The 109,755-nt window shown below is 42.4% G+C and overlaps 5 protein-coding genes across 7 annotated transcripts; 2 read left to right on the top strand and 3 right to left on the bottom strand.

Moving 5' to 3' along the window:
- Positions 1 to 7,859: 7,859 nt before the first annotated feature.
- On the bottom strand, positions 7,860 to 16,642 carry LOC111971792 (protein phosphatase 1 regulatory subunit 3A-like). Its single transcript, XM_070446071.1, has 4 exons — positions 15,826 to 16,642; positions 15,448 to 15,500; positions 15,229 to 15,317; positions 7,860 to 12,718 (listed from the first exon to the last, which is right to left on the bottom strand). The coding sequence occupies exons 1-4, from the start codon at positions 16,605 to 16,607 to the stop codon at positions 9,701 to 9,703; spliced, it is 3,942 nt and encodes a 1,313-aa protein (XP_070302172.1). The 5' UTR covers positions 16,608 to 16,642; the 3' UTR covers positions 7,860 to 9,700.
- Positions 16,643 to 20,003: 3,361 nt separating this feature from the next.
- Positions 20,004 to 24,590, bottom strand: ticam1 (TIR domain containing adaptor molecule 1). 3 transcript variants are annotated; one of them, XM_023998803.1, is made up of 2 exons: positions 24,512 to 24,590; positions 20,004 to 22,587 (listed from the first exon to the last, which is right to left on the bottom strand). In XM_023998803.1, exon 2 carries the CDS (start codon positions 22,439 to 22,441, stop codon positions 20,462 to 20,464), a length of 1,980 nt encoding a protein of 659 aa, XP_023854571.1. In that variant the 5' UTR covers positions 22,442 to 22,587; positions 24,512 to 24,590; the 3' UTR covers positions 20,004 to 20,461. The 3 variants fall into 3 exon arrangements, with proteins under 3 accessions (XP_023854571.1, XP_023854570.1, XP_070302173.1); XM_023998802.3 differs by lacking the exon at positions 24,512 to 24,590 and adding an exon at positions 23,094 to 23,488; XM_070446072.1 differs by lacking the exon at positions 24,512 to 24,590 and adding an exon at positions 22,907 to 23,071.
- bet1l (Bet1 golgi vesicular membrane trafficking protein-like) lies at positions 24,120 to 26,597 on the top strand. Its single transcript, XM_023998804.2, has 4 exons — positions 24,120 to 24,670; positions 24,946 to 25,031; positions 25,195 to 25,251; positions 25,386 to 26,597. Exons 1-4 carry the CDS (start codon positions 24,652 to 24,654, stop codon positions 25,551 to 25,553), a joined length of 330 nt encoding a protein of 109 aa, XP_023854572.1. The 5' UTR covers positions 24,120 to 24,651; the 3' UTR covers positions 25,554 to 26,597.
- Positions 26,598 to 34,625: 8,028 nt separating this feature from the next.
- Positions 34,626 to 63,062, top strand: deaf1 (DEAF1 transcription factor). The gene is given in 14 exon segments (XM_023998868.2): positions 34,626 to 35,081; positions 36,003 to 36,091; positions 36,696 to 36,822; positions 37,498 to 37,644; positions 38,043 to 38,182; positions 39,865 to 39,930; positions 40,177 to 40,221; positions 41,918 to 42,041; positions 45,145 to 45,201; positions 45,204 to 45,272; positions 60,743 to 61,017; positions 61,190 to 61,288; positions 61,909 to 61,998; positions 62,299 to 63,062. Coding segments are annotated over 14 exon segments (1,641 nt in total). The 5' UTR covers positions 34,626 to 34,873; the 3' UTR covers positions 62,404 to 63,062.
- Positions 63,063 to 69,990: 6,928 nt separating this feature from the next.
- LOC111971660 (D(4) dopamine receptor-like) lies at positions 69,991 to 98,712 on the bottom strand. Its single transcript, XM_023998513.2, has 4 exons — positions 97,902 to 98,712; positions 94,349 to 94,461; positions 93,019 to 93,701; positions 69,991 to 70,698 (listed from the first exon to the last, which is right to left on the bottom strand). Exons 1-4 carry the CDS (start codon positions 98,172 to 98,174, stop codon positions 70,487 to 70,489), a joined length of 1,281 nt encoding a protein of 426 aa, XP_023854281.1. The 5' UTR covers positions 98,175 to 98,712; the 3' UTR covers positions 69,991 to 70,486.
- Positions 98,713 to 109,755: the final 11,043 nt, after the last annotated feature.

Below are 109,755 nucleotides of genomic sequence, written 5' to 3' on the forward strand. Positions count from 1 at the left end.
CACAACTATATTTGGTAGTGAGGGGAAACACCAAGCGGATTTTCACATTTATACATCTTGTGAAATATCTGTTTCATTGTTCTATCTGTGGTACCTCTGGTTCAAGCCCCAGGCCAGGTGAAAAAAGGGAAGGCAGTAGCCTAGTTGTGAGAGGTGAGCCAGCAGCTGGTGGGTTGCCAGTTCAAGTCAAATTTTATTGGTCACACACATGGTTCACATGCTTCTAGTTCTGATAGGGCAGTAATATCTAACAATTCCACAATTCCGGGTCTGGTGGGAAAAATCTGGTGGAGAGCTGGCAATGGAGGGTGGTATCAAATCATAATAGATGCCATTGCCTGCTGTTGTGCCCTTGAGCAAGGAATGACAACTGGTCCACAGGGCGCCCAGTGTGGCAGCCCCCTGCTCCAACCTCTCCAATTTGTATATGTACAGTCGTGGCCAAAAGTTTTGAGAATGACACATTAATTTCCACAAAGTTTGCTACTTCAGTGTCTTTAGGTATTTTTGGCAGCTGTTACTATGGAATACTGAAGTATAATTACATGCATTTCATAAGTGTCAAAGGCTTTTATTGACAATTACATGAAGTTGATGCAAAGAGTAAATATTTCCCTTCTTTTTCAAGACCTCTGCAATCTGCCCTGGTATGCTGTCAATTAACTTCTGGGCCACATCCTGACTGATGGCAGCCCATTCTTGCATAATCAATGCTTGGAGTTTGTCAGAATTTGTGGGTTTTTGTTTGTCCACCCACCTCTTGAGGATTGACCACAAGTTCTCAATGGGATTAAGGTCTGGGGAGTTTCCTGGCCATGGACCTTAAATATCGATGTTTTGTTCCCTGAGACACCTTATGGCAAGGTGCTTCATCATGCTGGAAAAGGCCTTATTCGTCACCAAACTGTTCCTGGATGGTTTGGAGAAGTTGCTCTTGTAGGATGTGTTGGTACCATTCTTTATTCATGGCTGTGTTCTTAGGCAAAATTGTGAGTGAGCCCACTCCCTTGGCTGAGAAGCAACCCCACACATGAATGGTCTCAGGATGCTTTACTGTTGGCATGACACAGGACTGATGGTAGCGCTCACCTTGTCTTCTCCGGACAAGCTTTTTCCGGATCCCCCAAACAATCGGAAATGGGATTCATCAGAGAAAATGACTTCACCCCAGTCCTCAGCAGTCCAATCCCTGTACCTTTAGCAGAATATTAGTCTGTCCCTGATGTTTTTCCTGGAGAGAAGTGGCTTCTTTGCTGCCCTTCTTGACACCAGGCCATCCTCCAAAGGTCTTCGCCTCAGTGTGCGTGCAGATGCACCTGCCTGTTGCCATTCCTGAGCAAGCTCTGTACTGGTGGTGCCACAATCCCGCAGCTGAATCAACTTTAGGAGACGGTCCTGCTGCTTGCTGGACTTTCTTGGGTGCCCTGAAGCCTTCTTCACAACAATTGAACCGCTCTCCTTGAAGTTCTTGATGATCCGATAAATGGTTGATTTAGGTGCAATCTTACTGGCAGCAATATCCTTGCCTGTGAAGCCCTTTTTGTGCAACGCAATGATGACGGCACGTGTTTCCTTGCAGGTAACCATGGCTGACAGAGGAAGAACAATGATTCCAAGCACCACCATCCTTTTGAAGCTTCCAGTTTGTTATTCGAACTCAATCAGCCTGACAGAGTGATGTCCAGCCTTGTCCTCGTTAACACTCACACCTGTGTTAACGAGAGAATCACTGACATGATGTCAGCTGGTCCTTTTGTTGCAGGGCTGAAATGCAGTGGAAATGTTTTTGGGGGATTCAGTTCATTTGCATGGCAAAGAGGGACTTTGCAATTAATTGCAATTCATCTGATCACTCTTCATAACATTCTGGAGTATATGCAAATTGCTATCATACAAACTGAGGCAGCAGACTTTGTGAAAATTAATATTTGTGTCATTCTCAAAACTTTTGGCCACGACTGTGTGGTTCTTTCGAAAAAGTTGGGATTAAAGTGGAAGTTTTGTGTTCATTTGACCAATAAATTGATCTTAATTATAACATCAGTTTTAAGAGGGGCTGTAAATTCTCCTTCAAATCCGTGGGTGAATATTAACTGGCGTCCTTTCCTAGAAGTAACTAATACATTATGCTGAGTGCTTATACTTCTCGAATCTGGGTCAGACTGAGTGTGTGTCCGAAATGGCATGCTAGTCCCAAAATAGTGCACTATTTATGACCAGGGCCGACATATGGCTCTGGTCAAAAGTAGTGCACAATATAGTGAATAGGGACAGACCTGACACACCCCTCTGACATACGTAATACAGTTGCTAGATAGAGTGGGGTGTAATGTGGGATATAGGCCTATTATATAGAACCATAAGGACTAGAAAAGTAAAACGCAAAAAATATGTATCTGGGATATACACTGAGTGTACAAAACATTAGGAACACCTTCCTAATGTTGAGTTGTACCCCCTTCTGCCCTTAAAGAGCCTCAATACATTGGGGCATGGACTCTACAAGGTGTTGAAAGCATTTAACAGGGATGCTGGCCCATGTTGACTCATGCTTCCCAGGGTGTTTTCTATGGAGCCAGATAGCTGCCAAAAGTTTGAACATACATAGTGCTAGGTTCGTAAGAAAATCCATACATAAATTGTTAGGATTGTAAGAAAACCCATGCGTGAAACATGAAACGTAAATGGGAAATTTCATCTGTGAGCAAACAAACACCATGTTACGATTATGGTCTAACATTTTAGGCTTGAACAAATCTTGTGTTGCAATTCTGACGTACAATAATACCCTTCAGAGTTTTGGCAGTTTCATCTCACCAACAAAAAATGTATACAAAACGGCCTGTGAGGAGTGCAATGCGAACAAGTATAGCACATTATTTAAAAAAGTCAGGGAAACCAGAAAGAGGTATCCTGCATGTTTTCAAGTTAAAAGTCTCCATTCTCTATTACACCTCAGTTGAATTTACTTCACATTTAGGTAGCTAATGTCATGGATTTCTTTGCCAGCGCAAGTCTAGATAGCACTAGCTGTGTTATGCCTACAACAGTAAAGTTTCAGTCCACTAGGTGTATCTCTCTACAGTATGGGCATATCTCTGGGAGACGTGGACATCCCCATGCATGCACTTTATCGAAATGTTACTAATTTAATATTGCACCATCCCATTCACTGGGCTCTGTCTGTAATCATAACCAGTAGGATATACCAAGAATAATGAAACATAGAAGAATAATAATAGATGTTTTGTGAATCTTTTAATTATGTATGACCACTGGAGTCTTTGCCATCCAAAATATTTTTGTTATAGAATATTTTGAAATGTATTTCATCACTCAAAATCTTGTCAAAGCATATTCTCGACCTAAACTGGGACATGCTTAACACTCCGGCCATCCTACAATCTAAGCTTGATGCCCTCAATCTCACACAAATTATCAATGAACCTACCAGGTAGAATGCCAAATCCATAAACACGGGCACCCTCATAGATATCATCCTAACCAACTTGCCCTCCAAATACACCTCTGCTGTTTTCAACCAAGATCTCCGCGATCACTGCCTCATTGCCTGCATCCATAATGGGTCTGCGGTCAAACGACCACCCCTCATCACTGTCAAACGCTCCCTAAAACACTTTTTTTTTTTGCATTAGCATCGAATAGCCCCCGTGATATTCAACTTTTCAGGGAAGTTAGGAAAGCTAAGGCTAGCTTTTTCAAGCAGAAATTTGCATTCTGTAGCACAAACTCCAAAAAGTTCTGGGACACTGTAAAGTCCATGGAGAACAAGAGCCCCTCCTCCCAGCTGCCCATTGCGCTGAGGCTAGGAAACACTGTCACCACCGATAAATCCACTATAATTGAGAATTTCAATAAGCATTTTTCTACAGCTGGCCATGCTTTCCACCTGGCTACCCCTACCCCGGTCAACAGCCCTCCACCCCCCACAGCAATTCCCCCAAGCCTCCCCATTTCTCCTTCACCCAAATCCAGATAGCTGATGTTCTGAAAGAGCTGCAAAATCTGGACTCCTACAAATCAGCCGGGCTAGACAATCTGGACCCTCTCTTTCTAAAATGATCTGCCGAAATTGTTGCAACCCCTATTGCTAGCCTGTTCAACCTCTCTTTCGTATCGTCTGAGATTCCCATAGATTGGAAAGCTGCCGTGGTCATCCCCCTCTTCATAGGGGGAGACACTCTAGACCCAAACTGCTACAGACCTATATCTATCCTACCCTGCCTTTCTAAGGTCTTCGAAAGCCAAGTTAACAAACAGATCACCGACCATTTCGAATCCCACCGTACCTTCTGCGCTATGCAATCTGGTTTCCGAGCTGGTCATGGGTGCACCTCAGCCACGCTCAAGGTCCTAAACGATATGATAACCGCCATCGAGAAGAGACAATACTGTGCAGCCGTATTCATCGACCTGGCCAAGGCTTTCGACTCTGTCAATCACCATATTCTTATCGGCAGACTCAACAGCCTTGGTTTCTCAAATGATTTCCTCGCCTGGTTCACCAACTATTCTCTGACAGAGTTCAGTGTGTCAAATCTTGCGGAATTATTTTAAATAAATATAGCCTCTAAATAAATGTTAAACAATATAGTTTAAGAAGCACATGCAGTGGCTGATAAAGAAAACAGATCTGGCAGTAAGAATAGGCTATAGATAGTCTTGACCATTTGGGACCCCTTGGCAATTTCGCTCAGGACAGGTTACAGTCAAGACTTAATCAATATTTTGTTAAGTCTCATTTATTGATATGGATATAGCCTCTGCGTGATGGAATTGTGCAACGTAAATGGTTTTAACAAGCCTACATACAGAGTGGAATTCATTAATACAACAGTCAAAATGCCTAATATAAGGCCTACAGTCTGTGTTCCCAAATACTGGAAAAAGTGTGATTCATTAGTTTACATGATCACTACAGTAGCCCCACGCGGCTATACAAATGTATTATGCAATAATATGGCCATTAAATAACACACAACAGCATGGCATATTCAGATAGTGGAATAAGCCTAAATCATATTTACTTTCTATTTTGCAGCTCAGGCAGTTTTTCTAGACAATGCTCTTCTGTGTCTTCATAGTATCATTCTCAAACAAGTCATTTGCTGAAGGCCCAAGCCTATAGTATGCCATCTACTAATATAACGTCATTATCTAATTGCGTTCTAAAACAAGCTCTAGACTTTCATTTTGGAAATGAAACCGGAAGCTGCAAAGCATCTCTAACATCTGGGCTAGAGTTGCGTGATTGACTAGTTAACTTTGACTAGCTACGTTTGGTTCATGTTCTTTGCACATGCCACATTCCTGACAAAGGTTTGTACAGATAAAAAAAGATCTGTAACCGAGTAAAGGGAGACTTAATGTAAGAATTGATAGAATTCATTGTCGTAACATAGGGTTTGTACATTTACAGATCTAATTTAACAGTTATGTTCCATGTTTAACACATGGCTTTTCTTACGATCCTAACAATTTATCTAAGGATCGTAAGAAAATATAAACGATAGATACGTTCAACCTTTTGGTAGCTATCTGGCTCCATAGTTTTCACACTTGGTCCCTTTCAGCCACATTTTGTAAACGCAGTGCGGTTCGCAGTGCGGTTCGCTTCACGAGTGGTGGTCTGTGTTCGGTTTGCTTGAATTCTGTGGTCCGGTTCCCTTTTTAAGGGCAATGTGAACACAAAGCTCCACACACTAGACTACTGCAATGCTGTTTCCCCTGTCCTAAATCCCCTTCACATTGGAGAGAAGTTGATGATGTGCAGGTTCGCAGATTTTTTTTTTGCTGTTTTTGGATATTGATTAGCGATTGTCAGAATGTACAGGCATTCCAAAATATGTTTAGAGTTTTATACTGACTCGATGTTCAGATTATTTGTTTGCAATATGTTAATCTATATGTTGAGAGCGTCATAAACTGTTTATTCGATTGTGTGGGTGAATAGTGTGAGAAGACAACATATTTGATGAAAATCACAACATAGGGTACAAAATCCATTCTAGCTCTTAAAGGGGCAGTAGCCTACATTGGGTGCAACATTTTCAATTGGCCTACAGCATTATTTAACCTGCATTTATTCTACTGGTATTTAATCTGTTACCAATAATATTTACATGTTAATATTATCTTCTGATTACAATTATTATGTCTAATCTTTTACCTAAATGCAATCTATTAGCTTCCAAAATGTACATAGATATATCTAACTTTCCTATAACACATTCTGATGGAAGGGCTTGTCTTGTACTTTTACCCAGAGTGCATTGAGTGAATGTTAGAACAATTCTTGGTTCCTTTATAAACATAGCAATGTGAACGCAAGGAGGACTCAGATTTCAAAAAAGGTGAAATGAACTGCCAAAAGAGTTGAGTCCTCATTCCAAGGCAAGGTTAGTGTGAATACAAAGACAACCAAGTTCTTTAGCTTTATTTTTATCCCAGAGTTCACTTTAAAGAGGACTGAGATTGATTATTTTAAACAGGACTATATGTGAAAACACCCCCACAGTTGTGTTAAGTTGGCTGGATGTCCTTTGGGTAGTGGACCATTCTTGATAAACAACGGAAACTGTTTAGAGTGGAAAAACCCAGCAGCGTTGCAGTTCTTGACGCACTCAAACCGATGTGCCTGGCACCTACTACCATACCCCGTTCAAAGGCACTTAAATGTTCTGTCTTGCCCATTCACCCTCTGAATGGCACACATACACAATCCATGTCTCAAGGCTTAAACACTCTTTTATAACCTGTCTCCTCCCCTTCATCTACACTGATTTGAAGTGGATTTAACAAGTGAAATCAATAAGGGATCATAGCTTTCACCTGGATTCATCTGGTCAGTCTGTCGTGGAAAGAGCATGTTTTGTACATTCAGTGTATGTTACTGTTAGTTCAGTGACAAAATATTGATTATGTGAATGATATCAGAAACCACAAAGGGGTGAACAGTGTGAAATTAGATAAAACATTTTGCTGTCAATTTATTCATATTGTTAAAGGGAAGGACAAACATTTCAACAGAAATAAGAACCAGGCACCTGAGTCTATATCTTATCCGACCACAGCCAAGACAGACATATTGACACACCAGAAAAACAAATATACACAGCATTGTCTTGAGATTCTAACTGTCTAAAGCTGATGGGAGTAAGGAGTGGACTATGGTTTTAAGACTTTCTGTTTTCCCGATCAACCATTCATCGACATTGCCACATGATAGCGTTGTAATCTGTATACACCTCTTTCATAACTTCTCAAATGTTTAAACATACCAATCTGTATATTTACCAAGAGTAAACCTCACACAGGGGAGTTGGGGGCCTCTACAGGTCAAAGGTCAAATAAGGGTGCTTATATTTGTCATTTTTCACACACGTACAAGTCTGTAACCTGTACAAGTGTGTGGTGTGAAATAGAGATGTGATTTTTGCATATCCCACTCCCCCGGAGACACCCTTGGAGAGTGGGGCCACGGCAATGGTCCAATGTAATTTCATTGAAATTACGTGGAAACAACGTTGATTCAACCAGTTTGTGCCCAGTAGGTAGTCCTTGACAGCCTCCACTGGTGCAGAATTATCATTATTTGGCTAAGGGGCTGCTGTCCCATTTCACATGCACCGGCTTTAAATAGTTTAGTGGACCAGCCCATGTGACCCTGGTGGGACAGTGTGTCAGAGATACTTGGGCCGATTTATGGTCCCAGTCTGCCCTTGCTTCATCACAACAGTTCTGCATACGGTTTGAGTCACACTGTGGGAAATGTTCAGATGTGTTCTAAATGTGTGTCGAGTGTACTGTACGTATGCATGGGGGTCAATTATAGTCTGTTAGGTTTTATTTTTGCTTTATTTGTTGAAAGATTGTAGGAAATGACAGTTTGACTGTAGTATATTATCAGAAAAAGAGATTCATAGACAATTTTTGTTAACCATATTTAACATACTGTACATGGCTATTATGAATCTGGAGGCATTGCTACAAAATACATCTAAAATCAGCTTCATTTACACCAAATAAAATAATAAAAGTTGTTAACAGTAATCACACCAAGCAATGGTCCACAGCCTTGTAACTGGGTATTCTGTATTTTATTAGGATAACCCATTACTCTTCCTGGGGTCCACGTAAAACATGAAACATGACATAATACAGAACTTTAATAGCCAAGAACAGTTATTTGAACACAGGGCTTTGAACTATTTTGTGCTCAAACAGCGTACTGTACAAGATGCAACCGTAGTATGGCAAATATGTAGAAACGTCACAAAACATATTGGATAAATAATATTGTGTATATTGTGTGCTCTATTGAAGGGTCTGCCTTAAACTAACTGACCCTCATAGGCTAATTATAAAACATACTCACCTGTTAATATAATTTTAATAAGAATGTAAAAAAATATATACATTTATTTTGATCAAATCTGAATAGAACGAGGAATATACTGAATTCAAAGTCTTTATTTTGTGTCAACGTTTATATTCTACTTTTTACCCACAAATCATTTTACCAAAAATGGTTACCTTTTGTCATTTGTGTCATCTACATGTAGTCTCAGATGAGGCATAATGACAAATAATGAAACTTAATTGTCGAGCACTTTAGACACTGAAATATATTTTCACATGGAACGTAACTGTTAAATTAGATCTGTAAATGCACAAACCCTATGTTACGACAATGAATTCTATCAATTCTTACATTACGTCTCCCTTTACTCGGTTACAGATCTTTTTTATCTGTACAAACCTTTGTCAGGAATGTGGCATGTGCAAAGGACATGAACCAAACGTAGCTAGTCAAAGTTAACTAGTCAATCACGCAACTCTAGCCCAGATGTTAGAGATGCTTTGCAGCTTCCGGTTTCATTTCCAAAATGAAAGTCTAGAGCTTGTTTTAGAACGCAATTCGATAATGACGTTATATTAGTAGATGGCATACTATAGGCTTGGGCCTTCAGCAAATGACTTGTTTGAGAATGATACTATGAAGACACAGAAGAGCCTTGTCTAGAAAAACYGCCTGAGCTGCAAAATAGAAAGTAAATATGATTTAGGCTTATTCCACTATCTGAATATGCCATGCTGTTGTGTGTTATTTAATGGCCATATTATTGCATAATACATTTGTATAGCTGCGTGGGGCTACTGTAGTGATCATGTAAACTAATGAATCACACTTTTTCCAGTATTTGGGAACACAGACTGTAGGCCTTTATATTAGGCATTTTGACTGTTGTATTAATGAATTCCACTCTGTATGTAGGCTTGTTAAAACCATTTACGTTGCACAATCCCATCACGCAGAGGCTATATCCATATCAATAAATGAGACAAAACGAAATATTGATTAAGTCTTGGCTGTAACCTGTCCTGAGCGAAATTGCCAAGGTGTCCCAAATGGTCAAGACTATCTATAGCCTATTCTTACTGCCAGATCTGTTTTCTTTATCAGCCGCTGCATGTGCTTCTTAAAATATATTGTTTAACATTTATTTAGAGGCTATATTTAGAGATGAGGCATAATGACAAATAATGAAACTTAATTGTCGTGCACTTTATAGACACTGAAATATATTTTCACAGGTCTCAACCAATTGTATTATTTATTATCATTGGCTGTTTCTCCCCCTGACAAACCAGCCAGACTAAAACAGACCAGAAAGTCCTAATGGTATGCAGCAAAATAGAACACTACAAACAGGATGGTGTATAACAGTGTTTTTGAGGGATTATGCCAAGAAAATGATTCTCTCCACCACATTATATTGCTCCTGGTGCTATCCTGCCCTCCCTCCACTAGGGGCAGTGTACTTGTAGGCTGATGCTCCACTGTCTCTGTGTCTGGCTGATCTTCCTGGTTGCTCGGGTGCTCCTCATCCATAGACTCACTGATGGGCGTCATGGACGGTTTGCTGCCTCTTCTGCTTATGGAGGGCCGTTTCCCAAGACTCAAGGCTAAGTCCTTGTTTCGTAGCTTCTGCACTGCCCTTAGACTGGGCATGTACAGCTCCATCTCATCCTCTGACAGAGACTCTGTGGAAGCATGGTCCTCCTCGCCCTCCGCTTCATCCTCGTTCCCACTGGCAGATTTATCCGATTGAATGCAGGACTCCTCTTCTCCATTGATTGATTCCATTTCTTCACCTCCAGGATGCTTGGTGTGCCTTACGTCATTGATAGCTTCTTTGTGGCAAAGATTTGACACTTCATTTGTCATTAATGTATTATCTTCTGAGCTTGATTTTTCTGTGACCTTTACATTTGTGCTCTTACCACCCTCACCCTCATTCATATTGTCCATGTTCATGCTAAACTCGTCTACCAACTCATTTTGATCATCTACTACAATTTCCTTTACTTCTACATCTGCAGTTTCTTCCTCTACAATCTCCTCTTCCTCTACAATCTCCTCCTCCTCCTTCTCTTCCTCTACAATCTCCTCCTCCTCCTTCTCTTCCTCTACAATCTCCTCCTCCTCCTTCTCTTCCTCTACAATCTCCTCCTCCTCCTKCTCTTCCTCTACAATCTCCTCCTCCTCCTCCTCTTCCTCTACAATCTCCTCCTCCTTCCACTCTATCCACTTAACATCCTCCTCCTTTAAATCCTCCATTTCCCCCTCTCCCTTCACCACCACCTCTCCTTCCTTCACCATTCCTTCTATCTTTTCCCGTTTCATAATTTCTTCTTTCTCCTTCTCCACTTCCTCCTCTGTTTCCTCCACCTCCCCTGTCTCCTCCAATTCCTTTGTCCCAACCACCATCTTCTCTTCCACAACTATCTCCTCTTCTTCTATTTCCCATTCGTCCTCCTCCACATATTCCCCCATCATGTCCTCCTCTTCCTCTTCCACAGTCCCCTCCCAGTCTTTTACTATTCGATTTTCCTTTAGAAATGGTTGTCCATTACTTGCGTCTATCTCCTTCTTTGTAGGAGCTAAATACTTCTTATTGTTCATCATTACCAGTTCAACTTCCTTATGAATATCTTCTTCTTTAAACTTTGAGCCCTTGTCAGTGTCTTTATCATAATCATACATCACATAGTTTGACATCTCTCCATCTATATCAAAATAATCCTCGTTGTCAATAGAATGCCGGTTGTCTTCATTGCATAAAGTGTTTGACACTTCAAATGATAGTTCATCCTTCACTTGATCTGTTTGTTTTCTCATCATTAATTTCTCCAATGATGTCCATTCCTTAATGACAATGGAATCATCTTTCAATGCTGTCCCACTGGTTTCTTCCTCCAGTGTGTCCGTACAGGGCACAGCAAAGTTTTGGTGCTCAGTGGTGATCTTTTCCTCTGTCTCTGTCGTTGAAGTGAAAACTTTTAGGTCAGCATCCACAGGCTCTAGCATGGCTATAGGTGTGTCTACTATTTCTGTGAATGGGCTTGTTGACCATTCATCTGTGTTGGCTGAGAGAGGGTTCTCCATTTCATCTGACTCATCAGGTCTCTCATATCCACAACTGGCCCCCTGCAGAGTCATCTCGGCAGAGACATGCTTTGACCCCATTTCAGTTTGTGACTGTAGGAAACTGCCTTGTGTTGCGTCTATCAGAGTTTGTGTTTGTGAAAGTGCTGTGTCTACTGGAGTTTGTGAAGGTGTTGTGTTTGGTAATGGGGTTTGTGTTTGTGAAAGCTTACTGTCCTGGTGCATCTGGGTCTGAGGAGGCAGAATGTTCTCCTCAGACCCCTGGAGGCCTGAGCTCACATTGAGGATTTGTGCCCTGAGAGCAGCAGCAGTGTTCAGGGCAGTGTGAGTCCTGAGAAGACCTCCTGCCTCTTCTGACAGAAGTTTAGGTTTAGACTCTCTTTCTGTACTTAATCCAGAGCTGAAGTGTTCTGGGTTTGATTTAAGTGACCCGTGTTGATATACAGGCTTCTCTTCAGGTGTTCCACGAGTATCAGCTGAAACACAGGAGTGAGTTTCTACTTCCTCTGTGGATGGGTAACTCTGGGCTGTGCAGGCTGTTGAATCCCATTCATGCAATTGACCACTTGTTCGATTCCCTCTATGGGTGAAGCTCGGACTCCCACTCTCCACTCTACAAAACCCCTGACAGTATGGTGGGGCCACAACATTACCAAACATAAAGCTATTGTACTGGCTGCCTGGGACTGAGCCTGCTGTGCTGTTCTCCAACCTGACAATGTCATCTGAATGTATTATGTCTGTGCTGATTGCAGATCCTCCCTTCTCCGTTTCCATCTGCATCAGAGTACTTCCCTCCACACTGGAAACAGACGTATCACCATTTTGGCTCACAGCAGCAGGTTGATCAGTTGAATCTGACTTGCTGCTGGGGATCAGTGAGGCCTGTTTCCCTCTCAGCTCTGATGGGGCTGATCGGAACGTTGGGTCTATTTTCTCAGATTTCACTGACTCCTGCCAAGACGTGCTGTCTGGGATACCAGGAGACAGTTTGCACGTAGACAGAGAATCTGTTGCCTGCAGCCCAAACTCTTTCCTGCCCTGTGGTGGCAGTGGTTGTACCTCAGGCCTATTTGAAAGCTTTTCCTGTGGGAATGTGCTTTCCTGTGGGATATGTGATGATTCCACTGCTCCCTTCTCTTTCTCTTGGGTCTCATCCTCTCTCTGGGTGAGGTAGTCCCGCACCTTCGCCAATCGTGCTGCCTTTCGTCGGTTTCTTCTGCTGGAGTTCCGGCTGCTCTCAACCTGTCAAACAACAAGAAGGATAGATTCAGTTCCTCTTTCCCACACAATGCCTCCTCAATGGTTAGGCTTGTTTGGTGAGGATGATATCTAGAGAGGCACGTTCAGATTAAATATTGTTCATGATTAAGCAAAAACATATTTATATACATTTAATCTTGGTCCCCGAACAAAATCTCACATGAGCACTGGCCTCTGGCCAGTAACATTATAATGTGTTTGTTTGTCACGACTCACGAGAGACTAATATACATTTAAAAGAGAGCGTGTTACCAATGCAATGTATAGTTCAGTCACTCATGTGACCACGTAAGACCCCTCTTAGCTCCTGTAAAGCAAAATGTATAAATACTTGGCATTTAACTCTTTCAGGGGGACACAAACTGTATGTCCTCAAGTGTCATAAAGATGCAACTAGGACAGAATGTTAAAGTAATGACCCTAAGTGCTCAGACAGCAGCGATCACATGACATATTGAGAAAGAGCAACAGGGTTCACACTATCTTGTTTCAGAGGTCACCCCAAAATGTTTAAGCCTAACCATAGCATTTTACCATGCTATTTACTGTAAATTTAAAAAGTAACTAAATTAAACCCTGTTCAAACCCTTAATTAAACTAAATTAAACCCTCCTTGAAGGCCACAATAACAAGAAAATCACTATTCTTTAAAAAAGATATCCATACAGTACCAGTCAAAAGTTTGGACACACCTACTCATTCAAGGGTTTTTCTTTATTTGTACTATTTTCTACATTGTAGAATAATATTGAAGACATCAAAACTATGAAATAACCCATGTGGAATCATGTAGTAACCAAAAAAGTGTTAAACAAATCAAAATAGATTTAATATTTGAGATTCTTCAAAGTAGCTACCCTTTGCCTTGATGACAGCTTTGCACACTCTCAACCAGCTTCACGAGGTAGTCACCTGAAATTCATTTCAATTAACAGGTGTGCCTTATTAAAAGTTCATTTGTAGAATTTCCACCCTTTACCTTCATGAAAACTTTGCACACTCTTGGCATTCTCTCAACCAGCTTCACCTGGAATGCTTTTCCAACCGTCTTGAAGGGGTTCCCCACATATGCTGAGCACTCTCTTGATCAAATAGCCCTTACACAGGCTGTCAGTGTGTTGGGTCATTGTCCTGTTGAAAACAAATGATAGTCCCGCTAAGCGCAAACCAGATTGGATGACGTATCACTGCAGAATGCTGTAGTAGTCATGCTGGTGAAGTGTGCCTTGAATTCTAAATAAATTACCGACATTGTCACCAGCAAAGCACCCCCACACCACCTCCTCCATGCTTCACGGTGGGAACCACACATGCAGAGATCATCCGTTCACCTACTCTGCGTCTCACAAAGACACAGCATTTGGAACCAAAAATCTCAAATTTGGATTTATCAAACAAAAGGACAGATATCCACCCGTCTAATGTCCATTGCTTGTGTTTCTTGGCTCGAGCAAGTCTCTTCTTATTATTGGTGTCCTTTAGTAGTGGTTTCTTTGCAGCAGTACGACCATGAAGGCCTGATTCACGCAGTCTCCTCTGAACAGTTGATGTTGAGATGTGTCTGTAACTTGAACTCTGCGAAGCATTTATTTGGGCTGCAATGTTTGAGGCTGGTAACTCTAATGACCTTATCCTCTGCAGCAGACCTCTGCAGAAGTCCTCTGGGTCTTCCTTTCCTGTGGCGGTCCTCATGAGAGACAGTTTGATCATAGCGCTTGATGGTTTTTGTGACTGCACTTGAATAAACTTTCAAAGTTCGTGAAATTTTCCAAATTGACTGACCTTCATGTCTTAAAGTAATGGACTGTCGTTTCTATTTGCTTATTTGAGCTGTTTTGCCATAATATAGACTTGGTATTTTACCCAAATAGGGCTATCTTCTGTATAACACCCCTACCTTGTCACAACATAACTGATTAGCTCAAACGCATTAAGAAGGAAATAAATTCCACAAATTAACTTTTAACAAGGCACACCTGTTAATTTAATTGCATTTCAGGTGACTACCTCCTGAAGCTGGTTGAGAGAATGCCAAGAGTGTGCAAAGCTGTCATCAAGGCAAAGGTTGGCAACTTTGAAGAATCTCAAATATAAAATATATTTTGATTTGTTTAACACTTTTTTGGTTACTACATGATTCCATATGTGTTATTTCATAGTATTGATGTCTTCACTATTATTCTACAATGTAGAAAATAGTACAAATAAAGAAAAACCTTTGAATGAGTAGGTGTGTCCAAATGTTTGACTGGTACTGTGTGTGTGTGTGTATATATATATATATATATATTTGTTTTAATTAGACCTTTATTTTAATAAGGAGTCTCATCGAGACCCAGTGTCCTTTTTAAGCCCTGCAAAGGCCCATTTGAAAAAGTTACGTAAAAGTTATGTAAATCTATGTATCACAAAGACTTATGTTGTACGAAAACACTAGATAAATGACACATCATTAGATGTTCCGAAATCCAAATGCCACAGGTATTACTCACCATTAATTTCTGACGATCATCTTGGAGTGCTCCTGACTGAGACTCAGAAGTGTTCACACTAGCCATCTTTCCTCCACGGTTGTGTAGGTCTAGAGAGGAATAATTGACATTAGTTTAGGATTTATTCCAGTTGGTTTTAGTTAATTCATCTAATTGATTTTATCCGCAGTACGTCTGAGTCGTTTGACTTTTGAATGATTTAGTACAATGAATGATTACCTGAAGATTCAGCATTGGTTGACGACCAGTTTTCATCACAGGGAAACTCATAACTGTAAATAAATTAAATGAAAGCTCGGGCAAAAAGACCCCAACAACAATTGTCCAACATTTACTGTAATATCATTTTTTAATAAACTGTCATTTTATTTATCTTTAGGAAGTAAAAATATATAGATTTTTGGGATGAAAAAGGGGTGTATGTTAAGGTGAGGCAATATTAATATGAAAGCATTGTGTAGCTGTCACTTTACTGGACCACTAGACTGGACCACACATAACCCCTCTATTCATTTGATTAAAAAAGTACTAGCATTCAATCATTCCATCAATCGACACTCAAAACAAACCTGTTTTGATTAATCTGACCATCCTCACCTGATGGCTTTCAGGATGCTTTTCCTGCGCCCGCTTTTGTCTTTTTGTGGTTTCTCTTTCGACTCCTTGATTTTCTGGTGACAAAACATCACATAGTTCTGGTCACTATTGTTGGCCCAGAAAGTCCCAACAGGGGTCTCGTACCGGAGACAGAAGTCCACTCTGGCCCCCTTTTCCCCAAAGGGGGGCACCAGGGTGAGCTTGAATGAGAAGCAGTCAGTGTCTCCATCGCTGGACCCTGGTATGTACTCTGCCAGCAGGTCAAAGTGCGTGGCCCAGGCATCCAGAGAGGTGCGGATGTACACCATCTTATCAAAGGAGACATTGAGAACGCGGACCACCCCCCTTAGTATTGTAGTCTGGTGGAGTAACTCAATACTCTCCAGCTCTAGCTTCTGCTCCTGAACTCTCAGGACCATGGCTTCTTGGGATGGTGAAGGAGTGTATAATGAGGACAAGTAGTATTCCTCTACCTCTTTCTCTCCCTCCATGGCATTGAAGTTCAGCGGGATTGTTATGTCCCACGAGTCAAACTCTTTCACTTTTACCAGGTTTAGGCCGAGGGCGTCCGCAAAGGACACTCTCCGAGAGCTGGATGGGGTGAGCTCGAGCTCACAGTCCTTTAAGTCATCGGCGCTCCTTCTCCGTGGGAGAGGAGAGGACTTGGGCCTGATGCCACCGATCACCTCCGCGTCGTTCGCCTCATCCCCATCCCAGGTGATAAGCCCTGGGACACCCAGGAGGCTGCTGACCGCGGTGGGTATTGGTTCGACCGCAGCCATTGGCCTGTCTAGTGACAGAGTGAAGGGGAATCGCAGAGCCGAGTTCTCTGCTTTTCTCTGGCACTTGACATTCAACATGCTGTGACTAAACAGATGGATTCGAGTTACAGATGACATTGTAGCAAGTGCCAGCACTATAAATAGGTCAGAAGGGACTTCAACTATGCAGTGTGGGCTCAGGAGAATACTGAGAACATATCATCTCAATGCCTCTTCTTTGAGACACTACTTTGCAACAATGATATACATAGTAATACATTGGAATTATAGGCTGATTTCAACTAACTTCCCTATTTGATTCCAACTAATCTCGAGACCGAGAACCAGATCTCATGTGTGCGCTGTCACAAAAGACTATATTCAAACCAAAACAACGTTTTCTATGATAGTTTGTTGTTTCCTATGTGGAAAGTAATGTTCTTCAACTTCTCCTAATAAGGGTTGAAGGGTTAATCGTGTATTAAATACTGGATAAAACATGTTTGATTTGAAGATGATACTCCTTATAGACACTTCAGGTTAACTGCCAACACGCCCCAAAATGTTTCAAATATTAAAAGCCTTTTTTTTTCTATCATAATGTCCAAAATTCTGCACTCTGCAGAACATAACATACTTAGCCTTATCAGAAATAACATTCTTTAAGGGTTAACCCCATTGTGCAACTCAAAATGGCAAACAATGACCACCTAGCATCTTATCAGAATTCACTATGTACAGTTTCCTTTTTGATGATGAATGTTTCATCAGAGTGTACCTTTTATCTGTGTGAATGTGGCATGCCCAACCCAAATCATGCAGGGACTGAATGTGGTTAAGAAGAAAGTAGCTATAAAAGACTCAAACCGATCAAACCATCACAAGAAACACAAGTAGCCAAAAGCAGAAATGCCTTTCTACTAATACCAGACAGCATGTAGGAATGTTCTCTAAAGACACTCTTGTACTGCAAAGCTGACAACTGAAATTCACGACAAACAAACAGATATGGACACAGAGAAAGAGAAGTTAGAAGTACAGCCAGTAGAAGGGATGTTCAGAGAGGTAAAGGTAGGTGGAGTAATTTCCAAGGAGACAGAGATGGAAGAACTGTGGTCAGGGTCAGTCAGAGACCCTGACACTGTTCCAGTAAAGAGTGAGGTCCTCAAGACAGACCTCAGCACTGTTTGCGAGGACATCCCCACAGAAACATCCAGTCTGCCGGGTGACATTCAGTCCGAGCCCTCAGACAGAAACAAAACTTGTGAGGGAGAGGACACAATACATGGAGATCCAAATCCCTCTACAAAGCCCTCGCTCTCCTACGTCGCCCTGATCGCCAAAGTCATCCTCTCCTCCTCTCTGAAGCTCAACCTAGCCTCTATCTACAGTGCCATGGAGGAGCGGTTCCCCTACTTCAAGGCCCGGGGGTCGGGGGGTCAGGGCCAGGGCTGGAGGAACAGCGTGAGGCACAACCTGTCCTTAAACGAGTGCTTTGTGAAGGTAAAGTATACTGAACAAAAATATAAACGCAACATGCAACATTTTCAGTTCATATAAGGAAATCAGTCAATTGAAATACATTCATTAGGTCCTAATCTATGGAGTTCATGACTGGGCAGGAGGGCAGCCATGGGAGGGCATAGGCCAACCCATTTGGGAGACAGGCCCACCCATTGGGGAGCCAGGCTCAGCCAATCAGAATGAGTTTTTCCCAACAAACGGGCATTATTACAGATAGAAATACTCCTGTTTCATCAGCTGTCCGTGTGGCTGGTCTCAGACGATCCCGCAGGTGAAAAAGGCAGATGTCTAGGTCCTGGGCTGGCCTGGTTACACATGTTCTGTGGTTGTGAGGCCGGTTGGACGTACTGCAAATTTCTCTAAAATGACGTTGGAGGCGGCTTATGGTAGAGAAATTAACATTAAATTCTCTGGAAACAGCTCTGGTGGACGTTCCTGCAGTCAGCATGACAATTGCATGCTCCCATAAAACTTGAGACATCTGTGGCATTGGGTTGTGTGACAAAACTGCACATTTTAGAGTGACCTTTTATTGTCCTCAGCACAAGGGGACCTGTGTATTGATCATGCTGTTTAATCAGCATCTTGATATGCCACATCTGTCGGGTGGATGGATTATCTTGGCGAAGAAAAAATGCTCACTAACGGATGTAAACAAATTTGTGCACAAAATTTGTCAAAAATAATATTTCTGCGTACAAAACTTTTCTGGGATCTTTTATTTCAGCTCATGAAACATGGGACCAAAACTTTACATGTTGCATTTGTATTTTTGTTCTGTATAAAAGGACCATAATTGGAAATAAGCAATTGTTTTATCCTTGATAGTTAAAAAAAAAAAAAATATTGGCTGTATAGCCTATGTATTTAAAAAAAATATATAGTCAAAATTGTATCAAACTATAAATCAAGGTGGGCCGCTGCGAGGACGGGAAGGGCCACCATTGGGGCATCCACCCAGCCCACCTGGGTAACTTCCTGCTGGGGGACTTCAGGCAGCACAGGAAGGCCAGGAGGAGCAAGCACCAGAGGGAGCTGGAGGACGGGTACAGTACGGCTGGTTCTGGACAGAGCTAGGCTGTAGCCAGCGGGAGAGGCACTGTGGGGGTAGAAGTGGGCTGCATGGATCCTGGGGCTGGATGAAGTCACAGTACCCTCCACAGGAACCTAGAGGTTATTATGACACTACTGGGTTTGTGGACTGGACTTTGCCTTTCTATCACTCACAGAGGCTCCATGGAGGTGGAGTGGGATCTCTGGGAACTTATTACCCAATCGAGAGGTTCCTGGACTCTTATGACAGACCTATGCAACCGGAGACATGGTGCTATGATTGGCCCATGAAACCAACATGGAGACTGCATAGCTGGGACATACATGGCCCAAATCATGTGTGCATGACCGGGGAAAAGGAGTCATGTAACAGTGTGTTAGTGAGCCTGAACCCGCTCTACTCCCTGCCGGGCTGCCAATGGAGGTCCACAGTCTTCAAGAACATTATATTCCCTTAGCCAGTATTTTAAAATAAATGTATTTTACCAACCTGTTGTAAAGGATATTACAATCAGAAAACCAGATATGGGGGAAAATACAGATACATGTCTGACTACATTGTATCATGACTGACTATATTGAACTTCTTGTTTCTTTTGCTATCCCATACACTACATGTTTTACCCATGCACATTCACTGACACTTCTACAAACTCTGCATTTATCCAAATCTTTGTTGTTTGTATTTTATATAAAATGTTATGCACCTCTAGACTATTGATTGAATAAAATGTAATCATGCTTAAATTCCTTTATGCTGCTCTATTGGTGATCCAAACATAGTTGGCCTTGTTAGGTTAAACACAGTATCAACAAATAGGTTCAGGTAAAAAGAAGAACTGGAGCCGTATGTATTTATTGCATATCAGAAGTAATTGAACACAATGGGGGGAAAAAACACTGATAGAATTTTAAAAGAGAAACAATTATATTAAACCACAACAAACTTATCTTAATACATATTCACCAGTTTGCACCAATCCCCTCATTCTCGGTGTACATGAGACTGCACCATTGTCTCCAGATTTAAAATGACAGCTTTTGCAAGCGATGACAGTTGATTCAAAATGAGAACTTTCACTTAAATGGTACAGGGCATCAAAGCAATCAACTAATGTAACATTGAACTATGATCATACTCAAAGCAAAAACACCATCAATACACAAAATGGCCACCAAGAAGAAAATAAACAGGATTTCTGTTCCAAAAGTGTAATATACTCCTAAATGATTACGCCAGAATAACTAGCTTTCACAAGACCACATTTAACCCTCTTCTTTATTACATCATATTCAATTTAGAACCTGTCCTCTTCATCCCCACTGCTGTCCCCTCCTTGTCCGACAGTCATTTTAGAGTCATTCCCAAACATGATATAGCGAGCATTCTGGATGTGGATGTTTCCTGGTGGGTGACTCCACCCATGTTGCGGTGGTGTCACTGACGTATTGGACACATTTATAGGTGTACTTCCTAAAAATGGAGCAGTAAAGTGAGGCATTGCGGGAGTCGAAGGTTGATTGGAAAGTTGTTGTTGGAACAAATATCTCTGCATTCTTTCCATCTCTTGACCACGAATTAAATCCATTTGAAGCCTTTCCTCTAGTCGTAGTCTCTCCTGTCTCCTAACCTGCGCCCTCACTGCCTGCTCGCTCAACCACAACCTCCTCTGTTTAGCAATCCTTGCTGGAGCCATGGCCCTTTTTGCCTTTCTCTCAAAAGCATTACCTTCCTCTAACGGAATAAAGATCCTCAGAACTTTGGGCATGTTCTCTCGGGGCATACGGTTCTCCTGTGGCAGAAAAGGGATGACAGTGTTGTACTTGTGCAGGTTCTCAATGGCATTCATGAGCACAGAACTGGTTTCTACCTCCAGCAGACGGGTGTTGAAGTTGCGAGTAAGCATCAGGATAGTGAAGGCTGAATTGTTGATGGCATCCTCCACACACATGAGGGTGTTCCTGCCTGGGATGGCAAAGTCCTGAGAGAAGGTTGCTCCTTCACCACCAACTATAGACTTTAGTTCCTCTTTAAACTTCTCAGCCATATCCACATCCTCTGCTGCATGCAGGATGACAAAGGAGAAAAACACTTCCTCCTCATCCTCCTCCATCTTCTGATTTGGGGTTTTCAACGGAACACTTGCTGACACTGGTTCAGTGGTAGTTGGATGAGAAGTTGGCCTATTGGTGTTTGACGGAGGCACAAGGTTACTTTTTGGGCGTGGTTTGGAATGTGCGTTTGGACTCTCAGGGTTATCGAACTTAGTCTGAGCTGGAGTGAAATTGACAGGCGAAAGGGGTGAAACTCTCACCTCCTCTGACCCCGTTCTGTGTTCACAAGACACTGCAACACTAGTAACTCTGTCCATTTCTCCTTTAACAGGCTTAGGCACATTTTGTGTGGGTGGTATATCCCGAGACGTAACCCTGGAAAAGTATTTAAATGCACCTTCATCTCCTGTATTTGTACCATAATGTGGAACAGGTGATTGTACAGGCTTCAAATTCATTGGAGGCTGCTGCGATGGGATGTTGCTTGTTTTAAAGCCAAATGTTTCAGATACACTGATCTCCAAGTGAGAAGGGTAGGAACAAATGGAGGTGTCATCCCGTAGGGAGGACGGCGGACTGTGTCCACTTCCTGTCTGATTGGGAAAGCCTGATTTTTTAAAAGCTGTGCTCCCTTGGTCCAGCGGCGGGATGGAGCAAAGGCCTGACGAGGAGTCCTTAGGGAAACACATCCCCCCAACTGTGTCCTCAATCTGAGGCCCGCAGACCCTGTTGGCTTCTTCTCTCAGCTGCATCTGTATGTATTCTAATTCGGAACTCTCTTCACCACTGTTCTTGTATGTGGCTAGAGCTGTCTGGTAAGCCAAATCCCTCAGAGAGGAGTCGCACAACCTCTCCTCAGCCAACACCTTGAAAATCCTCGCTAGGTCTGCTAAGGTGCCCACAATACACTCTTGGAAAGGAACAATGCTCACTGTTAAGTCCTCCAACTTGACTCCACACATTCTCACCTTTTCAGCCAGATGGTTAGCAATGATGTTGTTGTCCTCCAAAGCCTGGAGCTTGTTCAGTGCCTCTGACCTCTTCCCGAGGCAGATGAGAGACATGGCATGTACCAGCTCCTCGGCCAGGCTATCACCCAACTTGAAAGTCAGGCTTAGCTGTCTCTCGTATGGGACCTTAGAGAGGATCTTAAAGGCATCCACTAACCCAGTCCCTCCTCTGGGCTCATCTTCTGCATGAGCTTCCCTGTCCATCTCTAACATCCCTTTCTGATGATATGATATCCTTAACTAATGTATTTGAAATCAGATCAACATTGTTTTGCCAGTTACTTCATCCCTTATGGTGTGTAGACGGCATCATATCTTTGATTCATCAACTTTATTTCACATAAGCACTGACTGGTAAACTGAAATGTAGAGAGACAAACATGTGAGTAAACTGGAAACATTTCAAAATACTACTGTTAAATCATTTCAAAATACATCATGCAAATACTGATAAATCAAATGACAAAAACATTGTGCTTTGTAACTAGATACTTCTGCAATGCTTTTTTAATGCAATAGGTTTATTTAGAATGTATATATTATGAAAGTATCCAAGAGCATCAATGTCCATTCTACTCACACTAAATACGACAAAGCAGCAACAATGCTTATTATTTGAATTTTGCCTAAGCCTAGGTGGTGCTGTAAATGTAGGCCTACTACTACTAGGCCGCATACCTGGGTACATCAATGTAGTCCTGTAAGAAATTGCAATGTCAGCGTTCGATATAAATCACAAAAGTGGCCTAATTATAGGCCTACACCACCATCATATAATCCATGCTGAAGTAGTAGTAAACCCTACGACTACAGTCATTCATTAAAACGGGTAAAACTGACGGTAAAGTGTATAAACATCACTTACCGATAAGGAAAAGAGTAACAACAAATCCACCAGTCCACATATTATGTGATATAAATCGCGTTTACATTCCCGGAATTGTATTACGTTCTGTGGTTTTGTCTAGAAAATATACAGCTTTTGTCAAAATTGACTTATCAAATTAGGTTATGGTTAGGGTGAACTAAAATGCAAAACAAAAAATTACTTTAGACGTCAATTTGACAAAAGTTGCATCCCATCTCGGCACGACAACATTCAGAATTTAGCCTCGTTCGAGTATCGAGATCACATTCTGTCTCTACACGCTGCGAACCAAAGAAACGATTTTTATTTCTGGGGTGTAGCTATTCGTTAAGCTGATTCTTTTGCAAAATGTTTCGTCTGTTGCAATTTTTGCTACAGAAACGGTTTACTCCAAGCGGAAAACGCAAACGGACAACTTATATTGGACAAATGCAGATAGGTCCCTCCCCGTTTTGTTCAATTGTCTTTGTTTGCTTCCGTTTGGTTCTTGAACGGTAAACGGTTTCCGCAATGAATACACCCCTGGTCTCAACCAACCTACAGCAGAAAGAGGAAAAGAGAGGCCAACTGCGGAAAATCTGGCTCCCTCCAGCAAATTGCGTTTTTTCGCCCACCAAGCAAGAAGTTTTTGTACTTTTATTTGAACCTTTATTTAACTAGGCAAGTCAGTTAAGAACAAATTATTTATTAATTTGCTTCTACACCTGCATTGCTTGCTGTTTGGGGTTTTAGGCTGCGTTTCTGTACAGCACTTTGAGATATCAGCTGATGGAAGGGCTATATAAATACATTTGATTTGAATTACAATGACGGCCTACATCGGCCGTGAGATGCAGTGCCTTAGACCACTGCGCCATTCGGGAGCACATGGAGGACAATGAGATTGTCAAATTTGGTCAACAAAATAATGAATGGTTTATTTGATCAAATATACGTTTCGTAATGATTAAGTTGTTACGCGTGTACTGATATAATATTGATATTTTGGGGCTCAGTGGTCTAAGGCACTGCATCTCCGTGCTAGAGGCGTCTCTACAGACCCTGGTTCGATTCCAGGCTGTATCACAACCGGCCGTGATTGGGAGTCGCATTGGGCAGCGCACAATTGGCCCAGTGTCATTAGGGTTTGGCCGGGGTAGGCTGTCATTGTAAATAATAATTAGTTCCTAACTGATTTGCCTAGTTAAATAAAAATATAGGACACGTGACATCCCAGCAACTTCGAGAAAAAACACTTCATATCGGAGATGGCTATGCATATTCATGCCATGAGGCTAGTAGCATAGCATCGCTCTTCATTGAATGCATGCGGTTGACGTCCAAAACCCTAATCAAATATTCAAAAAGAGATTACATGAATGAAATGTATCCACCAATCCAAAGAAAGGCGGGAACTAGATAGCCAACTGGGCTACCTTGTGGACAAAGATTCCCATTGTTAGAGCGAAGAGACCTTGTCTGTATATCCATAATCTTTCCCCCACAGTCATTGCATCCAAACAGCGCAGTGGTTTCAACCGGCTTCCGTAAAATTGCTGATACGTCAACAGCCAAGATGGCGGACTGGAATCGAGGTAATTTGATAAGTGACACGTCTTCATAATGAACATTGTTGACCTATGTTCTTAATCTAACATTTTTACGGACTAATCATTTTGAAAGAATTGTATGTAGATTGCTTTTTATGTGTCTAACCCAGTGTGAAGTGTAGATTGTCGCGCTAACGTTAGCTGTCACTGGTCGTAGTTATCTATTAAGTTTGTAAGCGTTACGTTATTTTTTTAACGTGATATCTATCTTGCTCGTATGTAAATATCATATTATTCACTCCCTGTACTTGTCATGATAGGACAAGGTGCTGTTGACGATATGTTGGACACGGAAAACAAGCTTCTGGCTGACAATTTGGCGTCCAAAGTTTCCAGATTGAAATCGGTATGTATGACCACTGACAAGTTGCATCTAATTTACCGGCGGTATGATACCAACAGCTTGCAAACAAAGTAGCAGGCATAGCTAGTATTATTGTAAAAGTTAGCTGCTAATATTAACTTAAATTATTTTATTTACTTTTGTAATTATCTTGTTATTTTTAAAGCTTGCCTACGACATTGACAAAGAAGCTGAAGACCAAAATTCCTATTTGGAAGGCATGGTAAGTCTTGAGTGGGGGCAGGGTAATATGAATGTAGCTGTGTGTAGCAAGTGGCTGTCTAGTTCTGCATCAAATGAGTTTCCTGATGTATGTAGCAAGTTCATCAATCCACTCTCTTCCTTTTCTTTTTTTAGGATTCCAATTTTCTGAGTGCTACAGGACTGTTGACTGGCAGTGTGAAGAGGTTCTCTGGCATGGTGCGATCTGGAAGAGACAATCGCAAAATCCTCTGCTATGTCTCAGTAGGACTGGTCTTCGTCTTCTTCCTGCTCTACTATCTCATCTACAGGGTCCAGAACTGAAGAGCTTTAACAATAATGGAACTTTATAGTGTGGCTGGCTACTTTCTTCTCAGTTATACCAAGAAAGACAAAATATAAACTTTTATTGTGAAGGTTTTGGATAGGAAATCATCTCCCCCTTCCAATTCTCTAATAATGTCTTCTGCTCGAAATGAGAAATACAGTATGTGCAGATGTGTATATAATTTGTCTCAGTTTTATGAGAACTGTCATTGTATATACATTATCTAAGACCCCAGTCATGTAAAACTGAATGTTGCCCCCCCCCCCCAAAAAAAAACAACAACTCATCTTTACCAGGATGCAGTAGTCCTTTATTTACATTGATAAATAGCCCTATAGATTATTGGCAAAGAATGCCCCAGTGCCCTTTTCACATTACTGAGCCAAAACATGCAGTACTGACCATAGGTGTACAATAAGAGATTGTACTCGGTTTTGGCTTATTCTTGTGTTTTGTAATAGTAGTTTGAAGACATGCTCCGGTACTTTGGCTATTTAGTAAGTCTTTTTTAAGACCTCCTGCTTTGGGCAGGATGTGTCATTGTGTAGTTCACACATGCATAATCTATGAGCAGAATTTCTGTCTTACCTCAATTAGCCATGAAATCCCTAGTTTGAAAGCAACTTTTTTTTCTGGAAACTGACGTCGTACGCAATTTTCCGTGAGCGCTACTTTCAGAACTACGGGCTAAAAAGTATACAAAAGTACTGTAGAATCTCTAAGACATTGCCTAAACTTTAACAATCTCTTATTCTGTGATACTAAGTTGTCAATACCCAATGACTTTCAATTATGCTTCAGAAAAACAAGAACAGACTTATCTAATTTACAAACCAAGTAACTGTGTCTGGGTTTCAGATTTAGTGCTTTAGCATTGGACTAATTTCTACAACCGTGTGAGTAATAATATACATATTTTCAGCACCTGGCATGTAATTGACCGTTCTTGCATTTCCAAAACAACTACATAACATGGTCATTTTTTTCCAGTGAGTTGTATAAATCCTTGTAATGTATGTGTAATAAACATTTTGATACTACAGTCGACTCCAGATAAGTGAAAACTCCACAGGTCCCGATAAAAAAAAATTCTTGCTCTGAATATCTGCTCCAATATCTGCTCCATGGAACCATTTCACTTATCAGGAGTCGACTAGTTTACAGATGGTAGATGGTTGATTTTACAGAGATGGCAAGACATTTATTTTAATTTAGATTTTAAGGATATTAAATGAGATTTTGCAAAAATCTGTTGTAATACTTTTCTCAATCTACCACTATCCAGATCTGAGTGGTCCAATTAGTCCATGAGCCAGACCACCAAATATGGGTCGTCGACGTCTTTAGTGATTTATGTCCCTAGAGGTGGGAAATGTGTGATACCAGTGCAGCAATGGTAGGTTTCTGTGTATCACTCTTTCATCCCTCCGCCCATTCATTTTTCCCTTAGGGATTTTACCCTACAATAAACAATGTCAGTATATATAACAGTTTTGCTTCCGTCCCTCCTCGCTCTCAACCTGTGCTTGAACAAGGGACCCTTTGCACAAGTCACCCTCGAATCATTGTTACCTATCGTTCCACAAAAGCCGCAACCGTTGCAGAGCAAGGTAAATAACTAGGTTTCAGAGCGAGTAACGTCACCGATTGAAACGCTACTAGCACACATTGCTAACTAGCTTGCCATTTCACGCTGGTTAAATATACAGAGTTATTGGTTTTAATTATGTATCATTGGAACGCTTAGATTCACAACTATCCATCGGACACACATTTTGGGAAATGATCAGGAGAGACAAACTTTGACCCCTAGGGTACATATCAGAATTACCTGTGTTAATGGCTTTAAAAAGGTCATAAAAGTACCTTTCAAATAATTATATATAACTTTGAAAGCACCAGCTCCAACTATTGTTTAAAAATTGCCCATGTTGGAAGCTTAGCCATAGAAGTCCATGTAATAGGGAATCTATATTTATAGATTCTAACTTTGATAGGCACCAAATTGCGCACACACAGCTAGAACACAGTTTTAAAAAGATTTGTAGATACAGGACCAGCACATAATTTACACATTAACCCCACAGAAGCCTTTTTCCAATATGACCACCATACATCTCAATTGGGTCTTATACCATACCTGTTTGAAATACAGTATTATTGTAGTATGCTGACAAATTCATTATATTAAAATGTTCATAGTGATGTAGAATACAAAACCACATCAGCCAGGTGTGCCAGATATAAAGATGTTGAATTGTGTGAAAAATGTGCTCAAAAAGCTGTCTGAATTGCAGTTTTCAGAAGAAATTACGGTCACTAGTTGCAACATTTCATCTTCAAACATGTAACATGGATATGTACATGTGAATAGTCATGGATATGAGCTGATTAAAATATTACAATGTTATCCTTTTATTTTTTCAGAAAGCAGAGGACTAGACATTTGCCGCATACATTACAATGTAAATTCCATAGGAATGCCGTTTTAACCTAATGGTGAGAGCAAAAAATCATTACACACACGTAGTTAATCTAAATGAAGATGCATTGGTCTGTTACTAGAATATGAATGTAATTGGCCTGAACAGGCCCAACATCGGATTTTACTACACTAACCACGTTTCCATCCAACTATTTAATGCGAATGAATTACCTGATCCATGAAAAAAGTCACGAAAGTGCTGATATGAATTGAATTGCCAGTACAATTCTATAAATGCCGACAATTTGTTGGTGGGTTCTGATTGTGTCGGTGAAATTAATTATGCGAAAAATGTCGGTGGGAACACCTTTATGCGCAAATATTGATATAACCATCATATCGAAGTAAACTTGGGAGTCACACGACGGTAGTTGTGTGGTCCTCCGGCTACGACTAGGGAAAGCATGCAGTTTATTAGGCTACAGATGAAGTAATGATGAACGTCAAAGGGTGGTGAATGTTGTGCAAGGTGATGAGCTTGATGCTCCTTTCCAATAAATATCGAGGGTCTTATTCTGGTGACATGGTGATAGATGCTTGGCTGCCGTTTGACAAATACAAATAATTGTATTTTTTTTATCTATAATAGTCTCATAATGTAGTTAGCCATAATGTAGTTAGCCTCCCTAATCTGGGAGCTGTTGGCTGGAGTGCATGTGCCAAGACCAGAGTGGGCACATTTGGTATATAATGCAACAGTTTTTGTGACAAAACCATCAGTAGAGTTGAAAATGAGATGGAACCCCATTTACCTGTATTTTTCATTCGGTACATAGGAATTTCACGGTGACATTTATTTTTATGTTCACCTCCCCCCCCCCCCAAAAAAGACAGTTTGATAGAAACATTTATTTTTATTTAACTAGGCAAGTCAGTTAATAACGGCCTACCCCGGCCAACGCTGGGCCAATTCTGCGCCGCCTTATGGGACTCCCAATCACGGAAGTGATTCAGCCTGGATTCGATCCAGGGACTGTAGTGACGCCTCTTGCTCTGCGATGTAGTGCCTTAGACCGCTGCACCAAACATCTCTGGTGGGAAAATTAGCATATTGTTTTATGCAGATTTTTGAATATTCGCATGAAAATCTGTCGCAAATTGGATGGAAACCTACTGTAATGGAATGTACGGTACAGCCTAAAGACCTCATAATGAAAACAGCTACTAGGATAACGTCGTATTTCATTTTAATCAGCTCACATCCGTGACTATTCACATGTACTGTACATATCCATTTAACATGATTGAATATTAAAAATACTGCAATTATCGATCATAACATCTTCAGAAATCAGCGTTTTGGGAAGATTCTTACCACATTTATATCAATAATTTTACATACTATACAGTACCAGTCAAAAGTTTCGACACACCTACTCATTCAAGGGTTTTTCTTTATTTTTACTATAAGTCATCAAAACTATGAAATAACACATATGGAATCATGTAGTAACCAAAAAAGTGTTAAACAAATCAAAATATATGTTATATTCTTCAAAGTTGCCACCCTTTGACAGCTTTGCACATTCTTGGCATTCTCTCAACCAGCTTCATGTGGAATGCTTCTCTAACAGTCTTGAAGGAGTTCCCACATATGCTGAGCACTTGTTGGCTGCTTTTTCTTACTCTGCGGTCCAACTCATCCCAAACCATCTCAATTGGGTTGAGGTTGGGTGATTGAGGAGGCCATGTCATCTGCTACAGCACTCTCCTTCTTGGTCAAATAGCTCTTACACAGCCTGGAGGTGTGTTGGGTGATTGTCCTGTTGAAAAACAAATGATAGTCCCACTAAGCGCAAACCAGATTCGATGGCGTATCGCTGCAGAATGCTGTAATAGTCATGCTGGTTAAGTGTGCCTTGAATTCTAAATAAATCACTGACAGTGTCACCAGCAAAGCCCTTAGTCGTGGTATATTGGCCATATACCACAAACCCCTGAGATGCCTTATTGCTATTATAAACAGGTTACCAACGGGATTACCAATGGCTCATGTGGTTGTATATTCTACATCACTATGAACATTTGAAAGATATTTTCGGGCATACTACAATTATATTTTATACAGGTATGGCCATGCGAAATTGTCCAATAAGAGCCCATTGAGTTGTTTGGCGGCAAAATATTGGAAAAAGCCTTTGTGGGGTTAATGCGGGGATTCTCTGATTGCCCTGTATCTGCAAATCTTTTTTAATATCCATGCTTAGCTGTGTGTGTGCAATTTGTTGCCACTTATTAAAGTTAGAATTCCAAAACATGGCTGTCCCATTACATGGATTTCTATGGGCTAAGCTTCCAACATTCATTGGCACTTATGGGCTATTTTTAAACCATTTGAAAAGTAATTTCATTTCCTTTCAGAACCACTTGTCTAACAAAGTTTAAAATGTGCCATGATTTCCTTTTTAAAGCTATTTATAGGCCTACAGGTAATTCTGATATGTAACAGAGGTTCTGCTGATCTGAAAATTCCAAAATGTGTCTGATGGATAATTCAAATCAAAGTTTATTTGTCACGTGCGCCGAATACAACAAGTGTAGGTTGACCTTACAGTGAAATGCTTACTTACAGGCTTTAACCAATAGTGCAAAAAAGGTATTAGGTGAACAATAGGTAAGTAAAGAAATAAAACAGTAAAAAGACAGGTTATATACAGTAGCAAGGCTATAAAAGTAGCGAGGCTACATACATACACTGGTTAGTCAGGCTGATTGAGGTAGTATGTACATGTAGATATGGTTAAAGTGACTATGCATATATGATGAACAGAGGTAGAAGTAGCGTAAAAAGGGGTTGGCGGGTGGTGGGTGGTGGGACACAATGCAGATAGCCCGGTTAGCCAATGTGCGAGAGAATGGCTGGTCGGCCCAATTGAGGTAGTAGTACATGAATGTATAGTTAAAGTGACTATGCATATATGATAAACAGAGAGTAGCAGCAGCGTAAAAAGAGGGGTTGGGGGGTGGACACAATGCAAATAGTCCAGGTAGCCATTTGATTACCTGTTCAGGAGTCTTATGGCTTGGGGTAAAAACTGTTGAGAAGCCTTTATGTCCTAGACTTGGCACTCGGTACTCTTGCCATGCGGTAGTAGATGAACAGTCTATGGCCGTGGTCTGACAATTTTTAGGGCCTTCCTCTGACACCGCCTGGTGTAGAGGTCCTAGATGGCAGGCAGCCTGGATGGCAGTGATGTACAGGGCCGTACGCACTACCCTCTGTAGTGCCTTGCGGTCAGAGGCTGAGCCATTGCCGTACCAGGCAGTGATGCAACCAGTCAGGATACTCTCGATGTTGCAGCTGTAAAACCTTTTAAGGATCTCAGGACCCATGCCAAATCTTTTTAGTTTCCTGAGGGGAAATAGGCTTTGTCGTGCCCTCTTCACGACTGTCTTGGTGTGTTTGGACCATTCTAGTTTATTGTTGATGTTGACACCAAGGAACTTGAAGCTCTCAACCTGCTCCACTACAGCCCGTCGATGAGAATGGGGGCGTGCTCGGTCCTCCTTTTCCTGTAGTCCACAATTATCTCCTTAGTCTTGGTTACGTTGAGGGATAGGTTGTTATTCTGGCACCACCCGGCCAGATCTCTGACCTCCTCCCTATAGGCTGTCTCGTCGTTGATCAGGCCTACCACTGTTGTGTCGTCTGCAAACTTAATGATGGTGTTGGAGTCGTGCCTGGCCATGCAGTCGTGGGTGAACAGGGAGTGCAGGACGGGACTGAGCACGCACCCCTGGGGAGCTCCAGTGTTGAGGATCAGCGTGGTAGATGTGTTGCTACCTACCCTCACCACCTTGTGAATCTAAGCTTTCAAATATGATTAAAGGGTGTAAGTGTACAATGTTGGGCCCATTTTTTCATGAGCTGAAATAAAAGATCCCAGAAATGTTCCATATGCACAGAAAGCTTATTTCTCTCAAAATTGGTGCACAAATTTGTTTACATCCCTGTTAGTGAGCATTTATCCTTTGCCAAGATAATTCATCCACCTGACAGGTGTGGCATATTAAGAAGTTGATTAAACAGCATAATCATTACACAGGTGCACCTTGCGCTGGGGACAATAAAAGTCCACTCTAAAATGTGCAGTTTTGTCACACAACACAATGCCACAGATGTCTCACGTTTTTAGGGAGCGTGCAATTGGAATGCTGACTGCGGAGTTCTCCACCAGAGCCGTTGCCAGAGTATTTTATGTTCATTTCTCTACCATAAGCCGCTTCCAACATCGTTTTCGTGATTTTTCACTATGTCCAACCGGCCTCGCAACCGCAGACTACGTGTGTGGCATCATGTGGGCGAGCGGTTTGCTGATGTCAGAGTGCCCCATGGTGGTTGTGGGGTTATGATATGGGCAGGCATAAGCTACGGACAACGAACACAATTGCACTTTATTGATGCACAGAGATACCATAACGAGATCCTGAGGCCCATTGTTGTGCCATTCATCATGTTTCAGCATGATAATGCACTGCCCCATGTCACAAGGATCTGTACACAATTCCTGGAAGCTGAAAATGTCCCAGTTCTTCCATGGCCTGCAAACTCACCAGATATGTCACCCTTTGAGCACGTTTGGGATGCTCTGGATTGACCTGTATGACACCGTGTTCCAGTTCCGCCAATATCCAGCAACTTCGCACAACCATTGAACAGGAGTGGGACAACATTTCAGAGGTCACAATCAACAGCCTGATCAACTCTATGCGAAGGAGATGTTGCGCTGCCAGATGAGGAAAATGGTGGTCACACCAGATACTGACTGGTTTTCTGATCCACGCCCATACTTTCTTTTTAAGGTACCTGTGACCAACAGAGGCATATCTGTATTCCCTGTCATGTGAAATCCATAGATTAGGGCCTAATTTATTTTATCCAATTGACTGATTTCCTTATATGAACTGTAACTTTGAAATTGTGGCACAGTGGTCTAAGGCCGTGCCACTAGAGAACCTAGTTCGAGTCCAGGCTCTGTCGCAAACGGGAGACCCATGGGGCGGCACACAATTGGCCCAGCATCGTCCAGGTTAGGGGAGGGTTTGGTCAGCAGGGATGTTCCTGTCCCATCGTGCACTAGCGACTCCTATGGCTGGGCCCTTTGCAGAGTGCATGCTGACACAGTCGCCAGGTGTATGGTGCTTCCTCTGACACATTGGTGGGGCTGGCTTCCGGGTTAAGCGGGCATTGTCAAGAAGCAGTGCGGCTTGGCTGTGTTGCGTTTCGGAGGACGCACGGCTCTCGACCTTCGCCTCTCCCGAGTCCGTACGGGAGTTGCAGGAATGGGACAGGACTGTAACTACCAATTGGATACCACGAAAAAGGGTTAAAAAAAAGAATACATTTTTGTTGTTGAAATTGTTGCGTTTATATTTTTGTTCAGTATAAATGAATGGGATGGAGGGATGGAAGAGTGAGTGATAAAACACAGAAAGCTACTATTGATGCACTGCTATCACACATTTTCCAACTCTAAGGACGTCATAGACCTTGAAAAAAGTCACTATGAGACATCGTTGGCCCAAGTGAAGCCGACCGACCACCCCCTGGCTCAGAGTTTCCCAAACTCGGTCCTGGGGCCCCACCCTGAGTGCATGTTTTGGTTTTTGCCCTAGCACTAAACAGTTGATTAAAATAATCTAAGCTTGATGATGAGTTGGTTATTTTAATCAGCTGTGTAGTGCTAGGGCAAAAAACAAAACATGCACTTAGTTTGGGAAACCCTGCGCCTGGCTTATGGACTTAATCTACTGTTGGTCTAATGATGAACAATTGTTCATTATTAGACATAACATAGGGCTGCGCACAATTTTTAAAATTGGTATTTGATTTATTTCACCTTTATTTAATTAGGCAAGCCAGTTAAGAACAAATTCTGATTCTACAATGACGGCCTACCCTGGCCAAACCCTCCCCTAACCCGGACGATGCTGTGCCAATCAACAAATTGGATGCAATCTATCACAGTGCCATCCGTTTTGTCACCAAAGCCCATATACTACCCACCACTGCGACCTGTACGCTCTCGTTGGCTGGCCCTCGCTTCACTCTCGTCACCAAACCCACTGGCTCCAGGTCATCTACAAGTCTCTGCTAGGTAAAGCCCCACCTTATCTCAGCTCATTGGTCACCACAGCAGCCCCCACTCGTAGCACGCGCTCCAGCAGGTATATCTTACTGGTCACCCCCAAAGCCAATTCATCCTTTGGCTGCCTTTCCTTACAGCCATTCCAGTGTTTAATTGCTATATTGTAATGACTTTGCTACCATGGCCTATTTATTGCCTTAACTCCCTTATCTTATCTCATTTGCACTCACTGTATAGACTTTTTGTTTTCTTTTTTTCTACTGTATTATTGACTGTATGTTTGTTTATTCCATGTGTAACTCTGTGTTGTATGTGTCGTACTGCTATGCTTCATCTCGCAGGTCGCAGTTGCAAATGAGAACTTGTTCTCAACTAGCCTACCTGGTTAAATAAAGGTTCATTTAAAAAAATATATTATCATGTCTATATTGCCACCTAGTGGTGTAAAAATTAAACGAGACTTGAGCGTCGATTCGTGTGACGTCGTTTTGTTTCGGTAATTTCCGCTGCATCTCCTTCCTGTGAGACTTGACCGAAAAGCGTAAAGAGAACGAACGTAAGACGCCATTTCTCCCCGTTTTAATACATTTGGTTTGAAATAATAATTTAATCGACGGCACAAATTATACTTTTTTATTCCAGTGCATGAGCGGTTTATGCACAGCACAATATAATCGGGTCGGTGCCATATTCTCCGATTATTTCTCGGTCAAATTCGGCGTAAATCGTCAGACATAGGAAAATGGACGAGACGGACTCGGCAACGAAGGGACTAGCGTTGGACGAGGAGTCCTTAGACGCTGCCGGAGAGCCGGTGGAGGAGGGGGTGGATTCGGATACTGAGTCGGAGGCCGAAGTCACCACGATGACAGTAATGGGAGAACCGGGGAACATCGAGATTGGAACCGAGTCCTTGCCGAACTCTGACGATGCCGAGACAGCTTTTGCAGGCAAGTTTGAGAATGCAGCCAGCTAACGTTACTGATACTCGTCAAGCTAACTAAATGCCAGCTACACATCTTTTAGCTCGTTAGCAAGTACCACATTATGTTTCCTAGCTAACTTCCTTTCATCTGTGCTAGTACTGTTAGTTACAATACTAGACGCATAGGCAAACACAAACAGGTTAGCTAGCTAGCTAAATCAACCAGTCTAACCGAATTCAGCTGCATTAGCTATAGTACCGTTACCCATTTTGAAATTCATGAACTAGCTAATGTATACATTGGATTATCATCATAGCCCCTTACATGTACCTCCAAACATGTTATTTTCCGTAGATATTTGTATTTAACGGTAGGTAAAATACAGGTAATATTGCAAGACGCCCATGTTGCCAGTTTTCTACATAATATTTGGTATTCAAATATTTGGGCACAGTCCTTGTTTTTGTTTCCCTATCAAATCAACTATCAGCATACCACCCTGCATCCCAATGGTGGCTTACCTCTGAAGCTAAGTAGGGTTGGTCCTGGTAGCCCTGGATGGGAGACCAGATACTGCTGGAAATGGTGTTGGAGGGCCAGTAGGAGACACTCTTTCCTTTGGTCCCTAAAAAGAAAAATCCCAATGCTCCAGGGCAGTGATTGCCCTTTACAGGGTGCAGTCTTTCGGATGGGATGTTAAATGGTTGTCCTGACTTTGTGGTCACTAAAGATCCCATGGCACTTATCGTGAGAATAGGGGTGTTAACCCTGGGGTCCTGGCTAAATTCCCAATCTGGCCCTCATACCATCATGGCCACCTTAAATAAAAAATAAATACATCAAAACTAACGTGATTCACATAGTGAGATCTACTACAAAGAGAGACATGCCAGTCATGTAGGTAGAGTGCATTTGACTATTTCAACCTGTGATCTCTCACAACAGAAGTCACAACAGTCACTGTGGGGGATGTCCAAGCAGCCGAGGACAATGTGTTTACTGCCACCTCAGCCTCCATACCAGAGCATGTTCTTGTAAGTCCTCACATGGTGGTCATTTTGGATCTGAATATCTTGTGGTCTAGGTCTACTAGTGGATTTGTATTGTTTCTGCGTAGCTCAGTTGGTAGAGCATGACACTTGCAACGCAATGTTTTTGGGTTCGATTCCCACGGGGACCAGTACGAAAATGTGTGCACTCACTACTGTAAGTCACTCTGGATAAGAGCGTTTTCTAAATGACTAAAATTTTAATGTTGACAGTTGCCACACTAGAGCCCAACATGAGTATTTAACAGTTCCATTAATTCGTCCTCACCACTCACTAGGCTTATATCGTCTAGACTCTAGGACCACTCACTAGGCGTATATCGTCTAGAGTCTAGACTCTAGGACCACTCACTAGGCGTATATCGTCTAGACTCTAGGACCACTCACTAGGCGTATATCGTCTAGACTCTAGGACCACTCACTAGGCGTATATCGTCTGGACTCTAGGACCACATTTGTATTAGATTTTCCAACAACTAATCTGAAAAGAAACAGACCGTGGAAAACTAGACCCATATGTCACATCACCTACCCAGCAGCACAGACTGTGCAATGTAATGTTTCTCTCTGATCCTCCATCACATGACAGACTGGCAGGACCACCCTACAGATTGGCGACGGTCTCAATCCTCAGAAGGCCACTCTGATAGTGGTTCACACTGAAGGAATAGTGGACGCAACAGGACTGAAGAACGCTGCAGCCGCCATGTCCTCTGGTATGCACCAGGGAATCTCAATGCGCTCTTGACCTGTATTTTGTACGATACTTTTCATAGAAAGTATTGTATAAAATTCCTACCATCACCAATCATTACTGTGCTGGGAAAGTTGTTGTAATGGACTTGTAGCCAATAGATAGCAGCATCTGCTTTGACCTGTGTGCTTTTATTCCAGAGATGCCTAACCAAGACAGGATAAATTAAATTATGTCTAAATCTGTATATGGCCTCTGAAATATTGCCTGGCCACGCAGACTCCTTGTTCTGGCCAAATGCTACGCCACGCCCAAGGACGTTACTTTCTTCTCCCCAATGAGTCTATCTGAGTACCTTCCCAACCCTTTACTGAATGCGAACACATTCGGGGCTGTCTGATTGGTCCAGAAACTAATGGGTTGGGCCAGAGTCAGAAAACACGTTGGTAAAACAGCAGTTTGAAAATGTGTCATTGGCTGTAATACTCTGATTGGTTAGAGACGATCCGATTGCTGTTGACTTTGTTTTGTACAACGCCCCTCATGCCCCCCGTCACTACAAATGACTTCAATGATGGCAGTCTCAGACTAAAGTATGTAGTGAACAACAGAGCAGCGGAAGAATAAGTGAGTTGTCAGGCTATCTGAAATACATTTCAGGTGTCTCTGTAACTTCAGTGTTGTGTGTTGTCCCCAGACCCCCAGACTCCCTCCACCCCAATGAATCCAGGGCAGGAGAAAGATGGCTCCAAGTACAACTGGGATCCATCTGTGTACAACAACGAGCTGCCAGTGCGCTGCAGGAACACCAGCGGCATGTTGTACAAGAACAGACTGGGCTCAGGTAGGGCTAGTTGGGCCACAAGGTGGAGCTCTTTGTTTGAAGATGAGGACAGCTTTCCTCAGCCCTGGCTGGAAACCGCAGCCACCAGATGACCTGTAATTGAAGTATCAAGACTGGAGAAATAAATGTGTGAACTTGTTGAGGAGTGGCGGTATAGGGAATAGGGGTGGTTCTCTGGAGTTGATTGTTTTAACAAATCCAGCTGCTAAAAGTTGTCTGAAAGAAGCCATTTTTTTACAGATGACAGATTTTCTTCCCTCAACTTGAGAATACATGGGTCATGGTGAATGAAGGGGCGAGGATAGTCTTAATAATTAACTATACATGTCCATCTCCATGTAAACAATTGCGGCCGTGTTGTCTTGTCTCTGCTGCCTGTCCAATCGACTGACAACCAGGCGGAAAGGGACGCTGCATCAAGCACAGCAACCACTGGTACACGCCCACTGAGTTTGAGGGCATGTCTGGCCGGGCGAGCAGCAAGGACTGGAAGAGAAGCATCCGCTATGCAGGCCGTCCCCTGCAGTGCCTAATCCAGGTGAGCAAGCCAGTCCACTCAGCCCACAGTCTGTCAGCCGTGACAGGCTCTGATGGAACTGTGCCACCTGCGGCCGGAAGACAATTAAGGGTGTATATATATATATATATACCCATATACAGTGGGGAGAACAAGTATTTGATACACTGCTGATTTTGCAGGTTTTCCTACTTACAAAGTATGTAAGCAAAAATCCAGAAAATCACATTGTATGATTTTTAAGTAATTAATTTGCATTTTATTGCATGACATAAGTATTTGATACATCAGAAAAGCAGAACTTAATATTTGGTACAGAAACCTTTGTTTGCAATTACAGAGATCATACGTTTCCTGTAGTCTTTGACCAGGTTTGCACACACTGCAGCAGGGATTTTGGCCCATCCTCCATACAGACTTTCTCCAGATCATTCAGGTTTCGGGGCTGTAGCTGGGCAATACGGACTTTCAGCTCCCTCCAAAGATTTTCTATTGGTTTCCGGTCTGGAGACTGGCTAGGCCACTCCAGGACCTTGAGGTGCTTCTTACAGAGCCATCCTTAGTTGCCCTGGCTGTGTGTTTCGGGTCGTTGTCATGCTGGAAGACCCAGCCACGGCCCATCTTCAATGCTCTTACTGAGGGGGAAGGAGGTTGTTGGCCAAGATCTCGCGATACATGGCCCCATCCATCCTCCCCTCAATATGGTGCAGTCGTCCTGTCCCCTTTGCAAGAAAGCATCCCCAAAGAATGATGTTTCCACCTCCATGCTTCACGGTTGGGATGGTGTTCTTGGGGTTGTACTCATCCTTCTTCTTCCTCCAAACCGGCGAGTGGAGTTTAGACCAAAAAGCTCTATTTTTGTCTCATCAGACCACATGACCTTCTCCCATTCCCCTCTGGATCATCCAGATGGTCGTTGGCAAACTTCAGAGGGCCTGGACATGCGCTGGCTTGAGCAGGGGGACCTTGCGTGCGCTGCAGGATTTTAATCCATGACGGCGTAGTGTGTTACTAATGGTTTTCTTTGAGACTGTGGTCCAGCTCTCTTCAGGTCATTGACCAGGTCCTGCGTATAGTTCTGGGCTGATCCCTCACCTTCCTCATGATCATTGATGCCCCACGAGGTGAGATCTTGCATGGAGCCCCAGACCGAGGGTGATTGACCGTCATCTTGAACTTCTTCCATTTTCTAATAATTGCGCCAACAGTTGTTGCCTTCTCACCAAGCTGCTTGCCTATTGTCCTGTAGCCCATCCCAGCCTTGTGCAGGTCTACAATTTTATCCCTGATGTCCTTACACAGCTCTCTGGTCTTGGCCATTGTGGAGAGGTTGGGTCTGTTTGATTGAGTGTGTGGACAGGTGTCTTTTATACAGGTAACGAGTTCAAACAGGTGCAGTTAATACAGGTAATGAGTGGAGAACAGGAGGGCTTCTTAAAGAAAAACTAACAGGTCTGTGAGAGCAGGAATTCTTACTGGTTGGTAGGTGATCAAATACTTATGTCATACAATAAAATGCACATTTATTACTTAAAAATCATACAATGTGATTTTCTGGATTTTTGTTTTAGATTCCGTCTCTCACAATTGAAGTATCAAATACTTCAAATACTAGTATCAAATACTTGTTCACCCCACTGTATATACAATTGTTATATATATATATAATTGTTTAGTAACCAGCCATATGATTGGTTTCTCAGGAGCGCATCCTCAACCCCCATGCCGCGTCCTGTACTTGTGCGGCCTGCTGTGACGACCTCTCGTTGGTGAGTTAATTGACTTTACAGAGACAAAGATGTCGGTGAATGAATGTCTTTTGAACATGCCGGTAGCTCAAGGGATAGGATGCCACAAGGGTATAGGTGTAACAAACAGAACTGCTCAGTACAGGCTCTCAGTGTGCGGTTTGCATGACATGTAGATATTGGTCATCACTTCTGAAGGCCTGGTTGTGAAATTCTCATTTTACGTTTTGTCCAATCACATTCTCTTTGTCTTATATTTTCCCCTAGTGTACCAAGGATAGTCCATCTTACGCAGGGGAGAACATTAATATGGTATGTACCATTTATTTATGACATGTATTGCCAGCCATAATGTAAACAACAATGAGCCAATCTTGTGTCTCTGCTAAGTGTTTGATAGTTCTTCCTCTGATCCTGACTATAGCGGGTCCCTGGGCTGGCAGACATAAAGGATAGACTCCGGGGGACTGGTTTATTGTTAGCAAGATAAGGGGAGAAATTGTTTCCTACAGCACAACATATATTTTGTTTCACAGCTGCTTTTGCCATCTGCATCAAAGGCAATCTTTCATAACTTTGTTGATCACATGAAACAGAACGTTCAGCTGCCTGTAAGCATTACTGTTATAGAACTGTTAACTGTTTTTTAGTTATTTTTACTGAAACTAATCAAGCTGACCAACAGTTCACAAAGGTGTGGGGAAAAACTGATCACATATTATTTCCACCACGACTATTGCTGACTAATCATTATACCAAAGATACTGGCAACTAATCCAAGATTTGTCATGGGTGTCTTTTCCAATGGGAGCAAATTAAGCAGTGGGCAGAACAAACAAGGAGGTGGACAGAGCCAAGCACGAGTTAGCAAGATTCTATTGGCGTGTTCTATTGGTGTGTTTTTGCATGTATTTGCATATTTCTGTTAGGAATGCCCACTCTGAAGTGCGGGTGTGCAATAGAGCCCTACAGTGGAAGTGTCACAATACCCATAAAACCTAGCAGTGAAACAGGGAAATGGTTCCAATCGTTTGTCCATTAATTTTTCCCATAGGGAATTTTAGAAACACTGAAAATATGGGCTGTGTTTTGATAACCATTTAAATCTCTCTCGGACAAGTTGACTTTTATCAATATATTCATCTCTATTGATGCTCAGATCCGAAAATGCTAATTAGCATCAAAGTAGACGTCATGTAAGACTACAAATCCCTGCAAGCTCCTGCACATCATCTCTAGCTGACACCTTTGCTAACAGGTATTGTGTCAATTTAAAAGTTGCACAAGACAGTTCACAGAATTGTACATTTATTTAAATGTATTCATTACTACATTTAGCTAACATTAGATGGTTAATCCAGAGATTCTTACCTTTGCCTCGATTCGGCAGTCTCATCCCGCTCATGGCATTTGTAGTTCTTTATGATAGCCACATTAGCAGCTAATTAGCATTTGATTTTGGGGGGGTAAATACAGGTGAATATATTGATTTAATTCACCTTGTTCAGAGAGATTTACACGATTATCAAAACGAAACTCCAGGGTAAGCCTACATGAAACACAGACCTTATTTTAAGTGTATCTAAAATCCCCTATGGGATAAATGTAATTGTTGAAAAACGATTGGAACCATTTCCTTGTTTGACCACTCGGTTTTATGGATATTATGACACATACTGTGGTACTCTATAACTCAATTCGCCCTTGCACTCCTAAACTACGCAATTTCTTGAAACTTTGGCAAAGGGTGAAGTCTATAGAAGGTAGTGCACTCTGTTTGTAACAGATTCTAATTTTGGTAACAGAAAACTGTATCGACATTGAATGTTTAATCGATGAGAAAATGAGCAGAATGTCGGCAAGGTTTCATCTGGCTCCATCTTCTCCTACTTTCCGTCACTAGACTTCCTCTCATCACCATACTTGGTGGTGAGTGGAAGTTGTAAACGGATGCTTCAGGTTTCCCCTGTTGTCTGTGATTATACTTTCCCCTTTCCTTCTGGTCCAGACTGGCCCGGTCAGACTGTTTGTTCCTTACAAGAGACGCAAGAAGGAGAACGAGCAGCCGACCACTCCAGAGAAGAAGGACCTCCCACCGCCCAAGAACATCACACTGGCACCGGGGGCAACATGTGAGTCACACACACACACACACACACACACACACACACACACACACACACACACACACACACACATGAGTCTACTAGGTCAGAGGGAGAAAGATGAGGGGAAATACTGCACAATTTAAACACTTACTCGCTTCCGCCCTTCCCCAATACACGTGTAAATATTCTGTATTATACTTATGTTAAAATGTCAATTATATTCCACTGAGCCATTTACTTAGTTTTTTTTCTTGCATTTTATTATTTCTTAATGTTGTTGCGTTGTTGAGAAGGAATAAGTAAGCATTTCATTGGTGTATACCATGTTTATCCTGTACATATGACTAATACAACTTTAAACGCACATACTCTTCAGATACCACAGACAGACGTTCCGACGTTCTCCCCCTAACCTCTTGAATGACATACATGGGTCCCGTCATTCAGAGGGAAGTCTTTAGATATGTGTTACAGACAAGTCAAAGCACAGGACAGAAGACAAAGTAAATCCTGCTCAGTCATCATCTGTGATTACGTTGTCAAAATGGGACCACAGGGTAGCTGTTGGCACCATTTTGTAAACCCCCCCCATAGAGGTTCTCTGCTAGTAGCTAGCACAGTAGTATTCAAAGTCGGGTGGTGGGGGAATTGAGAGTGCAGATTATTTTATAAGATAATATACAAATGTTTTTGAGAAACATCATTTGGAAAATAGATTTCTATTGAGTATATGCATTTATTGGTTGAAATGCAATGAATGGAATGTTATTTGTTGACATGAAAATCTAAATTTACAGACTTTTAGGCTGGCATTAGATTTGGGGTGGGGTTTCCAGAATTTCTGGCCCAAAAATGAGGTCTCGTGAAAAAATGGGGTCCCCGCTGAACAAGTTGGAGTACTATTGAGCTAGCCCATTGAGTGCAACATTGTCCCAGGGGAAATTAAGCTTGTCTGTGCCTCAATCCAGCTCCATATTTTCTTATCACTTACAATGGTAATAGTGAGTCTGTTTCCTTTTGTTTATCTTCAATTGCTGTGTTGAGGCAATTGATTTCTATCCTGCTCTCTACCAAAACATTGGTTTTATTACCAATATAATAGTTTCCAAATTTGTTTTAGATCTACTGCATATTGGACCATATCTTTATGACATTGCATTGTTTTTGGCTGTCAATGTTCTGAGACCAGTTTTTATTTTAGATGATTCACAGCTCTATTGGCCGTATAGCCTAGTGGTTAAAGCGTTGGGCCAGTAACCGAAAGGTTGCTAGATCGAATCCCCGAGCTTACAAGGTAAAAAAAACTGTCGTTCTGCCTCTAAACAAGGCAGTTAACCCACTGTTCCCTGTCCGTAATTGTAAATAAGAATTTGTTCTTAACTGACTTGCCTAGTTAAATAAAGGTAAAAATAAAAAGGATATATATATATACAGTGGGGTAAAAAAGTATTTAGTCAGCCACCAATTGTGCAAGTTATCCCACTTAAAAGGATGAGAGAGGCCTGTAATTTTCATCATAGGTACACTTCAACTAAAAAAAATCCAGAAAATCACATTGTAGGATTTTTTATGAATTTATTTGCAAATTATGGTGGAAAATAAGTTATTTGGTCAATACAAAAGTTTATCTCAATACTGTTATATACCCTTTGTTGGCAATGACAGAGGTCAAACGTTTTCTGTAAGTCTTCACAAGGTTTCACACACTGTTGCTGGTATTTGGCCCATTGCTCCATGCAGATCTCCTCTGGAGCAGTATGTTTGGGGCTGTTGCGGCAACACAGACTTTCAACTTCCTCAAAAGATTTCTATGGGGTTGGATCTGGAGACTGTCTAGGCCACTCCAGGACCTTGAAATGCTTCTTACAAAGCCACTCCTTCGTTGCCCGGGCAGTGTGTTGGGATCATTGTCATGCTGAAAGACCCAGCACGTTTCTCTTCAATGCCCTTGCTGATGGAAGGAGGTTTTCACTCAAAATCTCACGATACATGGCCCCATTCATTCTTTCCTTTACACGGATCAGTCGTCCTGGTCCCTTTGCAGAAAAACAGCCCCAAAGCATGATGTTTCCACCCCCATGCTTCACAGTAGGTATGGTGTTCTTTGGATGTCAACTCAGCATTCTTTGTCTCCAAACACGACGAGTTGATTTTACCAAAAAGTTATATTTTGGTTTCATCTGACCATATGCATTCTCCAATCTTCTTCTGGATCATTCAAATGCTCTCTAGCAAATTCAAACGGCCTGGACATGTACTGGCTTAAGCAGGGGGACACGTCTGGCACTGCAGGATTTGAGTCCCTGGCATCGTAGTGTGTTACTGATGGTAGGTTTGTTACTTTGGTCCAGCTCTCTGAGGTCATTCACTAGGTCCCCCGTGTGGTTCTGGGATTTTTGCTCACCGTTCTTGTGATCATTTTGACCCACGGGGTGAGATCTTGCGTGGAGCCCAGTCGAGGGAGATTATCAGTGTTCTTGTATGTCTTCCATTTCCTAATAATTGCTCCCACAGTTGATTTCTCACAACCAAGCTGCTTACCTATTGCAGATTCAGTTTCCCAGCCTGGTGCAGGTCTACAATTTTGTTTCTGGTGTACTTTGACAGCTCTTTGGTCTTGGCCATAGTGGAGTTTGGAGTGTGACTGTTTGAGGTTGTGGACAGGTGTCTTTTATACTGATAACAAGTTCAAACAGGTGCCATTAATACAGGTAACGAGTGGAGACAGAGGGCCTCTTAAAGAGAAGTTACAGGTCTGTGAGAGCCAGAAATCTTGCTTGTTTGTAGGTGACCAAATACTTATTTTCCACCATAATTTGCAAATAAATTCATAAAAAATCCTACAATGTGATTTCTGGATTTTTTTTCTTCTCTTTTTGTCTGTCATAGAAGTGTACCTATGATGAAAATTACAGGCCTCTCTCATCTTTTTAAGTGGGAGAACTTGCACAATTGGTGGCTGACTAAATACTTTTTGCCCCACTGTATGACATGACACAAAGTATCTTGTCTTGTAAAAAGTTGTTTCCAAGTCCCACTGACCCTGTAGTTGGGACAATATAAAGCACTCAAAGTTTTTATTCTGAAACAATCAATGCGTTGTCTTTGTCTTCTTTCTGCACTCCAGTCACAGTGTCTCCGTCAGGCCAGATCACCACATCAGGGACCCTGACCTTCGACCGGACGTCTCCCGGGACGCCACAGCCCTTCTCTCCGAGGGCACGGCACATGGCGAGGTCTTCACCAGCACAGAAGGTACTCAGTAGTTACACACCACATCACACAGAAGGTACCTACAGAGGTTACCAACACCACCATCACACAGGAGGTTACCACACCAATCACACAGGAGGTACCAACCACAACGAGGTACCTACAGTAGGTTACCACCCACCATCACACAGAAGGTACCTACAGTAGGTTACCACACCACCATCACACAGAAGGTACCTACAGTAGGTTACCACCCCCACCATCACACAGAAGGTACCTACAGTAGGTTACCAACACACCATCACACAGAGGTACCTACAGAGGTTACCACACCACCATCACACAGAAGGTACCTACAGGAGGTTACCACACCACATCACACAGAAGGTCCTACAGGAGGTACCACACCACCATCACACAGAAGGTACTAAGGAGGTTACCACACCACATCACACAGAAGGTATACAGAGGTTAGCCCTCAACCATAGTCAGGCATCCAATTCTCGAAGGTCTTCAGTTGAGAGGATATATCACAGAGTCACTCTGGATTAAACAAAGTGGTTTTGAATTAACAGCTGGATCCAAAATGCATAGCTAGCTATTTCCACAAGCAAAGTGGACTCTATAGATGTATTTACCTGGTTTCCAGTGTGCACATTTAACATATTGCCCTAGAAAGCTGGAAAATTGTCCTTGAGATCCTCTGCTCTGTGTGTCTGACAGACAGTGAGGGGGGACAGGGTCATATGACCTGTGGTTGGTAGTGAGTGGTGGAATCCCTACTAGACAGGGCTCTGGCTGCCCCAATTACCTGCTGCCTGTCTGTGCCCGGCAATCAAATGTATTTATAAAGCCCTTCTTACATCAGCTGATGTCACAAAGTGCTGTACAGAAACCCAGCCTAAAACCCCAAACAGCAAGCAATGCAGGTGTAGAAGCACGGTGGCTAGGAAAAACTCCCTAGAAAGGCCAAAACCTAGGAAGAACCTAGAGAGGACCAGGCTATGAGGGTGGCCAGTCCTCTTCTGGCTGTGCGGGGTGAGATTATAACGAACATGGCCAAGATGTTCAAATGTTCATAAATGACCAGCATGGTCAAATAATAATAATCACAGTAGTTGTCGAGGGTGCAGCACCTCAGGAGTAAACGTCAGTTGGCTTTTCATAGCCGATCATTAAGATATCTCTACCGCTCCTGCGGTCTCTAGAAAGTTGAAAACAGCAGGTCTGGGACAGGTAGCACGTCCGGTGAACAGGTCCGGGTTCCATAGCCGCAGGCAGAACAGTTGAAACTGGAGCAGCAGCACGGCCAGGTGGACTGGGGACAGCAAGGAGTCATCATGTCAGGTCGTCCTGAGGCATGGTCCTAGGGCACAGGTCCTCCGAGAGAGAGAAAGAAAGAGAGAATTAGAGAGAGCATACTTAAATTCACACAGGACACCGGATAAGACAGAAGTACTCCAGATATAACAAACTGTTATATCTAGCCCCCCGACACAAACTAATGCAGCATAAATACTGGAGGCTGAGACGGGAGGGGTCAGGAGACACTGTGGCCCCATCCGATGATACCCCCAGACAGGGCCAAACAGGAAGGATATAACCCCACCCACTTTGCCAAGGCACAGCCCCCACACCACTAGAGGGATATCTTCAACCACCAACTTACCATCCTGAGACAAAGCCGAGTATAGCCCACAAAGATCTCCGCCACGGCACAACCGAAGGGGGGGGCGCCAACCCAGACGGCAGACAGCAGTCTGTATGCACCCCTTATTAATCATCCTATCAGAACCCAGGGATGCCCGGGCCGTGTCTGTGTCCTGATTGGTTTGAGTGTGTGTGACGTGCGTTCCGTTCCTCTGTCTAGCTAACGAGCTCCCGGGGGACGCCTCCTTATTAACTAAGCGTCTCTGTCAAGGATACCCGTCCGACCGACGCGCTCCGCTCCCCGTGTGAAAAATGGCCACAATTACCATTTTAACGTTTAACTATTTCGCTCCCCCCTTATTTCCTGTCCCCCATTGATATTCTCCTATTTATTTGCATCCCTTCGTTTCTTTCTAGCTTGCACTGTTTTTTCCTCTCTTAAAGAATTGCAGTTTGCTCTCCATGGTCTATACAGGATTTTAACCAATTTTGTCCAGAATGACTGGCGTTTGCTGCTCAGTCGCTCTACATTAAGAAGAGGGATTGACCCACGCACTCATCCACCCTCCCTGTGAGCCAGACAGGTATCCAGCAGAATACTCAGCCAGCCGTAATGGTGTGAGCCGCATCCTCTGTGTGACTGCTGCTAATGTTAAGGTTAATGACGATCTCTGGGCTTAATTAGCCATCTGGTTGGCGGGCAGAGCAAAGCACGGACCTGACTAGCGTGGGTTGGTTGGCTAGCCAGTAATTCACTTTCCTGGCCAGTAATGAACTTCTCTAGTTATTTAGTAATGAACTCTGTGTCAGTGGTGGTTCTTCAGGATGGCAGAGAGAGAGTAGGCCCTCTTGTAAAGCGACTAGTGCGAAGCCTTGAATGGTAATGCTGTTATGTCCTTGATAGCTGCCTGGCAGCCACTAAACGACATGCTGCTCTATGAGGATGGTGGAAGATGTGGTTGTGAAAGCAGAGGTCTCAAAAGATGGAGGTGGATGACATTTCTCTGTTTTGATATTATTGTATACATTTTTGATGCTGATCCTGCTGTGCTGTGTTGAGTCCATTTCCCAAGTCTCTCAAACATCCCTCCTGTCCTTTGTTCCTTCCTTGGTAGGGTACTTATTGAGTAGGGAAATGTCCTAAATAGGTCATATCGCTACCCCCTATGCGGTACTTTCAGAATGAGATCATTGGCCAGAAGTGGAGGAGACTTGTATGGAAAGATATTTAAAAGTACTTTTGTGTAACCTTTAGTTGTATTTATAATGTATTTATATTTATAAAGCCCTTCTTACATCAGCTGATATCTCAAAGTGCTGTACAGAAACCCAGCCTAAAACCCCAAACAACAAGCAATGCAGGTGTAGAAGCACGGTGGCTAGGAAAACTCCCTAGGAAGGCCAGAACCTAGGAAGAAACCTAGAGAGGAACCAGGCTACGAGGGGTGGCCAGTCCTCTTCTGGCTGTGCCGGGTGGAGATTATAACAGAACATGGCCAAGATGTTCAAATGTTCATAAATGACCAGCATGGTCAAATAATAATAATCCCAGTAGTTGTCGAGGGTGCAGCACCTCAGGAGTAAATGTCAGTTGGCTTTTCATAGCCGATCATTAAGAGTATCTCTACCGCTCCTACCACTTCCTTACATTCTGCTAGAAACCGTGCAGTCTTTGGAGAATAGAATATCTACACGGAAAATTAAACTACCAACAGGACATTCAAAACTGTAATATCTTATGCTTCACGGAGTCGTGGCTGAACGACGACACTATCAACATACAGCTGGCTGGTTATACGCTGTACCGGCAGGATAGAACAGCGGCGTCTGGTAAGACAAGCGGCTGCGGACTATGCATTTTTGTAAATAACATCTGGTGCACGATATCTAAGGAAGTCTCGAGCTATTGCTCGCCTGAGGAAGAGTATCTCATGATAAGCTGTAGACCACACTATCTACCTAAAAAGTTTTCATCTGTATTTTTCGTAGCCGTTTACATACCTGCTGTATTCCGCCATAAGCAAACAAGAAAACACTCACTCAGAGGCGGCGCTCCTAGTAGCCGGGACTTTAATGCAGGGAAACTTAAAACCGTTTTACCAAATTTCTATCAGCATGTTAAATGTGCAACCAGAGGGAAAAAAACTCTGGACCACCTTTACTCCACACACAGAGACGCATACAAAGCTCTCCCTTATCCTCCATTTGGCAAATCTGACCATAATTCTATCATCCTGATTCCTGCTTACAAGCAAACATTTAAACAGGAAGCACCAGTGACGAGATCAATAAAAAAGTGGTCAGATGCTAAGTTACAGGACTCTTTTGCTAGCACAGATTCCTCCAACGGCATTGAGTAGTACACCATATCAGTCATTGGCTTCATCAAAAAGTGCATCAATGACATCGTCCCCACAGTGACCGTACAACCAGAAGCCATGGATTGCAGGCAACATCCGCACTGAGCTAAAGGCTAGAGCTGCCGCTTTCAAGGAGCGCGACTCTAACCCGGAAGCGTATAAGAAAACCCGCTATGCCCTCCGACGAACCATCAAACATGCAAACCGTCAATACAGGTCTAAGATCGAACATTACTACACCGGCTCGTCGAATGTGGCAGGGCTTGAAAACCATTACAGACTAGAAAGGGAAGAACAGCCGAGAGCTGTCTAGTGACACGAGCCTATCAGACGAGCTAAACTACTTCTATGCTCGCTTCGAGGCAAATAACACTGAAACATGCATGAGAGCACAAGCTGTTCCGGAAGACTGTGTGATCACGCTCTCCGCAGTCGATGTGAGTAAGACCTTAAAAACAGGTCAACATTCACAAGGCCGCAGGGCCAGACGGATTACCAGGACGTGTACTGCGAGCATGCGCTGACCAACTGGCAAGTGTCTTCACTGACATTTTCAACCTTTCCCTGTCCGAGTCTGTAATACCAAATATGTTTCAAGCAGACCACCATAGTGCCTGTGCCCAAGAATACTAAGGTAACCTGCCTAAATGACTAACGACCCATAGAACTCACGTCTGTAGCCATGAAGTGCTTTAAAAGGCTGGTTATGGCTCAAATCAACACCATCAGGTTGAGAGCTTCTAGTCCCTTGGTGTCCACATCACCAATAAACTAACATGGTCCAAGCACACCAAGGCAGTCGTGAAGAGGGTACGACAAAACCTATTCCCCCTCTGCAGACTGAAAAGATTTGGCATGGGTCCTCAGATCCTCAAAAGGTTCTACAGCTGCACCATCGAGAGCATCCTGACTGGTTGCATCACTGCCTGGTATGGCAACTGCTCGGCTTCCGACCGCAAGGCACTACAGAGTGTAGTGCGAACGGCCCAGTACATCACTGTGGCCAAGCTTCCTGCCATCCAGGACCTCTATACCAGGCGGTCTCAGAGGAAGGCCACCCTAGTCATAGACTGTTCTCTCTGCTACCGCACGGCAAGTGGTACCAGAGCACCAAGTCTAGGTCCAAGAGGCTTCTAAACAGCTTTTACCCCCCCAGCCATAAGACTCCTGAACATCTAGTCAAATGGCTACCCAGACTATTTTCACCCCCCCCCCCCCCTTCTTTACACCACTGCTACTCTCTGTTGTCATCTATGCATAGTCACTTTAATAACTCTACCTACATGTACATACTACCTCAACTAATCGGTGCCCCCGCACATTGACTCTGTATCGGTACCCCCTGTATATAGTCTCGCTATTGTAATATTACTGCTACTCTTTAATTACTTGTTTTATCTCTTATTCTTATCCATATTTTTTTTTTAAACTGCATTGTTGGTTAAGGGCTCGTAAGTAAGCATTTCACTGTAAGGTCTCCGTAGACCTGTTGTATTCGTCGCATGTGACTAATAAGGTTTGATTTGAACTAATTGCCCGTCGCTTCAATTACTTGAATTCCATTTTTCCCAACGCACTGTTTCTCTAGAAAGAATTTTAAATAATTCAAGACAGAAATCAAGTCAGGACCTATGTGGGACACTGGGCTGAAGGGAGTTGTAGTTTCCATTAAGCAAATTTTCATCCTAGTTCAGCAAAGAAACATGGTATTTAACTATAATGACCATAATCCATTGCATCTGTTTTTGATACACTTTTACACAGATCGCATGAGAGAGGAATGTACACAACACGTCAGGCAGCTCTGCAGCAGGATAGCCTCGCTGAATAGGATGACTAAAGACAGATAACGTTAGATAACAGATAACGTGGTCTGGCTGGCTGGCTGACTGTTACTGCCTGGTTGAGAAGATGACTTTAACGAATGAAAAATAATAATGTCCTCAAATAATATTTAAGTACAGGACGGAAATATTATTATTTCATCGTAATTTACTATTTTTCCTTTGTCTACCCAATGTGGACCTGACGGAGATGATGGAATATTTTGTTTTGGCAATTTAATTTTTGCTTTTTTTTGACTTTGCAAGTTCAATTAAAAAGCTCAAAAAAATGTCATTATGCATTTCATTTAAAAAAATAAAAATAAATTGAAAACTTATTTTTTAATAAGCGAAACCAAACCGACCTCAAAAAGCTCAGCAATAGTACACCTTCATTTAGTACTGTGAGAAGGCAAAAGTGTATAGATCGAAGCACTCTGTCTGCCTGCCTGCTGTCTTTGTTTAGTGGATATACCAGGGCTCTCCAACTCTGTTCCTGGAGAGATACCCTCCAGTAGGTTTTCAATCCAACCCCAGYTGTAATTAACCTGATTCAGTTTTTCAACCAGCTAATTATTAGAATCAGGTGCACTAGATTAGGGTTGGAATGAAAACCTACAGGTAGCTCTCCAGGAACAGGGTTGGAGAACCCTGGTATAGACTGATGCACTCTCTGTCTGTCTGGCATGCTGTCTTTTTGTTTTCTTTGTTCTCTCTGGCCACCTAGTTAGGATGGCACTGTACTGTCTGTTCTAGAGTCCTCTTCTCAACCCCTGATGCATCTCACTGTCTTTTCAAGTGAACAATGAGGAACTAAGTTTGTTGAGGGAGTTATTTCTCTCCTCTCCTTGGAGAGTGTTTTGGACTTTTATTCCCTCGGCAGTGTAGGCTATGGGGCATTGTGCACCTCCAGGACATTGATCCTCTAATCAAGGCTTTACAGGTGGACATCACAGGTGTCACTCTTCTCAGGAGTCTCTCTCTAGCAGTCCCTCTCTTTCTCTCTTTAGCTCTTGAATTCTCGCACACTCACTCTCACACTTTCTCTCTCCTCTTCCTCTCACACTTTCTTTCTCTTCCTCTCACTCTCTCGGTCTGTCTCTTTCTCTTCCTCTCACTTTCTCTCTTTCTCTTCCTCTCACTCTCTCGGTCTGTCTCTCTTTCTCTTCCTCTCACACTTTCTCTTCCTCTCACTCTCTCGGTCTGTCTCTCTTTCTCTTCCTCTCACTCTCTCGGTCTGTCTCGCTTTCTCTTCCTCTCACTCTCTCGGTCTGTCTCGCTTTCTCTTTGCTCTCATTCTGTATCTTTTTCTTTGACTTCCACATATTTCTCTCTCTGTTTCCTTCACTTTCTTTCTCTTCCATATATTTATTTATCTCGTCTCATCCCCATCTTTTTATAGCTCACTTTCCTATAGTTATCTCGCTTGCTCTCGCTCTCTTGTTTGCGCTCTCTTTCTCTCAGCATCCTTATATAATTCTGTATTACGATGCCACAACACAAACAGGCCGTCCATCAACACAGCCGGAGTCATTGTCTCAGTGCTCTGGAAACTGCATACAATCAGTCTGTTTGCAAATATAGCCTTTTGTCTGTAGCCGTGCTGTGTGCGAGTGCATTGATGTACTCCCTGCAGATCTCTTTTACTCAAGCGTACACCCACACCCGCATGCACGTCCACCCACATCAGTGGCGGTCGGTGCCTTTTAAGATGAGGTCGATTTTATTTATATATAAATAAATAATATGAGCATGGTCTTATTTCTATTACAACATATTGGATTACTGTCATTCATTTTCCATTCACCCAGTTCAATGTAACAGTGACAGGTTAAGGCTACTTGAAGTTTCCCAATACTCATCATGAGGTTGCTACAACCTAGCCTATAAATTAAAGTTTACACAGTAGGTGCACACAGGTCAAGATAAAAATTTGAGGTGACAGTGACACATGGACAGACAGTGACACATTCAATATCGCCTTGCACACTCTCGCCTGCATCTAGCTGATCTAGGGTGTAATCATTAGTCCAACAGTTGCACGAGTTTCTATTGAACAAATTCAGGTATGTTTATACCCGTTTTGTTCTGTTTGCTTCCGCTTAAGAAAAGTTTTTCAACAGAGTCGGCGGAATGAATACACCCCTAATCATATGCAAGCAGTTCACTTTCATAGAAACATACAAACAGCTCGTTGTATTCCTTCTCGCATCTACGCACTCTCCTCCTCTCACCTTTTACTGCACTACACATCAGCTTTTTGTGACCAGGCCTTCATATCATAACCGCTACACACTGCCTACATCGTTGTCACCATATTAGCTAAAGTAACGTCATAGTCAACATAGCTAATAGAACTAACACGTTAGTAAACCTGCTACAATCATGCAGTACGGTGTACAGTCAGTAAGCAGTTTAACGGTTACACCTGCGGCCCCGGTGGCAATAATTTATTAAAACCAAAAGCTTACCTTGACTTGAAAGAGTTCCAGTGTTTTGATATGTATAGCCAGCTAGCTAACATAGCATCCCTCTGTTTGAGCCGGGTGTTTGAGTAGGCTAAACTAGCTAGCTGCATTTAAGTGAGAAGAGAGAAAATTATGAAATATCTTGCTCTCTCTTTCTCCACCTTCATTTTTTAAGAAAATAATTTGTTAGCTGTAGCATTTGCTTTCAGTACTAGGTACATGTCAGTTCATGCTGCAAGAGCTCTGATATATTGGAGGATGTCTTCTGGTAGTAGTCATAATTACCGTGTAAGTCTATGGAAAGGGTTGAAAACTGAGCCTCCTAGGTTTTGTATTGAAGTCAATGTACTCAGAGGAGAACGGAAGCTAGCTGTCCTCCAGCAACACCATGGTGCTACTCTACAGAGTGCTGCTGAGTCTACTGTAGACCTTCATGGCTAAACAATTTGTTTTAATTATTTGTTGATGTGAATATATTTAGTATAGTTTTATCTAAAAATGATAACTTTTTAAATGTTAAGCTTTGAAAAATAAATGAAATTCACTGAGGAGGATGGTCCTCCCCTTCCACCGCTGAGGAGCCTCCACTGACACACACACACACACACACACACACACACACACACACACACACACACACACCTTGTTTGATAGGTGGAAGATGTTAGCTGTCTGAAGGGGGAAAACCTTGTTTTGAATGAACAATCACAAGCTTGCATCACACCTGGTGATGTGACATGATGGGACTGGTCATTGTTGATTATATTTCCTTGCTCAAATGAATGTCCACTTTTCCACCCCATGCATTGTATATAGAGTGCATTCGGCACGTATTCAGACACCTTGACTTTATCCACATTTTGTTACATTACAGCCTTATTCTGAAATGTTTTAAATGAAATGTTTTTCTCATCAATCAACACACAATACCTCATAATGACAAAGCGAAAACAGTTTTTTAGAAATGTTTGCACGTTTATAAAACAGATACCTCATTTACAGAAGTATTCAGACCCTTTGCTATGAGACTTGAAATTGAGCTCCGGTGCATCCTGTTTCCATTGATCATCCTTGAGATTTTTCTACAAATTGGAGTCCACCTGTGATAAATTCAATTGATTGGACATAATTTGGAAAGGCACACACCTGTCTATATAAGGTCCAACAGTTGACAGTGCATGTCAGAGCAAAAACCAAGCCATGAGGTTGAAGGAATTGTCCGTAGATCTCAGAGACAGGATTGTGTTGAGGCACAGATCTGGGGAAGGGTACCAAAAAATGTCTGCAGCTTTGAAGATCTCCAAGAACACAGTTCTTAAATGGAAGAAGTTTGGAACCACCAAGAGTCTTCCTAGAGCTGGCCGCCCGGCCAAGCTGAGCAATCGGAGGAGAAGGGCCTTGGTCAGGGAGGTGACCTAGAACCTGATGGTCACTCTGACAGAGCTCCAGAGTTCCTCTGTGGAGATGGGAGAACCTTCCAGAAGGCACTATTCCTACGGGGAAGCATGGTTGTGGCAGCATCATGCTGTGGGTATGTTTTTCAGCGGCAGGGCCTGGGAGACTACACTGCATAGTGACACACAAAGTGCATTCGGAAAGAATTCAGACCCCTTGACTTTTTCCACATTTTGTTACATTACAGCCTTATTGTAAAATGGATTAAATAGTTTTCCCCCCCTCATCAATCTACACACAATACTCCAAAATGACAAAGCAACAACAGGGTTTTAGAAATTTTGCAAATGTGTGTGTGTGTGTGTGTGTATATGTGTATATATATAAAATGAAATATCACATTTACATAAGTATTCAGACCCTTTACTCAGTACTTTGTTGAAGCACCTTTGACAGGGATTACAGCCTTGAGTCTTATTGGGTATGACGCTACAAGCTTGGCACACCTGTATTTAGGGTGTTTCTCTCATTCCTCTCTGCAGATTCTCTCAAGCTCTTTCAGGTTGGATGGGGAGTGTATGACTGCATGCATGGTGTGCGTTTGTGTGTGTCTTGAGCCTCATGGTGTGTGTGTGTGTGTGTGTGTGTGTGTGTGTGTGTGTGTGTGTGGTGTGTGTGTGTGTGGTGTGTGTTAGGGCTCCTGTGATGACGCTTGTTGCTCTCTCTCCTTCCATCTCCCTCTCTCTCCCTCCGGAGTAGATGGGGCTTCTTTGTTTAGACTGTTGTTGCTCTTTGTCTGTTCTGCTGTGCTCTCTGGTACAGTTGGAGGAAGATGAAAGCCCACTAGTGATTTATCTCTCCAACGGTGTGCTGCTTGGTGGGGTGGAACCCTATGATTATTAAACCTTTCCCTCAGCCACAGCCACAGACCAGTGGAGGCTCCTCAGAGGAGGAAGGGGAGGACTATCCTCCTCAGTGAATTTCATAAAAATAAAAATAGTAAAACTTTAAAGTTATCCTTTTTAGATAAAACTAAACTAAATATAATCACGTGCCACCAAATACTTGATTAAAACATGTTATTTTGCAAAGAAGGTCTACAGTAGCCTCAAAAGCACTCTGTAGGGTAGCACCATGGTGTAGCCGGAGAACATCTAGCTTCCATTCTCCTCTGGGTACATTGACTTCAATTCAAAACCAAGGAGGCTCATGGTTCTCACCACCTTCCGTAGACTTACACAGTAATTATGACAACTTCTGGAGGATGTCCTCCAACCGATCAGAGCTCTTGCAGCATGAACTGACATGTTGTCCACCCAATCAAAGGATCAGAGAATTAATCTAGTACTACAAGCATAAGCTACAGCTAGATAGCACTGCAGTGCATAAAATGTGGTCAGTAGTTGACTCCAAGAGAGAGAGAGACAATAGTTTAAGTTTTTAACAGATTAATTTATTCCAAAATGAAAGAGACGCAAGAGAGAGAGAGTGTCTTTTTTTTCAGGGTCACTTACTTAGCTAGTAAATGCAGCTAGCTAGTTTAGCCTACTGAAACACCCTGCTCAAAGAGAGGGATGCTATGTTAGCTAGCTGGCTATATTTTCCCAACACAACACTGGAACAGTCAAGGTAAGCTTTTGGTTTTACAAATGTATTGCCACCGGGGACTGCCGGTGTAACTCTTGCTGACTGTACACTGTAACGTTACTGCTTGATTCTATTGGGTTTACTAACATATTTTTTTAATTGAACCTTTTATTTAACTAGGTAAGTCGGTTAAGAACAAATTCTTATTTACATTGACGGCCTACCCCGGCCAAACCCGGATGACGCTGGGCCGATTGTGCGCCGCCCTATGGGACTCCCAATCACGGCTGGATGTGATACAGCCTGGATTCAAACCAGGGTGTCTGTAGTGATGCCTCAAGCACTTGGGAGCCCCGAGTGGCGCAGCGTTAGTTCTATTAGCTATGCTAACTATGATGCTACTTTATCTAATATGGTGAGAACGATGTAGGTTGTTGTTAGCGGTTTTCTTGGAAAGTTTTTTTTCGCCTGGTCACATACAGCTGATGTGTTGTGCACTTAAGTCCAAAAGCGAAGGGAAGAGGTGAGAGAAGGAAAGTGCATAAACGCGAGAAGGAATGCAACGTGGCTGCTATGAAAGTGAACTGTGTTTAAGTGTGAACAGGGGTGTATTCATTCTGACAATTCTGTTAATACTTTTCTTAAACGGAAGCAAAGGGAACAAAACGGGGATAAACATACCTGAATTTATCCAATAGAAACTTTGCAACTGTTGTACTTGTCTCTCGACCTGTCTGCACCTATGTTGTAAATGTTCATTCATATGCTAGGTTGTAGCAACCTCATGATGAGTATAGGGAAAATTTGAGTATCATGAAGTAGTCTAAACCTGTCGCTGTTACATTGAACTGGGTGAATGGAATATGAATGACAGTCATCCAATAAGCTGTAATAGAAAAAGGACATGCTCATCAATATTTTTTTTGTCCTCATCTTAAGACACTGACCACCACACGTATCTCTCCTCCTTCATGATGCTTGAACAATGGGTGGGGCAGGCTTATCTGGCCTAATTTTCTCCCTCGTTCCACCCACTTTTCCCCCCTTTTCCTGTCTTATTTTGGAAGCATAAAATAAGGAGTCAGGTCAGGAGTTACTAGGTGTGGGGCGATCAAGGTTTGAGGAAGGGCAGCTATTGTTGGGGTTGACATGATTTCAGAAAGTAGTTTTTCCCTTGATTTATATCTGGCTTACATATTAATTGGACGGGCCTAAAATTTTTATCAATCGCTATTATCAATAAATACACATTTAAATGCATATATTTGTTTTCTGTCAAACAATGTATTGATTGTTTTTTCATCAAACATTGTATGCATACCAATGCCCTTATTGAAAGCAGACACATCGATGGCCCTGAACGAACTTTATCTGACTCTTTGTAAACTGGAAACCACACACCCTGAGGCTGCATTCATCGTAGCTGGGGATTTTAACAAGGCTAATCTAAAAACAAAACTCCCTAAATTCTATCAGCATATCGATTGTGCTACCAGGGCTGGAAAAACACTAGACCATTGTTATACTAATCTCCGCGACGCTTATAAGGCCCTCCCCCGCCCCCCTTTCGGAAAAGCTGACCACGACTCCATTTTGTTGATTCCAGCCTACAAACAGAAACTCAAACAACAAGCTCCCGCGCTCAGGTCTGTTCAACGCTGGTCCGACCAGTCTGAATCCACGCTTCAAGACTGCTTCGATCACGCGGATTGGAATATGTTCCGCATCGCGTCCAACAACAATATTGACGAATATGCTGATTCGGTGAGCGAGTTCATTAGGAAGTGCATTGACGATGTCGTACCCACAGCAACGATAAAAACATTCCCAAACCAGAAACCGTGGATTGACGGCAGCATTCGCGTGAAACTGAAAGCGCGAACCACTGCTTTTAACCAGGCGCGCAGGGGACCGGAAGCATGACCGAATACAAACAGTGTAGCTATTCTCTCCGCAAGGCAATCAAACAGGCTAAGTCTCAGTACAGAGACAAAATCGAGTCGCAATTCAACAGCTCAGACACAAGAGGTTGTGGCAGGGTCTACAGTCAATCACGGATTACAAAAAGAAAACCAGCCCCGTCGAGGACCAGGATGTCGCTCCCAGACAGGCTAAACAACTTTTTTGCCCGCTTTGAGGACAATACAGTGCCACTGACACGGCCCCTACCAAAACCTCGGGCTCTCCTTCACTGCAGCCGAGTGAGTAAAACATTTAAACGTGTTAACCCTCGCAAGGCTGCAGGCCCAGACGGCATTCCCAGCCGCGTCCTCAGAGCATGCGCAGACCAGCTGGCTGGTGTGTTTACGGACATATTCAATCAATCCTTATCCCAGTCTGCTGTTCCCACATGCTTCAAGAGGGCCACCATTGTTCCTGTTCCCAAGAAAGCTAAGGTAACTGAGCTAAACGACTACCGCCCCGTAGCACTCACTTCCGTCATCATGAAGTGCTTTGAGAGACTAGTCAAGGACCATATCACCTCCACCCTACCGGACACCCTAACCCACTCCAATTTGCTTACCGACCCAATAGGTCCACAGACGACGCAATCGCAACCACACTGCACACTGCCCTAACCCATCTGGACAAGAGGAATACCCATGTGAGAATGCTGTTCATCGATTACAGCTCAGCATTTAACACCATAGTACCCTCCAAACTCGTCATCAAGCTCGAGACCCTGGGTCTCGACCCCGCCCTGTGCAACTGGGTCCTGGACTTCCTGACGGGCCGCCCCCAGGTGGTGAGGGTAGGAACAACATCTCCACCCCGCTGATCCTCAACACTGGGGCCCCACAAGGGTGCGTTCTGAGCCTCTCCTGTACTCCCTGTTCACCCACGACTGCGTGGCCATGCACGCCTCCAACTCAATCATCAAGTTTGCGGATGACACTACAGTGGTAGGCTTGATTACCAACAACGACGAGACGGCCTACAGGGAGGGGTGAGGGCCCTCGGAGTGTGGTGTCAGGAAATAACCTCACACTCAACGTCAACAAAACAAAGGAGATGATTGTGGACTTCAGGAAACAGCAGAGGGAGCACCCCCCTATCCACATCGACGGGTCAGTAGTGGAGAAGGTGGAAAGTTTTAAGTTCCTCGGTGTACACATCACGGACAAACTGAAATGTGTCCACCCACACAGACAGCTTGTGAAGAAGGCGCAGCAGCGCCTCTTCAACCTCAGGAGGCTGAAGAAATTCGGCTTGTCACCAAAAGCACTCACAAACTTCTACAGATGCACAATCGAGAGCATCCTGTCGGGCTGTATCACCGCCTGGTACGGCAACTGCTCCGCCCACAACCGTAAGGCTCTCCAGAGGGTAGTGAGGTCTGCAGAACGCATCACCGGGGCAAACTACCTGCCCTCCAGGACACCTACACCACCCGATGTCACAGGAAGGCCATAAAGATCATCAAGGACAACAACCACCCAAGCCACTGCCTGTTCACCCCGCTATCATCCAGAAGGCGAGGTCAGTACAAGTGCATCAAAGCAGGGACCGAGAGACTGAAAAACAGCTTCTATCTCAAGGCCATCAGACTGTTAAACAGCCACCACTAACATTTAGCGGCCGCTGCCAACATACTGACTCAACTCCAGCCACTTTAAAAATGGGAATTGATGGAATATGTAAAAATGTACCACTAGCCACTTTAAGGCAATCCACTTACAATGTACTTACCTACATACCCTACATTACCCATCTCATATGTATATACTGTACTCTATATCATCTACTGCATCTTGCCATCTTTATGCAATACATGTACCACTAGCCACTTTAAACTATGCCACTTTATGTTTACATACCCTACAGTACTCATCTCATACGTATATACCGTACTCTATACCATCTACTGCATCTGCCATGCCGTTCTGTACCACAACTCATTCATATATCTTTATGTACATATTCTTTATCCCTTTACACTTGTGTGTGTGTGTAAGGTAGTAGTGTGGAATTGTTAGGTTAGATTACTGTTGGTTATTACTGCATTGTCGGAACTAGAAGCACAAGCATTTCGCTACACTCGCATTAACATCTGCTAACCATGTGTATGTGACTAATAAAATTTGATTTGATTTGATTTGAAGTATATTGGTTCATAATCCATATTCTACATTCCTTGCCTCCAAATAATTTAGAAATTATTAATGAATACTCTCATTAAACCTTTCCATTCCAAACGTACAATCTAACCCCTCCCTCCCTCCCTACAGTGTTGACAGCGCTCCCGGCACTGGCCATGGCCCCCCAGGCCAAGGTGGAGTCTCCATCCTCATCTCCCTCCCCGGGGCTGGTGAACGGTGGGCTGGAGGTGTCTGGGGTCAGGGAGGGCCAGAGGACATGGCTTTACCTGGAGGAGACGGCCAACAGCCTGCTGAGCACGGTGCAGCAGCTCAAGGCACTGATCGACCAGGCCAAGCAGGCCTGCCACTGCCAGGCAGGTCAGGATGCCTTCAGCCAGGACAAGATCCACGGCAGCAGGAAGGAGGTGAGGGGACTGGAGGAGACCCTGGTGGTTAGTCCAGGGTCATGGTCATTAGGGCACAATGTAGTGAAAAGTTTTCGCACTGTGGCATTTTCTTCTGGGTGTCTTGAGGTGTTGTTGTTTTTTTTTAAATGAATTTTAGTTTGACTTCTATTTGCGGTCTTCCCTCCTGCAGTGTACACTCACCCAGCCCTTCCAGAGTCAGATATCATTCCAGCACCCAGACGACCCAGAGGGGAAGAGAGGCTCAGAAATCACTGAGATCATCATCAAGGTACATGGAGAGACCTCTCGCTCTCTTTCTCTCTCATTTTCCCTCTCTTTTTCTCTCTATCTCTCTCTCACTCTCTTTTTCTCTTGGCTGTGTTCCATTTAGTCCATTAAAGAGAAAAAGCCTCTTTTATCCAGGTCTCCCCCTGGAGGATAAAACTGTCAGAGCTGGTTGAAATATCACGCCTGCTACTTCACACACATAAACAATATAGTTACGAGAGAAACAAACAACCTTGAAGCCACATGACTTCTCCCACCTGAGAGCATTTGTTAGATAGAATGGGGGAAATGTAACCCTGGTATCATATCAACAAAAAAGCCAGCGGTGACATTTTGTGCCTCTTGGTTCCCCTGGAGAAGCAATTTGTGGGTTGTTGTGGTGTTTGTCGGTGTTTGGTTGTAAGGAATCACAAGTGGGCTATGCCGGTTATATGTCAGAGGGAATGTCTCAGGGGAACTTGTGTATGTGTATGTGCGTGGTGTGGTAGCGCACTATGGGGCTGAGTAACAACAAATCAAACCTCTTCTATCATGCTAAGTATGACCAGTTCATTTTCAAATCAATTCTATCCCTTTGTTAGATTGTAATTCGATTCCATTCTGTGACTTTCTCTCCCACAGCAAATGTGCGTGAACTGTGGACGGGAGGCCATGAGCCAATGCACGGGATGCCACAAGGTCAACTACTGTTCCACCTTCTGTCAGAGAAAGGTAAGACTTAACCCTCTACAGACCGTGGCGTTCTGCAGGGCATAAAAGGTCTCTTAGGACCCATGAACATGTCATCAAGTCTGTTGATTGGATCACAGCCCACCACCTTCCCCACTACTGATCCCTTGTCAGTGGTGGGGGTGTGATTCAATCAAACAGCCTACTCTTAGGAACCAAAAACAGGCACAATGAGGGCAAAACATTACTTCCTGAAATTGTGTCGAGATTGAATCGCCCCCTCAACTCACCCACCACTGACCACTTGTCTCACTCCTTTAGTCTGCCTTATTTTTATTGCAGGACTGGAAGGAGCACCAGCACAACTGCTGCCAGACCAGTGGGGCTGTGGCTGTCCAGGACGAGGTGCCCATGTCAACCATAGACATGGACAAAGTCAAGGTCTAGCAGGTATAGACACTGAAAACAGATTCTGTAAAAACAGCAAAGTTCTCCTTTCAATACCTTGGAGACTTGAGCATGGCCTCTCATTCAGAACTCAGCCAGCTGGAACTTAAGTGCTGGTGCTGCTCTTTTGAATACATCAAAGATAGTTGCTAGACTTTGTCATGTCCCTAGAACATGCATTTGATGATAGCTGGGATTTCTTTTACACCAAACAGGTTTTGCAGTATGCTATTACATTGTCTCCTGTCTGAAGAAATAAATGTGAAGATTTTGACTCCTGAAAACACTACATTACACCCTGGGAATTCTGTCATTGTGTTTCCTCTAACAAATGCAGCTCCGAGGCCTGTGTGCTTCAGATGATCAAGTATTTGAAGAGTAGTGTTTGCTTCCCTCAACAGACACTGGTGTCTAGTTCGATTTGTAGATGTATCCTGGAAACCAGACGATTACTGAATGACTGTACATTTCAAATGTAGTCCACTACCAGGGTTTAAAAACACAGAATGCCTGTTGCCGAAAAAAGACTTGCTCTAACAATACATGTATTTTATTGAATATGTTTTATGTATTACATTGGCTCTGTCCTACGTTGAATGGAGCAGGACAGGCTGGTAAACAACAGTAGGTTCTATATAAAACACACAATGACAAATCAATGACCTTGTCGATTGTCCTCTTGCTTGTTCCCAGTGACTGCCTGCTGTGAGAGATTACGGGATGTAATGACCTAAATAATTCTGCAAAGTCACATTGATATGTAGTGACTCTACTGAGAATTTCACACGGCTTGTCATTTTTAACAGATTTTTATGTAACTTGCAACAAACCTGCAAACTGAAGATGCATTTCAAACCAGCTTGCTTTGGGTTTGACTGGGTGAAAATATGTTTTGATTACATTGCAACACAGCAATACAGTCAATGCATTTTCAACACATTTTTCATTTGTACATTTCCACAAGGATATTGGCTTGAGACTTTGCCCTGAGTCAGGAGGTCATGCAGTGCAAGAGTTGTCTGACACATAGGCAACTGCCATCCACCCACCCACTGTCTCTGTGGACATCATCGTTAAGTGTGTTACTGCCATGGTTATTATTTAATGGATGGTGGACATTAGTGAGATTATCTGAGCTTTTCTCAGTGATAGCTGTCAACTGCCACACAGCTGCACTGATGTGGATTAATCCAATGGATTAAAGCTGTCAGGTGACTGGAGGAGGGGAGGATGTGTGTGCTGTGCTGCATACAGTACGACCCGCTATCTTTCTGTGAAGACCAACAACATCACTACTCACCGGAGAACTAGTATGAAAAATGAGGGTCAATTTGAGCAACAGCTACCTGTCCAAAATAGGGTCCATTACATTGATAAATTGAGACTGCTGTTCAGGGATTGGAAGAGTTTTGAGACCCACAATGACCTACCCAACTTTCTGGGGGAGTCCTCCAGACTTCCTGTGGCCTCTGGAGTCAGTAATCACAGTAAGCCCAACAACCTGGTTTTTGGGAATGAAAGGTTAACGTTGTCCAGTATATTACTTTGACAGGTACATCCGTTTCAATGTTTCAGATACAGAGGTCAGTCATGTTCTCTTGAGAGGTCACCTCGATACATGCTGTTGTCATCAATGAGTTCTCTCACTCTCCCCTTCTGTTCCTCGTTTAGTTAGATTAGAGAACTAACCAAATAGACTCATGGAAGAAAAATGTTCCTTATGCAATGGAGCACTGCACAATGACCTCAGCCTCAGCTCTCCAACACTGAGCAGACAGCCTTGTCTTGTCTGGCGTTGTAATCCCCTGCATCTGTCAAACTCACGCGTCACTCTCCGTATCAGGCATGAAATTACTGCTGCTGTACCGCACCATGGCTGCCCAACCACCGCTGGGCTGAGCCTGTGTCCAGGGCACAGGGAGGGAGAGTGGAAGGAAATTAACAGTGGTTCTAATCTGATGCCCTGGACTGAGAGCCACTCTGTTGCGTTTGTCCCATTTGGTATATTTGACAAGGACTTCAGCTGCAAGGAAGGGGAGAGGGTGAAGGGAGAGGTGGAGGAGAAAGGGGGAGGGAATTGCAGATGAGCCCATATGGATGTGGTGAGACAAATACCCTCTACCCCACCTCTACCCCTCTCCACTTTCCACCTCCATGGAGGATGTGTAAGCCCTCTACAATGTTTTCCCTTCACCTGTCCCTCCCCTCTAACCCCTAATGCTTTTCTCAAGGTAGATTTTAGATTTTTTTTTTTTTCGTAGAATGTTGCACACCTCAAAAGCACCCAAGCTAGCAGCATGAATCAAAATGTCTCATGAGAAACCTGACCAGAGGAAAGACACTACTACTATTGGGTCGTTTGTCATTGTTATTTGGAGCCTTATATTAGTCTTTCAAGATGAGGCTCTGGTTGGGGGTTATTTGTCAATTTTCTAGGTCTGGGAGCTCCTATGAATTCCCTCTGTCATGTAATGATTCTCTTGTATGCCTCTGATCAACACCTATCCTTAAAAGAAGAAAAAAATCAAATAGTTATTTGCTTTGTCAATTTCTTTGGGTTGGTGGATAGGGGGGGGGGGGGGTTACAGGTAAAATATTCATCTCAATTTACACAGTTTATACACTTCATCACCCAAATTATGTGAACAACTGCTCGTCGAACATCTCATTCCAAAATCATGAGCATTAATATGGAGTTGGTCCCCCTTTGCTGCTATAACAGCCTCCACTCTTCTGGGAAGGCTTTCCACTAGATGTTGGAACATTCCTGTGGGGACTTGCTTCCATTCAGCCACAAGAGCATTAGTGAGGTCGGACACTGATGTTGGACGTTTAGGGTTGGAACGCAGTCAGGTGTTCGATGGAGTTGAGGTCAGGGCTCTGTACAGGCCAGTCAAGTTCTTCCACATCGATCTTGACAAACCATTTCTGTATGGACCTCGCTTTGTGCACGGGAGCATTGTCATGCTGAAACAGGAAAGGGCCTTCCCCAAACTGTTGCCACAAATTTAAAAGCACAGAATCGTCTAGAATGTAATTGTATGCTGTAGTGATAAGATTTCCCTTCACTAGAATTAAGGGGTCTAGCCCAAACCATTATTCCTCCTCCACCTAACTTTACAGTTGGTGCAATGCATTGGGGCAGGTAGCGTTCTCCTGCCAAACCCAGATTTGTCTAGTGGTGAAGTGTGATTAATCACTCCAGAGAACAAGTTTCCACTGCTCCAGAGGCCAATGGCAGCAAGATTTACACCACTCCTGTTGATGCTTGTCATTGTTCATGGTGATCTTAGGCTTGTATGTGGCTGCTCGGCCATGGAAACCCATTTCATGATGCTCCCAACAAACAGTTCTTGTGCTAATGTTGCAACGTCCACACTCAACGATTTTTACAGATGCGCCCGACTCTTGGCGGCAGTAAGAAAGTCATCGCCATCTGCACCCATTCAACAGCCTAGATTTACATTTTTATTAATTCTAAACAAAATCACTTTTGTGGGGTTCTCATACGCTTACAATGATATTCTGATTCTTGCTTGAACAGTTGCTGAGATTTATATTTTGTTGTGATCTTTGCAAAATAACTATTTTGGATGCAGCAGTTGTTAGCTAGAATGCTAAACGCTCGTTGATATAGGCTGTAGCAAAAGCTAGCCAAAGAGACATTTTACTAGTTGAAGTGTTTTTTTGTTTTTTTTGTATAATGCAGTTGATCTGTGATGATGATGACACAAACATTTATATTAAACAGGACATTCATATGAGCCTTAATCCAATTATAATCCAAAAGTACTGTGAAATGCACTCATAAGCAGTATGTAAATATAGGCTGGCGCTCTATAAGAACTCCCCCTTGTTCTGCCACCAACTTGCGTGCATCACCCTCGTGCGGCAATGTTTGCAAACAGAAAGGGCTCTCTTACGGGATGCCAAGGTCATATTTTTCCACATTCTGTTCCAGTTAAAGGGTTGTTCAGATCTGTGGACCATACTTTTTTAATGGCTAGCTCAGAATATGAGCTTTCCAAATGTTGTTTACATATTATAGAGATCAGTCCTGTTGGGAGCCCAGATAATTGAGTTCTAAATCCCATCATTGGATGGTTCAGTAGTTGGGTTTTCCAGGGGACTCCCTAAGCCAGTATAGCTGACCTAGGTAAATATAAATAAAAAAAAGGAGTTGCCTGGTTATGTGTCTTTCAGATCTTGGAATGTTCTCAAACAATGACTGTCCATGACAAAAGTCCACTCTACATATGTATCGCAAGGCATTATTGTGTAATATTGGAGTATGGGCATGCCATTTTGATTCCCAGAAATACAATATAAAGTTTGGTGCTCCTACATCTTTCCCTCTTTGCAAGTTTGTTCATTTTATCCGGGCTCGCTTACCTTGCCAAATACACTGAGTATACAAAACAGTAGGAACACCTGCTCTTTACATGACAAAGACTGACCAGGTGAAAGCCATGATCCCTTATTGATGTCACCTGTTAAATCAACTTCAATCGGTGTAGATGAAGGGGATGAGACAAAATATTTAAGTGCCTTTGGTAGTAGGTGCCAGACGTACCGGTTTGAATGTGTGAAGAACTGCAACGTTGCTGTGTTTTTCACGCTCAACAGTTTCTGTGTGTATCAAGAATGGTTCACCACCCAAAGGACATCCAGCCAACTTGACAACTGTGGGAAGCATTGGAGTCAACATGGGCCAGCATCCCTGTGGAACGCTTTCGACACCTTGTGGAGTCCATGCCCTGACAAATTGAGACTGTTCTGAGGGCAAAAGAGGGTGTAACTCAATAATAGGAAGGTGTTCCTAATGTTTTGAACACTTGGTGTACATTTTGAAACCACGCTATGGATTTGATCCCAATAGCCAGAAGGGGGAGACAAGGGAAGCGTTGAACTACAGAAATTAAGCCGTGGCAATATATTCATTTTGACAATAGATATTCTTCCGGCTCTGCTGAGGTCGGATGGAATTGAGTTGAGCGTTCTGTTAAAGTTTTTGGCAATGGTTTTCTCTAAATACGGAAATATATCTATTCCCAAATATTTAAAATGGGAAACGATTGGGATTCCATAAGAGAGTCCTCCATCGGGGGCTTGAGAGGCAGTAGGGCATATTTGGTTAGATCTATTTCATAACTTGAGATGGCGCTGAATTTGTCTATGATCTTCAAAGCTTTTGGGAGGGATTGAGATACTTTATCTAGACAATGTAAGATGATGTAATCCGTAGAATTGAGAGATATTGGTGTAATTTCTATTGATTTTCAAATTGCCTGGGCCAGGAGCTCCATAGACAATAAAAATAGGAGGGAGAAATATGGGATCACCTAGCCTGCTATTTGTAGTTATTCTGAACAGAACAGAGCAGGTAGTGCCTTTTATTACTATGGCTGAGGGATTGGCATATAGTATTTTAATCATATTAATGAAATTGGAGCCAAGCCCCATATGATGAACACCTATCCTGTACCCCAGGTTATAAGCAACATTGCAGTGAGTCACTCACGTATTCTCCCAATGTGTTCATCTTTACTGCTGCAATTTGAGCTTTTCTATTTGGGTTGCCAGTAGGGGAGCTGGGGAAGTGTCAGTGGGGAGTAGGCACCTTGCTATCTCAGTGGATGACAAGGCCTGTATCCCAAATGGTACCCTATTCCCCAAAAGCACTGCTTTTGACTGATAGAACCTGTTGAGACATGACATTTCATATTACTATGTGTGTATGCTATGAATCCCTGTGGTACTGACTGCTTTCAAATCAGTGTGCACCCTGTAGGCTAGCACCTGTTGCGAGATTTGTGGTCTATTTGTGACCCAGGCCAGAGGCACCTGAGGAAAGATTTAAGCCCAGGAGAACAGGGACACTTGTACCAGGGTGAGGCCTTCCAAACTGTGCTGCTGCTGATGCTACAGTTTCCTTTCTCATTCTGTCATCGAGTTCCATGAAAAGAGGTTTCAGTGGAGGGAGTCTGTGTGTAGGAGGATGCACTATTAATTTATCTCATTATGGTTAGATGGCTCACTTCTAACTCCTTTGTCTAGACTTGTTTGTTTGGGTTTGGACCCTGTGTGAATCTGTAACCCTTTCAGGAAAAGTGCCTCAGAATTTAAAAAAAGAATTTGTCACCATATAGAGTGACTTTGAGCATTTATCCCAGTTATTAGTGCCTGTAGTCTGGATAAACCCAGCTGGAAAGGCCAATATGAAAAAACATCTGACACCTCAGTCTCTCATACAAGCCACACAATGACATTGAAAAATGAATAAAGAGAGACAAACTTCCCTCTGAAGTTTGGTCTTTGAGAGCCCAGGGTTGTGAAGATGAGCTTTGGACTTGGACATCAACTTGTCCGTGCTTGCTAAGCAGGGTGGAGTATCCCAGCTGTCATTTGATGTTATCCTTTATTTTAAGAGTAGCTTCGCCTCCACATTTCTCGTTATTGCTGACATAAACACTCACCCCACTCCAGTAGTTACTTTGGATCATGGGGAGGTCGAGAGGGAGTTAGAAGAGTTGTCCTGGGCCATCTGTTGGCAGACAGTCTGATGCTTTGTAGCTTTGTGATTGTAATGAGAGATGACACACTCAGGTCTACTTAAAAGCTTGGGAGTCAGACACCCACTTCCTTCTCTGTCCACCCACCTCCACAATTTCACCTCCATAATCACATTTTACAGCAGTCCTATCCAAAGATTTTTCTTCTCTGCTTTCTCTCCATTCTCCTAGTTGAGATAGACTTGAATATCTTTGAATAAAATACGCATCAGCTGTCTTGGAGGAGAGTGAAGAAGAATGTCATAGTGTAATCGAGACCTTTTCATGAAGAGGCGTGTGAAAAACTAAGTTTATGGAAGGACTGACATTAAACCTTTCAACTCGCACAGCCGTTTTGTGTTCATAGATATACAGAGTGATTACAATTTCTGGTCACTCTTCTAAATGCCCTCAATTGGAGTTGACTTTTATGTTAGCACATCAATGCTAGTTTACCCTACCCTGATTTTGAAATGGGACTAATGTTTTTGGCCTCTGTCTTCACCTGATGTTGTTGCTAGGCTAACCTCTGTCATCCACCTGTGGCTAATGGACCAATCTTCCTGGGGGGGGGGGGGGAGAAGCATGTGGATTTAAATTACTCTCTCAATACCTGTCACACTGCAAGCAGATGGTGTCTGAAATTGCTCCATCATATTTAATCCTCCCTCCCAAAGCTTTCTCCTTGGGTTTGAACCATCACTCTCTTTTTTTTGTTATTTTCCTGTCTTAGATACATGATTTGAGCTGCTAGGCAACACAGAGGAAACTTTCTTTGTTCTTTTGCCCTTTTCAGTTGACCACTTCTCAGTTTGTCAAAGCCTCAATTTCCGTACAGGCGTGAGGGATATTTTTTAAAGAGGTTTCCTTTTGTTGTGACGATCTTTATCAGACTAAGTCAGGAGTCATCTCAGGATTTGCAGTATAGTCGTGGTTGTGTGGAGAATTATTATTTTTTGTTGATGAGAGGTAGTTGTGGTGGCGTGGAGTATGTTTTTAACCCTGGTCCTCAATGTTCAGAAGACAGAAGTCCTCATTTTAAGTGAAAAAACATTTAATCTTAAAGATTCATTTTGTACACATTCAGTTACCTCTAATAACCTCAGAAATGGCTTCTATTTCTGAATATCTTTTTCAGTTGAATGGATTCAATGCTATTCCTCACCACAAAGATTTCCACAATAAACATTGAAACGGCATATGGCCAGCTGACAAACAAACATTGCTGTCACAATAAGATAAATCACAAGCGTAAATCAACAGAAAACATTATGTACAAAAATAAAATCCCAATTGGGAGAAAAATATGCAATGGCAAGATATACTCTACAGCAAAGCTCAGATTTGATATTGTCACATCTATACAATGGTATCGTTTGTGCTTTCTTGTCCATTTATTGGCGGCGGTGGCTTACCCTGGCCCTAGATATGTTTGTGCTGTGTTGCCAACTGACGTTGCCATAGGAGTTGACCATAAGAGATTGCGAGACGGCACAAACCGATCTGGAACCAGGCTAGCTGTGCCGTCTTGTCTACCGGTATGTACAGCAGCTGTGGATGAATTTCTTGAAGTAGTTCCTGAACTCTGTGTTGAAGACCGTGTAGATGATGGGGTTGAGGGCGCTGTTGACGTAGCCTAGCCAGGTGACAATGCTCATCAGGGCGGGGGGGATGAAGCAGGTGGCACACAGGGCCCGCATGGTGTGGACCACGAAGAACGGGGTCCAGCAGAACAGGAAGACACCTGGGATGGAATAGACACACACACACACACACACACACACACACACACACACACACACACACACACACACAGAGGCAGTCAGGCACATACACAAGCGCACAAACGCAGGAAGGCACATGGGAACAAGCGTAGGAAAACATGCACACGGGTACGCACAGGCAGAACGGTACGAATGGGCAGACACAGACACAGACACAGGCACACACAAAACACACACGCAAAGAGGTTTAGATTTCGTAAACCACAGGGATCGCAGTAAAATTACACCTCTAAGACTTCTCTCATTTATGAAAGGATTGTATGTCAGGCTAACACAGGCTTGAAACTGTATTGCTACGATTGCGTTCCAAATGACACCCTTTCCCCTTTATAGTGCTCTACTTTTTGATCAGGGCCCAAAGAGCTTTGGTCAAAAGTAGTGCACTTTATAGGGAACAGGGTGCCATTTGGAACGCATCCTACATTTAATAAAACTGGAATTGCTCAATAGATCATGAGTCTTACTTTGAGGACATGAATGAGCGGCCAATGGGAAAAGATATAGCTAGCAATAATGATCAAGTCAAACACAATCAAAATCAGACTGAGCCCAGAACTACTGTAAGCCGCCCCCCTCTTAAAGCCCCATCCAGATGAATGTATTTCAGATTGAAGTAGCCTGAAGAGGCACTGCTGAATAGATTCTACACATCAGTGAGAGCACAATTACATATACATCATGAAGTGTGATCATATCCCCATGGTGTAATATAGATGTGATTAACATTTTTTTTAGCATTTTCTTTTTAAATGTGTCATTTCCTATCAGCGTGATGTGACTAGGGTAATAAAACGGAACCGATCTGTATTTTAAGTAGGAAAATTACATTTTCAATCAAACACTTGCCCATACATAAACCAATTGCTCATACAGGAGCAAAGTGTATTGGGTGAATACTTCAGATATAAGCATAACCTTGCCAGATCAAATTATGTTTGTACGTAAAGAAGTATGCCTGCAGAAAAATGAGAAGTGTGTATACAGGTGTAGGGTATATATAAGATAAACTGTGCTACAAATGCTCCTCCACCACCGTTCGAACTACACCAGCCAGCCTCCCTGCCTAGCCCCCGCTCGGCTGAATAATTCAGAAATGCTGATGAGATTTCTATTAATAATCTAGAATGGAGGTTAGGATGAGTGATGGATCAGAAACAAACTGTTCCATCCCAAATGGCACCCTATTCCCTATATAGTGCACTACTTCTGATCATAGCCATATGGGTCATGTTCAAATGTAGTGCACTTTATATGGAATCGGGTGTCATTTGGGACATATCCCTGCTCTGAGCACCAACTCTCTCTGGAAGCTGGGCTTTCCTTTCTCTGACTCATTCACTTACTGTGGAGGGAGGGCTTTGGTTGAATAACTGAATGTGAGGCAGAACTAGCATTAGATTTTTTTCCAGCGGTTCAGCATTCCTCGGAGAAGCTCAAGCTGCGAATAAAGTCTCCTAGTCATCTAAGGTAGGTCCCTCAGGAGCATGAATAAGATAGTCTTATGTAATGTAGAGTTCCTTCCCACCAGACATCTACCTTGGTTTGTGTTTGAACCATTGAATAATATTAGAGATATCCATCACTCCTGCCATTCCCCTCTGGCTGGGCCAAGGAGAGACCCTTTGTTTTTTTTTCACACACAATACCCCATAATGACAAAGTGAAAACAGGTTTATAGACATTTTTGCAAATGTAATGAACATGCAAAAGTTTACATACACTTATGTTGGAGTCATTAAAAGTCGTTTTTCAACCACTCCACAAATTTCTTGTTAACAAACTATAGTTTTGGCAAATTGGTTAGGACATCTACTTTGTGCATGACACAAGTAATTTTTCCAACAATTGTTTACTGACAGATTAATTCACTTATAATTCACTGCATCACAATTCCAGTGGGTCAGAAGTTTACATACACTAAGTTGACTGTGCCTTTAAACAGCTTGGAAAATTCCAGAAAATGATGTCATGGCTTTAGAAGCTTCTGATAGGCTAATTGACATCATTTGAGTCAATCGGAGGTGTACCTGTGGATGTATTTCAAGGCATACCTTCAAACTCAGTGCCTCTTTGCTTGACATCATGGGATAATCAAAATAAATCAAGAACTCAGAAAAACAATTGTAGACCTCCACAAGTCTGGTTCATCCTTGGGAGCAATTTCCAAACGCCTGAAGGTACCACGTTCATCTGTACAAACAATAGTACGCAAGTATAAACACCATGGGACCACGCAGCCGTCATACCGCTCAGGAAGGAGACGCGTTCTGTCTTCTAGAGATGAATGTACTTTGGTGCGAAAAGTGCAAGTCAATCCCAGAACAACAGCAAAGGACCATGTGAATATCCTGGAGGAAACAGGTACAAAAGTATCTATATCCACAGTAAAACGAGTCCTATATCGACATAACCTGAAAGGCTGCTCAGCAAGGAAGAAGCCACTGCTCCAAAACTGCCATAAAAAAGCCAGACTACAGTTTGCAACTGCACAAACTGCACAGTTTGCAACTGCACAAAGATCATACTTTTTGGAGAAATGTCCTCTGGTCTGATGAAACAAAAACAGAACTTTTTGGCCATAATGACCATCGTTATGTTTGGAGGAAAAATGGGGAGGCTTGCAAGCCGAAGAACACCATCCCAACTGTGAAGCATGTGGGTGGCACCATCATCTTGTGGGGGTGCTTTGCTGCAGGAGGGACTGGTGTGCTTCACAAAACAGATGGCATCATGAGGCAGGAAAATTATGTGGATATATTGAAGTAACATCTCAAGACATCAGTCAGGAAGTTAAAGCTTGGTCGCAAATGTGTCTTCCAAATGGACAATGACCCCAAGCATACTTCCAAAGTTGTGGCAAAATGGCTTGAGGACAAGAAAGTCAAGGTATTGGAGTGGCCATCACAAAGCCCTGACCTCAATCCTATAGAAAATGTGTGGGCAGAACTGAAAAAGCATGTGCGAGCAAGGAGGCCTACAAACCTGACTCAGTTACACCAGCTCTGTCAGGAGGAATGGGTCAAAATTCATCCAACTTATTGTGGGAAGCTTGTGGAACGCTACCCGAAATGTTTGACCCAAGTTAAACAATTGAAAGGCAATGCTACCAAATATTAATTGAGTGTATGTAAACTTCTGACCCACTTGGAACATGATGAAAGAAATAAAAGCTGAAATAAATCATTCTCTACTATTATTCTGACATTTCATTCTTAAAATAAAGTGGTGATCCTAACAGACCTAAGACAGGGAATTTTTACGAAGATTAAATGTCAGGAATTGTGAAAACTCTGTTTTTAAATGTATTTGGCAAAGGTGTATGTTAACTTCCGACTTCAACTGTATATACAGTACCAGTTAAAAGTTTGGACACACCTACTCATTCAAGGGTTTTTCTTTATTTTTACTAGGTGAAGCTGTTTGAGAGAATGCCAAGAGTGTGCAAAGCTGTCATCTCGGCAAAGGGTGGCTACTTTGAAGAATCTCCAATATAAAATATATTTTGATTTGTTCAACACTTTTTGGGTTACTACATGATTCCATATGTGTTATGTTGATGTCTTCACTATTATTCTACAATGTAGAAAATAGTAAAAATAAAGAGTAACCTTTTGAATGAGTAGGTGTATCCAAACCTTTGACTGGTACTGTGTGTGTGTGTGTGTGTGTGTGTGTGTGTGTGTGTGTGTGTGTGTGTGTGTGTGTGTGTGTGTGTGTGTATTGTAATTTATTAGTTTTTTTGCTCAGAACTTGGGGGGCCAAATAAAACCACCTGCGAAATCCGTCCCGTGGGCTACCAGTTGAGAAACCTGTCATAGGGCGTCTTATTATAACCCCCCAGGGCCAGGATTAGGAAAGCCTTATCTAATGGAATAATGGGTTTCTGGGTTTCTGAGTCAGTTCTGACAAGACAGCTCCATCACTCCTGCTATTTGGAGTTGTTGTAGATCCATTCTCACCTCCTACTATTAAATAAAGAAAAGGATGTAAGGCTTGAATGAGGCTGGTTGGAATGGTGTCTTCTCTCCAAGAGTCCCCTATTTTCAGACACCACCTGACTTTGAGGCATGTATTAGTCTTTTCCCCACATAACTATTTATTTACAATGTAGGCAACTACTGCAGTGTAAGTTACTATTTGTGTTAGTATCCTGATTCAGATAAGATCCACCGTTATTTCAAATCTATTTCATTGACTTCAAATCATATTTTATTAGTCACATGCGCTGAATACAACCGGTGTAGACCTTACAGTGAAATGCTTACTTACAAGCCCCTAACCAACAATACAGTTTAAAAAATAAGGATAAGAATAAGAGATAAAAGAGCAGCAGTAAAATACCAATAGCAAGACTATATACAGGGGGTACCAATACAGAGTCAATGTGTGGGGGCACCGGTTAGTCGAGGTAGTATGTACATGTAGGTAGAGTTATTAAAGTGACTATGCATAGATAACAACCGAGAGTAGGGGTGGGGTGGGGGGGACATTTGATTAGATGTTCAGGAGTCTTACGGCTTGGGGGTAGAAGCTGTTTAGAAGCCTCTTGGACCTAGACTTGGCGCTCCGGTACCGCTTGCCGAGCGGTAGCAGAGAGAACAGTCTATGACTAGGGTGGCTGGAGTCTTTGACAATTTTTAAGGCCTTCCTCTGACACCGCCTGATATAGAGGTCCTGGATGGCAGGAAGCTTGGCCCCAGTGATGTCCTGGGCCGTTCCCACTACTCTGTAGTGCCTTGCGGTTGGAGACCGAGCAGTTGCCATACCAGGCAGTGATGCAACCAGTCAGGATGCTCTCAATGGTGCAGCTGTAGAACCTTTTGAGGATCTGAGGACCCATGCCAAATCTTTTCAGTCTCCTGAGGGGGAATAGGTTTTGTTGTGCCCTCTTCACATTGACCCTTGAACACAGGGTTTGAAATACTCCCTGATAGCTCCCTCAAATTCCATACTATAGGCCACGCTTCAGTTCTGATATGCCTTTTCAATGAATTCACCAACTCCATTAATCTACATCATCCCTGGCTAGATGGACTCACAGATAGCACAAGGACACAAGGCTGATTGACGGTGACAGAGTTTCTCTCTTTCTCCCTGCTCCTTCCCCTCTCCCCTTATCTTTCTCCCCCTTTTTCTCTCTCTGTTCTAGTAGACTCATTTAGCTCTGTTTTTGTGTGCGCGTGTGTGCGTGTGCTGCTCCTTTAGGTCTGTGACTTTGCCGTGTGGATGATTGTGGCCTAGGTCTTGAAAGGATCATCCAGAACAATTTCCTGCCGTGCCCTCTGCCCGTACCCTCCAATAGGTAGACAACCAGAATGTGTGTGTGTGTGTGTGTGTGCATCTACTGTGAAAGACTACAGGATTGTCTCTCTGGCTTAAAGCAGGCACACAACTTCTCAAGGGGGAAAACTGCATTAAAGAATGTGTGAAATGCTAGAAGCGCCCTTACTCCGGATAATTGTCATTTACATTTGGTAATACATTACCCTGTCTTTTTGTAGCGCAGAATCTTATTTGTTTTCTGAGCTTTAGCATTGAATGTTGACACATCCATTAACTGAAATTTATTGAAAAGGAAATACAGAAATATCCTAAATATTCACACCCCTGAGTAAATACTTTGTAGAAGCACCTTTGGCAGCGATTACATCTGTAAGTCTTTCTGAGTCAGTCTCTAAGAACTTTCCTCACCTTGATGGTGCAACATATGCGCATTTTATTGTTTTCTAAATTCTTCAAGAACTGCCAAATTGGTTGTTGTTCATTGCTAGACAACCATTTTCAGGTCTTGCCATAGATTTTCAAGTAGATTTAAGTCAAAACGGTAACTCGGCCACTCAGGAACATTCACTGTCTTCTTGGTCAGCAACTCCAGTGTAGATTTGGCCTTGTGTTTTAGGTTATTGTCCTGCTGAAAGGTGAATTCATCTCCCAGTCTGGTGTAAAACAGATTGAACCAGGTTTTCCTATAGGATTTTGCCTGTGCTTAACTCCATTCTGTTTATTTCTTATCCTGAAAAATTCCCCGGTCCTTAACGATTACAAGCATACAAGAATACTTTCTGAAGGCACTGTGTATTTTAGTGAGCATATTTAGCCGTTTTAACCCCTACAGCGTGAATGATTGTTCTAGATCTCACAGGAGGTTGGTGGCATCTTAATGGGGGGGGGGGTTGGCTCGTGGTAATGGCTAGAGAGGAATAAGTGGATAAGTATCAAACACATGGTTTCTATGTGTTTGATGCCAATCCACAGCATAACCTTCACTCCAGATCAAAACTCCAAACTCCTGGAACTGAGACAGACCAGTCAGACCAGATACAACTTCTATTAGCACTGAGGTGTGAAGTGAGAGGTGTCAAAGCCTTTGAGCCCAACAAATGGCAGGCTCCACCACCCAAATCCAGAGGCCTTGAAGCCCACTCCCGCTGTTCAGAGACCAATTCACTGGCATTTTCTACAAGAAATCTGCCTCCAGAAATAAAAGCTTCTCCCAAGTGGGTGTGACACCTACTCCCGTTGTCTGCTGCACTGCTGCTTGAATTCCACCTGGCAATCTGTTCACCGTCTGCCGTGGCATGTCTCCCCGTCTGGTATAGGCACCCCCACCACACTCTCCCCTCTCTCCCGAGCTTTCGCTCAACTCCAGCACATAGGCACTGTTGGGGCGAGTGACTCTGAACTTACAAATGGCTAGTTATCTTTTTCTTCTTGTGCATTTTGCTATTTGCCACATGACTTCTGCATGCTTTGTTGACTATGAACCTTCTTGTTTACCCAACCGTGGGACAGACCATGTTTGTTCCCACACTTGGGACTCTGGCTCTCTATTGGTTACACAGACTTTTCTAACCACCTCTCGCCGGCTTTGTATTCATGTTAACTGATGAAATTGCTGTATAATATGATCTTGTTGCCATCTAATGCACATTCAAATGTCATAAATCAACACTGCAGAGCTCCCTGTCCTCTGCCGTGTCTTGATTGTATTACTGTTGATGATATCTGGAAATGTGCATGTACACTCTGGCCCATCTACTGTTGATAGCCCCAATTCAGACTTGTGCTCTGATATCTGCTTCACTGATTTCTGCTCTCGTAAAAGCCTGGGTTTTCTCCACGTTAACACTAGAAGCTTATTACCTAAAATGGATCAATTGAAAGTGTGGGTTCACAGCAGCAAATCCAGATGTGTTGGTCATTACTGAGACGTGGTTAAGAAAGAGTGTTTTGAACACTGCTGTTAACCTTTCTGGTTATAACCTTGTTTGGCAAGACAGATCTTTCGAAGGTGGTGGACTGGCAATCTTTACCAAGGATCACCTTCAGTGCTCGGTTGTCTCCACCAAGTCTGTCTCCAAACAATTTGATTTGCTGGTTTTAAGCATTAAACTTTCAAAAAGCTCTTTGTTGACTGTTGCTGAGTGCTATCGTCCTCCATCAGCACCGGCCTGTAACCTACCTGCCCTAAACGCTCTCCTGGCCCCTTACACTAAGTCTGAATTTGTCCTGCTTGATGACCTAAACTGGGACATGCTTAAACCACCTGACCAAGTCCTAAAGCAATGGGACTCCCTAAATCTTTCTCAGATTATTACCAATCCCACAAGGTATGACTCCAAACACCCAGAAAAGGCTACTCTCCTTGATGTTATCCTCACAAATAATCCTGATAGGTATCAGTCTGGTGTTTTCTGTAATGATCGTAGTGGTCACTGTTTTACAGCCTGTGTTCGTAATGGCTCAATGAAACGACCTGTCCTGATTTGTCATAGACGCTTGCTAAAAAACTTCAATGAGCAAGCCTTCCTTCATGACCTGGCCTCTGTAAAATGGTATAGAATCAGCTTGATCCCCTCTGTCGAAGACGCTTGGACCTTCTTTTTTGATATTTTCAGTGGTATTGTTAACAAACACGCCCCTATAAAGAAAATGAGAATTAAGAACAGGTTAAGCCCCTGGTTCAACCATGATCTTGCAGAGTTACTCCACCTGAAGAATTGCATTTGGCGAAAGGCTCGGCACACGCATACTCGGGCTGACTGGCTCTCGTTCAGGCAAATGAGAAATAAGTGCACTCAGGCTATCCAGAAGGCCAAAGTTAGTTACTTTAAGGAGCAATTTTCTCTCTGTGGGTCTAACCCCAAGAACTTCTTGAAAACGGTTAAAGTTGATGATGTGGTTGTTACTGACAAGAAGCACATGGCTGAGGTTTTTTATCACCACTTCATTAAGTCAGGATTCCTGTTTGACTCAGCCATGCCTCCTTGCCCTTCCAACATTTCCTCATCGCCTACCCTTTCTAATGCGACTAGCCCTGATGCTCCTCCCTCTTTTTACCCTGCCCTGCTACAAAGTTTCTCCCTGCAGGCGGTCACTGAGTCCGAGGTGCTAAAGGAGCACCTTAAACAGATGGTTTAGACCCTTTCGTCTTTAAGGTTGCGGCCCCTATAATCGCCAAGCCTATCTGTGACCTTTTTAACCTGTCTCTCCTCTCTGGGGAGGTTCCCATTGCTTGGAAGGCAGCCACGGTTCGTCCTTTATTTAAAGCGGAGATCAAGCTGATCCTAACTGTTAATAGGCCTATTTCTATTTTGCCCTGTTTATCAAAAGTGTTGGAAAAACCTTCTTGGTGTCTATAGTATTCTTTGGTAAGTAAGCTGGTTTCCGCTCAAGGGAAATGTCACCATTGCCCTTGATTCTAAGCAATGTTGCACTGCTATTTTCAAGTTTTGATACGGTAGACCATTTCATTCTTGTAGGCCCCTCCCCGGATTTTGTGTTAAACACTCTACAACAAAGCGTTCGTAGCGTCCAACAAGCTTTCTCTGCCCTTAACTGACTTGCCTAGTTAAGTAAAGGTTACACACATATACACACACACACACCACACTCACCAAAAAGTTATTTTGTTGGCATTTACGTATGTCCCCATTACCAGTAAAACATAATCAAAACCTATTTCTTTCACTTACTTGCTGTGCTGTTTTCGTTGTTCATTTGTTATGTCGTTTCATTCTCAACCAGGATTTCATCAGACATGTCAAGCAGTGAAGTTTCAGCTCTGTCCGTGGCCTCTCTTCCTCAGTGCGCACTGTCACTGTGTCTGTTTCCATCTTGTTCAGCTGTGTCTGTAACATTTCACATAAACCCTGTTTCTTGTCTGCATCGAAGTAGCGGTCCTTGTACATAGCATCAAGCATGGTGGCGACACCGTAAACAGAAAATGCCACCTAATTGCTTGTTCACAGCCTATGTTGCCAGTTTTGTTGAGCAGGCGTTTCAATGCCATGACAGAGGGTATCACGGCTGCAGTTGATGAGCTTATTTCTTGAGTCAGTTGTTCGAATGGAGCTACCTAGTTTGTTCATGTTTCCATGTTTCAAACATGTTCTCAAATGGTATTGAAATGGCAGCAGCTGTATGACAACCAGTACATTCATGAGCATGAAATACGACTTTCCTCAGTACAAAATCCTTGACGACCCACTGTGCTGTCAGACTCAGCATGATCATGGGGCTGATATTGCTGGTCCAAATGTCAGTCGTGAAGCTAATAGCAGTGATGCTATTACTGTGTAACTCCAGTAGGGCAACATCTGAAAAATAGCACACTTGGTAACGTTAGTGTGTACCGGTGCTCGACCAGTCGGCGAAAGCCAACATCACCCACGACAGAGAATGGTTGATTGTCAAGGGCAATGAATTCCATTATCTTGGCGTTAATGGATTTCGCCTTTGAGTTGTGTCGCTGAAATGTTCTTACTCTTTCAAATGACTGCTCGACTTGTTGACTGCTCGATCCACACAGCAGACATTGTGTGCTAGTTTAGGAATGCTGTGTTGCACGCGTAGTGCCAAATTTTGTGGTGTCATTACGTCATGTACCTACGTTATATAGGTATGCACAGCTTTGACATCGGTTTTGCATATCGGCGTTAAACTAGACATCGGCCGATCTCGATGTTGTCATTTTTAGCTAATATCGTCCGATTTACGATATCTTCACCGATAGATTGTGCATCCCTAATTACTACCTCTGAGGGTTTAGAGCTTGAGGTAGTCACCTCATACAAGTACTTGGGAGTATGGGTAGACGGTACACTGTCCTTCTCTCAGAAGATATCAAAGCTGCAGGCTAAAGTTAAATCTAGACTTGGTGTCCTCTATCGTAATCGCTCCTCTTTCACCCCAGCTGCCAAACTAACCCTGATTCAGATGACCATCCTACCCATGCTAGATTAAGGAGACTTTATAGATCGGCAGGTAATGGTGCTCTCGAGCGGCTAGATGTTCTTTACCATTCAGCCATCAGATTTGCCACCAATACTCCTTATAGGACACATCACTGCACTCTATACTCTTCTGTAAACGGGTAATCTCTGTATACCTGTCGCAAGACCCACTGGTTGATGCTTATTTATCAATGTATTTATATAGCCCTTCGTACATCAGCTGATATCTCAAAGTGCTGTACAGAAACCCAGCCTAAAACCCCTAACAGCAAGCAATGCAGGTGTAGAAGCACCTTATAAAACCCTCTTAGGCCTCACTCCCCCCTATCTGAGATATCTACTGCAACTCTCATCCTCCACATACAACACCCATTCTGCCAGTCACATTCTGTTAAAGGTCCCCAAAGCACACACATCCCTGGGTCGCTCGTCTTTTCAGTTCGCTGCAGCTAGCGAATGGAACAAGCTGCAACAAACACTTAAACTCGACAGTTTTATCTCAATCTCTTCATTCAAAGTCTCAATCATGCACACTCTTACTGACAGTTGTGGCTGCTTTGCATTGCCCTTTGTGCTGTTGTCTGTGTCTAATAATGTTTGTACCCTGTTTTGTGCTGCTACCATGTTGTGTTGCTACCACGTTGTTGTCATGTTGTTGCTATCATGCTGTGTTGTCTTAGGTCTCTTATGTAGTGTTGTCTCTCTTGTCTTGATGTGTGTTTAGTCCTATATTTTTATTTAATACATTTTTATTTTGAATCCCAGCCCCTGTCCCCGCAGGAGGCCTTTTGCCTTGTGGTAGGCCGTCATTGTAAATAACTGACTTGCCTAGTTAAATAAGGTTAAAAAAATAAAATATAAATTCCATTCGCTCTCTTTCAGGCATTATTATGAGCCATCCTCCCCTCAGCAGCATCCACTGATAGTTGTAGAATACATGAACATTCTGTCATGTCTTTGGCTATGCCGGATTAAGTGATGACATGCTATTCTATAAAATCCTTTCTCTGTAATTCATATTACCTGATCGAGCTAATCATGTAAATGTAATTAACTAGAAAGTCAGGGCACCACGAAATAATATTTATAGAGCTGTTATCTTCCGAATAAACTCTTAAAGACCTAGTAATATTTTACATCAATAGCAGTCAATATTAATCGTCACCTTATTTCAGTCTCATCTGAAAGTTGTAAATTGTTGGTTATCTGCACGAACCCAGTCTTCACTATGAGTCATCCATACATCAATTGTCTTAAATCATTTATTTATTAACTAACTAAACAATCACAGAAGTGCACACACAAACAAACAAACAGTAAATATGGTTACAAGAAATGAAAGGGGAATGTGCCCTAGTGGGCTAAACCGGCATGGCGGCTTGTTAGACAAAAGGGGAGTGGGGGTCAGCTGAGAAGGCACTACAGAGTTGATAATTATAACAATTGAAATGCTAATCCTTTGCACATGAACGCTCACTCATTCGGGAACAATTGCAATCAATATATATATTTACGCTCAGTGTGTCGTCGGGATCTCTGTTGAAAAGTTTGTTTCTGTTGGAGAGTCTGTCCGCCCTCTCTCTCTCTATGTCGTGGTTAGAATGGATAGTTCAGAGTGACATTCATTCATGTCGTTATAGAATAGATGTTTCGGCGGTTGTCGGTCTTCGCATTCAATGATACCGAATTCCTAGCTTGCAGACTAGTAATTAATATCAAAGACTTGTTCTTATTCTGTCGGTATCGATAGTCTAAGAGTTTAACTACGTGGTATGGTTAAAAGATTCAGCCATCTACTCAAACCTTGGCCCTCTCGTTATCGAGGTAAGCTGGGCTGCAACCTTTGTCCTCTCGTAATTGAGAGAAACATGGTCTGGTGATAGAAAACCCGGGTGGGGGTTTTATTTGGAAGAGCAGAAAAGGACCTGTCCCAGGATGCCCGACCATAACTGCTCATGGGCGGTCCTCTGATTTAGTTAAACTCCAAAGGGAATTGGAGTTTCCTTCATTAAACAGTCCAAAATCACATTACACAATTTCACAAACAGTATCATCCACACTCATTCATCTTATACAACAATTAGATGTAAGCCTCATATCTGAGGCTATTGTATAAACAGCGTTATGGTAATATGGCCGTATTGTCTCTCATGAGTTTCACAAAATTGTACCAAACGGACCAGTTCGTAGCTGGATTCTTCTTTTATACATATCTTTTATACCTTCCACAGAACATAAATGTTGTTCGGACCTCAAGTTCTGTGAGGTGGAAGAAATTCCTTTGTTCTTTCTGAAAACTCCCTCTGTCTCTATACTGTGGCCATGAGGAGATCATCTCCTCCAGGAATTTACGACCTGAGGTCGCAGCAGCCTGAGTGTAGGAGACAGAGAGAGGGGGAAGGGGCTTGCTGTACCCAAAGAGGGCAACGTCATGACAATTCCGACACATGGCCTACAGTTAGCTTGGATTCTCGTTGGCAGCTTTTACACAGGAAGCCCAATTCTGATATTTTTTTCACCACTAATTGGTATTATGACCAATTAGATCAGCTCTAAAAAGGATCTGATGTGAAAAGATCTGAGGTGATTGGGACAAAAGACCAATTAGTGGAAAAAAGATCAGAGTTGCCCACAATGGCAAATCTTCCAAGACTCCATACAGTCCACTGTCGATGATCATTCATCTGTGTTTACTCAGCTGTGTTTCCAGGTCCATGCAGCCAGTCAGAAGGCTGAGCCCTCTACACAACAATATGCTGATGCTGTAGGGATAATTCCCTCTCTAGGTCTTAAGACCTCAGGCAAACCTTACATAATGATTGGATTGAGGGTTAAGGTAATTAGCCAATGTTGGCTAGGGTATCATAATGACTCATTAGGCCCAATAATGACCCTGTTTATCCTTTTTCCTTAACGAGGTGTTTACACGTAAGAAAGACGTAACTGTTTAGAGAGTAAAAACATCCAAAGGACCACACAAGACTTTAGTCCAGAGGTGAGGTTTTAGAAAGCTTTGTATAGCTAGAGTGGTATGTTAGTTCTCGTGTTGATGACTCAGACCGCTCAGTACACAGAAGATGGACCATCAAAAATATTTACGACGAATCTCTTGCGGTTGTTGTGTGGCTGGGTTGTTGAGAGAAATACCATGTGGAACTCCAGTTYAATGCTGTAAGATCTGTCACTGTTGTTGATGAAACTTGTTTTTGCTATTTCATGCTTGAAGCCAGCATTCAACTTGTGCTTGTATTCTTTGTATGACACATCGTTTCCTATACAAAAATAATTACATTTAAAATATATATTATGATACTTTTTTTTAGGATAAATGTGAAATACTTAAAATTGGCAAAATAATGTATTTAATAAAACTATTTTTTAAATACATTCAAACATATTACGAAATGTACTTTAAAGGTATATGCATTGAGTTTACCAAACATTAGGAACAACTTCCTAATATTGAGCCTCAAATCATCGGGGCATGGATTCTACACGGTGTCGAGATGCTGGCCCATGTTGACTCCAATGCTTCCAATAGTTTTTCAAGTTGGCTGGATGACCTTTTGGTGGTGGACMATTGTTGATACACTGTTGAGCATGAAAAACCCAGCAGTGCTACAGTTCTTGAAACAAACCTGGCACGTACTACCATACCCTGTTCAATTGCACTTAAATACTTTTTCTTACCTATTCACCCTCTGATTGGTACACAGTCCATGTCTCAAGGCTTAAAAATCATTCTTTACACGTGAAATTATTAATAGATCAGAAACGAAAGGGCATACGTTCTTAATGTGTTGTACACTCAGTGTATGTTGAATGTATTTTATAATAGATTTTCACATGTAGAAGCTTAACCTTAAATCTCAGAGCACAACATGACACATTAACTGGCATGACAATCCGGTTTCTGGGAGGCCATAAAGCTCTACAAGAAAGCCACACCCCTAACAAGCAACGCCCCCAAGTCTTCTAATAGGCTGCCAGCGCTACAATATAATTTGTCAAGATGCATTTTTATTGTACTTGACACATACCAGAGGATACCAAAAACACTAACATGCATCTAAATTACTAAAACAATTGTAGTGACTCCATGTTTTTCATGTGCATATGACAAACAAATGAATTTGACGAGAGCACTGCAACCAACGTACAACAAGCAGAAGTTATCGTGCACTGTGTCGTTCCACAAAAATGAGTGCATTTTGCGACCCTTTAATACTGTATGTTAAGTAGTACTGTAATTATGCACCAATATTGAATTGTAAAAGCCTGTTAATATGAACTGAAGTGCCCTTTTAATACAGACCACATTGAGAAATCAATAAATCTGAATTTTCTATATGAATAAAGACTTGCTAAAGTGCCTAAATTCTGCATTTTGACATGTCCCTCCGTGCAGTTTCTATGACTTCTTGGAAGATTTTAACCCACTAACCCCCCAAAATAATCAGTCATTCAGTACATTTACATGCACACTAATAATTCGATATTAAACGGATTATGGCAGTGGGCAGATTATGCAATAGTCATGTTAACACYTTACTCTGTTTATCTTAATCGGCGTAAGGTCAAAATCGAAGTAAGCATACACCGATTAAAACACTTGATTTTCTGAGCAATCTTTCAAATTATTACGATATGTAAACACCTTAATCGKWGTTCCAGCGGTGTATTTTATCTGCATGTGCTAGCACCAGCCGAGCGAGCCTCCTGCTTTAGCGCGAGTAAAGTGAGTTCGGAACAACAATGTCTGCATCGTAGAAGTAGTTTTCACATACAAACTTTATATGTCCAAACTCAGAATCAAATATGCTTCCCAAAAATAACATGTTCGCTGTGGTAGAACGTTTATTTACATTGGTGATTTTCTGCATTTATCAGAGTGCCATCAGGTAGCCTGATTTCAGATGTGTCCATGTAAACAGGATTATTATGGGATTCGTTCTTATTGCAAAGCATGTAAAAGTTTTAACCAAATTATTATATTAATCAAACTATCCAATCTGACTGTGCAGAACCATACTCATTGTAAAGCCCTAGTTATTAAAGTCTTAAAGTCAACTGTTACGTGAACTGAACTCTCGTTTTAATATGGTGAATACTAGGCGGAAAGGGTCAATATCAGGGGATATCTTTATCTACTGGATATATTTCCGGATATCTGACATTTGATTAGATATAAGTAGTAGACATGCTCCAGAAACGCATGTCATGAATTTTATATACGGAACTAGGATATTCTCCATAAATGGACAGTTTCTACATGCATCCAATCCGGACCTCAGAAATCTCCCTGCTATCGTATGAGTCCAGGGAGATATCTGGGGTGTGAGCGTGCAYCCGCTTACATATTTGTAGAACAGTGGCCACAAACCWTTTCTGAGTCAAGATCAGTAGCGGTGCGTGGGTAAAATCACCGGGGAAGCCAATACAGGAAACAAAACGCCATATTACAACCTATGTGTTGTGATAATTGCGTTTGCTCTATAATTAGTTCATATGCCTTGACACGTGATGTATAGTGAACTAACCYTCCACGGGGTTGCATTATTTTCCAGAGAACGCATAGAGCCACAAGTTGATTATCCCTTTTATACCATGGCTATAATTKAACACATTTGCCGCTAGAAATGTGTTCAACATCCACTGAAGCAGCTAGCAAGTTTACTAGATTGCGACAGTAGTTGCCTTGGTAACCATACAAACTGACTTGCTAGTTTAGCAAACCAAACCTAGCTTGCTATTATGAATATCAAATTCAACCATGCCAATAATGTTTTCAATTTGATTTTTGCTTTCAAAAGCAGCTCAAACATAAAACATGTAAGAATTAACCATAGCCATTGAATTATACTGTGAAAATATACCATGCATTAAACTGAAATAATGCACACTCTAGAATGCTGTTCAAACCAATCAGAAAATAGTATTCAACAATGCCATGTTATTACCATGCATATTGGCTATGCTTGAATTGCCCTGCCAATGTTGTTCTTCTGAAATAATTTTAAAATTATATTTAAAGAATGTAGGTATATTATTACACTGKTAATATATAATTTGTTATTACTTGTAATTAAAAAAAAATTATTGGACTGATGGCCTGCATCAGTCTGAGGGGAGGCAGCAGCTGTGAGGCTGCCTCTCACCTGACTCACCATCCCTCCGCTCTCCCTCCCTCCACTGAGAAAAGGGGCCAGGAACTCAAGACACACTGCATTATGTATGCCTCAAGCACCTATTCATGTTGTTACTCCTATGACCAAAGAAAGTGAAATATTCAATAACGCAAGCTTATCGGACAACTTTGCTATACTCATTCAATACAGCTGCAGTACTGGTTGTAGTGTGAGTGTTGAACAAAGTGTTGACAGTGCTGAATAACAACTTAAACGTGAAGTTACTCATAAAAACAGCAGCTCTTGGCTATATTTGTTGAGTCTCTCTCTAGTCATGGTTTTAAATGTTTTTAAATCTCACAGTATCAACTTTACTGTGTATTCAAGGTTTCWTTTTAGAGTCTATGGCTCGAGGAAACTGTGCCGACATGGTGATCTGAGCTATCTGATTGGCCAGCGGTAGGCCTATAGGTGCACTTGATTTGCACTTTGGGCCTGCTGGGTAGGCGGAGTTCTACCTTCAGACACATGAAAGGGTTAAAAATGGGAACACTGCCTTCCCGGCGCTAGGGCTGCTGAATGAAATGCACCTACCGCCAACAACAACAACAAAAAAGGAACGCAAGGCTTTATCGTTGTTTTTTTACAGAAATGTTTGGTGATTGACTAGGAATGCCTTGAAGATCGACCAGTCGATCAGGATCGGGATCAACTGGTTGGTAACCACTGTTGTAGAATATTCTAACTCCTGAAAGGGTATGTATCAACTTGCTGACATACAGTACGTTYGGAAAGTATTCTGACCCCTTAACTTTTTCCACATTTTGTTACGTTACAGCCTTATTCTAAAATGGATTAAATAAAAATGATTCCTCATACATTTTTCACATAGTACCCCATAATGACAATTCGAAAATAGTGATTTAGACATTTTTGGAAATGTATAACCTTTCTAAATCASAAATAYCTTATTTACATAAGTATTCAGACCCTTTGCTATGAGACTCAAAATAGAGCTCAGGTGCATCTTGTTTCCATTGATCATCCCTGAGATGTTTCTACAACTTGATTTTGAGTCCACCTGTGGTAAATTCAATTGATTGGACATGATTTGGAAAGGYACACACCTGTCTATATAAGGTCCCACCGTTAACAGTGCATGTCAGAGCAAAAACCAAAGCATGTGGTCGAAGTAATTGTCTTTAGAGCTCTGAGACAGGATTGTGTCGAGGCACAGATCTGGGGAAGGGTACCAAAGAAATGTATGCAACATTTAAGGTCCCCTTGAACACAGTGGTCTCCATCATTCTTAAATGGAAGAGGTTTGGAACACCCAACTCTCTTCCTAGAGCTGGCCGCCCAGCCAAACTGAGCAATTGGGGTAGGAGGTGGCCAAGAACCCGATGGTCACTCTGACAGAGCTCCAGAGTTTCTCTGTGGAGATGGGAGAACCTTCCTGAATGACCATCTCTGCAGCACTCCACCAATCAGGTTTTTATAGTAAAGTTGCCAGATGGAAGCCACTCGTCAGTAAAAGGCACATGACCGCCCACTTGGASTTTGCCAAAAGGCACCTAAAGGACTTTCAGACCATTAGAAACCAGATTCTCTAGTCTGATGAAAACAAGATTGAACTCTTTGGCCTGAATGCCAAGTGTCACGTCTGGAAGAAACCTGGGACCATCCCTATGGTGAACCATGGTGGTGGCAGCGTCATGCTGTGGGGAGGTTTTTCAGCGGCAGGGTCTGGGTCGAGGGAACGATGAACGGAACAAAGTACAGTGAGATCCTTGACAAAAACCTGCTCCAGACACRACAACAACCCTAAGCACACAGCCAWGACAATGCAGGAGTGGCTTCGAGACAAGTCTCAATGTCCTTGAGTGACCCAGCCAGAGGCCGGACTTGAACCCGATCGAACATCTCTGGAGAGATCTGAAAACCTGACAGAGAAGTATCTTCAGAGAAGAATGGGAGAAACTCCCCAAATACAGGTGTGCCAAGCTTGTAGCGTCATACCCAAGAAGACTCGAGGCTGTAATCACTGACAAAGTTGCTTCAACAAAGTACTGAGTAAAGGGTCTGAATATTTATGTAAATGTGATATTTCAGTTTTTTTTATTTGTAATAACTTTGGAAACATTTCTAAAAACCAGTTTTTGCTTTGTTATAATGGGGTAATGTGTTTAGATTGAAGAGGGAAAAAACAATTTCATAAGGCTGTAACATAACAATGTGGAAAAAGTCAAGGAGTCTGAATAGTTTCCGAATGCACTGTATCGAATGCACTGCACTGTATCTAAGCCTTTATAGTTAGGCATAAACGAATCCACATATTTATTTTTTTAACATATCTGTTGTCAATACCTGATAATTAATGTATCCGTATTTAAAAAACGAAAAAACTATTTCAGTAGATTTYGTTACATGATATGTAATATTCATCCTCGTATGTTTGATCGAAAATGGGCTAAATCCGACTCATGAAAGGTCCAGTGGCCAAATTATTTTAYCTGTTCAGGCACTGAAAATCATCATGCTTCTTCACTTGAAKGTGACATATCTGAGGATACATTTACACCATATTCAGTAGTAAGCTATACAAGGCACGGAAAGGAAACATTATCATATTTAAGCTGCTATTTCCAAAGAATATCTCTGCTATTTCTGTTTAAAAAAAATGYAGCATAGCAAATCTAGAGCTCCAATCACAACAGGTTTTCTGTGAAAATGCAAACGTAAGCCAATCTTTGCTAAACATTTATTTTATTTAATAGAAAATAAAAGTTGCACACTCTCAATACTCCTGCCTGCCCTGTTTCTTATGGACGATGGATGTGATGGGTGCAAATTGGGTCATCAGTGGCGGTCCCTTGCAGTCTAGACCCAACATGGTGGTYGTGCTGGTCTATGATCCACTCCAAACTGTAAATGCATAAATCATTAATCAAAATTGAGTCAATATTGCAAAAAAATGTGTTTCACACCACAAGGTAGCTACTCTACCTCCTTCATTCATTATGACAAAACTAACTGGAACAAGCTAGCTATCTTATATTAACCGGTAATGCAAAATACGCCTAAATGTTTTAAAACATTAGCTTTCACCTTRAGGCTTGATAGGGGRTGAAAAGGTTTTCGTTATTTGTTAGCTAACTAGGCTACCAGTTAGCTTGTACCCCCATATCAAGCCAAATTCTAGTTTGGTATTTGGTATTTTATTAGGATCCCAATTAGCTGTTGCAAAAGCAGCAACTACTCTTCCTGGTGTCCACACAAAATATGAAACATGACATAATACAGAACATTAATAGACAAGAACAGCTCAAGGACAGAACTACAGTTGCTAAGATAAATAAAACATCTCAAATGAGATACTCACTTTAGCGTTAACTTCTTGGAGGTATTTTCTGAACAACTTCTCACTTCTTTGTTTCTCCAGTTGTCAGTTCGACCACACACCATTTACACAGTCATTTGTGCCGCCCAAATAAAAAAATTATACTTGGAACTCCACAGCAGAAAATACACGATTCTTGTTGCTAGGCTACCAGTTAGTGCTTTAGCTTGCGGTTTGCTTGTGCCTTTATCTAGAGGGAATAGAAAAAGTATTTTGTCTGAAAGAATGATATGGATTTAATATTTGTCAAATTATTGAGCATGTACTCAAATAAGCATYAGAAATTGTCCTTATTTAGCATATCAAGATCCTGATATGGACCTCAGTCAAGAGCATATGGCTTGTACGGTATGTSCTGAGAAACTATACTATGTATGCCTACTGTCAGTATTTGTCATCAGGCCTATGTGGACATTTTATTTTCTATCTCAGGATATCTAATGAGTCAATATCCGGAGGAAATCCAAAATTCAGAAATGCATCAAATCGTCCATATTTTCAAAAAGCATATCTGGATCAACGATTTTACTGAGTTACAGTTCATATAAGGAGATCAGTCAATTGAAATAATTAAATTAAGCCCTTATCTATGGATTTCACATGACTGGGAAGGAGTGCAGCCATGGGTGCATCCACTGGGGATCCAAGCCCAGCCAATCAGAATGAGTTTTCCCTACAAAAGGGCTTTATTACAGACAGAAATCTTCCTCAGTTTCATCAGCTGTCCGGGTGGCTGGTCTCAGAAGATCTCGCAGGTGAAGAAGCCGGATGTGGAGGTCCTGGGCTGGCGTGGTTACACGTGGTTGTAAGGCTGGTTGGACGTACTGCCAAATTCTCTAAAACAACGTTGGAGGTGGCTTATGGTAGAGAAATGAACATTCAATTCTCTGCCAACAGCTCTGGTGGACATTCCTGCAGCCAGCTTGCCAATTGCACACTCCCTCAAAACTGTGTCCAGGCACTCCGCATCTCGAACCACACAGTTTATAATTATAATTATATCACTGCCAATGTTTTGGCTTGGTGGCCCCCAAAAATATCTCTATTGATCACTACGTAAAGAGTAATTTAATAAGCTGAATTAGGAACCACTTTGGCTACCCTGTAGACTAGATGTCATAGCCATGCATTTCTGGAATATTGTCAGGCTTTACATGCATTTGAGCAACGCAGTTGATGATGGCATGGATTTTGAGAGTGGAAGCGCAGCCTATCCATCCATGATGYACAGTGCCCATGGAAGGAGAGATGTGCCTTTTGTACCAGTGAATCTCATAAAACAGTGATTTGTTTTTCGTTTAAGTTGATTAACAGCCAAAATGATTATGTAGAAAGATTCCCCGGCCATGGGTTTATGGTGAGAACGTACTTTGYTCAAATGCAATGCAATTCCGTCCGCTATTTCTGGAGAAGTGCAAATATGATTTGTAAGATGGTACCATGATGTTTATAAAACATTACATTTGCAAGTATAATGGTGAGTGGAAATTCTCCCTTTCTCTTTATATTGGATCTTTATCCAGCTCCTATGAAAAATGTGTACAGTGTATGGTATGTGTGGAAAACTCTCCATAGTCTTAAGTTGCCTTGTCTGTATTATACGCCMACGGTGAGCAATTATTGTGGCTGGAACTGTATTTAGACATAGACTATTTAAAACAAGCTGTTGTTTCGTTTTTAGTAGAATTTGATTAGAATTATACACTGTTTTTTAAGGCCTTATCAATAGCCTAGTGAATTGAATCTTCCTTATTGACTATGTTAGGCTATAGCAGTCTGGACATGAAAATGCCAATGTTTAACAATGTAGTTCCATATTGAAGCAATGCAATTTGAACAATGTGGACTGAAAACATGTTCAACATATTTAGCAAATATGGGACAGGCTATTTAACGAATTAGGTGGTATGGTGGAATTAGGTATAACGGACTAACATTCAAATTGGAGTTGATGACAATGCAATACATAAAAGACCTCAAATACACAACTTAAAGCAACCACATCTAGCCATGGAGTACGTTCTGATTGGCCAGTGAGGGGCCAAGTCACGACACATCCACTTGTTTATTCATCAAAACCCAGCCCTTYCACACCACCACCAGCTACTGCGACAATAATTACAGTTGTGAAAATAGCAAAAAWAWTTCTGACACACCCCCGGAACCTATAACGCTACCGTCAGTGCCAAGATTTTACATYGCATTAGGTTTATTAAAATAGAGACCTACATTTTGCATTTAAATCAGAAATGTCTATTTAGCTTTTTTAATACGCAGCGTTAATGGAAATTCAAGAGAACTGCCTGACTCTGAACTTGGGTTTSGGTCGAGGGAGTGTTTTCTGTGAGTGCTGGCTTTTTAACAAAGACAGGCACCTTCTTTCTGTAGCATTGACACTGCAACAGTTACACAGTTACATGAACAGTTGCATCAGTGCCCTGGCCAATACTGTTACCACAATAGAGGCTCCGCAAAGTGCAACCAAACAGATAAGAGAACAAAAAGAATACCACTTACCCACAACGACAGGAAGCACTTTCATGGCCTTCCTCTCTCGGCAATTAATCTTGGCCCTCTTCTTCTTGTGAGAGTCTGGTGTGAGGTGGAGGTTATGCTTAATGTTACAGTAGGCCACCACAGTGGGCACAGGACCATCCTTGTACTCTGGAGTTGTTGAGGAGTTATAGGGAAAGTCTGGAGTGTCTGGTGAAGAGTTGTTATAGGGGCCGTCTGGAGACTCTAGGGGGTAAGGGTCCAGCTCCTCCAGGTTAATATCCTTTAGCTCCCGCTTCATGTCTGTCAGCTCATCCCGCTTGATAACGGGGGGCAGAGGAGGAGGCAGGGAGGCCAGCGGGGGCAAGGAGGCAGCAGCCTCCTGGAACTTCCTACAGGCCTGGATGCTGCTCCTCAGCTTGGCCTTGCGCGCCTCCTCCCACCTCCTCAAGCCCCGGAACATCCCGCAGTAGAGGAGGAGCATGATGGGGCAGGGGATGAAGAAGGAGCAGACAGAGGAGTAGACCACGTAGTTGTCATCTTCTAGCTTACACTCTGTTGGGTCCCGCTGGGGGACGTTTTGGATGCCGAACATGACGGGCGAGGCCACCGCCAAGGCCAGGATCCACGTAGCGGAGAGCAGGAAGATCTGTCTCTGGTCCACGTGCTTACGGTTGTAGTTGAGTGGGATGGAGACAGCGATGAACCTGAATGAATCACATCAACCAGAGAAGAGATTGAGAGGAGCTGTATCTATACTCTGTGTAGAAGAGAAATATTTACAAATAAATAAATGAATGATTAACTTAGATCTGTCATTCTAGTACATCACATTTGACAGAAATGCAGTAAATGTATGTTGGTGTACGCGTTGGATTCTCATTTATTTCAGATTTCCATTTGTCGGAAAGCTAATGATGTTTGCTTGGCTATAGGCAACATGGAGGCAACAAATACTTCAACAGGCCCTATACATCTTCATGTCAGTGAGAGACTTTGCAACAGTGAGCAAAGATAAGGATAATCATATCAGGTCAACTAGCTAATGATTCCATGCCAATTCTGGCAGTTGATCAACATGGAAACATATTTTATCCTGAGGTTTCTGTTTTCGTTTTTTTTCAAATATCTGCCTCATTTGTGCTTTCTGTTAAGAGTGAGTGCTTTTTGGGAGAAGGGGGAAGAGAGATGACAGGTCATTGCTGTAGGCATGGTCATTCTTCCTAATAAGATGAATTGACTCATGCTTGTAATGCAATGCTGTTTCTGTCATAAAGTGATACTTGACGTCAGAGCTTCGACCACCACCTGAGAAATCGGACAGAATGTTAACAGAGAGTTAAAGGCTGATCACCTGTCGATGCTGATGGCACAGAGGTTKAATATGGAGGCTGTACACAACATCACGTCCATGGTCATCAGGCCATCGCAGATGTGCATGTTCAGTGACCATAGACCATCCTGGAACTGAAACAGATCAGAGCAACAAAACCCACATGGTCAGAGAGCAGCATCAGCCAGTGGGAGCCAGCGGAGGCAGCAGCCTCCTGGAACTTCCTACAGGCCTGGATGCTGCTCCTCAGCTTGGCTGAGGAGTCAACATCAGTCTCTTTCTCCATTCATCTTTCCCCACAACCCCACATTCTTGCCTCCTTCTCAAAACGCATTGAAAAAGGTCAGAGGGGAGGCACCTTATACAGTCTCCTTCAATACAGCTGATAATTAAATTAATTTAGAGAGCCAATTTAGAGAGAGTCTTCTGACAACTCATTGCCCCTCTCTGGCCTCTGATCACTTCCACAAGGTATTCCGCCAGGCTAGTGTTCTGCACCCACCAGATTGGCTGTGTGAGAAATCTTAATTTCCAGATTAGCATTGCTGCAGCTCTGTCATACAGCCGAGCAGAGTAAAACACACCACTCTCCAGCCCGGCCCCTCTGGCTGATTGGGAAATGCAGGTGTGGTACGCAGTGCCGGGTTATGGCACGTTTTGTCCTCATCAAAATTGAAAGGATTTTAATGGCCTTCTATCACCTGAGCAATAAATGGACAAACCTTTTAATTGGCTTTTTCTTAATGTCTTCTCTCTCTCTGATCAAAATGACCCATATATGGCTGCCAGGTTGACGGCATGTGTTCACTGCCACAGTCTGCCATTTGATGTGATACATGAGTCTCGGTTTCAACACTATAGGCTAAACACTTTCCTTCTTCCTTCCTTCTCCCCAGCCTTGAAGTAGCCTAATCACTGTTCCAACTTGGTTGGATTCCACCACTTCCACTGAGTCATGTCAGATCAGCGATCCCCCCAAGGACGGGAGGGAGATGGGCCACTAAATAATTTCATCAGACTGGCCAGTCGGATGCTAAATCAAGCTGTCCTGTCCCCTCTGAAGGCGCCATAACGGTGTCCAGTGTGGCGCTTGGGACAGTGGCCTTGGGAATGGAATGTTCTGTCAGTGACAAACCATTGTTCCTCTGATGGGTCTCTGGGCTACTAGTGGCTGTCTGGCTTAGGGGAGGAGGAGAGGGGCATAGAGGAGGTGCTAGTCAGCTTCAGTTTCCCGGCCCAGTGATGACTGCCGCTGGGAAAATGTGTGTGTAGTGCTGCGAGTGAGGCATGTGCTGTGGCAAAAGGAATGGGGATGCATCTGTGCAGTGACTCATTTCAGGGGGTTCTGGCACTATCAGTGGCGAGGCAACCCACGCGTCTGCCCGAGGGGTCAAATAGAGTTTATGCCTACAGCGTAGCTATAGCTACATGGTTGAAGTTAGATTCCAATCCTCATACAGTGTATGATTTTTTTTAGAGACAGTGGATGTCAGTGTTATCTGATTATTTCTGAAATACTTACACCGATCAAAAATATAAACGTAACAGTTACAGTTCATATAAGGAAATCAGTCAATTGAAATAAATTCATTAGGCCCTAATCTATGGATTTCACATGACTGGGAATACAGATATGCATCGGATGGTCACAGACATCTTTTTAAAAAAGTAGGGGCATGRATCAGAAAACCAGTCACTATCTGGTGTGACCACCATTTCCCTCATGCAGCGCGACACATCTCCTTTGCATAGAGTTGATCAGGCTGTTAATTGTGGCCTGTGGAATGTTGTTCCACTCCTCTTCAATGGCTGTGCGAAGTTGTAGGATATTGGCGGGAACTGGAACACGTTGATTCAGAGTATCCCAAACATGCTCAATAGGTGACATGTCTGGTGAGTATGCATGCCAGGAATTGTGTACAGATCCTTGCGACATGGGGCCGTGCATTATCATGCTGAAACATGAGATGATGGTAGCGGATGAATGGCACGACAATGGGCCTCAGGACCTCGTCACGGTATCTCTGTGCATTCAAATTGCCATTGATAAAATGCAAGTGTGTTCATTGTCCGTAGCTTATGCCTCCCCATACCATAACCCCACCGCCAACATGGGGTACACTGTTTACAATGTTGACATCAGCAAACTGCTCRCCCACACGAAGCCATATACGCTACGCTCTCTGCCATCTGCCCGGTACAGTTGAAACCGGGATTCATYTGTGAAGAGCACACTTCTCCAGCGTGCCAGTGGCCATCGAAGGTGAGCATTTKCMCACTGAAGTTGGTAACGACGCSGAACTGCAGTCAGGTCAAGACCATGGTGAGGACAACAAGCACACAGATGAACTTCCCTGAGATGGTTTCTGACAGTTTGTCCAGAAATTCTTTGGTTGTGCAAACCCACWKTTTCATCAGCTGTCCAGGTGRCTGGTCTCAGGCGATCCCGCAGGTGAAGAAGCCAGATRTGGAGGTCCTGGGCTGGCCTGGTTCCACGTGGTCTGYGGYTGTGAGGCCGGTTGAAGTAGAGGCAGCTTATGGTAGAGAAATTATCATTCAATTCTCTGGCAAAAGCTCTGGTGGACATTCCTGTTGCACACTCAAAACATGAGACATCTGTGGCATTGTGTTGTTTTGACCAAACTTCACATTTTAGTGGCCTTTTATTGTCCCCAACACAAAGTGCACCTGTGTAATGATCATGCTGTTTAATCAGCTTCTTGCTATGCCACACCTGTCATTTGGATGAATTATCTTGGCAAATGAGAAATGCTCACTAACAGTGATGTAAAAAAATGTGTGAGAACATTTGAGAGAAATAAACTTTGTGTGCATATGGAACATTTCTGGTATATTTCACRTATTTCAGTTCATGAAACATGGAACCAACGCTTTACATGTTGCGTTTATATATTTTTTCAGTGTAGTTACAGTATTCTTTTATCATTATTGGTAAAGTTGAACATTCACTATTACAAACCATGCAGCAGAAATAGATCTGGTGAAGCCGTGTTGTGTAATGATAATTTAGCTGGCTCAAATACTTAATGTAGTCGAAGAACCATATAGAGAAGGTTGGACAACAGCAATCTAGGTTCACATTCCTTTGCAAACCATTGTATTAATGAGTTAACTGTGTTAATGCAGTAAGCACGTCATCTATTCTGTGCAGTGTGCATCCTTGCATCAGCTACAACACATGTGATAAACCTCTCCCCACTAGACAATAGGTTGTTAGACAATAACCAATTTTGTAAATATTTCATACTATTAACTATGCATAATATCAATGTGAAATTACAATTTATATTATTGATTAAACATGTGGTCTGTTCTGTCATAGTCTATGGTTTGGAGTGACAAATGGCATATTACAATATTACAATGTTACATTATGTGCTCTTATTTGAAATGGCTTCTAAGCATAATTAATTGACCCTTATGAATATCATATTTTGATAATTATGTTTTAATTCATGATTAATGATGAATTAATACTATCAATATTAACAATCATYATCATCATCAAGGTATCATAAAGATAGTAAAATATAGTWAAATATATTTTACTCACCTCCACATATATAAACAGTGGCAAAACCAAAACTGCCAACATCAAGTCAGCCACAGCCAGACTGACTATGAAGTAGTTGGTTGTAGTTTTCAAAGCTTTTTCCYTGTACACGCTAAGGCACACAAGCARATTYCCACAAATKATGACCACAATTAGCAATATTCCGAGTATCAGAGCAGGGAAGTTATAGTCAGTGTTCCGGGTTTGTGCGGTGTTAATCTCAGCACCCAGAACTAGCACGGTGTTGTTTGAGACAGTGAGGTTGCCTGGCATTTCTGCGGACAGCCGCTCTCGCACGGAAAAGGATCCTCTCTCCCTCTCTTCCAATAGAAAAAGAAGAAGCCGCTCTGTGACGGCCGGTCCGAGCGGAAGCGGCAGTCGTGAAAGGGATTTTCATGTAGGCATCGTTTCAAACAGGTATGCAGGATGGGTTTATTTTGCCATGTTGAAGTTTTCATTCCCGAAAACTGTTGAGACGCCTTGTTGTCCTGAATCATGCGCGTCTGTCTTTTCAGTCCTGTGCGCGCTGGACAGAGCCACAGAGCGGCATTAGCCTATGCTTTCCAAMAAGAAGCTTTCGCGCGCTCTCTTTATGCGGGGTTCCAGTTGACAATAACAGGTAGATATCACCGAAATTAATCAAACTGCCAGTCCACCCTGAAGCGTTAGATTTAATCCCGTTGTGTATTATTTAAAATCGAGTCACTTTGGCACCGCACTATCGAAAGGCTATGCACTCTGCTGTGTCTCTCCGCAGCCTAGTTATTTTCAGTTAAACTGATGAGGCTTATCAAGTCCGTCATTCCAAATCCAGGTGCTTAAAGCCGCTTATACCTGTTCTGGCTGTTTTCATGCTCTGTCCTTGAACCCAAGTCCAAGACACAATTTAAGAGTTATGTGCATGCATTTGTTCGACTACTTGTCAGTCACAGTGAGTGTTTTTTTGCAGAGGCATCATACCCATCTGAACATCTATGTTTGGGCCACATGAGGTTGTGGCACCTTAATTGGTARTGGCTGGAGCGGAATAAATGTAATGGTATCAWATACATTCCATTCGCTCCATTCCAGCCATTACTAGCTCAATGTATGGTAGTTGCAGTATGGTAGCTCAATGTATGGCAGTTGCGTGGTAAGAAACCTATAGCAGAGGGCTTTCGACACACCCACTCCTTTCCACACGCCCACTACTTTACTTTCAACACAACCCCTTGCCCACACTCCCGTCGCCATATTGAGATGCAGCTACCCCTTCTCTATATGTGGTCATGAAGAGTTTACTTTTAATTAAAACACATTCACTTCGGCAGTCACTTTTTTAAAGAAAAAAAGGGCAATTTAAATCATACAATCAAAATGTTGACACACAAGTCCATACAACTATGATTGCAACTATGAGTCCATGCAACCATGATTGCGTTTGGAAAAGGTCAGAAATACAGTTTTGCAGCAAAGAAACATCTCAGCACTTCATAAAGGCACAGCTCTGATTCAAATCATATTCTGATTAATAAAGCCATGATTGGATTTTTTTAATGATCATAACCTATTGTCAATTATGATAATGTGTTTGAATGGTCATGATTTTAATTGATGAGTTAATTCAAATAGATTGCCAATACAGGTAATTACTGGGATAGTTTCATCTCAAATTCCATAAGATATATATACCATATTGGAGACTCAATGAAAGTTTAACATACTGTTTCAAATACAGTGGGGAGAACAAGTATTTGATACACTGCCGATTTTGCAGGTTTTCCTACTTACAAAGCATGTAGAGGTCTGTAATTTTTTATCATAGGTACACTKCAACTGTGAGAGACGGAATCTAAAACAAAAATCCAGAAAATCACATTGTATGATTTTTAAGTAATTAATTTTCATTTTATTGCATGACATAAGTATTTGATACTTATGCCTTCTTACTTCTCATTGTGTTGCGCAGTTTGAATAGGCAGACCTTCGTCATGATCGATGCAGCTTCTTCCCAGAAGCTTGAATCTGATGTGGGCATTTATATGCTCCCTGCTTTTGTTTTGCCGTTTAGCTGTACGATCATGTTCTTCAGGTCACTGTACCTCTCTTTCACCAAAGGCTCAGACTTTCTAAAAAGCAGGGAAGGCCAGCAATACAGGCAGCTTGATGAAAGACTCCCTGTTAACCAGCTATATTTTTGATACCAGGTGGTATTGATGAAAGTCTCCCTGTTAACCAGCTATACTTTTGATACAGTTGGTATTGATGAAAGTCTCCCTGTTAACCAGCTATACTTTTGATACCAGTGGTATTGATGAAAGGCTCCCTGTTAACCAGCTATACTTTTGATACCAGGTGGTATTGATGAAAGGCTCCCTGTTAACCAGCTATACTTTTGATACCAGGTGGTATTGATGAAAGGCTCCCTGTTAACCAGCTATACTTTTGATACCGAGTTGGTAATGATGAAAGGCTCCCTGTTAACCAAGCTATACTTTTGATACCAGTTGGTAATGAACATCCTCACCTTCTCATCCTTCTTCATGAAACTGATCTCAGGCAGTTGTCAGAGGTCGACCCTCGCTTTTAATTCGCACATTTTTAGCGTACCCTGGAGAATGAAAGGGATTCTTCAACAAAAAGTCAACAAAATTTGCGGTAGTGTTGGCGGCGAAAACTGCACACTCGAGCTAGCTACTGGTACTTGCTACTGAAGTTAGCAAGACAAATTTAAATAAATTGTACTAACTGGACACAAAAATGATGTTCTAAAACCAAGAAAACTATTTATAATCTACCTTCTTCGTCTCCTGTAATTTGAAGAAACTAATTTGAATTGAATAATATCCCAAAAATGCTCAAATATCACCTTTTCAATCTCTATTTAATAATGTCACCAACTCACCAAGCTTCTCAACACATAGAACCCCCCCATAATGATCTTCGGCACAACCCCAATACAACACACTAGGTTCATTCTCTGATCCTAATCCTATGATTGGATGGACAATACAAAATGACTGGGATAGTTTCATCTCATATTCCATAAGATATATATATCCCATATTGGAGACTCAATGAAAGTTTAACATTACTGCAGTAATTTATAAAGTTCAATTGTTTTGAAGAAATCTAAAAGTCTCTCCTTTGATTAGAATAATTCCACGACAACACCCTGGCCCATCTACTGTTGATAGCCCCAATTCAGACTTGTGCTCTGATATCTGCTTCACTGATTTCTGCTCTCATAAAAGCCTTGGTTTTCTGCACATTAACACTAGAAGCTTATTACCTAAAATGGATCAATTGAAAGTGTAGGTTCACAGCTCCAATCTAGATGTGTTGGTCATTACTGAGACGTGGTTAAGGAAGAATGTTTTGAACAGTGCTGTTAACCTTTCTGGTTATAACCTTGTTTGGCAAGACAGATCTTCCAAAGGTGGTGGACTGGCAGTCTTTACCAAGGAACACCTTCAGTGCTCGGTTGTCTCCACCAAGTCTGTCCCCAAACAATTTGATGTGCAGGTTTTAAGCATTAAACTTTCAAAAAGCTCTTTGTTGACTGTTGCTGGGTGTTATCGTCCACCATCAGCACAGGCCTGTACCCTAACTGCCCTAAGCTCTCTCCTGGCCCCTTACACTAAGTCTGAATTTGTCCTGCTTGATGACCTAAACTGGGACATGCTTAAACCACATGACCAAGTCCTAAAGCAATGGGACTCCCTAAATCTTTCTCAGATTATTACCAATCTCACAAGGTATGACTCCAAACACCCAGAAAATTMTACTCTTCTTGATGTTATTCTCACAAATAATCCTGACAGATATCAGTCTGGTGTTTTCTGTAATGACCTTAGTGATCACTGTTTTACAGCCTGTGTTCATAATGGCTGATCAATGAAACGACCTGTCCTGATTTGTCATAGACGCTTGYTAAAAAACTTTAATGAGCAAGCCTTTCTTCATGACCTGGCCTCTGTAAAATGGTATAGAATCAGCTTGATCCCCTCTGTTGAACACGCTTGGACCTTCTTTCTAATATTTTCAGTGATATTGTTAACAAACACGCTCCCATAAAGAAAATGGAATTAAAAACAGGTTCAGCCCCTGTGTCACAAGCGTAGAGAGGAGTAGGCAGGAGGCAGTYGCAGGTTCAGAAATACTGAATATATTAAAGCACCATAATAAAAGCGTGACGAAACCCAAAGTGCAAAATAATAAAGTACTCAGGAAGTACTAGGAGAGATTCCTCAGGAAACCAAGCAACATTTACAATGACCGACAAAGACAAATGACAGAGGGAGTAGATATACAGTGAAAGAGTGGGGATTGGAACCAGGTGTGTGTAATGATGACGAGACAAGTCCGGGGTTGATGAGTGAAGGGCGTTTGCCAGCAGCAGGTTCGGCAGCAGCTAGAAGGTCGGCAACACCAAACACCTGAGCTGAACAAGAGGCTTGATGAAAGCCAGTCAATATTTAAATCACCCAGAAAATATACCTCTCTGTTGAAATCACGTACATTATCAAGTATTTCACACATGTTATCCAGATACTGACTGTTAGCACTTGGTGGTCTATAGCAGCTTCCCGCAAGAATGGGCTTTAGGTGAGGCATATTAAACTGTAGCCATATTTCTTCAACAGTATTTAACTTGAGATCTTCTCTAATCTTTACAGGAATGTGGTTTTGAATATATACAGCAAAACCTCCACCACTGGCATTTCTGTCCTTTCTGTAAATGTTATAACMTTGTATTGCTACCACTGTATCATCAAAGGTATTGTCCAAGTGAGTTTGAGTTATTACTTTGATAAACCTTGTTTCTTAAGCTACAAATGTTAACGTGGGCGATTTTGAGCACTTTTCTAGGATGCTTGTTTGTTTTCATTGCTTTACTGGGAAGCTTAGCAGAAGTAGATATTCTCATGTTATTTATGTTAGTGCAGGGTGAGCTGCACACAGTGGACTTCCTTCTAGGGCACACCGCCTTAGTGCTAACAGCATACATCTGGTTCATAGGCACATGATTGCTGTATACAATAGCTGTAGGATCAGCAGATGCATTCAGGGCAGTTAGAGGGACATAAATTAGGTTACTTACATTGTGTCTACCAATGCTATTGGTATAATGTACATTTGCTAAAGCATTATGATGACTCAGTGACACAATGGTAGGGATTAACTGAGCTGGGCTTGGGTCATTGATAAGTCATTGTCTCAATACAGCCTTATAATGCTGTGAAAGGATCCAGGAACCCAAATGATTTGGGTGGATCACATCCTCCTTATAAAATGTGTTTCATTTCCAAATGGTATYGAAGTTTTATTTCAGCTCWTGAAACATGGAACCARCACTTTACATGTTGCGTTTATGTTTTTGTTCAGTGYAATAGAACACAAGAGGGTTTTCGTTAATGGAAGCCTCTCTCATTCAAATTCAGTTGAGTGTGGTGTACCGCAGGGCAGCCCGGCTAGGGACATTTTTGTTTTCTGTTTTTACAAATGACTTTCCACTGACCTTGAATAAAGGTTCTGTGTCTATGTACACTGACGACTCAAGAGTATACACTTCGGATGCAATAGTAAAATACATAACTGAGGCACTTAACATAGATCTCCAGTCAGTTTTAGAATGGGTAACTAGCAATAGTCCGGTGCTAAATATCTCAAAAACTAAAAGCATAATTTTTGGGACAAATCCCTCGCTCAACGCTAAACCTAATTATATCTATTAATTAACAATGTGGCTATTGAGCAAGTTGAGGAGATTAAACTGCTGCGTGTAACCCTAGATAGCAAGCTGTCATAGTCAAAACATATCGACTCAATGGTTGCTAAAATGGGAAGAGGTCTGTCCATGATAGGGCGTTGCTCTGCCTTCTTGACATCTCAGTCAACCAGACAGGTCCTACAGGCCCTAGTTTTGTCGCACCCGAACTACTGCCCAGCTGTGTGGTCATGTGCGGCAATCAAGGACCTAGGTAAATTGCAGTTGGTCCAGAACAAAGCAGCACGTATCGCACTTATATGTGCACAGAGGGAAAGTGTCAGTAACATGCATGTCAGTYTCTCCTGGCTCAAAGTTGAGGAGATATTGTCTGCATCACTATTGGTCTTTGTGCGAGGCATTGATGTGTTGAAGGTACCTCTGTTCAAGCAGTTGGCGCACAGTTCGGATACTCATTGGTACAACACAAGACATGCAACCAGAGGTCTCTTCACAGTGTCCAGGTCCAGAACAAATTCTGATCTCAAATTTGCTGTGTGAGTGACAAATGTAAYGTGCTGGCTGCAGTGCATTCGTGCAATTAAAACTATCTATGACACACTTCAATGATATTATACATAATCCATAAACTATGACCGAGAAATTGCTTATTAAAGCATTGCCTATTGTTCATGTTTGCTCTCATTTGGCGCTGGAGCTGGAGTTGAATTAGGCCTACATAATAATATCTGTAATAATATGGCAACTACTCCTTTCAACAACAGCAGCAATTATACACTGCTCAAAAAAATAAATGGAACACTTAAACAACACAATGTAACTCCAAGTCAATCACACTTCTGTGAAATCAAACTGTCCACTTAGGAAGCAACACTGATTGACAATAAATGTCACATGCTGTTGTGCAAATGGAATACACAAAAGGTGTAAATTATAGGCAATTAGCAAGACACCCCCAATAAAGGAGTGATTCTGCAGGTGGTGACCACAGACCACTTCTCAGTTCCTATGCTTCCTGGCTGATGTTTTGGTCACTTTTGAATACTGGCGGTGCCCCACTCAAGTGGTAGCATGAGACGGAGTCCTGTCTCTTATACACATCTAGATGTGTATAAGAGACAGGCTCATCCAGGATGGCACATCAATGCGAGCTGTGGCAAGAAGGTTTGCTGTGTCTGTCAGCGTAGTGTCCAGAGCATGGAGGCGCTACCAGGAGACAGGCCAGTACATCAGGAGACGTGGAGGAGGCCGTAGGAGGGCAACAACCCAGCAGCAGGACCGCTACCTCCGCCTATGAGCAGGAGGAGCACTGCCAGAGCCCTGCAAAATGACCTCCAGCAGGCCACAAATGTGCATGTGTCTGCTCAAACGGTCAGAAACAGACTCCATGAGGGTGGTATGAGGGCCCGACGTCCACAGGTGGGGGTTGTGCTTACAGCCCAACACCGTGCAGGACGTTTGGCATTTGCCAGAGAACACCAAGATTGGCAAATTCGCCACTGGCGCCCTGTGCTCTTCACAGATGAAAGCAGGTTCACACTGAGCACATGAGCACATGTGACAGACGTGACAGAGTCTAATTTTCACCTTTTGTCTATTCCATTTGCACAACAGCATGTGAAATGTATTGTCAATCAGTGTTGCTTCCTAAGTGGACAGTTTGATTTCACAGAAGTGTGATTAACCTGGAGTTACATTGTGTTGTTTAAGTGTTCCCTTTATTTTTTTGAGCAATGTAAATTCAAAGGGTACATCATGAGGTTGGAGTAAGATCTTTAAGATACAAAGACCTGACTGGAATCATTTACCTATAGAAATCAGGGCATTAAAATCACACAGTGAATTTAAGAAAGCACTTTTTCAAATGTTAAGAACAAACTGTTTGTGTTTTTAGAAACATCACCATGTGAAGATATTTGTAAATACTATATGTAARTATGTATATATTATAGGTACTTCGATTATTAGTCGTTTTAGTAGTTGTAGTAGTAGTTTTTTTTATTGTACAAAACTTTTCATGCTGTATGTTTTTTGTTTGTATTGTTATTATTATTTCATTGTTGTTATTATTATTATTATTATGCAGTAGTTGCCATAATAGGATTGTTATTAAGTATTGTTGGTTTGTGTCGTTTGTCTTATTTGGACACTCTTGAAAACGAGATTGTGCATCTCCAGAGATTTCATCCTGCAAAATGTCAAATATAGAAATCTGTCTGGATAATAGCCGACCAATGTGCATGATGATCCAGTCCCTGCTACATGCTTTCACTTGGTTAGTTAGTATAACCACAGAGACCGTCTGGTCCATGAGCCCAATGGCCTGCTGGTCATATTGACCAAGAGCATGACACGCTGGCATCTTAGACATTACAGTGGGGTACCACTTACCTATTACAATTCAGGTGCCAAGCTCCTGGATTATGAGGGATTGAAGTGACAAAAATGATCAAATAAATAATATGAATATGGGATTAGATGTATTATAGCAACTGACTGATGTTGCTGACATGATTCAATACAGTTCCATAATCACACCCTGCTCTCCTGGTGAATTAGCATGAACAGAATACTGTCAAGGAATTCAAAGTTTTACGGAACCTAAAACATAGATCTGAAAGGGATCATGCAACCATCACATTAATGTGAATACCTTATGACCTCAAATGATCTTTTTCAAGAACCTTGATTAATTATATTGACTAGACCATAGCCTAATATGCAACATTATTGATTAAAATCAATAGCAAGTGCACTATGATATTCATGATCTATAGTCTACTGATCAAATAGATTTCAATTTCCRCAAGAGAGTTGTTTTGACATTAGGAATGACATCAATACTAGTTTCAATCTCATAAAATTTCTCACGATCGTCGTGGTAATCATACTCGGACCAAGGCGCAGCGTACGTAGAGTTCCACATGTTTATTAATTGAAACTCACAAAAACAATAAAGAGCAACGAAACGTGACGTTCTGTAGAGCTCACAGGCATCAACACGAAAACAAGATCCCGCAAAAACCAGTGGCGAAATGGCTGCATAAATATGATCCCCAATCAGAGACAATGAAAAACAGCTGCCTCTGATTGGGAACCATACCAGGCCAACATAGAAATAAATGCACTAGATCACCCACCCTAGTCACACCCCAACCTAACCAAAATAGAGAATAAAAAGTCTCTCTATGGTCAGGGCGTGACAAAATTCCCTTTAAATGGTATCAATTTCATTATCCCTCACCCAGAGGAAATATTTGACATTGTTTTGCTCTCTTAAATCAAAACCAATTTTCTCCATGCTCAGAACTGGTGTGAAAATAATAGTATGATATTTGCCATAAATGGTGTGAGTGCTATTAACCTTCCTTTTTTCTTTGGTTTCACACCCAAAACACACTCCTTTAACAATGAATGCTCAGTCATGCGCCTTGTTTTATTATTTTCACTTTGCTGTCATCCAATAATCCTCAATTTCAAGCTTAATCTAGATGGGCGAATGTCTTTAAAAGTATAAAAACATATGGGTGCATCGGATACGGGCCCATATGACTGAATGAGCATCAGGTGCACTTTGGATGCACCTGATGCTCGTTCACATGTGAGACATGATGATTTGATRATTATGTTGTTAGACTCCTCAGGGGTTATACCCTCTGCCCTCGTAGCCTGTGGAAACTTGTAGGTGTACCTTACTAATGACCTCAATAATGCTGAATGTTTTTAACATTATCCAATCAGCATTCTGTGGTGCCCATTGGGGTGTATCTTACAATGTGCAATAACCTAACATACAGGACAGTAACAGAGTCTATATTACATGTTCCCTTAGAGTTCAGTTCATACACTGTATCATATTATGATATCATAATATGATATTCACACAGACATTATGGATAGATTCTTTGAAAATCAACAATATTGTAGTTCATTTATTTTTATGAAATTATATACTATATTCTTTAATATTCCGGGTAAAAAAAGGTTCTGAATCAGATTGAAAGCAGTTATTACTTCAGTCATATAGTAATCTTTCATTTATTAACAGATGATCTTGATGGATACTGTTTGACCACCTCACAGTTCTACAGTGTAACACCTGAGCTTACTCTTTGGTCTTTAAAAATGACAGAGGTCAACCTTGCTCTGCAGATCAGTGCTTTTAGCCTCAAATTTGATATTGATCCCAATATTGATCTTCGTGGGATTTAGGAGTTATATTTTGCCCATGTCAGTTTCCATTTTCCTTCTGCCAAAAATACTTTGAAAGTGTCCATATACTGAGCCAAATTTCTGTATCAAGTGGTTTGTGTTTTTGGAATTTGTATTCCACATGGCTAGTAAAAATGCACCAGTGTCAGTTTCTACTTCATACTGTTTAGGTTTTTATCTAGCACTGCACTCATTACGTTTATATCTGCCACTGCACTCATACACAAGCAACGTACAGTTGGCACTGAGATTAAAATGTCTCCTCTTACTTGCATTATGTAAATTCCTAAGGGCAGGCAGAGTCCCTCCTCATCACCCACTGTTGCCCCACACCACTGACAGATTGGTGCCTTTCAAGCTGTTGAGGAATAGAAAGTGTCTAATGGCCTATCAACTGCACTTCCTGGTCTGACCTTGTTTTCATCAATGCTCATTAAGAAATGCTTGCGGCCTTGACCGAAGGAAAACTAAAGTTGTCTTGGGGATGTGGTTTGATGTGGGTATTTCTTGGGTGTGTCGTTGCCATTCAATCACAACAAACAAGTGCAGTAGGGAGTACAGCAAGGTAAGCTAAGCTTTGCTATGGAGAGAATGAAGTTTTAAAATTGAGAACTTCTCCCTCCTGACTGACTCGCCATCTCAAGATGGTCAGCTAATTCAGTCYTGTGTAGGCTAAAGGCTGTGCWGACCTTGTGTTTAGCCAAGCTGACAGCAGTTAGTTAGCATTACTTGGGGATAGCAGCTGGCTAGCCTATCTAGCTGTCTGATAGACTRTATATACAAAAGTATGTGGACACCCCTTCAAATTTGTGAATTCGGCTATTTCAGCCACACTYGTTACTGACAGGTGTATACAATCGAGCACACAGCCATGCAATCTCCATASAAAAACATTGGCAGTAGAATGGCCTTACAGAAGAGCTCACTTTCAACATGGCACCGTCATAGGATGCCACMTTTCCAACAAGTCAGTGAGTCAAATTTCTGCCCTGCTWGAGCTGCCMCGGTCAACTGTAAGTGCTGTTATTGTGAAGTGGWAACGTCTAGGAGCAACAAAGGCTCAGCCGTGAAGTGATAGGCCACACAAGCCCACAAGCTRAAGCGCGTAGCACMWAAAAAWMWTCTGTCCTCGGYWGCAAAACTCACTACTGAGTTCCAAACTGTTCGTCGGGAGCTTCATGAAATGACGKAAGAATCTGGTTTTGGTGGATGCCAGGARAATGCTACCTKCCCCAATGCATAGTGCCAACTGTAAAGTTTGGTGGAGGAGGAATAATGGTCTGGGGCGGTTTTTCATGGTACGGGCTAGGCCCCTTAGTTCCAGTGGAATCAAGTGAAATCTTAACGCTACAGCATACAATGACATGCTAGACAATTCTGTGCTTCCAACTTTGTGGCAACAGTTTTGGGAAGGCCCTTTCCTGTTTCAGCATAACAATGCCCCCGTGCACAAAGCAAGGTGTCCACATACTTTTGGTCATGTAGTGTATTTCTCTGACAAATCAGTTATGGCAAGATAGCATGAGCCAGTGTCTGAAATGTGCTTTTGTATAACACTTGTTCCACAATGCGTTGCTGCAAAAGTAGCTTGCAACTTAGTTTCAATGTTTCATCACATCATGGATATACAGTGTACACGTTACTGTGGAAATGATATCAACTATTGCAAGTTGAATGCCCGCAGATCTTCAATCAATCAATCAAATGTATTTATAAAGCCCTTCTTACATCAGCTGATGTCACAAAGTGCTGTACAGAAACCCAGCCTAAAACCCCAAACAGCAAGCAATGCAGGTGTAGAAGCACGGTGACTAGGAAAAACTCCCTAGAAAGGCCAGAACCTAGGAAGAAACTTAGAGAGGAACCAGGTTATGAGGGGTGGCCAGTCCTCTTCTGGCTGTGCCGGGTGGAGATTATAACAGAACATGGCCA

Source organism: Salvelinus sp. IW2-2015, linkage group LG13 (genome assembly GCF_002910315.2).
Source record: "Salvelinus sp. IW2-2015 linkage group LG13, ASM291031v2, whole genome shotgun sequence".
Lineage (NCBI taxonomy): Eukaryota > Metazoa > Chordata > Actinopteri > Salmoniformes > Salmonidae > Salvelinus > Salvelinus sp. IW2-2015.

Bases quoted from the DNA above. Each gene is read 5' to 3' on its own strand.
- ticam1 (XM_023998803.1), bottom strand. From the start codon at position 22,441: ATGTTAGAGATGGACAGGGAAGCTCATGCAGAAGATGAGCCCAGAGGA.
- bet1l (XM_023998804.2), top strand. The intron at 25,032-25,194 runs GTATGTATGACC...TTATTTTTAAAG, and splicing joins AAGTTTCCAGATTGAAATCG to CTTGCCTACGACATTGACAA. The intron at 25,252-25,385 runs GTAAGTCTTGAG...TTCTTTTTTTAG, and splicing joins ATTCCTATTTGGAAGGCATG to GATTCCAATTTTCTGAGTGC.